This window comes from Gastrolobium bilobum, unplaced genomic scaffold, assembly GCF_033153095.1.
Source record: "Gastrolobium bilobum isolate Gb01-03AN ecotype WA unplaced genomic scaffold, APGP_CSIRO_Gbil_v1 utg4158, whole genome shotgun sequence".
NCBI lineage: Eukaryota > Viridiplantae > Streptophyta > Magnoliopsida > Fabales > Fabaceae > Gastrolobium > Gastrolobium bilobum.
In genome coordinates this window covers 83,058-227,236 of record NW_026896504.1, presented here as the reverse complement: position 1 = coordinate 227,236, position 144,179 = coordinate 83,058, and the positions used below count along the sequence as shown (strand labels likewise).

At 36.6% G+C, this 144,179-nt stretch overlaps 3 protein-coding genes and 1 non-coding gene across 7 annotated transcripts in view; 2 read left to right on the top strand and 2 right to left on the bottom strand.

Moving 5' to 3' along the window:
- LOC133300087 (uncharacterized) overlaps nt 1-633 on the top strand; it is a gene marked incomplete at its 5' end in the record, with an annotated part of 1,265 nt that extends 632 nt beyond the window's left edge. Inside the window, 2 exons of the mRNA XM_061499584.1 lie at nt 262-327; nt 519-633. Coding sequence (XP_061355568.1) covers nt 262-327; nt 519-633 — 181 coding nt within the window. The remainder of the gene's footprint in view (nt 1-261; nt 328-518) is intronic.
- Nucleotides 634-9,200: 8,567 nt separating this feature from the next.
- Nucleotides 9,201-10,395, top strand: LOC133300088 (extensin-like). The gene is made up of 2 exons (XM_061499585.1): nt 9,201-9,841; nt 10,258-10,395. Exon 1 carries the CDS (start codon nt 9,201-9,203, stop codon nt 9,813-9,815), a length of 615 nt encoding a protein of 204 aa, XP_061355569.1. The 3' UTR covers nt 9,816-9,841; nt 10,258-10,395.
- Nucleotides 10,396-24,984: 14,589 nt separating this feature from the next.
- LOC133300083 (serine/threonine-protein kinase STY17-like) lies at nt 24,985-76,914 on the bottom strand. 4 transcript variants are annotated; one of them, XR_009750019.1, is made up of 17 exons: nt 76,571-76,914; nt 75,818-75,932; nt 72,574-72,683; nt 72,320-72,439; nt 65,282-65,354; nt 64,516-64,626; nt 63,948-63,998; nt 49,664-49,803; nt 49,448-49,555; nt 42,568-42,641; nt 39,733-39,908; nt 36,400-36,495; nt 27,994-28,074; nt 27,820-27,870; nt 27,436-27,535; nt 25,591-25,731; nt 24,985-25,511 (listed from the first exon to the last, which is right to left on the bottom strand). XR_009750019.1 is itself a non-coding variant. In XM_061499573.1 (16 exons), exons 1-16 carry the CDS (start codon nt 76,750-76,752, stop codon nt 25,482-25,484), a joined length of 1,674 nt encoding a protein of 557 aa, XP_061355557.1. In that variant the 5' UTR covers nt 76,753-76,914; the 3' UTR covers nt 24,985-25,481. The 4 variants fall into 4 exon arrangements, 3 of the variants coding, with proteins under 3 accessions (XP_061355557.1, XP_061355558.1, XP_061355559.1); XM_061499573.1 differs by lacking the exon at nt 27,436-27,535 and having other exon boundaries at nt 24,985-25,526; XM_061499574.1 differs by lacking the exon at nt 27,436-27,535.
- Nucleotides 76,915-89,448: 12,534 nt separating this feature from the next.
- LOC133300089 (small nucleolar RNA R71) lies at nt 89,449-89,554 on the bottom strand. The gene has a single exon (XR_009750020.1). It is a non-coding gene; the product is annotated as a small nucleolar RNA R71 (small nucleolar RNA).
- Nucleotides 89,555-144,179: the final 54,625 nt, after the last annotated feature.

Here is a 144,179-nt window from a genome sequence, read left to right as displayed (position 1 = left end):
CAAGACAAGAAAAGAAAAAGAGCTAAGGAAAATGCGGATGCTTTGCCAAAGAAGCAAAAGAAGCAGGACCAGGAATTCACTTGCTTCTTTTGTAAGAAATCTGGACACATGAAGAAAGAGTGTTCGAAATACAAGGCATGGCGAGAAAAGAAGGGTATGACTCTCACTTTAGTTTGTTCTGAAATTAATTTAGCTACTATACCTATTGATACTTGGTAGGTAGATTCAAGTGCTACTACTCACATTAGTATGTCTATGCAGGGTTGCCTGTGGAGTCGACCGCCAAGTGATGTTGAGAGATACATCTTTGTGGGCGATGGCAAGAAGGTTGCATTTCAAACTATTGGGAATTTTAAATTATTGTTAAAAACTGGTGTTTATTTGTATTTGATTGAGACATTTGTTGCACCGTCATTTAGACGGAATTTAATTTCTATTTCTAGTTTGGACAAATGTTAAATTTCATTTGGAAATGTTAAATTTTGTCTTTTGCTTAATTCAAATATTGTTGGTACTAGTTCTTTGATTGATAATCTTTACATGTTTGATACTGTTTCTACTGATAATGAAATATTGCACTCGAGTGCAAATGGTACAAAGCGAAAGTTAAAAGAGAATTCTGCCATTCTGTAGCATAAGCGTTTAGGTCATATCTCTAAACAGAGAATTCAGAGGCTTATGACTGATGAAATTCTTGAACCCCTTGATCTGGATGATTTTGAGGTGTGCATTGAATGCATAAATGGGAAACAGACAAACATAAGGAAAATAGGTTCCAACAGAGCTTCAGACGTCTTAGAATTGATTCATACGGATATTTGTGAACCATTTCCTATAGCCTCTTGGAATGGTCAACAATACTTTATCACATTCATAGACGACTATTCAAGATTTGGATACCTATATTTGATTAGAGAGAAGTCACAATCATTGGATGTGTTCAAAGAATTTAAAGCTGAAGTTGAACTTCAGTTAGGCAAGAAAATTAAGGCCATTAGATCTGATCGTGGTGGTGAATACTATGGTAGATCTGATGGATCAGGTGAACAACGTCTAGGGCCCTTTGCGATCTTCCTAAAGGAGTGTGGAATCGTCCCGCAATACACAATGCTAGGTAAACCTAGCATGAATGGTGTTGTAGAAAGGCGAAATCGGACTCTTAAAGAGATAGTGAGGAGTATGCTTAGTCATTCTTCATTGCCAGAATCACTTTGGGGAGAAGCACTAAAGACTGTAGTTTATATCCTTAATAGGGTTCCCAGCAAAGCAGTGACAAAAACCCCTTATGAGCTATGGAATGGAAAGAAACCTAGCATAAGGCATTTACACATTTGGGGTTGTCCAACAGAAGTAAGGCCTTATAGGTCAAATGAAAGAAAGTTGGACTCAAGAACAATCAGTTGTTATTTTGTTGGATATGTTGAACGCTCTCAGGGCTTTAAGTTTTATAATCCCACTACAAGATCCTTTTTTGATACGGGAAATGCCAGATTCCTTGAGGATGTTGAGTTTGGGGGGGAAGATAAAATAAGGAATGTTGTCTTTGATGAGGAAGATAATTATATTTCTCTTCCTAATATTGTCATCATTCAAGATGCAATTACGGAACAAGCAATTAATGATCAGGTCCCTGTTCATGACATTGTTATGGAACAGGCTTTGGTCCCTGACATTGCTTTGGGTCAAGACAATAATGAACCACCCCCTATGCCACCTATAGAACAAACTCAACAAACTCAAGAAGTGCCATTAAGGAGATCCACTAGAGAAAGAAGAAATGCAATTCCGGATGATTATATTGTGTTTCTTCAAGAGCATGAAAATATTTTAAGCTTGAAGGAAGATGATCCAATCAACTTCCAACAAGTCTTAGAAAGCTCTAATGCTCATAAATGGATTGATGCCATGAAAGATGAGATGCAATCTATGAAAGACAACGACATTTGGGATCTTATTGAGTTGCCTAAAGGTGCGAAACCCATTGGTTGTAAATAGATATTTAAAACCAAAAGGGATTCAAATGGCAACATCGAAAGATATAAGGCACGTCTAGTTGCTAGAGGTTTCACTCAGAAAGAAGGCATAGACTATAAAGAGACTTTCTCTCCGGTTTCTACGAAGGACTCTTTTAGGACAATAATGGCGCTTGTGGCTCATTTGGATTTGGAGCTACATCAGATGGGCGTAAAGACAGTGTTTCTCAATGGTAACATTGATGAGACAATTTATATAGTGCAACCAGAAAACTTTGTATTGGGAGATTCAAAGTCTATGGTTTGCAAATTGAAAAAGTCCATCTATGGCCTTAAGCAAGCTTCTCGTCAATGGTACCACAAATTCCATCAGGTTATTATCTCTTATGGCTTTGGGGTCAACTTAGTGGAAGATTATGTGTATCACAAGTTCAGTGGGAGTAAATTCATATTCCTGATACTATATGTTGATGATATCTTACTTGCCAGTAGCGATGTAGGCTTATTGTAGGAAACCAAGAAACTTCTCACTAAAATTTTTGAGATGAAGGACCTTGGTGATGCATCTTTTGTCTTAGGAATACAGATACTTCGAGATCGCGCTCAAGGTATCCTACGGTTATCACAAAAGGCCTACATTGAAAAGATTTTGGATAGATTTGGCATGAAGAATTGTACGTCAGGAGATACACCCATATCTAGGGGAGACAAGTTTAGTCTTGCCCAATTCCCTAAAAGTAAGCTTGAGATGACAGAAATGACAAAGGTACCTTATGCTTCGGCAGTAGGAAGCCTTATGTATGCCCAGGTTTGTACTCGCCCTGATATAACATTTATAGTGGGAGTGTTAGGAAGATACTTGAGCAATCCAGGAATGGATCATTGGAAAGCAGCCAAGAGGGTTATTCGGTATTTAAAGAGAACAAAAGATTATATGCTTACATATCGGAGGTAAGATGAATTAGAGATCGTCGAATATACTGACTCTGATTTTGCTGGATGCCAAGATAGTAAAAGATCCATGTCAGGTTATGTCTACATGTTGGCTGGAGGAGCTATTTCTTGGAAGAGTGTTAAACAGACACTCGTAGCTTCCTCTACTATGGCCGCTGAATTTGTAGCTTGTTTTGAGGCATCCAACCATGGGGTATGGCTGCGAAACTTTGTCACGGGGCTGCATATAGTGAGTGGTGTTGAAAGGCCACTGAAGATTTATTGTGACAACAGGTCAGCAGTGTTGTACTCCAACAACAACAAAAGTTCTTCAAAATCGAAGCACATCGATATAAAGTTTCTGGTTGTTAAAGAAAGAGTTCAGAGTGGTCAGATTTCCATAGAACACATAGGGAAGAACTCCATGCTTGCGGATCCGCTTACTAAAGGCTTAGTGCCTAAGGTCTTTCACGAGCATACTGCTCATATGGGTGTTGTTTTGTTCGATGACACTACGATTTAGTGGGAGTTCTTTATGTTGGTGTTCTATGTAAATAAATAAATGAAATATTCTTATGTTTGTTTTATGCAGAATAAAGAATTCAATGTTATTTTCCCTCTGAAGGTATTATATTTTGTGCTTGTGTTTCTGCTTTGTGTATGCAGAAAATTTAGGATTGATCTCATAAAGATTAAAGTAGGACCAGTTGGAAATAGGCATGGTAAGATCACATTGCATGTAATTTCCATGCCACTTGTAACACCCTGTATATATTCGGTAGAGTTATCATTACATCGTATTAAGCGGTGCTTAATTAAAAATGCGAAATATTCTTTTTCTTTCAATTATGACGTCATTATCAATTACCATATCGATTACTTAATCAATTTCATAAAATAACGCCTGTATGTAAATTGCAATAAGACATCTACTGAAATACCTCAATATATAAATAAAGTGTGTATTTAAATCACGACATTACATCTCGTAATCCGGACAATATCCTGATACATTATTACAATTCCAAAGACTCAAGACATAATCAAGACATAACAATACTATGTGTCATGGACAATCCTCATGCTCACCAAATAAACATAGTAAACAACCAGTCTCAACATAAAACTCCATAAACATAACTGAAGCTATAAGCATATAAGCAGCATGCATATCCAGCATCAAATCATAGCAACATAATATAACAACAATCTAACTCAGCTCCGGCCTCCTGCTGCCTGAGGTCTCAACATTACCTGATCCTGAAATAAGCATTCCCCAAACGTGGGGTGAGATCTCTAAACAAGAAATCTCAGTAAGACAAGGGGTCCTCAAGAATCTTCCACCCCAAGCTCACTTACATGTGCAATATAAGTTCTAAAAGCATTTATATCATTATCAGTTCCAAAACTATGTAGTGCAACAGATATCTATGGCATGTGTGTAATCACTATCTACTGGCCAGAGAAATGTAGGAATACGTCTATTCCTTACATGTAGTACAAGGAACACCGCTTGCAACTCACCCACAGCCTCACCCTCTTGTATGTTCTACATACTCAGGCTTACCGTATAGGTGGAACACCTCCATGCATACCAACAAGGCACTAACATGCAATAGCTCAACAACATTTCCAAAACATCAAAAGCATGTAACACAGCATGCATATACCATATCCCCATGGGACATGGTGGAACCACAACATGGCTAAACCGAGGACACGAAAGCTTACCTCTAAGCTAGCTATCCAATGCCACAAGCTCAAAGTCCAATCACAGCAGATCACAATCTGATATGGACCAAATATAAATCAATAAACATGTACCACATGCATACAAATTAAAGACAACGCCTTTTCATTACGTTTTAATGCCTTAAAGCTTCTAACAAAGCCACAAGCCCTTAATCTCATGATTCCGGCTTAGTCCATTAAATACAGAAGCTCAACTTCATCAAACTAGGGTCCACAAACCCCCAATAGCCTACTGTACACACAGCACAGCTACTGTTCTGCGAAATCCCAGAATATCCGATATTCCTCGGGACCATATCCGGATATGCAATATCCGGATATCTCACTGTCCATATCCGGATATGCAATATCCGGATATACAGATTCCAATATCCGGATATCCAATATCCAGATATCCCAAAACCCCATATCCGGATATTCAATATCCGGATATCTGTTCGACAAATATCCGGATATTTTACGACAGAATGCAGTTTCTGCATTTTCGTGAAGATATCCCTTAAAGGTTCCCTTTTACCAATTTTAAACACCTAATCATGCATTTCTAGGCGTGTTCAACATTACCCAACAACAAGTTATCATCTTTTAGTCATTAGATGCATCAAGGTACCATTTTTAAGCATTTAAACTCAAGTTAAAGGTTGGTACACATACCCCAGCTCAAAACAAAAGGAAAGGTTGCCCTTTGGAGCTCACAATCAGTCTCAAGCTACTGTCACAAGAGGATGCAAAAACCAAAAACCAAGACAAGGCTTCTCTCAACCCAACCACCAAGGTCAGCCCCCAAACAAACAAGAACAGTGGCTGGTCACTCAGAAAATGGTGTCTTCCAACCTCCCAAGGCTCACTCAAACAAGAACAAGTGTTTAGGAAGAAGGTTTTAAGAAGAAACAAGCATAAAATGATCACAAAGTCTCAAAATGGAGAATATGGCAATGGAACAGTATAGGAGGTCAGCCACCAAGGAGAAACTCACGCTGGTTTTCTGTTATTTAGGGTAGTGAGCCCTTAAATGAGTATAAATAGTCTCAAGCCACTAAAACGCGCAGTATTAACTTTAATTGCTACGCTTAGTATTTTAATCCCAAACTTTGGATTCTGAAACTACACATTTTTCCAAGAATTATCATATTTTTATTATATTTTTCTAAGCACCTTTTCGGTACGCGTTTTTCATAGTCAGTATCAGTTTCTAGCATCAGTTCTCATTTTTTGGACTTGAAACTCGTTTTACAAGTCCTACATATTATTCTAGTAATTATCATGCACTTACATTAATTTTCCGGGATACTTTTTCGGTACGCATTTATACCGACTAGCAGAACCGGTATCTGCACTTTTCTTCCGAAAAGCGACTTCCAGCATTCTTAATCACTTACCATGATTATTAACGCCTCTTAATAATTATTAGGGTCCGTTATGGAATCATTTCTTAATTTTGCATAATTAATTAATTAAATACCTTAATTAACGGTGCGGGTTCTTACACCACTTATCCATACTTGATCTATGTCATTGAATATATTGGTGCGATGACCATGGAAGGTTTAGTTACGTTTGAAAGTAACAAAAGCCGCCATGATCTCATATTGATATAGGAGGTGGACCAGATTGTATCTAAGGAGGAATCTAAAGAAACATAGCATACAGTTGCGCACTAAAGATATATGATATAATTATCTCAAGTTAATGTGGCCCAAGTGAGAGATTGTTAGAAAATTATATTTTCTAATAATTATTGTGGGTCACATATTATATTAATAATTATATTGTGCTATTTATATATATTGGATAAATTAAAGTGATCAAATAAATATTCCCAAATAGATTCCTAAGTGAGTATGGGCTGAATGAGTGGATACCGGTGTTGGGCCAACTAGGTATAATGAGAGTTTATTGGCCCAACAATAAAGATAAAAACACTATAAGGGTTATGGTCCCTAAGACGTCAAATTACAACCCTAGTTTCTCTTTCCCATCAAGAGAGAGACAGCACACTAAGAAATTCGATTTTAGGGTAATTTGACTGAGGAAGACTACAAACCCCAAGAGACAAGATCAAAATTATTCCGCTGCAATGGAGACAGGTATGCCTTCACCTTTATAAAATTATTTCTTTATGATTTAGTATGATGGAACTTAGCTTGTAGGTGATAATTATCACCAAAAGATTTAGAAGAATTAAAAAATTCCAATTCGGTGTAGGGTTAATGGATCCTTTTATTTTTGTGATTCTCACCTAACACATTTCTAATTAATATAAAATTTCACTACTTACACTTGAATTCTCGTTCCCAACAAAATTTTGTTGCTTTTGCGATTATGCCGATTTGAATTGAACTAATCTGTTAATTGAGGAACCGGTATGCTGGTGCATGCTGGAAGTCGCGTTGCTGGTGCAGCTCACGTTGCTGGTACATGCTGGAAGCCGCGGTTATCTTATAGTGATATATTAGCAATCAATGTGTCACATCAATACTTTTGTTGAAGAAAACAGATTTACTTGTTTTTTTTTTTTTTAGAAAAGGGGAATAAAAAAGGGTTTTATTTTTTTTTTGATGTGACAAAAATATTTATTTGCCACAGATATATATTCACCAAAATCTGTCAATGGATTTTCTTTTAAAAAAAAATAAAAAAAAATCAAGATCCGATATGAGATCCTTAGGGACATTTGGTAGAGGAGAAATTTTTTTTATCTAAAAATCTCGATTTTTGAAAATTCAATTTTCTGAAAATTCTACAAAATATCTTGTATCAAACGCTCCCTGATAAAATATGTTTATGGCAGACAAAATTTCTTTGATGCAAAGGCAAAAATACTTTTGCCAATAAAACAACAGATTTACTTTTTTAGCATATAGTAAAATTTGACGTACTAATTAATCAGCCTAGCTAGGGAGCGTAATCAACCTGCTGAATGTATGGCCAAGTTGGGGTTTTCTCACAAGAGGTTAGGGAGGATAATCTTTAGAGAGCCTAATTCTATGATGATTCATTTTCTTAATTTAGCTCAGTTCAGAAGGAGGTGGAGCAAACTATTTCTAGTTTGCAACACCTAGCTCGATAGTTTTTTTTTTTTTTTTTACTTTATGCCCTCGATTAATGTAAAAGAAAAAATATTTTAAGTTCTTAATGTTAGCTTTAAGGATCCAAAAACTAATGTGACAAAAATAATTTTTTTAGGAAATTAAATGGTGTTTCACTCTTCAATTATTACTCAAAATGATCAATAAATCATTTACACATAAACCTTTATGGGATATATTTTTCTTATGTTGTAGGAAAAAAATTATCTCATGTTGTAGAAATAAAAATATAAGTGAGATCCACAGGTAAGAGGAAAGAGAAAAAAGAGTGGTGGGACCCAATCTCTTTTTGTGTGTGTAAAAAATTGTTTATCTAATGTAAAATTAGATAAACATAACCCAACCTTTATATATATTTTTCTCAAATGTTTTATTCAATAGCCTACGCAACGCCATGCAATGTGTGTATAATTATACGATAGGCTAGTAGTCTCTGAAAGACAATCAATCGATTCTAAAGAGAAAAAGCGAGAAGAGAGGTGAGCATCATTGGGGAATCACTGCACTAGAAGAGAAGAAAGTGAGAAACGACATAGTTAGGCAACCATATACACACACACACACACACACACACATATATATATATATATATATATATATATATATATATATATATATATATATATAAAGAAGAGGCGAAAATGACTCAAATTAGATTTACTTAATGGGAAAAGTATATGTTATTTTAAAGGAGGTAAAATTGTGTTATTTTAAGTTAAAGAAATAGATAGATAAAGTAGGAGAAAGTGAAAAAAAAATGAATATGTGGATTCTATCTCTTTGTGAGAGTGAAATGACATAAATTGTATCATTTAAAAGGACAAACACTTTTTCCTTACTTAATTTATCAAAGACTTTTTGTGTTTGAATATTTGAATTATCAGGAAAATTTTCTTACAAAACACAAAGCTGAAATAATTAAATAAGGTTGGTGTCTTTTTCTTACAAAGAAAACAGGGACAATGTCAACATTACCAGCTAATTAGCCACCTATTTTTCTCATGCTCAACCAAAATGAGGTCTTTAACCCAAACTTATCCAAAAACAAAAACCAATAATATTTTTTTAACATATCTCATTTTTTATTGGATCGACCTGAAGAATGAATAATACATAACTGCATTTCGTTTGCAAAAAAAAAATTATAATTTTTTTAGAAAAAAAATAAAAAATAAAATCTAAATCACTTGATTAATTATAAAGAGTCTGATACCGTATTATAAACAAACTCTTCCAAAATATTTTAAAAAATAATTTTATTATATCTATAACACATATTATATCTAAAAATTAATTTGAGATTTTTTGATGAGGTAAATTTGAAAAGATCAAATCAAAGTTCACCTATAAAGATGAAGTATTGGTGTTAAATTGGTAAATAAAAAAACTATATAAAGGGGACACCACCTTTCTTAACAGCAGAACCAAAACCCATCTTGAAGTGGAGTGAAAAATGGGGTCTCTAATGGCCTTTTCTACTCTCACTATTGTATTGGCAACAGTCTCCCTCACCTTGCCATCTCAAATATCAGCAGACAACTACATCTATTCATCTCCACCACCACCACCAAAGCCTTACTACTATCATTCTCCACCACCACCAGTGCACTCTCCACCTCCTCCTTACCATTACTCTTCACCACCACCACCTCCCATGAAGCCCTACAAGTACCCATCTCCTCCACCACCAGTCTACAAGTACAAGTCCCCACCCCCACCCTATAAGTACCCATCTCCTCCACCACCACCATACAAGTATCCTTCACCTCCGCCACCAGTTTACAAGTACAAATCACCACCTCCTCCTCCTCCATACAAGTATCCATCTCCTCCACCTCCACCATATAAGTACCCATCTCCACCACCACCACCATACAAATACCCTTCACCTCCACCACCAGTTTACAAGTACAAGTCACCTCCTCCTCCTCCTCCCTACAAGTACCCATCTCCTCCACCACCGCCATATAAATACCCATCACCACCACCACCAGTTTACAAATACAACTCTCCTCCTCCTCCACAACACTATGTCTATGCATCACCTCCACCTCCCCATTACTACTAGATGGTAATTTAGCATAGCACTCTAAGGTAAGCTTCTTCATAAAATCTATATCATCCATATTATTAATTATAACAAATTTTCATGTTATAATAATGGAACATTAAAATTTATTTATTTATTTTATTTTCCCAAATAGAGTATAAAATCATATTTTCAAGGTTTTTTTTCATTTAATTTTTATGAAAAAAGAGAGAGAGAAACTCACGTTCTCTTTTTCTTTCTTTAATTTCCTTTAGGAAAAAGATACGTGAATATATATATATATATATATATATATATATATAAATTCAAGGTAAAATTATATTACTAATGCTTATTGCATTTTAGAATGCCTTAATACATGTAATGTAAAATTACTTCCTCATTACTAGATCAAAGTACCAATTATTGACATGTTATGACAAACTAACAATATACGCATGTGTGTGTATATATTTATTAGGATCTGAAGAACATGTGCAAATAAAGAAGGAGATGGATATGTGGATGGAAGAAGCACCGTACAATTAGATGTATTTTGTATTTTTAAAGTTGAAAGGCACTGTTCTGATATGTTTCATGCACTCCTTCCTGTTATGCTTGCATGGTGGTCTTCAACATGCTTGTGAAGTCAATTTTATAATAAATAAACAATTATTTTCTGTGGCAATCTCTGCATGACACTTCTTCTCTATTCCATGCTTTGAATTTTCTATTTCAAATTTTCTATTTTATGCCCACGAATCAAAAGTTTGACACACAAGAAACGCGAAAATGAAAGGAAAATGATGTGATCCCTTTTTTCGTCAATTGATAAATAGAATATAAATAATTGATAAATGGCGTGTATTATTTTATGAATAAGCTAGGTTGCTATCAATTATCTTATTTATCGATTATTTACCGGTGTAAAAGCAATGAGTACGTCAACGTGACAATAAAATTCTGGAACCGAAACGCCATCACAGCCGAAAAATTTGAAGTTACCTTGGTGTTTTATATATAAAATAATTAAAACAAAAATAATTTAAAAATTAAATTATTTTTATGTAATATTAATTACGAATTAATAAAAGAATTTATTTTCATGATAACATTTGTAAAAATACTACAGAAAATTTATGTATCGCTACATTACTAAAACATTAATTTCGACCGAACAATTTTATTGAAGTCACAATGCATGATTACGTAAAGAAGTATGAAATTTTACCAAAATTGGAAACTAAAATTAAATCTCTATTAAATTTATGTGATTATATAAAATAAAATGAAAGTACTTCACAATATAATTATAGAAGCATTAAAGAATTTAATAGTCTTATTATCTGAAATGAATAAAAATAACAGTTTACATCAAATTATTTGGGTGTTTAGTGAATTAAATATGTAATATAGAAGGTATTCGGCTTCTAGAAATATCTTTTTTCTCTATTTTGTCTTACAGTTTTTGTGTATCCATTGAGTCTGAAAGTAATTTTCATTCAGGATAGTCCCTAATTATAAGTATTTTCTTACATTGAAACACCTTAACATTGAACATAAGCTTATTCACTAGTTAAGGCATTCTTTGTGGGTGATGTTGTTCTCTTTATATAAATAGTATTTATATTTATAGAATATTTACAAATATTTATATATTAATATAATATGAATATTCAAACTTTCTCTCAACGTAAAAATGTCGTCGCAACAAAATTATACAGTGTAAAAAAATCATCCTGACAAATTGTTATTGGGCTTCCAACTTGATCCTCTCGGTTTGATAAAATGTTTATCGAAGGAAAATTACTTGTGAACTTAAATAGGACTTCAAATTAGTAAAAACTAAACAAACAAGCTATTAAATGTTACTTGTCAAAGGGAAAACCCGGAAAGAAAAAAAAGAATTTCAAACAATCATTTTCGCTAAAGTTTTTTTTTTTTTTTCCTATTTTGTTTTGCTAAACAACTATATCTATAAAAAGATATAATTTATGGTAGGATATCCACTTACACTTGATGTAAGTTTTAGATAACTTATATGAGCTGACAAAACTTATTGTAAACGTTAAGGTGGTGTTTGGTTGGGAGCTTTTCAGCGGATATCTATCTTTCTCAAGTATGGCTTTTAGAAACACCATGTTTGTTTCAACGTTTTTCACCAAAAACCCATCTATCCAGTTTGTCTGGATTTATGAGAAACATAGATATCCGCACTGTTTAGAAACCCAATTTGAAGGTGGGATTTTTCGGAAAACCGATTATCTGGCTTTTAATGCACTGTTGATTTCATAAAGTTACCTAATTTTTCCAGTAAAGTTTTTCCCCACCAAACAACTTTTTTTTTACATTTTTCTACCTATCTCACTTTATCTATCTTTCCAATCATTTCTCTATCTATCTCATTTCCCTACTATTCCAAAAAAATTTCCTGAACCAAACGCCCCCTAAGTTTCATCAATATAATAACCATTCAATAATGTAATACTTTTTTGATGACCGTACATATTAAATTTGGTATCAATCAAACATTTATATCATATATAATAATTGCCATTTAAATATATTTTGGAAGCAATTAAATGAATGTTTAATTTTAATAAAATATAATAGACTTGAACCATCTCTTGCATGTAACAACTAGTTATTGAATGATGTAATACACTTAATGGAGGTGAATCTCCTCCCACAAGTCATTCTCTATTTGTACCAAAACTGCACATTAATTGGAGCTGTGTTAAGAATGATTCAAATGGCTGAATTGAATGGAAGTTGGTAAGAAAATAACTTTTACAAATTGATATTTCTTGACTCGGCCTTTACATGAATATATCGCATATTCAACACACACTCAACTTCAAGGTACAACTTCGGTCTCACATCCTTTTCTTGCTATATTTTCAACACAAAGGGAGATGCAAGTACGCATTTACACAAGCACAGAAAGTAAAGAAGTGACTACGTACAAGTCATCTCTAATGCTTTACAATAATGTTTTAGGGTTGATTTTACAAATATTCTTTCAATCCTTGAACGGATTCAAATATTTTCTCTCTATTTTCTGCCTCCATCCCTGTCTCTTTGATCAAATATAAATAATTAAAAAATCCTAGAGAGAAGTTATTGCGTTATATATTGCCAATTAATAGGGGAAACAATTGTTTTTTGGCTAAATTGTTAGCATTTAATTTAGAAAAGGAAGATAACGAGAAACAAGAACATAATATTTGAATCTCCCTTTATCATCGTTCATGTGGTTAGGTAGATAAAATATTATATGAAACCTAAAATATAGTAAATCTTGGATAAGATAATTACTGAGAGGAACTCTTAATTACTATAGAGTATGAGGAGTTATTTTCAGTGTAAATGACTGTGGAAATCCTATGATGAAAGAAAAAAAATCTCAAATTATTGTGATTGGTAACAAGTCTTATCTCGTCTTTCTAGGTTGTAATAAATTAATATATATTCCACTAATATTGTTAACAACATGATTTAAAGTTGATGCTGATGCACCGTCAGTTTAGTTTTATTATTATTATTATTATCAAATTATTGATGACATATTAAAAATTGAACTTTTTTTGTAATAATTGTGAAAGACAAATTTCTTTATGGATTTGAAAATAATGATAGTTTAACGAAGCTTTATCTAACAATGCATTACAATTAAATCTTAAATATAATTGCTCCTACAATTATCTTAATTGGTTATAGCAAATTGGCTTACAAGTTTTTAATGCATAACATGAATCATAAGGAACTTTCAACTTTGTAACTTAAGTAAAATACATAATTGATTGAGCAATTATATAAGCAAAACCTCTAAAGTAATTGCTATCTCTTGAAATGAGAATTATTGTTCTCGTTTGTTCTCGGTGGACATGTACTCTTGCAATAGCCTTTTTTTTCTTAAGTGTGTAAGAGAAACTCAAGTAAAGACTAGGGTTTTCTTCCAAGAAGACCTATGTTTTCTCCTAGCCTCCATATATATATATATATATATATATATATATATATATATATATATATATATATATATATATTATTATGTTTATAAGCCTCATAAGCAGTCAATAGAAAAAAGGAAATTCCGCAACTACAGCTGTTAGGAATCACATTATTGGGCAAAAGGGGTCACAACACCAACACAAAGGGATATAAAATATCCATGATAATTCATTGCATTCCAAACCACAATAATATTACATGTATTAGGAGGTAAAAGAGAGAAAATAGAAAATATTGATTTCATTGATTTGTGGTAATTGATTTGTACAATGAGTGAGCTCTTATATAGAAGAAGATAACAGAAAAGAGAGATCTAGAATATCATTAAAATACTAAAGTACCCTTATACCTAATATCTAATACTCCCCCTCAAGATGGAGAGTGAACAAAGAGAACTTCCATCTTGAACAAGAAAAATCAAGAAAACATAATAACCAAATAACATGAGCATCAGCCAGTAAAGAAACAGTGCTGGAATGGACATCAACTATAATGTGCTGCAATGGACATCAACAAAGAAAGGAAGGGCTGGGATGGACATCAGCAACCTAATATGAACTGCCGGGATGGACATCGACAAAATCAACTGTTCTGAAATGAAATTCAGCAACATGATCAATGCTCCCCCTGAATAAGAAGCCAAAATAAAGCCAAAACAATGGCAAAACCAAATACAACCCAACACAGTACAGAAAAATAAAAAATTACATAATGAAAAATCCATCAAAAACTACAATGATATATTGCAATAAAATCCATGAGCTCCATAAATCTTCACAAACTTGCAAAATGAGAAGTGAAAGAGACAAGTAGACAGATCTAAAAATATATCAGCAACCCAGATTAACAAAGGTGGAAGACGACTAACAAGAGAAAGAAAAAAAAATGCAGATCAAAGACCAGAGAAGAAAAAAATAGTGAGATATGGTGCTAGCAGTAACACACCAAACAAGAAAAAAAAATATAGAGATGAAAAGAAAAAAAATGAGATGGATGATGTCTGAAACGATCCGAAATGTGAACAAAACAACTCTGGAACAATCTAAAAAAAATGTAGATATGAAAGAAGAAGAAAAAAAATGCCAAATCTGAAACAGAAATTACCGGAGAAGAAAAAAAATGCAGATCTGAAAGCAACACAGATCTGGAACGGAAACAGCCGGAGGAATGGACGATGCGGCCGGAGAATCAGACACGGTCGGAGACGATGACCGGAAAAGAAGGAGACCGGAAAAGAAGGAGACGCTACTGGAGGAACGATGGCAGCAAAAAAAATAATAATAACGAAACATATCTAAGATTTGAGAACAGGGACGATGGCAACAACAAGGAGACGCTGCTGGATCTGACACATGATGAGGAGAAAATAACGGAACCAAAAATAGATGAAGAAAGAAAAGAGATCTGGAAAATATTAGACACAAATTGCGAAGAAAGAAGGTGACTCGCAGATCTGGAAAACATTGTAAGGAGACTGAACAACCACCATCAAAGGCGGAGAACAACCGCGAAAATCGGCGGCGGTAAAGCACCGGAGAAGAAGGGCCAAGACTGTGGGACGAGATGCACCGGTGATAGACATAAACTCCTAAAAAAGAGTGAAGGAGAGGAAGGAGAACACGGATAATGATTCGATCTGGAAGAAGAAGAAAAAAATTTGATGATAAAAAAAAAAAGTTCATAGATCTGGATCAGATCCAGAAGAAAGGAAACAAAGAAAAAGAAAGAAAAAATAGTGATTGCAGCGGAATCTCCATTCATGGAGGATAAAAATGCTCTGATACTATATTAGGAGGACTTGAAAGAAAAGTGTATTTGAAATATTATTGAATTGTAAATAATCTGTACAAAGGGTTCTCTATTTATAGAGAATACTTGACCTAATGGGCTTGGCCCAATACAATAAATAAATGAATAAATAATAACTAATAACTAAATAATTATTATTTACTACACTCCCCCTCAAGCTGAGGAATAGATATTTATCATTCTCAGCTTGCTAGTAAGTTCTTGAAATCTGTCTGAAGGAAGCCCCTTTGTTAATAGATCAGCTAATTGACGCCCAGTGGAAATGTATGGAGTGGTAATCAACCCGCTATCAAGTTTCTCTTTGATGAAATGGCGGTCGACCTCAATATGTTTAGTCCAATCATGTTGAACTGGATTATTAGCTATACAAATAATGGATTTATTATCACATAGCAGCTTCATAGGTTCCTCACATTTTATTTTGAGATCATCAAGTACAATTTTCAGCCACAGTAACTCACAAATGCCTTGAGCCATAGCTCGAAATTCAGCTTATGCACTTGATCTGGCAACCACATCTTGTTTCTTACTTCTCCATGTCACCAAGTTACCGCAAAGAAACATGCAATAACCAGTGGTAGAACGACGGTCAGTCACAGATCCAGCATAATCAGCATCTGTGTAGACTTCTAAAGATAGATTGCCATCATGTCGGAATAACAATCCTTTACCAGGAGTACCTTTAAGATACTGAAGAATTCTCTCTACTGCCTGCATGTGTTTTTCCTTTGGATCGTGCATAAACTGACTGACAACACTAACAGCATAAGCTAGGTCTGGTCTAGTATGGGCCATATATATCAATTTCCCAACTAGTCGTTGATATTGTCCTTTATCAACTGGAGGACTCTCTTCTTCATAGCCCATCTTGTGATTCTGCTCAATAGGAGTATTAGAGGGTTTACACCCGAGCTTTCCTGCTTCTTTGAGAAGATCCAAAACATATTTCCTCTGGCTGATAAAAATCCCTTTGCTTGAATGGGCTACTTTTATCCCTAGGAAATATCTGAGTTTCCCAAGGTCTTTGATTTCAAACTCAGAGGCAAGTCGTGTTTGCAGAATCTGTCTCTCCACAAAATCATCACATGTGATAATAATATCATCAACATATACAAGGAGCACAGTAAGCTTCCCATTTTGGGAGTGCTTGAAGAAAAGAGTGTGATCTCATTAACTCTGTCTGTATCCTAAGGTCATCATAACCTTAGTAAACCTTCCAAACCAAGCACGAGGTGACTGCTTCAATCCATACAAGGCCTTTTTTAATCTACAGACTTTATTTTCCCCCTTCACAGAATCAAAACCCGGCGGGATTTCCATGTAGACTTCTTCTTCTAACTCACCATTGAGGAAAGCATTTTTCACATCAAATTGATTTATATCCCAATTGTAATGGGCAACAAGGGACAACAAGATTCTCACTGTATTCATCTTTGCAACTGGAGCAAAGGTTTCTTCATAATCAATGCCATAGGTTTGAGTGTAACCTTTGGCCACTAATCGAGCCTTGTATCTCTCAAGAGTGCCATCAGAATTATATTTCAGGGCATAAACCCATCTGCACCCTACTGCTTTCTTTCCGTTGGGTCTATCAATAACCTTCCATGTTTTATTTTCCTCCAACGCATTCATCTCCTCTTGCATGGCTTGAGCCCAATTCCCATCTTTCAAAGCTTCAGGTACTGATTTTGGGATTGCAATAGAGTCTAGTGCTGAAACAAAGCTTTTGTGCTGCACAGAAAGATTAGCAGAGGAAACAAAATGGGAGATAGGGTATTGAGTACAAGAGGGACAGGAAGAACAAGTTTTCTTGGAACAAGATCTTTTTCCTTTTCTTAAAGCAATGGGTAAATCATCAGAAGCAGTAGTAATGGGTAAGTCATCAGAAGTATTAACATCATGATCAAAAATATGAGATTCAGGAGTTACCAGTGGTTCAGACGATTGAGGTTGCTGTTGAGACAATGTGGGTTGCTCAGACGATTCAGGTGTTACAATCTTTCGTATCTCTGGTGTACTTGATGTATCAGTCATAGGAGATCAGTCACAGGAGGATCAGACATAGACACATTAGGAACAGGAACAAGAGGAAGAGACACTGACACAGGTGAAGGAGTAGACACTGAAGATTCAAAGAAGGAAGGTGATGAGTCTTCTGGTGAATTATTCTCCCCCTGAAGATGAGGACCTTGGAAAAAGGACTCAGATTCCTGAAATGTAACATCCATAGAAACAAAAAATTTCCGACTTCCAGGGTGATAGCACTTGTAGCCCTTCTTATCAGGAGCATATCCAAGGAAGACACATTTAAGAGCCCTAGGATCCAACTTACTGCGATGCTGTTTATGAATATGAACAAAGACAACACACCCAAACACTCGAGGAGGAAGACTTTGCAAAGTTGGAACAGAAGGAAAAAAAGAAGTCATGGAGTGAATAGGACTTACATGATCGAGAACCCGAGTGGGTAGACGATTGATCAAGAACGCTGCAGTAAGAATGGCATCTCTCGAATAGCATTTGGGTACATGTGTTTGAAACAGTAAGGCACGAGCAACTTCAAGAAGGTGACGATTTTTCCTTTCAGTAACCCCATTTTGTTGAAGGGTGTCTACACAAGTAAGTTCATGAATCATACCTTGATTTTGTATAAATTGGGAAAAAGAGTGATTGACATATTCAGTACCATTATCTGTCCTTAGTCTTTTGATTTTTTTACAAAATTGAGTCTCAATCATTTTATAAAATTGAAAGAACAGTTGTGGTACCTCAGACTTTTCACGCATTAAGTAAACCCAAGTTACACGAGTGCAATCATCAATAAAAGAAACAAACTATTTATTTTCAGAAGAATGAGGGACCTTAGAAGGACCCCAAACATCAGAATGAATAAGATCAAAAGGTTCAACACTCTTAGTAATACTAGAAGGAAAATACACACGATGATGCTTAGCAAATTCACAAACATCACAATGAAAAGACTCAATAGACTTAGACAAAAATAATGACGGAAATAAAGATTTGAGTAAACTAAATAGAGAATGACCCAAACGCTTAAGATGCAGCCAACTTAAAGAATCAGCAGTTGATTGACCATGAGACATGAAGGTGTGATCTGTTACTTTATTTGCGGGAGATTGTGACACCAGATAATACAACCCACCTTGCTCTTTAGCACTACCAATCGTCTTTCCCGTGGCGAGATCCTGAAAAACACAATGGGTAGGGAAGAAGGTTACAGTACAATTCAAATCTTCTGTAATTTTGTGAATAGAAAGAAGATTCGTGCAGAGTTTAGGAATATGAAGAACATCCTTAAGATGTAAGGACTGATGTAAGTTTATGTCACCAGAACCCGCAACTGATGTATGTGAGCCATCAGCTATGGATATTGTATGAGTTCCAATGGTAGGATGATAAGAAATACACAACAAGCCATATGATCAGTAGCACCAGAATCAACAACCTAAGAATGTTTAAAATCATTACATGAAGAAATGAAAGAATGAGTTTTGGAGCTCATACCAGTCATAGCCAAAGCACTAGTATCAGATGGCTTACTCAGATAATCAAGAATAGTTCGGAGTCGTTCCAACTCATCTGGACGAAATGCAGATTGGGTCTCATTAGGTGCAGGGGTTATTTCAGAAGAAGTAAAATGCGCTTGACCACGCATCCTTGCCATCTTTTCTAAGACAGTTTGCTTTCCATAAAGGCTAAAGCATAAATCCTTGATATGACCTGTTCTTTTACAATAAGAACACCATCGATCATCTCTCTTAGGTCTAGAGGAGGTACCATCATAAAATTTTGAAAAAGAACTCCTTTGAGAAGAGGCCATACTGCACAGAAAATGGTTAAAGAAAAGCTCCAAGAAGCCAAAAATCACAAATAAATACCAAACGATATTCGATCAAAGAGAGAAACACAGATCCAGAAAGAGGATGAAGGGAAGATCAAGATCGCGGATGAAGGGAAAATGATTTCTCTTGAATTTAAAGATAATATATGTCACTCTTCGATGTGAGTGACATATATTAATCTGTGTTTTTTTTTAATGCTAGCTAGATGTCGTTGTTAATTGGTGTAAAACGATATTGCATATGCATAAATATAAATAAAAAAGATCGATGGTGGATCAGATTTCAAGGGGGAAAAAAGAAGAAGACTGAAACTAGCTGAATTGTGAATGCGAACTTGGCAAGTTTGTCGTTTTTTTTCTTTGTTTTCCTAACATCTTTGGACACTTCTTATCATAAACATCAATGAGACATGGCAAAGGCCCTACTATCCAACATGTCCTTTTACAAGTGAGCCACTTGACTCGTATTGGTAGGTGAGTCCACGATGATGAGAATTGTTTATCATTTATTTCTATCTTTCCTTTTCGTGGATCCTCTTCTTTGACCAATTAAGAGCAAATTAATAATTATATAGATAAATAATAGACATAACAAAAATTAACCAATTTTTGTATGAATCAACCTCCCCTATGTAAGATTGTTTGTGCATTATGAAGAAATATTTAGGAGGAAAATGCCATCGAAATTAATCATAAGTTTATTATTATAATTAATCAATTACCTAACATTTATTTTTCTTCTTAAACATTGGTCAATGGTACCAATCAATATAGTTGAAAGAAATGTCCGTGATTGATTATTTGATTTAACGAACCAATTTTTGTGTGAAAATATAAAGGCCGTTGCAATCTGTTTTTCTTCCTAACATTCAAGAGAAATCAACAAACAGTATAGCTGAAACAAATGTCCTAGAACTAACGATTTTTTTTTTTTTTTTTGGGATACATGTGTATTTCTGTACATGTATCAATTAAAAAAATATTAAACATGTGTATTTCTGTACATAGACTCGTTGGGAATTAATTATGTACCAATATGTAAAGAATGTATCAATTTGTACATGTTAACTTTGAATACAGTACCTATAATACGGTAACACCGTCACATCAAGAATTTCTCATGAATTTCAAACTCCAATAAAACCTCAATAATCATATTTTCTAGAGAGATTTGATAAGAATAAATTTTCAAATTATATGAACAAAAAGGTCAAAAAGAAAAAGAATAATTTAGATTGTACTAAACTATTAATTAATTCTGACGGTCGAGCTTTAGAACATAACGTTTTTAGATTTTTATGTTTATTTTCGAATTTTTAAATTCAAAGCAAGTTGAATCATGGAGGAATCCATAGAGAAGCTATTCATTGTTCCCTGATTAATTAAGTTCTATGTGTGAACGTCAAATAATTCTTCCAGTATTTTTTCATCAAATAATTTTGCAGTTAAATGTTAAATATATGTTTGAATGAACAGTAGTTCAACTAATTCTTCCAGTTTCTTTAGATTCGTTGCAAAACTGTTAATTGAATTCATCTGTGCTCCTTCAACAAGGGAGGATATGCTTGCCTGCTAATTTATAATTAAAAAATATTAATGTAAGTGGTCGAAATGAGTAAAAGTTTTGATAATACTAAAACGCTAATAAATCAATTCTTTTTTTCTTTAAAACGAGGGGTGTGTGTGTGTGTGAATTGTGGTTTCGCTGGATTCTCTAAAAGTTTGAGTCATGACTTTATGCAAGTGTGACAGATTTTGGTGCATAAATGTAAAAAAGTATTATTATTTTTTAAAAGTTCTTAAGAATAACAATAACGGGGAAGTTGACAAACTTTGTTTAACGGTAAACCTATGTAATAACTTGTTCTATGAGGATTTGTAAGTAAAATTCCATACTTATTAAATATAAACCATTTGGTTCAGGGTTAAAAATCTTCAGTTCTTGGAGAGGTCCATGCATATATCTATTCAGACATATTGAATAAAATAGAAAGAAAGAACAATACAAAGGGTTTTTTTCACTCTCTTGCCCCTCATTAATTAATTAATAACTATTTTGCCCCTGATTCAAAACTATTTACCAATCTGTCTCTCTTTAATCGATTAACTTGCATTTTTTAATCGATCAAATGATCAAAATAGGCAAAAATGGTTGTTGGGAGATTTAATCGATTAAATCTCCCTATTTAATCGATTAAATCTCCCAACAAGTAACAAAAGAAAACAAGTCAATATAATTTTTTAATCGATTAAGTAGGGAGATTTATTAAATCTTCCAACAACCATTTAATCGATTAAAAATGCAAGTTAATCGATTAAAGAGGAGCAGATTGGTAGATAGTTTTGAATCAAGGGTAAAATAATTATTAATTAATTAATGAGAGGCAAAAGGGTCAAAAAAACCCAATACAAAGAGAGAAATCGAACATGTATATAGGTAAAAATGCATTGAATCCTTGGACTCGGATCCTCAATCCCTGTAATCTTTTCGTTTGGGCTTTTGCTCCTTTGCAATACTAAAAAAAAAAAAAAAATGCATTGAACCCTCCTCCAACCAGAGGTTAATTTTTTAATTGTTTAAGACTCAATAAGTCAGCTCCTTAAACTTATCACATTGTGCAATATGGTATAAAAGTAACCCTTTCTGCATGTTCAAAAAACCACTATCTATAGTATGTCAATAATCAAGTTTTTAGTTTTGAATTACAGGGAGTCTTTTGAATTGGCTTATAGTTGAATCTTTTGTATTTTAACCACATTGATTATAGTACTTCGTAAAAATAAAACAAAAAATAAAACACATATTTGTCAGGTGGGTCCAGGGGAAAGCCTGTGGCGGGAGACCACCACCAATGGGAGTCCGATCACAACGACCGAATTCATTATCTTCATGCATAAGGATACTAGATTATCCCGTATAAAAGATTGAAAAATCATTGCAAACCTCTCTTTTTCTTTTCTATTGCAATTTTTTGATTATTATATTATGATTTTTCAACTTTCCATATTCGATATATATTCTATATAGAATATATATATAAATAGAAAGAGATAGACTAGAAACGACATCTCTTATCTCAATGACATCCAAGATAGGGATATTCAATGAATGGAATTAGTATATGGATGGAATATAATGAGAAATAGAGCCACTTTGAGGTTCCCCATGAAATGAGGCATGGAACGGAGCCACTGCGAAGAAGTTCCATGAGTTACTTCAAGCTTATATGGGTCATAGGTTGAGAACGGGAATGGAACTCTAGTACACCAATCATAGCAAGTGAATCCGACACCATGTCTCAACCCAAAACCTTAAAGCATTGGGTTTATGAGTCCTTTCACTTATATATTCTTCACTTAGCCCATTACCAACCAATGTGGGACTCATCACACTTGAATATCCCAACAATCCCCCCCTCAAGTGTGAAACCCACCATTGGTATGCTCTCCCTCAACCGAGTACCCAAAGCAAAGTACTCGACCCGCCTCCTAGCCAATCACCAGGCTAGCTCGAGCCCAACTTGACTCTAATACCACTGTCAGGCGGGTCCAGGGGGAAGCCCGTGGCGGGGGCCACCACCAATGAGCTAAGGCTACACCAACCGTAGCAAGTGGATCCAACAGCATGTCTCAACCCTGAATGGGTCTCTTCCACTTATATACTCTTCACTTAGCCCATTACCAAACAATGTGAGACTCATCACACTTGAATATCCCAACAACTCCCCCTCAAGTGTGAAATCCAACATTGGTATGCTCTCCCTCAACCGAGCACCCCAAGCGCAAAGTACTCGACCCGCCTCCTAGCCAATCACCAGGCTAGCTCGAGCTCAACCCTGCTCTGATACCACTGTCAGACGGGTCCAGAGGGAAGCCCGTGGCGGGGGACCACCACCAATGAGCTACGCTACTCCAAGTACACCAAATGGGTCCGACACCACATCTCAACCCAAAACCTTAAGGCATTGGGTTCATGGGTCCTTCCACTTATATACTCTTCACTTAGTCCATTACCAATCAATGTGAGACTCATCACACTTGAATATCCCAACAATATTAAATGCTTTCTTAATCATGACATCCGTTTTTAGAAAATATATTAATTGACTAGTTAATTCTACCAAAAAAAAACATCAGAATAATTTCTTTTTTATATTTGATATAATTTCTTGTTATTTTGAGTGTACCTGCAGTTGCCAAAGTTCCTTAATCAGGTTGGAGACTTCCCAACCAATCCATCCGTTTGTAAAAAGCCGAATTGTACTTGAGAAAACAAAAAAGCCAAATTATATAACTGGCCCAATTTCGCCATGTCTGTTTGGTAGACTAGTTGTTTTTACCATACACAATTTTGCTAGCTGAACTTGATATTATTTACATAACAATAATAGTGAACTTAACTTTTGATTGGGTACGACAAATGGGTGGAATCAGACTCAATTTGCCGCTAAACTTATGCATATTGCTTTGACAAAAGGGAGAAAGGAAACAAAAAGCATCCAGACTGCTTTTGAAAGAAAAGCGATTACATATAATATTAACCTATTCACTGATAGTTTTAGAGTATCTTTAGCGTAAATTTTAGTTAAATTAAATTTAAAATAAGTTCATGTTAAAATAATTAGTGTTTGGGAATGATATTGAGAATACTAGTTTAAAATAATTTTGTTAAAATGATATGAAATAAAATCACATTGAAGTACCAAGTTATCCATAAAAATATACTGCCAAGAATGACCATTGGAAATAATAGCAACATAAAATGAATATTTTGAGGTGATCAAGGTAGACTCAAAGGAATGAAATACATAAACACAAAATAAAAAAGAAAAAGGAAAATCATATTGCCCATTAAGTAGGAAAATAGATCCTCTCATGTGAAAAAGAAACATGATATGATCATGTGGGAAGATCATGACCAGGTATTTCAACGGTTATGATTTCGTAACTATCTATTTTAACATTTTTTTTTTCTCTCCTCTTTTATTACTATTAATCCACCTTTGTATGATTACGATTCCCCACATGACATGATTATGTGAATCTTCACATAAGAGGATCCAGATCCGTTAAGTAGAGTCATCTCACTACCAAAATGGGCACAAAGGAAGCAATTATGCTAATAGTAAGTAATGATGGATCGTCTAGTTAACCATGGTGCTAGACTGATAGTGGCAAATAAAACAACCGTGCATAATCGCTCAACATTTAACGGGATTATGCACCCCAAGGACGGTTTAACATGTAAACTTTCATAAAGATAAAAAAAAAAAGGTGAAAAATCTCTACTTTCGTGATCTGTCTATATAATTCTAGATTGAGGACCAATTCATTCGGCACTAAAAATAATTCAGCAGGAAAAAATTTATAAAAAAAAAAAAAAGGAAGACAAACAGATCACATTTAGGCCAGTCTACCTACCTGCGGTATATGCAGCATACCTGTCATTAATTTACAACCCAAATCAATATGCTCAACCGAATTACCCAAAATATTTACTTCATTGACATTTTTTTGGTACACGAGAGTTTAAATTGCAAGGTAAGTGAAGACTACCAACCTCCAACCTCAACGAGGGTTTATGGTAAAATTATATATTATTTACCAAAAGAGGAAAACCTGAAAATCAAACCCAAACTACTATTAACGTGGTCTAAAAATTCGACCAGGTCCTTCATTGACTTTTTACAACAATTGAAGTTCACTTACTAGAGAACCCATTTGAATAGCCGGGTGGAACACATTTCTCTCCTTAAAAGAAAACAACTTTTTACAATGCAGTTTAACATGATTTTGCCTTGGTTATATATCGGATGTATTATCAACTATAACATTAGTATGTTTCTTTACAATTTCTCTCTTTGTATTGGTCAGCTTTTGTGAACTCCTTTTTCCCACAGTGCAAAAAAGGAACATGAAAAACTCTAGCTTGAATAGCCAAAAAAACAGAAACAAGAAAAAGCCAGATTCTCACCCAACTGCCTGACAATAACTGGAATCTAATATTTTATCAGAAAATGTCAAGCATCATCATTAGCTTGTGAATCATTCTGCAATTTGAACAGCTGAAAAATCAGGCCAGCTAAATTACATGCTTTTGTTTTCAAAATAATAACAAAAATAATTTACCTCAACTTCTTGCAAAAGATTCTCAAGTATGACTGTTATCTCGTGGAAGGATGGCCGGTTGATTGGAACTGCTTCCCAACATCTTTGCATCAAATCTAATAGTTTAGTGTGCCCATGCTTTGGAAGTTCTGGGCGTAGACCCTGAAAGGATTTCAAACATCAACTTTGGATCAAACACAAAGTAGGTCCTCCGGGTTGAATGCAGCAACTGTATTGTACAGACTCCCAGAAACATAAATACAGGTGCAGCTCCAACTATTACTGCATATATGCTCCCATAAGCACACATTCATCGAGCTAGCATACTTATTGTTAGAAATACAATATAAAATCATTCATGTATGTGCACCTAATAATTTAGCTTTCATCTAAGAGCTTAACCTTTGGGGATAGTTGGTTCATGACGTGATATCAGAGCCTCTATGACCAAGTGATCGTTGTTGGGGCTCTTGTAATTCATATGTCTTCACCTAACACTTTAGTTTGTCCATGACACTTATTTCTTGAAAAACAATTACTTTACTTAATTTTATTTTTTGTTGAAAGTTGAAACATTAAGCTATTAGGTAAAGGCTTATGTACGATTTATATATCCAATCAGTGGCGGACCCAGAAAAAAAAAATTATGTGTGCACACTTAAGGTGGGGGTTCGGGGGCAGCGCCCGCGAAGATTTTTTTTAAAGAAAATTTTAAATGTATTAATTGTAGCGGGTTAATTGATCAAAAACCAACTTCTATCGATGTCTATTTGATCCAAAGTTGACCACTTTTGCTTCACAAAAAAATGTGAAAAATCCCATGCGATTCTCCTAAACTTGATGAAGATTGAATTTCAAGAATCATTGATGTCCATTAAGGTTTGGAGCTAATAAGGTTTATGTTTAAAAAAAAAGAAAAAGAGACAAAGGAATGGGGTATGGTTTAAACTTTAAGCTTTTAATTATATGGGTTGGTTGGGTTGAGCTTGGGCCTATTTTTACTTTTTTCTTTTCAATCTTCCTAATTTTTTTTTTACTTGACCTAAATCACCCACCCCTTTTAAAAAAAAATTATCAAATTTTTGTGTCGTGCAGACATAGGCAACAACACTGGTCCGCCTCTGTATCCAATATACATCCTCACGCAAAAACCCTTTGAGTTTTAAACATGAATAGATACATAGGCTCATTTTACCTAGTATTGAAATCCAACATTTTATTAGAAGAATAGAGGTGGTAATGGTTGAACTCCTAAGCACTTGAAGCTCTTATATCATGTCAAGAACCAACTTTCCTAAAAGCATAGGCTTTTAGGTGAAAGCGTTGAATGGTTTTATATCTAACAAATATAAAGCTCCAAATGCTTGCACAATAACAACTACTCTAAGTCTAAAGCACCAATGAGTAGGTTGAGGTACATGAATTATTGTTCTGTCATCTGAATACAGAGTCATCTTCACCATTACATCTTTGATGATCATCCCCTTGTTGTCTATAAGCTATAACTTCTGTCATGTCAGATTTATGACCCTTCAAATTAATTCAGCATTTATCTCTTTCTAATAGAATTTATGAGGGAAAATGCTAGATAGCCAGGAAAATTTTGCCAAAATTTAGACAGAATGAGTTGGCATGTTCATTGGCTCTTGGATGGATGAGCCGTCCCTACTACTTTATTCCCACTCTCGAATCTAGTTGAATTCTATTCTGGCTAACATTTAGAAGCACTCGTATGTAAAACATGATAGCAGTTACTCAAAATTATCGAAGTAAAAAAAGCAGATGTATCAAAAGTACTTAAATCAGTCAAATCACACTACTTGCATATCGCAGACAAAGTAATGATTGATAGAGTTCAGAACTTACTCATGATATATCCTCCAACGAGACACAATCTCAAGCACAAATGAAATCTAGCAATTTTATCCCCAAGTTTATGACTCCAAACATAATAAATAGTTATTTCCTAACAAAAAAGAGCAGTGTTTTTTTACACGAAAAATATGAGGGTATAAGTACAACATCCATTATTGATTCACCCTTTGCTTCAGTTGATAGGAAAATCCAGAAAAAGATTTGTATATGCAAACCCCGGTTCAAGAGTTACAAACAAACAAATGAAGCAACAAAATGCTAAGTTGCAAAGAAGAGGTGTAGATGCAGATATGTATGCTGTCATGCAGCTTTACAGCAATAATTTATGGAAACACTATGCTTAAACAATCGAATCCTACTGATACAAGGGCAAACCTGTCTCACACCCAAGGCAGCTTGTAGTGGAGTCATAGCATCATATGGTACCTGAAAAACCACATACATGACAAAAATTTGATTTTATAGCAATCTCTTTCAAATATAAAAAATCATACTGTTCAAGGAATATAATAACACAATAAAATATTATAGTTCCAATTTAGGTCATACCTTTGATGTCACTAACTCCCATAGTACTATGGAAAAGCTGAACACGTCTGCTTTCTGATCATACGGTTGGTGGTTTATAACCTTGTGAAAAAATCCGATAACAATAAGATAGTGAAAGTTTAAACAGAACGAGACAAGTATATCACGTAGCAAGTTTGCGAAGTAGCAATGAGAAAATTATTGAGTTTAGAAAAAAGAAATTCTGAATTAACAGTATTCTATTATTCTCTTTCTGCTCACTTCCTTCAATCTTGGCAGCTTGGCTTAGATTTTGTGTGTTAGAATATCCATATTATATACACATCGTAGAATCAATAAGGAATCAACATCAACATTAACATCAACACCACCTTTATCCCAAATTAGTTAGGGATGATGGTAGATGAACCCAAATGAAAGATACGAAAAGTTTGAAGAAAAAAGAAAAAGAAGAACACATAAATAAATAAATAAGTTAAAAAGGATTGAAAGGAAAAATGAAATAAGAGAAAAGAAGGAAGAAAGAAAGAGAGAAAGATAAAAAGGAAAAGGACTAGAAATAAAAGTAAAAAATAAATAAATAGATAAAACAAAAATTATATATATATAAATAAAAGGGGTATAGCGAGAAAAAAAAAGATAAGATAAATAAGATGGGGAAGGGCAAAAGAGAAAAAAGAAAAGAATGGGAAAAGGAGAGGGGGGATATGAAGAGAAAAAGGACTAAAAATGGACTATCTGGAACAGAGGAATAACAACAAGTCTAACCCTATACCATGCTTATAGTTTTCTCCATTTTGTCCTAAGACACACCGTCCGCCAATCTATATCTCACTCCATTAAGTCTTGTTTTACTATCTTCCTCCAAGTAAGTTTCGGTCTACCTCTACCTCTCTTTGTATCGAGCTCTTGGTAACAAACTTTTGTTTTTACGAGAGCATCAAGAGACCTTCTTATTACAAGCTCAAACCACCTTAATTTATGTTCCCTCATCTTTTCAGCCACCAATACTACTCCTACTTTTCGTCGAATATTCTCATTTTTTATCTTATCCATCCTTGTATAACCACACATCCACCTTAACATCTTCATTTCTCCTACTCCCATTTTATGCTCATGTTGCCTATGTATTGACCAACATTCAACTCCATATAACATTGCAGGTCTTACTGTTGTTCTATAGAATTTTCCTTTAGCTTAAGGAGAATTTTGCAGTCACACAAAAATTCAGATGCACTGCGCCATTTCATCCACCGTACTCTGATTCTATGATTACATCCTCATCAATCTCTCCACCCTTTTGCAATATTGATCCTAGGTATCTAAAAGCATCTTTCTTGGGTACCTCTTGTCCAAGTAGATGCACAGGATCTTCATCTCCATCTCTTACCAGAGAAAACTCACACTTCATATACTTAGTCTTGTAATTAATACTAACACTAATATATATATGAGATTGAATCATTGTAATTAATACTAACACTAATATACTATGTTGCACCGACAATAGCACGGGACACGACACGACATGACATTCCAATACGTTAATTCTAAAAAATATTAGATTTCAACATGTTAGGATACATTTTGATATTAAATAATATTTTTAATTTATGTAGTGTATATTATATTTAATATTCAATAATTTAACAAAAAATGAAACCAAACTTATAATACCCATCAATTTTGCGTAGAAACATAAGATGTAAATATTTACTATTATATTTTCAAATTGAAAATCTCTTATACAATCCAGTGAGATTTATTCAGTATCCATTTATAATTTTTATTATATCAGTTTGGTAAAACATCAATCAATTTTTTCATGATATGTAAAAAAATTTCAAATATTATACATGTCGGAGCGTATTAGAGTGTCAGAAAGTATCGGAGAGTGTCAGAGTGTCGGACACAACACTTCAAGTTTTGAAGTGTTGGTGCAACATAGCTAATATATATAAAGGCTGTGTGAATTGTAACAAACACATTTTCGTCCAATCAGTTCTATTCTCTGAATTCAAGCTGTAATCAGAGAGATGACCTTAACCCCGTTGCGCCCATTGCTTATCAGAAAATACCCTAAACCCATTGCACCCACTACTCAGCGGTCACTCCTTCCTTGCTATGCATCAATGCAGGAAAGCCCTCTTTGCCATGAATCTTTCCGGTGAGTTTTAGCCGCCTATCAACTTTCGGGTGGCCTGAAAGTCTCGGATCTGGTCTCAAAACCACCAGGATCAGAAGCGTCCCATCCAAGTGGTGGTAATAGAGTATGCAATCAGTATCTGATAGATCATTAGTTAGCTTCTGTTTTCATTCTGCTATTTTGTTAGAATTCTGTTGTGTCATTTGATGACCTCACACTTCGTTACTTCAGCTCTTGGTTTATTGCGTAAGTTTCCTATCTATATATAGACAAAGTCTTGTATCAGTTTTTGTAAAGAAATCAGATCTCATTCTCTCTCTCTCTCCCTTCTTTTCTGTTATGGTCCAGACCCCTCGAATCTCAATGCTGTTCAACTCTCCACACGCCATTGAGTCCCACTGGACTTAAGCAACGTAGCCAGTGCATGAATGAGCAAAATTCGCCACCTTTCCAGCAACATCATTCAAATGCAGTAGAAGGTACGATGAAGAACAGAACCAGAAAGATGTCTCACAAGGTATGTGAAAGATAAATGTATATATTATAGAATCAGTTAGGAACGGATTTAGAATTATACATTTCCAAGATTAAATCACTATAATTAGTACTAACACTAATATATATAGACTATGTGTGGACTGTTACAGATACATAATTTCATCCAATCAGTTTCATTATTTGAATTCAAGTGTAAGAAAAGGAGAGAAAGTTCAACACCTATCATGTGCATGGTGTGTTGTGAAAATTCAGAAATGGCAAGTCAGATGGATAAAATATCTTATTAGAATATCTTATGTTATTCCGTGTGATCCTTCTTTCTTTTATAAAATCTCTTATTTTGTCCAATAAATAACAAAACATATTAAACAAAGGCGACAGATGGATAAACAGTTACAAAATATAAAAAATTAAGGAAAAAACTGAAGACCAATAACCTACTTAAATAAATTAGAACATGATACACCAGGAGATATCAATAGACAGAACTCAGATATCTATGCACAAGAAAATTCAATATTCTTCTGCATTTATACCCTTTACAAATACCAAAGCACAAGGTATAACTTGAAAGAAAATGATATTTGAAATATTATTAAATTGTGTAAATAATCTGTACAAAGAGGTCTCTATTTATAGAGAATGAAAACCCTAATACTTGACCTAATGGGCTTGGCCCAATACAAGAAATAATAATAATTAAATAACCACTATTTACAACACTCCCCCTCAAGCTGAGGAATAGATATTTATCATTCCCAGCTTGCTAGTAAGTTCTTGAAATCTGTCTGAAGGAAGTCCCTTTGTTAATAGATCAGCCAATTGACGCCCAGTGGGAATGTATGGAGTGGTAATCAGCCCACTATCAAGTTTCTCTTTGATGAAATGACGGTCAACCTCAATATGTTTAGTCCGATCATGTTGAACTGGATTATGAGCTATACAAATAGCGGATTTATTATCACATAGCAGCTTCATAGGTCCCTCATATTTTATTTTGAGATTATCAAGTATAATTTTCAGCCACAATAACTCACAAATGCCTTGAGCCATAGCTCGAAATTCAGCTTCTGCACTTGATCTGGCGACCATATCTTGTTTCTTACTTCTCCAAGTCACCAAGTTACCGCAAAGAAACAAGCAGTAACCAGTTGTAGAACGACGGTCAGTCACGGATCCAGCATAATCAGCATCAGTGTAAACTTCTAAAGAGAGATTGCCATCACGTCGGAATAACAATCCTTTACCAGGAGTAGCTTTAAGATACTGAAGAATTCTCTCTACTGCCTGCATGTGTTTCTCCTTTGGATCGTGCATAAACTGACTGACAATACTAACAACATAAGCTAGGTCTGGTCTAGTATGAGCCAGATATATCACTTTCCCAACTAGCCGTTGATATTGTCCTTTATCAACTGGAGGACTCTTCTCTTCATAGCCTATCTTGTGATTCTGCTCAATTCCTGCTTCTTTGAGAAGATCAAGAACATATTTTCTCTGGCTGATAAAAATTCCTTTCCTTGAATGAGCTACTTCTATCCCTAGGAAATATCTCAGTTTCCCAAGGTCTTTGACTTCAAACTCAGAGGCAAGCCGTGTTTGCAGAATCTGTTTCTCCACAAAATCATCAACATATACAAAGAGCATAGTAAGCTTCCCATTATGGGAGTGCTTGAAGAAAAGAGTGTGATCTCCTTGACTCTGTCTGTATCCTAAGGTCATCATAACCTTAGTAAACCTTCCAAACCAGGCACGAGGTGACTGCTTCAATCCATACAAGGCCTTTTTTAATCTACAAACTTTATTTTCTCCCTTCAATGAATCAAAACCAGGCGAGATTTCCATGTAGACTTCTTCTTCTAACTCACCATTGAGAAAGGCATTTTTCACATCAAATTGATTTATGTCCCAATCGTAATGGGCAGCAAGGGATAACAAGACTCTCACCGTATTCATCTTTGCAACTGGAGCAAATGTTTCTTCATAATCAATGCCATAGGTTTGAGTGTAACCTTTGGCAATTAATCGAGCCTTGTATCTCTCAAGAGTTCCATCAGAATTATATTTCAGGGCATAAACCCATCTGCACCCTACTGCTTTCTTTCCATTAGGTCTATCAATAGCCTCCCATGTTTTATTTTTCTCCAACGCATTCATCTCCTCTTGCATGGCTTGAGCCCAATTCCCATCTTTCAAGGCTTCATGTACTGATTTTGGGATTGCAATAGAGTCTAGTGCTGAAACAAAGCTTTAGTGCTGCACAGAAAGATTAGCAGAGGAAACAAAATGGGAGATAGGGTATTGAGTACAAGAAGGACAGGAGGAACAAGATTTCTTAGGACAAGATCTTTTTCCTTTTCTAAGAGCAATGGGTAAATCATCAAAATCAGTAGTAATGGGTAAGTCATCAGAAGTATCATGATCAGAAATATGAGATTCAGGACTTACCAGTGGTTCAGACGATTGAGGTTGCTGCTGAGGCAATGTGGGTTGTTTCCTTCTTTGATATACCAACTCAGGTGTCATAATCTTCCGTATCTCTGGTGTACTTGATGTATCAGTCATAGGAGGATCACTCACAGGAGGATCAGACACAGGAGGAACAGGAACAAGAGGATCACTCACAGGAGGATCAAACACAGGAGGAACAGGAACAAGAGGAGGATACACTGACACAGGTAAAGGAGTAGACACTGAAGACTCAAAGAAAAGAGGTGAAGGATTCTCCCCCTGAAGATGAGGACCTTGGAAAAAGGACTCAGATTCTTGAAATGTAACATCCATAGAAACAAAAAATTTCCTACTACCAGGGTGATAGCACTTGTAGCCCTTCTTATCAGGAACATAACCAAGAAAAACACATTTAATAGCCCTAGGGTCCAACTTACTGCGATGATGTTTATGAACATGAACAAAAGCAACACACCCAAGCACTCGTGGAGGAAGACTCATAGTTGGGAAAAAAGAAGTTATAGGACTTACATGGTCAAGTACCCGAGTGGGTAAACGGTTGATCAAGAATGCTACAGTAAGAATAGCATCTCCCCAATAGTATTTGGGTACATGTGTTTGAAACATTAATGTACGAGCCACTTCAAGAAGGTGACGATTTTTTCTTTCAGCAACCCCATTCTGTTGAGGGGTGTCAACATAAGTAAGTTCATGAATCATACCGTTATTTCGTATAAATTGGGAAAAACTGTGATTAACATTTTCAGTACCATTATCTGTTCTTAGTCTCTTGATTTTTTTACCAAATTGGGTCTCAACCATTTTATAAAATTGAAAGAACAGATGTGGTACCTCAGATTTTTCACGCATTAAGTAAACCCAAGTTACACGAGTGCAATCATCAATAAAAGAAACAAACCATCTATTTCCAGAAGCATGAGGGACTTTAGAAGGACCCCAAACATTAGAATGAATAAGATCAAAAGGTTCAACACTCTTAGAACTACTAGAAGGAAAAGACACACGATGATGCTTAGCAAATTCACAAACATCACAATGAAAAGACTCAACAGACTTAGACAAAAACAATGACGGAAATAAAGACTTGAGTAAACTAAATGGAGGATGTCCCAAGCGCTTATGATGAAGCCAAATCAAAGAATCAACAGTTGATTGACCATGAGACATCAAGATGTGATCTGTTACTTTATTTGCGGGAGATTGTGACACCAGATAGTACAGCCCACCTTGCTCTTTAGCACTACCAATCGTCTTCCCCGTGGCGAGATCCTGAAAAACACAATGGGTAGGGAAGAATGTTACAGTACAATTCAAATCTTTTGTAATTTTATGAATAGAAAGAAGATTCGTGGAGAGTTTAGGAACATGAAGAGCATCTTTAAGATGTAAGGACTGCTGTAAGTTTATGTCACCAGAACCCGCAATTGATGTATGTGAGCCATCAGCTATGGCTATTGTATGAGTTCCAATGGTAGGATGATAAGAAGTAAAGGAGTCAGCACAACAAGCCATATGATCAGTAGCACCAGAATCAACAACCCAAGAATGTTTAAAATCATTACATGAAGAAAGGAAAGAATGAGTTTTGGAGCTCATACCAGTCATAGCCTTAGCACTAGTATCAGATGGCTTACTCAGATAATCAAGGATGGTTCGGAGCCGTTCCAACTCATCTGGACGAAATGCAGGTAGGGTCTCATTAGGTGCAAGAGTTATTTCAGAGGAAGTAAAATGCGCTTGACCACGCATCCTTGCCATCTTTTCTAAGACAGTTTGCTTTCCATGGAGGCGAAAGCATGAATCCTTGATATGACCTGTTCTTTTATAATAAGAACACCATCGATCATCTCTCTTAGGTCTAGAAGATGCACCATTGTAAAACTTTGTAAAGGAACTCCTTTGAGAAGAGGCCATACTGCACAAAAAATGGTCAAAGGATAACACCAAGAAGCCAAAAAATCACAAAAAAAATACCAAGCTTCTCCTTCCTCTGCTATTTCGAACAATTCGTTAAACAATATGAGACTATATAATATATCTCTCACTTAGAAGCTTGGGGAACGAATTGCAGCATTACAACAGCTTGTTTCACCCTTCGGCAAGGTGAACGAGATTCAGTTTTCTTAGAATTGGGATTTTGTGAATTTGTGTGATCAATGAATATTCAAAATGGGGTTTTTGATTGAAATTTTGAATATTGAAACTGCATGCGCAGACAGATACAACTTCAGTGCTTCACGAGGCCATGGGGTATATAAGATTTCTACATGACCAAGTTCAGGTCCTGTGCTCCCCTTACCTGCAACATTTGCCTGCCTCAAACCACCAACTTTTGCATCAGCATGGGGACGGAGATAACAAGGGAGAGGAAGTGAAGAGGGACTTGAAGAGCATGGGTCTCTACTTGATCCCAGTGGGATGCACCGTACACGTGGCAAGTAGCAATGGTGCTGATTTCTGGTCACCTGCGAGATTGTGGGTCGGCACCGTTCGTGTTCGATTTGTTGATCAAAGCGTGTTTGGAATCCAAAAAGGTTGACCCTTCAATTGAAATCGTTAGAATGTTACTCTCTCGCGGGATTAGCCCCAAAGTTAGCACCTTGAATTCTTTGATTTCTAGGTTTTGTAAAAGTCGAGGGGTAGATGCTGATTATGCTATTTACCGAGAGTTCTTTCGGTTAGATGAGGAAAAAGAGGTCTTCTCGGTGCAAGAGGTCCCCGGAAAAAAAAAATTCCGGTGGCGGCTAATGGCGAGAGACGAAAAATAAATAAATAAAAGGTTTTGTTCTAAAGACAATAGGCGCGGAAGCAGAGCCCTCAGGATCGAGAGCTCTGATACCAACTTGAAAGAAAAGGGTATTTGAAATATTATTAAATTGTGTAAATAATCTGTACAAAGAGGTTTCTATTTATAGAGAATGAAAAATCTAATATTTGACCTAATACTTGACCTAATGGGCTTGGCCCAATATAACAAATAATAATAATTAAATAACCACTATTTACAAGAGTATATCTTATCTTTGTCAGATGTACAAAATTTAACTCTTAAGGCAAATGATATTAATTCATTGGAGAATCGATGGTGGTGCAGGTTGAACAAGAAAATGAAAATTTAAATCAGTAGGGGCCAATAGGAGTCTCAATAAAACAAGTTATCTCAACTAGTCGACAAATTAAGAAACAGGAAGTCAATATTATTAATTGCCTGGCAACCTTGGGCTTTAAAATGACGTTACTTTGACACCAAAGTTGCTACCAGAATCTCAAAAAGCTTGACGGTTTTATTTTGTTATATTCAAATAACAAACCTCTGGCGCCATCCATCTATATGTTCCAGTTTCTGCTGTCATCACTCCCCCTTGATTTAGGAACCGAGCAACTCCAAAATCTGCTACTTTAACAACCTAATAAGAAACGAAAAAAATTTAAAAGAACTATATTTGACATAGTACATTTATATAAAATAAATAAAGTACATACATGAAAGGAATATTTTATCCAAAACAAAGTAAAACTAATGTCAATCACAATAACAAATTCACCAGCATCAGTTCATACACATTACAAGCAAGTCATTAAATTAATATATGAAAGTGTAATATTTCTGAAAGTTTAATTTACCCCAAATTTCAACTAACTAGTACATATATTGGAATTGTACGATGTGCGGCTTAAAACTGAATGTATTACATATATTGGAACTGCATTGCTCTTAGACATGCAATTTTTTTTTTTTTTTGTGATATTATCTTCGGTTCATCAATTATTCGACTAGTCTGATTGAGAAGGGTAGGACCACATGAGCGGTAAAGATCTTCCAACCAAGTTTTAACACAACTGCATTCCAAGAACTCGAACATGAGACTAATTGTTAAGATGGAACAACCCCTTACAAGTTGATCCATGTGTTTGGTGGTCTTAAACATGCATGCTAAGTGGGTAGATAAATCCCTAATTCCATGTATCACACATTAGAATTTAATATAAAAGATCTTTTAGAACATTAAATGCCAAAAATGAAGAAAAGAAAAGAGAGAAAAACAAAGGATACTACTAACTTTCGCTAATAAATCCAGAGTTCCACAAATACATTGATAATCGAAAATGCAGAGTTTGGACCTACATAAAGAAACTTGTGGCTTACTATATTTGTATATTCATCCAATCCATCTGTGTTATTTGGACATCGCATACAGCTACAATTGGCCCAACCTTATATCGTACAGGATTGAATTAGACTGCACTAACCTCCATGGATCATTTCCTCTTTGTTATGAAATATACAGCACAAATTCAACAATATGCTATCATAAGATATGGTAACTTTGACACAAAAATGATGATTAAGTTCATCTGTTAACAATGGAATAAAGCCTTTTATCAAGTAAATAATAATAATAATAAAGTTATCAGATGTGGGCTAATAATAAGGAGTTTGAGCAGTTTGTTGGAGGTTAAAACTTCTACGTCACCATGCATAAAAGCAGAACAAAATAACTATCATTGAGAATTCAATTGTAATTACAGACTGCAGTTCATTGCTAGACTATGAAAGGAGTTGTTCCCAGTATTTTGAGCTTTCAATTGAGACAGTGTCGGTGCTCTTCTGGTTGAAAAGAGGGGGAAAAAAATTAAGTGGAATGATAGTAAGACATGGCCTTAAATGGAAAAATAGGTCCACGCCAGCGTGTATTATGGAGCATTGGCAAATATTGTGGAATGATTTAGAGGTCTTGATTTAGTAGTGATTAAGAGGTTATATTAAACACACACACTTCCTTCCTTGACCTACCCTAATATATGAAACTCTTTTGTAAAGATGTCATTATCTCCATGTTTCTTTTCTTCTTACCAACCATAGCACACCCAGACATGCCAATTCTCAATTTTTTCACTGTTTTTATTGTCACGGTTCACCACTCTCAGAATATCTCATGATATTTTGATTGTATCTAAGAATAGTTTAAAGTATTTTATATGATCTCTTAGAAATAGAACCCTATTTCTTTATATTTCAGGATTGATTTCATTATTTAATTATGATTTGGATTCTAATAGTATAAATAGAGATTATTACCACATCATAAGATATCAAATCAGTACCAAATTCATATTGTTCACTCTTTATTTTCTCTTTTCTCCCTTCCCTCCTAAATCCCTATAATATCACTAGTAACTTTTAGTACAAAGGGAAAATATTTAAATATTATTGAAATGAGTTATATATTAGCATTCTGGTCATTTTATTACAGCATTTTGGTTCCTGATTCTCTTTAATAAGTTCTGCATCACATGAGCAACTTCTATTAGTGGTACAGCAGAAAAAATGAATAGAGACTAGAATTCCAAATATTATAAAAAAAGAAATTTAAATTGATCAAATTAAAAAGTCAATAGACGCAACAGAAATTGACATAAAGTTTATGCACTTCTAATACCTTTATAACACTATAGGTAAGCAAATATAGGAAGGACCCAGTTTACATGACACAAAAGTACAAGTCTGTAGCGTACATTCTAAATCGGAGCATGATTTTTCTGTAAAAGGTTAAAAAAGGTTCATCAACATCATAGGATGACAATCTGGATAAAAATATCAAATATAAGTTTAGTTAATCTCCTGGGAGTGTTTCCTAACTATCAGAAGACATATTATAAACCTAAATAATGAAAACTCAAAATGAAACTATAAACCTTGTTCAACCAAAAAGTCAAGAAATAGGGTAGCATGATAAATATAACAGAAAAAGAAAACTTCTCGGAATAGTTCTGCTTCAATAAAACTTTTTGTTTCTTTTCCCAGAAAAGAAATGACAAATTAGATTCTTACAAGATCCAATAGTAATTTTACCTTTTCTATCTCTCTCTATTGTAAGATGTAAGACAAAAGGTTTTCTTATTTGATACTTTTTGATTTACACTGAAAATGTATATTTATACAAGAGTAAATGAGAAAAAAACGGAAACTAATTCAAATCCCTATTAAAGGGAAAAATAAATCTCTAATTAATAGGCTATAAATCAGGGATATGATTGCATCCCAAATAAAAACGGAAAGATTCTAATCCTGATTTTCTACACTCTCCTTTCCCAAGAGAAAACTCACAAATTGATGTTAACACAAATCCCATAGATTTCATATTAAGACTAAGACCCTCAAAAGATCCTGACGAAGGAAGAGAAATGTGAGTTATGCTGATTTCCCCAACAAATTAGGAATGTAGTTAAGCACCTGTACAACTGATTTCCCCATTAATTCCAAAGGATTGTACTCATACGCAATTATTGGTACCTTGAAAAACCAAGAATAGAAAACTATTCTTTAATATACACATTTTCAATAAATATTAGTTGCACATGCTTTGGCTGAGTTGTAATGTCATGTACACTCTTGTAGCTTGAAATAGAATTATTATAGTTATTTATGGTAAACAAATGAATCATAAAAACATGTAGGTAATATCACACAACCAAAGAAATAAATAATGAAATCCATCTATATATTGGTATATAACTACACAAGCCCAAAGATGATTGCATAAATCTTGGTCATTGATGTTGTTTACAAGATAACACCCACTGTATTAGGGATAACTTTGTCATGAATAGAAACCAAATTGATAATTTTCATAAATTCTTACATTGTGTGTATCCATCAGCAGATTTGCCGTCTTCAGATCCCTGTGAATTATGTTGTTTCTATGCAAATACTCCATACCCTTGCTAACATCAATCACAATATTTAGTAATCGAGACAGCTCCAAGACATTATGACTTTTGTGCAGGTAATCATACAGACTTCCTCCAGGCATATACTCTGCAAGCAAGAATAGAAATCATAATATATTTTGCTAGATTAAATTGAAAAGAGAAGACAAAATTTAACAAAAAACAGAAGAGACAGGAGACACAGTTTATAAAGTAATCAGGGGTCTATTTATAAGAATTTAATTACTAACAGTCAAACCAAAACTTATATAGCTGTATGCCTTCAAATAATTTGTTGGACAAATGAATAAAGACATGCAAAGGTGTATGAGATGATAAAACATAAGTTGAAAGAGTGTAACTGTACGAGAAGATACGAGTGAAGCCAATGACTCAAAAAAATGTAGCAGCCCTAGTTTTGACTGGATGAAAACCGGGGTTATGTTCTAATGGTTGAATAACATTATGCACCCAGGAGTTTGATTCGACTATACGGGGAAGAGTCAGTTATGAAAGAAGATTCTAGGTTGTGCAGCTGGTAAGGGAGTGGGGAATTGGAGGGAAATTCTGTTAGTTAATGAAAATATAAAAAAGGGAAAGAGTATCATTTTGGGAGGCATCTTGGTTAGTTGGGACCATTGGGCTTTTGGGAGAGAACCAGAACCTCTTTAATGTTCTGGAAAGTAATTGGCAATTGTTCTTGCTCATTTGCTTACTTGCAATTTCAATTCCTCTTTTTGAAATTTCCTTTTAAACACAAGATTGTAATCTTCTTTGGCCCAGTGTTCAGATTCCAATATATCAATACAAGTTTTCTTGTCAATTTTGCTTTCCCTGGTCTGATACCTATCAGAGTCTAATCTCGGAATGACAGAGAGAGTAGAGCCAAAATTGTAATCTCGCATTGTTCTCTAGGTTTTCCCTTAAGGAGAGCATATGCTAGGTGGTTGTAAAAATGACAGAGTAGAGGATCTGTTTTCAACACCTTGTTGGAGGGGCGTCTTCAAGGTTAGGTGTTGTATATGACAATTTTGTTTAAGCTTTTGGTAAAAGATACCGATTATGTTGTGATTACATAAATATAGCACAGGATAACCCTGCAAGGCTAAATTGCTTACCTATAAAAGGTAATTAAATTGAGGCTAAGGTTGTGCATGAACAACTTGGTTCAATCATAAAAAGATCAGATAGAGAACTCATAGCTGCATTCTATGTTGATTTTTTGGACTCATTGAAAAACAGAAAGGGGATGGCTTTGAGGAGTTTGCCAAATAAGATCAAGATAAGGATCTAAATAAGACACATCAAGCTTTTCTGGTTCTTGGACTCTGTCAAAAACAAGTAAAAACTGCAAGCTGCAATTTTTGCTCTTACGGTATTTTTCAGAGATTGGGAGAAAGTTGCAAAGGGGACTATTGAACAAAATTATGTTGCTGCCCTTTGTGAACTTAAGCTGCAATTTAGAAGTTGTCATATTAAATTAGCCTATTATGGTCAGCAGGAACCGTTGCGAAATCTTCTATTTGCATTTCAAGCGTTATTTGAATGTGTTGGTAACCTTGAGATTGCAGCTTCAGAATGGTGGATTCGATTTGGCTCTAAGAGCACTATTATTGGAAGTCATCATTATGCTTCAAACATAAGTTGGTCCTTAAATTTCATGCAATGGGATGTCAGGGGAAAATTGTCGCTGTTTCCCTCACCTTGGGGACAAGGTGAAACTCTAGGGGGGTGGTATTGATACGACTATAGGTGGAATAGTCAATTATGGAAGAAGATTCTAGGCTGGCCAGCTGGCAAAAGAGTGGGGAATTGCAGGGAAATTCTGTTAGCTAATGAAAATATCAAAAGGGAAAGAGTATCATTTTGGGAGGCATCTTGTTTAGTTGGGATCTTTGGGCTTTTGGGAGAGAATCAGAACCACTCTAATGTTCTGGAAAGTAATCTATCATTGGCAATTGTTCTTGCTCATTTGCTTACTTGTAATTTCAATTCCTCTTTAGTAATTTTCTTTTAAACACAAGATTATAATCTTCATTGGACCTCTTTTCAGGTTCCAATATATCAATACAAGTTTTCTTTTCAATTTTTCTTTCCCTGTTCTGATACTTATAAGAGTCTAATCTCGGAATGAGCCAAAATATCAAGGCCAATGCAATTAATAGGAATTTGGACCCTTAGCATAATAAACATACCTGAATGGACACATGTATATCTGAACAAAAAACCCTAAGCTCCATACAACCTCAGATTAGGGAACAGATTTTCTGAAGGGTATCCCCACTTTTCTGGTAACATTAAAAAGCTACACGGATTAACAAGTCTACTCTCACTTTTCTTAATTTGTATTAGCATGATTTAGGAACCTTCTAGTCTCCTGTTACACATACCAATCAGGAAGGGAGGAGCCTACTTTCGGGAAAGTATATTCCCCAAGGAATATACACAAGTAGTAGTACTACGGTTATTCTTAGATGACAGGTTAGTTACTAGGTAGTTATTTTGTCGGGAGTCTAGTGGGAAACAGGGGTAAGTGTATACAAGTAGTCTATCCCCATTAGGAAGGCATCTGGGTGTATTGTAGATTGACTGAGAAGTGTGAAGGAGAGTCTTACTCTTGTAATCTGTTGATTCTGTTCTTGTACTCCTTGTTAATCAACAAAAAATTGTTCTTTCTTTCATTTCATACTTTCTCTTGTTCATATTGAATCTTGCCCAACTGTAACAACATTAATAATAATAATTAAAAAAAAAAAAGAGATCCATACCTGTTACTATAAACAAATGTGGAGACTTTGTACATGCACCAATGAAACGAACAACATTGTTATGATTTACCTGCCTGCATTAGTAATACAAAAGTCAATTTATTAAAAGATCTTCAGGGAAGAGAATGAAAGCAGGACAGAACCAAAACGACAAAAGGTCAGAATGCAAAATAACTTTGAATTCAAATCCTGAGAGCATGAAAGTACTTGCAAAACTATAAATAATGTAAATGAAAACAATGACAAGGTAAAATTAATTACTAGAGATTCCATTTTGTCACCACAAGTAAAATCAATATTGTTGTAAATATGAAAGGTATGTATTTTTGTTTCCTTTATTAGTCAAATTATGTAATTATTTGTTTCTTTTAGTAGTCAGATTATCTTTCTTTATTTTTTTAAAATTTGAGTTTATTCCTTGAGCCCATTAGTCTCTTTATATACATCGTATTCCTTTGTACATGTTTTTTTGAGAATCAATAATATTTTTCAATTTTTCTCCTTTCGAGTTGACATCAGAGCTCTCCATCTGGATTTTCATCTTTACATATTTAGTGCGTCCAAGTTACCACCTTTAGTGCGGATCCTCTTCCGCAGCTGTTGTGCCTCAACTTCCAGTCACTTTTACAATCAATAGCAACCACTAGGAAATTTCTCCTGCGACTTTTTTTGGTCAAGAAGGCAACTTTTTTGCTCAAAATCTCCAAATCTACAATTCTAAAACACCCTTGCGTCCCAGAATAGCTCCACGTGCCTTCACACACACCGGAAAGTTTCAACCGCTGCTTTTGACGACGATAAAGCATCATCTCGATTGTTGCTCACTATCGTCGTGCTTGCCTCGGCCTTCTCTTTCCAGATCTGTCATCATCTTTTCAATCTGACACCGTTTGGGTCGTTGGTCTTTATTTTCCCATAAAGCTCAGATTTTTCTTTTGTTCATTCAGGCTTCCATTGCTCAAATTTGACATTTTTATCGCTATTTGGGATCTCCAGTAACTCAACCAAGCTAGCACATTAGTTTGTGAATCGTTATGGATACTTTTAGTAAGATATTTTACTCTTGCACTCTTGCTATAACTGGTAAGGACATATGTATTCAATCTCTTTTGGCTTCTGGCATTGATTTTGAGAGGTTATGAATTGTTGACTCTGTTGTGACTAATCATATGACTTGTTAACCTAATACATTTCTCTCTTATCAACCCATTACTAGTATTTGTACTATTACTACAGCTGCTGTATACCATATATCAGTTGCAGGTTTTAGTACGATTCAAGTTCGGCCCTCCTTATATCTAAAAAATGTTCTCCATGTTCCTAAACTCTCTCACAATCTTCTCTCCATTTACAAACTTACCACTGGTTTAAATGTACCGTAATATTCTTTCCTACACATTGTCTTTCAGGGACTCATCGCGGGGAGGACGATTGGAGTCGTTATGGAACCGGGTGGGTTAACTTATCTCCTTCAAGAACATATAGCAAATAGTGCCCGGGAACAGTTGCCAGTGGCTCATAACCAATCCACTTCAGAGCCTATAATTTGGCTTCAAAACAATCGTATGGGGCATCCACTTTTTAGTCTTCTCAAAACTGTTTCTGACCCTATTCAAGTACATGTCTGTTGAATCACTTCATTCTGATGTCAGAGTTTGCAAAACACCATTGTACATCATTTCCTTCTAGCTCAATAAAAAGTGTCGAACCATTTGATCTTGTTCACCCTGATGTTTGAGGACAATCTAAAGTACACAATATCTCTCAGGTGCTAAGTGATTTGTTTCATTCATTGATAATTGTACCCGAGTAATTGGGATTTTCCTAATGAGGGACAAGTCGGACATGCCACAGTTATTCATCCAATTCCATCACTTGGTTGAGACCCAGTTTGTAAAAAACATTAAAAGACTAAGGATTGATATTGGTACTGAATACATCAATCAACAACTCTTACAATTTATTAAGGACAACGACATGATTCATGAGCTCATATGTCTCGATACCCCTCAACAAAATGGGGTTGCCGAGAAGAAAAACCGTCACCTACTTAAAGTGGCTAATGCATTACTTTTCCAGACATATGTTCTGAGCTCTTATTGGGGAGAGGCTGTGATGACTGCAACATATTTGATCAAGTGATTACCCTATCAGATTCTTGGAAATGTAAGCCCTGTTCACCTTATGACCTTTTTTTTCCATATGTCCCTATTATGCAGAGCCTTCAGTCTTGCATCTTTTGGTGTGTTGCACTCGTCCATGTTCATAAATAGCACCGCGGTAAATTGGATCCCCGAGCTTTTAAGTACATCTTCTTGGGATATATCCCCAACAAAAAGGGGTATAAATGCTATCATCCTTCGAGTCACAAGTTTTTTATCTCCATGGATGTCACTAATAATGAATCTGGGCCATTCTTCACTCGTCCTCAGCTTCAGGGGGAGACAAATTCAGAAACTTCGTCCATTTTCTTCAAGTCTAAGTCCCATTAATCTTTGCCTAAACCTCCTAAGTCAGATTTTATTGAATCTACCCCAATTATTGCACTACGTGATAATGAGCGGGAAGATTTAGTTGACGAGGTTGATAATGAGCAGGAAGACTTAGTTGATGAGGCTAGTAGTTCATCTGATATTTCATCCTACATGCCCCCCTTAACAATGTTCAGAAGGCTAATCTACAAAAGGCTGGGACACCTGAATTATTGTATAAGGGGAAGAAAGAACCCACACTGCCCCACCAAAAATTGCGATCGCCTGAACCACAGGTGAGTACTGAATGCACTAGTATTTCTATTCCTACACCTAATATTATAAATCATGATTAGTAACCCATTGCCTTTAGGAAAGAGAAAAGGTCTTGTACCCAACACCTTATCTCTCACTTTTTCTTTTCTAATAAACTTTCTATGAAGCATAAATGCTTTATTTCAGCACTTCCATTTCAGTCCCATCATGAATGCATGAAGTATTAAAAGATAAGAATTGGGTTCAAGCCATGCATGACGAGATGAATGCCTTGGAGAAAAATAGAAATTGGAAGTTGTTGATAAGCCTAGCGGAAAGAAAGCAGTGGGGTGCAGATCTGATATATAATTCAGATAGTACTCTTGACAAGTATAGGGTTCAATTAGTAGCCAAGGGATACACGCAAACATACAACATCGTTAATGAAAAAACATTTACTCGAGTGGCCAAGGTGAACACCGTGAGAGTCCTATTGTGCTAGGCCGCTCAATTTTAATTGGGTCTTGATCCAATTTAATATGAAGAATTCATTCCTCAATGGCGAGTTAGAAGAGGAAGTTTACATGGAGTTTCCACTAGGATTTGACTCCACAAATGGAGATAATGAAGTGTGTAAGTTAAAAAAGACCCTACATGGGTTGAAGCACTCCCAACGTGCTTGGTTTAGAAGATTTACCAAGTTTATGTTATCATTGGGATATAAGCAAAGTTAAAGAGATCACACTTTTCTTTAAACACTCCTAAGAAGGTAAGCTCATTATTCTCCTAGTATATGTTGATAACATTATTATAACAGGGGATGATACAATTGAGAAACGTGCTCTTCAAGAAAGACTAACTACTGAATTTGAAGTTAAAGACCTTGGAAAATTGAGATATTTCCTTAGAATAGAGGTTGCCCATTCAAAGCAAGGAATCTTGATCTGTCGAAGAGAGCATGTTCATGATCTCCTTAAAGAAACAGGAAAGCTTGGGTGTAAATCTTCTAATACTCCAATTGAGCAGAATCATAAACTGGGAAACAAAGAGGAAAGCCCTCTATTTGATAAACGGCAATATCAACGCCCGGTAGGAAAATTGATATATCTAGGACTTGAAAAGGAAGATTGTATTATTGAATTGTGTAAATAATTGTACAAGAGCTCTCTATATAAAGAGACTAAATGACCTAATGGGCTAAGCCCAAAGAAGCTTCTAGAGTAATCTAAATAATAAAATATTAAATTAAATAATACAATATTATTTACAACAATAATACAATATTATTTACAACACTCCCCCTCAAGCTGAAGAATAGATGTTTATCATTCTCAGATTGCTAGTAAGTTCTTGAAATCTATCTGTGGAGAGTCATTTTGTCAAAACATCAGCTAATTGATGCCCAGAGAGAATGTATGGAGTAGAGATTAGCCCGCTATCAAGTTTTTCTTTAATGAAACGACGGTCGTTCTTAATATGCTTAGTTCGATCATGTTGGACTGGATTATGAGCTATACAGATTGAGGACTTAGGTCCTTCACATTTTATCCGGAGATAATCAAGTATAATTTTTAACCACAATAATTCACAAATACCTTGGGTCATCACTCGAAACTACGCCTCTGCACTTGACCTAGGAACCACATCTTGTTTCTTATTTCTCCATGTCACTAAATTACCACAAAGAAACATGCAATAACCAGTGGTCGATCGACAGTCAGTCATTGACCTAGCATAATCAGCATCAATGTAAACTTATAAGGAAAGATTTCCATCATGCCAAAATAGTAGTCCCCTGCCATGATTACCTTTAAGATACTGAAGAATTCTTTCCACTATCTGCATGTGTTTTTCTCTCGGATTATGCATGAATTGACTGACAATACTAATAGCATAAGCTAAATCTGGTCTAGTATGAGCTAGATATATCAATATCTCAACTAACCGTTAATATTGCCCTTTATCAACTGGAGGACACTCTTCTGCATATATGGAGTAGCATTATCACACTTTACATGAAGACGAAAACACGTCTCATATGTGTCCAGCACTCTTACAATAGGTGTAGCAACGTCCTCTGGACAAAAACAGATCAAAGAAAACAACACAAAAGAAGTAGGTAATTACCAGTGAAGTCACAAAAGTCTACGGAGAGCCCAAATAGCAAAATAACTTCAAGTTTGAGTCCAAACAGAAGCAACAGAGTCAAATTTGTCCGAAAAAGATCCAAAAAGCCAAAAAAGATAACTTTTTAAGGGGAAAAACAAAGGTGCACTAGCCAAACAGTATCCAATCTCCAAAACAACCACAAATCCAGAAAGTAGAAGTCAAGACGATCCAAATGACGGTGACCCAAGGCAGAATCACCCCTCCACGCGTAGAGAAGGAAGGGTGTGCGGGTGAGCTTCGATGACGGTGGGTTATTGAGGGCTGATCGATCTAGAGAAGGCGACAGTGTCTATGAGTGGTCGAAGGTGAAAAATGGCCGGAAAAGTGGGCGCCCAGAAATTGCAGGTGTGGTTGAGGAGTTTTCAAGTTGTTAGGGGCTTCAGTTAGTCACGAAACCACCATAGAATGAAAGATCCCAAAAAAACAAGTCAAACGATTGTCTTCTCGGTCCAAAAGGTCCCCAAAAAAAATTTCGGCTCCAGCTTGTGTCGAGGAAACCGGAAAAGGAAAAAAGGGTTTCGCACTAAAGGCGGCAATAGCAGAAGCAAGGCCCTCAAAGTCGAGAACTCTGATACCAACTTGAAAAGGAAGATTTTATTATTGAATTATGTAAATAACTGTAGAAGAGCTCTCTATTTAAAGAGACTAAATGACTTAATAGGCTAAACCCAAATAAGCTTCTACAGTAATCTAAATAATAAAATACTAATCTAAATAATACAATACTATTTACAACACTAGGTCATACTAGACTTGATCTAACTTATATAGTTAGCAACATCAGCCAGTTCATGCATGGCCCAAGGGAAAAACACCTGCATACTGCAAGGATAATTCTCCAATATTATGATTATGATGGAAAGGACTACTAGTCAAGAGAGAGGGAAAGTTATCCTTGAAAGTTTATACTAACATTGATTATGATGGATCTATGATTAATCGACGATCTACCTCAAGAAATTGTATGTTTTTTTGTGGACTTCTAGAAGATCTCAAAATGAAATTTGAAGAACCTATGAAATTACTCTGCGATAATAAGTCAGTCATCGCTATAGCACATACTCCTATCTAACATAACCAAATGAAATATATTGAGATCGACGGCCACTTCATCAAAGAGAAGCTAGATAGTGGATTGATCACTACTCCATATATTCTTTCTAGTTGCCAACTAGCTAATGTCTTAAACATGGGACTTCCTATTAACAGATTTCAAAAACTTACTAGCAAGCTAGGAATGATAAATATACATTTCTCAACTTGAGGGGTAGTGTTGTAAATATGGAAGATATTTTTTATTATTTATTTCCTTTATTAATTAGATTATGTATTTATTTCCTTTATTATTTCCTTTATTATTTAGGTTCATCTACCACCGACCCCAATTAGTTTGAGATAAAGGTATTGTTGATATTGATGTTGATGTTGGTAGCCAGATTATGTTTCCTTACTTTTTTAGGATTTGAATTTATTCCTTTACGCCCATTGGTCTCCATATATATCGTATTGCTTTGTACATGTTTTTTCGACGATCAATAATATTTTTCATCTTTTTTCCTTCAACTAATATAAATTTCATAACCCATTTTAAAAAATTACAAAAAGTAAAAGGTTTCTTATTATTATGAAGGTGATGAACTGGGATAGGGACGAAGATATCTAAGCAGTTTATTCTTCTTTCCTTTTGTAAGAAAATTAAAACTGACTGTTTTGTAGCATGCTGCACCATAAACTACTTCCATGACTTGGTACATCAGTTAATATTTCAATTTTTTCCTGTCCAATTTCAATATGTACTCCTCAAGAAAAAGAGAAGATGATTAATATAAGTGAAAAAATAAAAAATAAAAATTCTAATGCACAACAACGACCATTGTTTCATAATCTTTCACAACGTGAATTCATAGAAAATATTTATCAGAAAAACAGAAAAATTATGCATTGTTGCAGTATGGATCTTAAACCAAGTGTGGTAAAATACTGACCTCAAGATTGCCACTTCTTGAGAAAACTCATCCTCTAAAGCATCATTCAATTGCTCAGACCTCAGAACCTTGACAGCAACATCTTGACCAAGATAAACTCCTCGATACCTGTGGATGAACCATGAGGTCAATTAGAAGCAAAACGATAAAAAGTGTGACAAGGGAGAAGACAAGAAAGGAACATAAATAATCCACCCGTAGAACAACCCAACTTACAAATCTCCACCGGATCCAGATGCTATTCGTTCTCCTATCTTCAATAACTTCCTATCTATTTCCCAATCTCCAGATGTTGCCTCTGCTGCTAAGGGTTTTTCCACAGCCAAATAGGAATTTGAAGAACGAGACCATGACCCCTATAACAAGGAAGAATATTGATTACATAGCTTGCCAACCATATTTTATGGAATCCACTTTTTTATGTTACTTCTTTTAAAGTATTAGTTTGTAACATGTTTAAAGTGTATTAGATAATCTCTTAAAAAGTTATTTCCATATTTCATGATTTGTTTCCTCACTTTATTAGGATTAGGAGTCTAGTATTAGTGTAAATAGGGTTTAGTGTTCTATATATTTATTTTTTTTTGTAAATAGTGTTCTATATTTTTTATCACATCAAATTACTATCAATTTCAAATTATTTGGTTTCTATTCCCTTTTCCAAATTCACTACCAAAAACTGTGTTATAGCTAAAACGATTCACAATACAAAAGTCAGAGCAACTGGAAAGAATTTTAGAAACAGAGAATGGTCATTGATTTTGAAAAAGGAAAGTTACAAGAGACTAGCTCCTCGACAAGGGAAATATTCCCTTCACAATTGGACTCTCCTTATGAGACTGACAAAAAAACTCAACCCCCCGTCCAATCACACAAGTCTATTTATCCAAAAAGCCCAACTACTATCCTCCTTTCTAACTAACTACCTTCAACATCTTTAAACGGTTTCTGCTTACGAGAATAAACTCTACAAACAGCTGGATAGCTTTTCTTAGGAACTACATCCTCTAATTCTGTAGCACTATAATTTCAATGGTCTGTGTAAAGAACTAATACAACCAAAAACCTTAAACTGTTGGGTGAAGGACTTTTTAATGGTTTATATTATTTATATTATTCTCTGATACACCCCCTCACGTAAAAGCCCTTTGGGCTTGAAACGTGGAAATTGCATAGGACCAATTTTATTTAAATTTTTACCTTATGCTTATTTCATTCCACAAGTGAGCGGTGGTGAGAATCGAACTCGCGATCTTGTGGTCACTGAAGCTTTGATACCATGTAAAGAACTAATTCAACCCAAAACCTTACAGTGTGGGTGAAGATTTTTTTAATTGTTTATATTATTCTCTAACAGTTTGCATCCAAATGGGTGGTGTAAGAACCCGCACCGTTAAATTAGGAATTTAAATAACTTAATGATGAAATTAAAGAATAATTCCATAATTGACCTTGAATAATTATGAGAGGGCGTAAATAATTATAGTAAGTGCTTAATAATGTTGAAAGTCGCTTTTCTGACGAAAAGTGCAAATACCGGTTCTGCTTCACGGTATAAGTGCGTACCGATGAAGTATCCCAAAAAATTATAACAAGTGTATGATTATTCCTAGAATAATATTTTGACTGGTATGTAAAGTTTGGAGTCAAAATAATGAGAACTGATGTCAGGACTGATACCGGCTACGTAAAAACGCGTACCAGCAAAGTACTGCGAAAATTATAATAAAAATATGACAAATCCTAGAAAAATGGCTAGATTCAGAATAGGAAGTTTGAAATTAAAATGATGAGCGGAGCTATTAGTGCTAATACCGACAGATTAACTTAATGCATATATAAGTAGTGATTTGGCACAAAACCCTAGGCTGATTCCTATCAGTTTCTACGTGCCTCTTTGCTGAGTGTCTTCTGCCATTTCCTCTCTTCTTAGACTTGAGTCTCATGCACCAAAATTGAGCCAAGAACTCACCTTTACATTGATTCTTCTTCATTGAAGTTGTAAACACTGAATTAGTTAGTATTGTGAGGGAGTTGGGTGTTTCATTTCTGAGTGATAGGCTGCTGAGATAGGAGTTTGAGGCTGTCCACTTGGGTTTGGGGTTGTGGGAGCCACTTACATGTCATTGGAGGCTTCAAAAAGCCATCTTTAAGTGTAAAAGACCAAGCTTGTGTGTCAAATTCGTGGCCTTGCAAAGTCAGAACCTTTGAGCTATGTTGGAAACTCCAAGCCACTTCCTTTTTCTGAGTTTTTGAGCCTATAGGTAACTCATGATCATTCCTGTTGAAATTTCATGGTTTTAGCTTGTTTGAGTCATTAAAAAGAGAAACTTTGATCATTCAAGTTAAAGGTTGACAAACTATGTTTAAAATACATTAATGAACTTCTGTTTGTGGAGTTATTGGACTCCAAATCATGGAAGGACTCTTAAATTGGTGTTTATGCAGAAACTGCACGAGTTTCTGCATTCTGTCTGATAAGTATTCCAATACTCATCAGCAGGTAGTCGAATACTTATCAAAGAGGATTGGGATACTTTTCTGGGTAGAAAAGTATTCGGATACCTTAGTGGAAGTATTCGGATACTGTGTGTTATTCGAATACTGTAGTGAAAGTATTCGGATACTGTGTGGTATTCGGATACCGTGGGAAAAGTACTTGGATACTTTGTGGTATTCGAATACTTTAGTGAAAGTATTGGAATACTTTCTGGAGACATTGAGTATTCGAATACTCATCGAGGAGTATTCGAATACCTCCTGCAGATTAAGCCTAAAATCACTTAAAACAAGTTGGAAATGTCTTAAACACTTAGTGAAACCTTGGGCTATGAATATTAATGATTATTTATGATATAAACAGACTGTGATTGTGCTGTTGGGTGACCTTGGAGTGATGTGGACTCTTAATTGGACAGTAAGCTTGAGAGGTAAGCTTTCGTGTCCTCGGTTTTGCCCATTATTGGTTCCACCATACCTCATGGAGGGATGGTTATATGCATACTGTGTTTTTATGAAATTATGTGATGATTACTGAAATGCTATTGAGCTGTTTATTTGAGTGCAAGGACCACATGATATGTATGAGATGTACCACCTAGACGATAATCCTAAGTATGTGGAGACATACAAGATGGCAACCCGTGGGTGAGGTTCAAGCGGTGTTCCTTGTACTGTAGGTTGTAGACGTATGTAATCCCTACATTTTTATTCTCTGGCCAGTAGGATTTTTACACACCTGACATGGATATAAGCTACATTGCACAGATTTTGAAAATGATATTATTATACTGTTTTGGAACTTATATTGCACATGTGAGTGAGCTAGGGGTGGAGAGATCCTTGAGGACCCCTTGTCTTACTGAGATTTCTTTTTAGAGATCTCACCCCGTGTTGGGGCATATTTCCAGGTACAGGTACCTCGGGGGTTCATACCTCTAGCAGCAGGAGGCCGGAGTTGAGTTGACATGCATGCTGTTTTTGCTGATATGCCTGGATGTTTACCATGCTTCATTTCAGTATATTGTCATTTGAGTTGAGACATTGATTGGGATGTGTTGCTTATTTGGTGAGCATGGAGGTTGTCCATGCCACATTGACATCAGTTATGTCTTATTTTATTTGAGTTGTATAATGTATCAGGATTATTGTCCGGTCTACGTGTTGTAGTTCCGTGACTATATATCACAGTTATTTATATTATGAGATTATTCAGTTAGTTATTTATTGCAATTTACATACAGACGATATTTTGAAAAAGGATAAGTAATCAACTTGGTTAATTTAATATGCACATAATTGGAAAGAAAAAGCTAGTTTTCGCATTTGATTAGCTACGCCATTACCATTTGTATGTTAATACACCCGGCGCACACGGGGTGTTACATTTTATGGTATCAGAGCACTTTCTAGGGAAAAAGCCTGTATGTATTGCAATAATTTAGGATGAATTGTTGTGAGAATTGTCTGTTCAGTTTCTTTAGGGTTTTACTATGATGATGCATGCGTGACCGACCACATTGTGTGAGCCAGATCAACTCATTCTTTGTGTAACCTATGCAGAGTCATGGTACTTCCCTGGAGGACTCGAGAGATGAGAGAGGGTCAGTCTGACCCGGTCCTGACTGCATTAGCTGGGATGCAGGCGGCTAGACAAGCCGACCAGGAGGCCATTAGAGTGGCCAATCAGGCAATGTTAGACGCCATTAAAGAGGCGAACCGAAAAGCTACAGAGGATGTGCTCGAGGCGAACCGGCTGGCAAACATGACCATGATGAGGGTCATGTTGGAGGAGATGAGGACTGGTCATGTTGGTGGCCAGCATCCTCCGCCACCACCTCCACAGCCACCGCCGCCGCCGCCGTCTCCACCCAGTCACCAGGATGGGCTTGGAGGAGGTGGGGCGCACGTTCATGAGGACGATAGTCAGAGTCGCATGGAGGGTGTGAGTCACCTCACGGGATTGATGCAGCCTTACTTTGAGCCTGCGGAGGACCAGGAGACGCGAGACCGTCGGCTGAATGCTTTCCGGTCATCTCATTTGGGCCGTGTTGGGTCGTGTGCCATCGGTAATCTCATTTGCTTCCACTGTGGCAAGGAGGTTCACTATGCCAGAGATTGTCCTTCGTCAGCTGCTAGAGCTGCAGTAGTTCAGGCGATTCCATTGCAGATGATTCTTACTGCACCTACAGCGGCACCTGTCGTGCCACCAGCCACTGGCCGAGTCTACACTTTGGATCGGCAGCAGTCGGACAGAGCTCCGAACCTTGTGAGAGGTACCGTTTTCATTGGTAGTTGTGCAGTTGATGTGTTATTTGATTCTGGGGCTAAGCATTCCTTCATCGCGACCCCAATTGCTGTGGGGCTTGAGTTGCCTATTTCTGTGCTTTCTCCACTGTTGTGGGTTACTACCGCCACCGGAGAAAAGTGATACCTCCGCTGCACATTGCAATGTCGTGTTTTAATGGTATGGCCGTGAGTACTCGGTAGATCTGATCGGATTACCGATGGCTAATTTGAAGATCATCCTTGGCATGGACTGGTTGTCCAAGAATTGTGTGATGATTGATTGCTGTGCGAAGAAAGTGGTGAGGTCTCCGTGTATTCCACTGCCAGTTCTTCTCCTTACATATCAGTGCTACAGGCTAGAAGAGCCTTGAGAGCAGGGGCATTCAGTTATGTCATGTTGGAAGGTTTGGTGAGTAAGACACAGGAGGATATTATCGGCATTCCTGTGGTGAGGGAATTCCTCGAGGTGTTTCTTGAGGAGATTCTCGAGTTTCCGCCACAGAGGGAGATAGAGTTCTCCATTGATTTGTTGCCGGCTGTGGGTCCTATTTCATTAGCTCCATACCAGATGTCTCCACCTGAGCTAGCGGAATTGAAGAAGCATAATAAGGAACTTTCCTCGAAGCATTTCATTCGACCGAGCGTGTCTCCATAGGGAGCACCGGTCATTTTTGTTAAGAAGAAAGATGGGACAATGCAATTGTGCACCGATTACAGACAGCTGAACAAGGTGACAATCAAGAACAAGTATCTCCTCCCTCGTATTGATGATCTGTTGGATCAACTGAGGAGTGCTTGCGTGTATTCCAAGATTGATCTTCAGTCCGGATACCATCAGATCCAGGTTAAGCTGGAGGATGTCCCGATGACCGCGTTTCGTTCGAGTTACGGTCATTATAAGTATTTGGTGATCCCGTTTGGACTCACCAATGCACCGGCAGTGTTCCAGGATTACATGAACCGTATCTTTCACCCGTACTTGGATCGTTTTGTGATCGTCTTCATTGACGATATTTTGATTTACTCCAAGAGTGAGGAGGAGCATGCGGAGCACTTGAGGATTGTGTTGCAGGTGCTGAAGGAGAAAAAGCTTTATGCTAAGCCTTCAAAGTGTGAGTTTTGGCTCAAGTCGGTCCAATTTCTTGGGCATGTGATTTCTGCAGAATGAGTTGCAGTAGATCCCAACAAGATTGAGGCTGTGTTAGATTGGGAGAAACCCAAAACAGTTACGGAAGTGAGAAGTTTCTTGGGTTTGGCCGAGTACTATAGGAGGTTCATTGAAGGATTCTCCAATATGGTATTGCCACTGACTCGCCTTACCCGGAAAAAGACTCCGCTCGTGTGGACTCACGAGTGTGAGGAATATTTTCAGGAGTTAAATGAGAGATTGACCACTGCATCAGTGTTGATTCTTCCTGATCCTGCGGAGCAAATTGAGCTTTATTGTGACGCCTTTGGAAAGGGGCTGGGTTTTGTGTTGATGCAAACTGGTAGTGTTATCGCGTACGCTTCGAGACAGTTGAAGCCTCATGAGGGGAACTACCCGACTCATGATTTGGAGTTGGCTGCGATTGTTTTTGCCTTTAAAATTTGGAGGCATTATCTGTTTGGCATGAAGTTTGCCGTGTTTAGTGACCACAAGAGTTTAAAGTCCTTTTTGACCAGAAGGAGCTGAGCATGAGACAAAGAAGATGGATGGAATTTCTGAAGGATTACGACTTTGAGTTGAAGTACCATTCTGGCAAGGCCAATGTGATAGCTGATGCTTTGAGTCGGAAATCCGTGAGTCTATCCAATTTGATGATGGGTGACTTTGATGTGATTGAGAAGTTTCGAGATTTGACAGTGACCTCTGTGTTTGGGGGTACACTTCTCGAGATGGAAACAGTGGGAGTGGAAAATGAACTAATGGAGAAGATTAAAGAGGCGCAAGTGCAAAGAGAGTGCCTTGATTATGTGAAGAACCAAGATGGTGTGTCTTGGAATGAGGACGGATTATTGATGTTTCAGAAGAGGATTGTAATCCCTAGGGGTCCATTGACTGAGGAGGTGATGACAGAGGCTCGTAAGGGCCAATTCCCTGTCCACCCTGGGGCTACAAAGATGTACCAGGACTTGAGGAGAAATTTCTGGTGGCCGGGCATGAAGAAAGATATAGTTGTTTATGTGTCCAAGTGTTTGATATGCCAGAAAGTGAAGATTGAACACCAGAAACCGTCTGGTAAGCTTCAACCTCTTGAGATACCGCAGTGGAAATGGGAGAGCATTTCCATAGACTTCGTGGCGGGTTTGCCTAAGACTCAGGCTGGTTGTGACTCTATCTGGGTCATTGTGGACAGATTGACTAAGTCTGCCCATTTTCTTCCGGTAAAGGAGAGCTTCACTACTGAGCAGTTGGCCAGACTATATGTTCGCGAGATTGTGAGGCTTCACGAGGTGCCCCAGAGTATCATTAGGGATAGGGACCCGAAGTTCACATCTCGGTTCTGGGAGGCGCTGCAGGGAGCTTTTGGTACTCAGTTGAGATTGAGTACAGCCTATCACCCTCAGACTGACGGACAGACTGAGCGGACCATCCAAACTTTGGAGGACATCTTGAGGGCTTGCACATTGGAGCAGGGCTCAGCATGGGATAGGTACCTGCCATTGGCTGAGTTTTCATACAACAACAGTTTTCATGCTAGCCTGGGCATGGCACCCTACGAGGCGTTGTTTGGTAGGAGGTGTCGGACTCCTACCTGTTGATCTGAGGTTGGAGATAAGGAGTTATTTGTTTGGGACTTTGTTCAAGATACCACCCAGCAGATCCAGATGATCAGAGAGGAGCTGAAGCAGGCGCAGAATTGCCAGAAGAGTTACTATGATGTCAAGCATCGACCGCTGGAGTTCAGTGAGGGTAAGCACGTGTTTGTGAGACTTTCACCTGTCACCGGTGTTGGTCGGGCCCTCGAAGTGAGGAAGCTTAGCCGAGATTCATTGGGCCATACCAGATTCTTGGTAGGGTAGGGCCCGTTGCCTACCGGCTTGCCTTGCCTCCGAACTTGGCCAACATCCACGACGTGTTTCACGTGTCTCAGCTTTGGAGCTATATAGCGGATCCTTCACACGTGGTGCAACCGGATGATGTGGAGGTTCGGGAGAACTTAAAGACTCCTATCAGACCACTCAAGATCCTTGATCGTGGCGAGAAGAAGCTTAGGAGCAAGATCATCCCGATGGTCAAAGTACAGTGGACAGGAAGAACTCCTGAGGAGTGCACTTGGGAGCGAGAAGACGAGCTTCTCCTGCAATACCCAGAGTTTCGGGACAGGTATGTTTCTAATTTTGCAGACAAAATTCTTAAAAAGGGGAGGTGAATGTAAGAACCCGCACCATTAATTTAGAAATTTAAGTAATTAAATATGAATTTATGAAATAATTCCATAATTGACCTAGAATAATGATGAGAAGACTTGGATAATTAATGTAAGCGATTAATAATGTTGAAAGTCGTTTTATTGACGAAAAGTGCAGATACCAGTTCTGCTTCACGGTATAAAGAGTATGTATATATTACTAGAATAATACTTAGGACTGGTATAACAAGTTTGGAGTCGAAATAATGAGAACTGGCGTCAGGACTGATACTGGCTACGTAAAGCGCATACTGACAAAGTGCTGCGAAAAATTATAATAAAAATATGACAAATCATAGAAAAGTGGCTAGGTTCAGAATCTTAAGTTTGATATTAAAATGATTAGCGGAGCTATTAGTGCTAATACCGACGATTAATTAAGTGGACCTATAAATACTAAGGGGCACAAAACCCTAGGCTGATTTTCCATCAGCTCTACGTGCCTCCTCTTGCTGATATGCTTCAGCCATTTTCCTCTCTTCTTGGACTTCGGTTCCATGCACCAAAATGGACCAAGAACACATCTTTTTACATTGATTCTTCCTCTTGATCATATAAACACTGAGTTGGTTAACATTGCGAGGGAGTTTGGTGTATCATTTCTGAGTGTTAGGCTGCTGCGGTAGGGGTTTGAGGCTGTCCACTTGGGTTTGGGGTTGTGAGAGCCATTGTCTTGGCATTTAAGGCTTCAAGAAGCCATTTTTAAGTGTAAAGGACCAAACTTGTGTGCCAAATTCGTGGCTTTGCAAAGTCAGAATCTTGGAGCTGTGTTGGAGGCTCTAAATCTGTTTCTTTTCTGAGTTGTTAAGCTTTGAGGTAAACCATGATCACCACCTTTAAATATTCATGATTTAAGCTTGATTAATCCATTAAAAAGGGAAACTTTGATCATTCAACTTAAAGATTGATGAACCATATGTAAAATGTGTTAATGAAGTTCTGTTTGTGGAGTTATTGGACTCCCAAACGCATTTGGACCCCAAAAATAGAGATTATGCAGAAATTGCACGAGTTTCTGCATTCTGTCTGATAAGTATTCGAATACTTTTCGTGGAGTATTCGAATACTCATCAACAGGTAATCGAATACTCTTGAAGGAGTATTGGGATACTTTTCTGGGAAGAAAACTATTCGGATACCTTAGTATAAGTATTCGAATACTGAGTAGTATTCGAATACTGTAGTGAAAGTAGTCGGACACCATGTGGTATTCGAATATCTTAGTGAAAGTATTCGGATACTTTCTGGAGACATAGAGTATTCGGGTACTCATCGAGGAGTATTCAAATACCTCCTGCAAAATTAGCCTAAAATCACTTAAAACAAGTTGGAAAGCTTTAAACACTTAGTAAAACGTTGGGCTATGAATAATAATGACTATTTCTGTTATAAACAGATTGTGAGGGTGTTGTTTGGTGACCTTGGGCTAGTGTGGACTCTTGATTGAATTGTTAGCTTGAATGGTAAGCTTTCGTGTCCTTGGTTTTGCTCATTATTGGTTCCACCATACCTCATGGAGGGATGGTTTATATGCATGATGTGCTTTTATGAAATGTTGATTTATTGAAATGCTATTGAGCTGTTAAGTGCAAATGCCTTATGAAATGTATGTGTTGTTCCACCTAGACGGTAAGCCTGAGTATGTAGCGTCATACAAGATGGTGATCCTGTGGGTGGGTACAAGTAGCGTCTTGTACTACGGTAGGTTGTAGACGTATGTAATTCATACTTTTATTCTCTGGCCAGTAGGATTCTGACACACATGACATGATTATATGCTGCATTGCATTGATTTTGAAACTTATATTGTTTTACTGTTTTTGAACTTATATTGCACATGTAAGTGAGCTTAGGGTGGAGAGATCCTTGAGGACCCCTTGTCTTACTGAGATTTCTTTTTAGAGATCTCACCCCACGTTTGGGGCACATTTTCAGGTTCATGTACCTCGGGGGTTGATACCTCGGGCGGCAGGAGGCCGGAGCTGAGTTGATTATACATGTTGACTGTTGATATGCCTGTTTAATGATTATGCTTTATTTCATTATCTTGTTATTGAGTTGAGACTTGGGTTGGCTTTGTTGCCTTATTTGGTGAGCATGGGAGTTGTCTATGCCACATTGTGTTGACTATGTTTATTTAGATTCGAATTGTATAATGTATCAGGATGTTGTCCGGTTTACGTGTTGTAGTACCGTGATTAGATACACATCTATATATGAGGTTATTCAGTTAGTTCTTTATTGCAATGTACATACAGGCAATGTTTTGAAAAAGAAATAAGTAATCAACTTAGTTAATGATAATGACGTCATAATTGAAAAGAAAAAGTTAGCTTCCGCATTTAATTGAGCTGCGCTTAATACTGTAATATGATAACAATCCGGGTATACACGAGGTGTTACAACTACATTGTAATATGATGTCTCAATATATTTTTTGTGGGGCTTGTTAAATAATAATATAAACCATTAAAAAGGCCCTCACCCAATAGTTTAAGCTTTTGGGTTGAATTGATTTTTTACATGGTATCAAAGCCTCGTGTCCCGGGTTCGATCCTCATCGCCCCCCACCTTCTCTTGTGGAATTTCTTAGCACAGGTAGACTGGTCCTGATGCATCGTCCACCCTTCAAGACCAATGGGCTCTCGTGTGAGGGGGCGTGTTAAATAATAATATAAACCATTAAAAAGGCCTTCACCCAATAGCTTAAGCTTTTGGGTAGAATTGGTTCTTCACAGAGCTTATTATCATAGGAAAATGTAAAACTTAGCAATTTGTTTTGAGGTGCATATATAAGCCCTGATTCTTAATTTAGATCTTTTATCATGTTGCTCATATTTAATTTCATTTGACCTGCACACATATACACATACATACGTCATGTCCCATTCCACCTCTGGTGTTTGTGTCCCTTTGTCCGCCTCTGGTGTTGGTGTTTGTGTCAGTGTCCATGCTTCATAGGTTGTTACGGATTTTTGGAGAGTTTTGGATTGCACTATGGATTTGCACCAATTTCACCTTATTAATTCTACATCTAAAGGTTTTGGATCTCGTGAAGAAGCTAAGATCCTGTGGTAATGTTTAGTCTTTGCAGTTCTCTGGTACAAAGGAATGTTAGAATTTTTAAGGGCACTTATTCAACTCTAGACTTCACTTGGGATAGGGTTATTTTTTAAGCTTTCCTTTGGTATTCTGCTCATGGTTTTCTTAGAGGTGTTTCTTTGTCAGACATGCAGCGAGATTGGCATGTTTTCTTACATGATTCAATCTCGTAGATTCCAGTTCCTCTTTTTGTCGTTTTCTTGTGAGGATGTTGTTGTAAATAATAATTATTTAGTTATTATTTAGTCATTTATTTCTTGTATTGGGCCAAGCCCATTAGGTCAAAATTAGGTCAAGTATTCTCTATAAATAGAGAACCCTTTGTACAGATTATACACAATTCAATAATATTTCAAATACCCTTTTCTTTCAAGTTGGTATCAGAGCTCTCGATCCAGAGGGCTCTGCTTCCGCAATTACCTTCGTTAAAACAGAAACCTTCTTTCTTAGCCTCTTGCCGCCATTAGCCGCCACCGGAAAAAAATTTCGGTGGACCTTTTGGACCAAGAGGACCAGTTTTCAAATCCTTTTTCTCTGATCTATCAGCTTACGGACGTGTTATAATCGTTTGACGACCGGATCTTCACAAAACAACACAAGGCCGCTACTGTTCATCGCGTTTTGGACACTTTTCCGGCGACCTTTCAACTCCGACCGGCCACAAAAAGGTTCGAGACCGTCGGACGACCTCGCCACAGAAATTTCAGCTCCAGCGGCCGCCGCACGCGCTCTCACGCGCCGACACACTACCGGCGAGTGAGGCCCACTCGCAGACACCTCCACCGGCGCGTGGAGGCGCGTCGGCCACTTTTTCCAGCTCCGGCCAAAAAGTTTTATGATCTTCTCCTCATCCTCTTTCTGGATCTGTGCTCTCCTCTCAGATCGGACGTCGTTTGGCATTTCTTTTGTGATTTTTGGCTTCTTGGTGTTATCCTTTGACCATTTTTTGTGCAGTATGGCCTCTTCTCAAAGGAGTTCCTTTACAAAGTTTTCTGATGGTGCATCTTCTAGACCTAAGAGAGATGATCGATGGTGTTCTTATTGTAAAAGAACAGGTCATATCAAGGATCAATGCTTTCGCCTCCATGGAAAGCAAACTGTCTTAGAAAAGATGGCTAGGATGCGTGGTCAACCGCATTTTACTAAAATAACTTCTGCACCTAATCAGACCCAACCTGCATTTCGTCCAGATGAGTTGGAACGGCTCCGAATCATTCTTGATTCTCTGAGTAAGCCATCTGATACTAGTGCTTTGGCTATGACTGGTATGAGCTCCAAAACTTATTCTTTCCTTTCTTCATGTAATGATTTTAAACATTCTTGGGTTGTTGATTCTGGTGCAACTGATCATATGACTTGTTGTGCTGACTCCTTTATTTCTTATCATCCTACCATTGGAACTCATACAATATCCATAGCTGATGGCTCACATACATCAGTTGCGGGTTCTGGTGACATAAACTTACAGCAGTCCTTACATCTTAAGGATGTTCTTCATGTTCCAAAACTCTCCACGAATCTTCTTTCTATTCACAAAATTACAAAAGATTTGAATTGTACTGTAACCTTCTTCCCTACCCATTGTGTTTTTCAGGATCTCGCCACGGGGAAGACGATTGGTAGTGCTAAAGAGCAAGGTGGGCTGTACTATATGGTGTCACAATCTCCCGCAAATAAAGTAACAGATCACACATTCATGTCTCATGGTCAATCAACTGCTGATTCTTTAATTTGGCTACATCATAAGCGTTTGGGTCATCCTCCATTTAGTTTACTCAAATCTTTATTTCCGTCATTGTTTTTGTCTAAGTCTGTTGAGTCTTTTCATTGTGATGTTTGTGAATTTGCTAAGCATCATCGTGTGTCTTTTCCTTCTAGTATTACTAAGAGTGTTGAACCTTTTGATCTTATTCATTCTGATGTTTGGGGTCCTTCTAAGGTCCCTCATTCTTCTGGAAATAGATGGTTTGTTTCTTTTATTGATGATTGCACTTGTGTAACTTGGGTTTACTTAATGCGTGAAAAGTCTGAGGTACCACAACTGTTCTTTCAATTTTATAAAATGATTGAGACTCAATTTTGTAAAAAAATCAAAAGACTAAGGACAGATAATGGTACTGAATATGTCAATCACTCTTTTTCCCAATTTATACAAAACCAAGGTATGATTCATGAACTTACTTGTGTAGACACCCCTCAACAGAATGGGGTTGCTGAAAGGAAAAATCGTCACCTTTTTGAAGTTGCTCGTGCCTTACTGTTTCAAACACATGTACCCAAATGCTATTGGGGAGATGCCATTCTTACTGCAGCGTTCTTGATCAATTGTCTACCCACTCGGGTTCTCGATCATGTAAGTCCTATTCACTCCATGACTTCTTTTTTTCCTTCTGTTCCAACTTTGCAAAGTCTTCTTCCTCGAGTGTTTGGGTGTGTTGTCTTTGTTCATATTCATAAACAGCATCGCAGTAAGTTGGATCCTAGGGCTCTTAAATGTGTCTTCCTTGGATATGCTCCTGATAAGAAGGGCTACAAGTGCTATCACCCTGGAAGTCGGAAATTTTTTGTTTCTATGGATGTTACATTTCAGGAATCTGAGTCCTTTTTCCAAGGTCCTCATCTTCAGGGGGAGAATAATTCACCAGAAGACTCATTACCTTCCTTCTTTGAATCTTCAGTGTCTACTCCTTCACCTGTGTCAGTGTCTCTTCCTCTTGTTCCTGTTCCTAATGTGTCTATGTCTGATCCTCCTGTAACTGATCCTCCTATGACTGATACATCAAGTACACCAGAGATACGAAAGATTGTAACACCTGAATCGTCTGAACAGCCCACATTGCCTCAACAGCAACCTCAATCGTCTGAACCACTGGTAAGGCTTATTCTCTTTCTTGTACTTTCCTTCCTTAGTTATAATTCTTTTTCTATTAAATATGTGCGTGTGTATCCATGCCTCGCATCACTCAGCACATCGATCTTTTTGCTTCTTAAGAAACAGGTGGCTCAACATCTCCTCTCCTAGAGCCCATACTCTTTACCATGTTTAAGGAAATTGTAGAGTTATTACTCTTCATTCTTCCATTTGTTCCAGGCAATTCAAGTCAATGAACATTAAGAATCATTTTTAAGAGACATATTGTTCCAACATCTCACACTGTCATACATAAAATCAGCAAATGAATTTGTAAATATAAAGTCAAGGACACACAATGCACCTCACTTCTCGCGACAGCTTTTTCCATTGCGTCATACAACCCATCTGTTTCCTGAATACAATAAAAGCGCTCCTTAATAACCTACAGATTGCTAAGTCAGCTAACATTTTGAATCAGATGAACATCGGCACAGATTGCTAAGTCAGCTAACATTTTGAATCAGCACAGATCCCTTTCATAAGAGAAATATAATAAAAGCGCTCCTTAATAACCTACAAGCTCAACTTCTGACATAGACTAATTCATTTTTTTCTAAAATCAATAGTCGGGTATGACTTAACAACTAAATATGATAGATGCAGATGCAACTTTTAGGGGTATAAATCATTGTCACACCTAATCTGTCTTCAAAGTTCAGATGACAGCACAAAATGTACAGTTGAATTGCCGTGACATAAAAGAGTAATAAAATGCATACAAAAAAATTGCATAATCAATTAAAGAGATATCAACCACTTAATGCCTTTAAAAATTGAAATCAATAGTGTCAAAATTCAAAGATACATCAGTATAAAGGTCTTCAGGGGAAAGCAAATGCACTCAAACACATTCATAAGTCGTAGTGTACCTCTATTGGCCATCCGTCCACCACAAATACATCGAGGGAGTAACCATCAGTTGTGGAAAAAACGTGTGCTTCACGAATGTTAAGCCCAATATCAGACAGCAAAGCCGACAACTAAAAGAAAATAATATCCATCAAAAGAAATTTTGTTGCCCATCTAGTATATTTCAGTGCATTAACAGAATAGCATTTCACACTTAACTATATCAACTGACTGAAACCTTATTTACACAAATTAAATCCACAATATCCACCCTCAAGCTCTTAAGGGAAAATCCCCTCCAGTATATTAGTCTAAACCTGTTTTCTGGAAGAAAAATTCGTTACTTCTCTTTTTATACTCAGTCTTTTCAGACAATGACAGAACGGTTGCTAGAGTTATCACGAAAATCATTGTCATTAAAACAAAGATACAGAAAAAAACTACGCAAAACAATAGCACAAAACTATGTATGAAAACACGGGAACCAATAGCCCACTTATAATTTCAGATGGATATTGTTTTGGCTTTATATGACAGCATACTCATAACTCTTAACAAATCTTCAGCCATGTATTGAAATACATTCCATTTTTCAGAAAGTTTCAATTTCATTCAGCTAATGAATTAATTTATAAACTATGAAAGTTAAACTTAAATCTAGATATTTTATATGGAGGACAGAAGGTGATTGAAAAACTTTAGTTCATTTCCTTTTGGAGTGTCAATTAAGTAAGAAAAGATATAATATTTACCGTTAAAGAGAAAAGGTAAACATTTCAAACCCACCTGGCTTAAAAGCTTTGGCTTGTCGATGGTGGAAAATATTACTTCATGAATTGGGACATTTGAATATTCCTGCCTGCATTTTACATAGTATTGTCAACAAATTTACAACAAGTGAGAGATCTCTAATTATTCAGGTAAAATGCACAAGTAATAGTTCAATTTGTGGGAAAGTGAGATTGACTTGTTGATAAAAACAAAAAGTAAACCGGTGTGATTGACATATGATAAAAACAAAGTCAACCAGTCATGGGACAATTTCATGGTTTAATGGTTCAACAATAGTTGAACCAGAGTATAATTGTACATATATTTATATATAATTATTATGATAAATTTAACATATATTGTTGAGATATATAGTCTCACATTGGTTGTATGTGCAATTAATGTGGAGTTTATAAGGTCTTGGGCACTCCCACCCTTTGAGCTAGCTTTTGGGTGGTGACCTCAAGGTTCTTTACATGGTATCAGAGCCTCGCCGCACCCCACTTTCTCATGTGGCGTTTCTTAGCACAAGTAGGCTGGGCCTGTTGCATTGTCCACTCTTCAAGCCCAATGGGCTCTCGTGTGAGGGGGCATGTTGAGATATATAGTCCCACATTAGTTGTATGTGCAACTAATGTGGAGTTTATAAGGTCTTGGGCACTCCCACCCTTTGAGCTAGCTTTTGGGGTGGTGTATCCCAAGGTTCTTTACATATATAATAATTAAAATTTTATTATAATTGTCAAAGTGAGATGCGCATTTCTTGCCTACAATATTAATTATATCAATTCACGGTTGGAACTTGGAATCACTACTATTATTTCTGCATAATTACTAATCAGATTAATATTGTTTGCTTGTTTAATTTTTTTAATAAATGAAATATGCAAAGTAGTATCCATCATCCATAAAGCCACTTTTTTTATCCTTGCTAGCCTTTTTCAATTTTCCAAGCAAGCTTATTCATGGCTGACACACATCCCTTATCGGCTTTCTTTACTAGGCCAGTACTTCTCCCCATTCGAACATCTCCATTCAACACAGCTGCAGCATTGCCTAATCTTTTACCCATTCTTTCTTTACTCCTCATATTTTAACATTCAAAGACTTGCTGCAGTAACTGGGGTGAGACACTTCAAGACAAGCAAGGCACAAACAGCCACATCTGAGCTTTCTCGTCCACTTTACTGTGGGGGCCTGAAATGGGAACAGTGGCCAGAGCTGGGCAGCAAAGATTGAGAAGGAGACGGACCAAAGCAAAAATAATTTTTATTCGCATTCAAATCATTTTAACTGGCACTGGTTCAAACAGTTTTCCCAGTTCAGTACTGTTAGCCAGCTATTGAACATTTTGAATACTGAATGGTTTATATAACCAGACCAGACTGGTGAAGTGACCTGCTCCAGTCAAACCAGTCCGTCTGATCTGGTCAGCTTATCAGAACCCTAATAAAATCTCAAGATTAAACGGTCCATTTCCTCCAAAAACATTGAAGAATGTTCAACTCATTCAAATTCTGCTGCACCCTTCCTGGGATTGCATGATCCTATCCAGATTCTGTTTGCTATTGTATATTCCGTATTTAAATCAATTAAGTTTATTTTAACGTTATTTCTGTTTTTGGTCCTATTTTTTAGGGATTGATTGGTTACCCCTTGTATCCCTGATCAGTCCATAAAATATAATGTTCCCTTTATATTCAATAATGAAAAACAGAGAACAAAAGCATAGCTGCATTCTGAAAAATTATATGGTATCAGAGCCCTCTCTCGAGAGCCTGATCAGCTGGCCAAGCTCCGATTCGACACCATGAGTGCATACCTAACAACATCCCCAGACACATCGTCAACCATGATGACTCCCACTCAGGCGAGCGCCAATATAATATCCCAGAAAAATAGTAGTAATTTATAATAATAATAATATATTATAAATTAGTAGTAATAACAATAATAATATATATATATATATATATTAGGACTAATGATAAATTGTGATTAATTAAATTATTAATTGATTGATCTTTTATGCATTAATGTTTGATTGGTAATGTGATTGGATTAGGATGAGTTAGCAATCGTTATTTGATTAGATATGATGAATCAGCGATATTTTGAGCCATAGGAAATTAAAAAGAAAAATAATTGTACGAAGCCCAGCCCATGTCTGAGCCCTAAACTTCATCTATAAATAGAGGTTTAGCCTAACCCTAACCAATCCTCAGTATTTCTTCTCTTCTCCTCTACTACTCTCTCTTCTTATTTCAAAATTTTATTTTATTTTATTATTTTCCTTTGGTTATCAATCGCTTCTCTGCTTAAATCATTATTTTCCTTTGGTTACCAACCGCTTCTCTACTCAAATCACTAGGTAATCCTAATCCCTAGAGAGTCAAGGGTTAGCTTTATATGAATTTTTGTTTGATGTAATCTTGATACTTAGGGCACTATGGTTTTGTTTATATTAAATTTATTAAATGTGATTCTAATATTGATGTGGAAATTATGAAAACTACTTGAGGAAATTTTCCAATTATAGGAGGATAGCTTTGGGATGGCACCTCCTAAAGTGATGAACAAAATTTTTGGACTTTATGCCTCCGATAATTATGTGATGTGAAAAGAGATTATCCGTTCTTCTCAAAGTGGTATCTGGCAGAATATCCGGGATACTAGTAGCAACTTTGGGAAGAGGTGTGCACACTCGGAAGAGATGTTTTTGATAATGACCAAATTGTTGATATGTGACTGGCAGGATATCCGGGTCACAGGGTAGATTGGCAGGATCTCCGGATCTACCATGGTTCTCTTCCCACAAAATGAACTTAATAAAGATTATGAATAATATTTGATTCGATGTGAATATATATTGAAGTTGATAATTTGATGTCATTATGATGGGAATATATATGATGAATATTGAAGTTGATATTTGATGTGATTATGAAGGGAATATATTATATATATGATGAAGTTGATGAGATCAACAGGACTAACATGGCCAAGGACTATGGAAGGCAGGTGGTTGATCACATAGGCTGCAGTTAATAAGGCTTCTCCCCAATAAGAGTTGAGTACCGATGTCTGAAACAATAATGCTTTGGTGACTTCAAGCAAATGTTGATTTTTTCTTTTAGCAACCCCATTCTATTAAGGGATATACACTGTAGAAAATCAAAATTCAAATATGTTTCCGTTTTTATTTCCTATTAATTAGGATTGATTATGATTGATTAGGATTGATTGTGATTGATTAGAATTGATTGTGATTAGGATTGATTAGTCATCGCTGAGTCATTCTTAGCGATTTTTTCCTTGGTATGGAAGTTGCTAGGAGCAAAACAGGCATCACTCTCACACAAAAGAAATATGTTCTAGATCTTTTGTTGGAAACAGGAATGTTAGGGTGTAAACCTGCTGAGACACCTGTGGAACCTAATACCAAGTTAGGTATTGAAGATGGGAATGAGGTGGATAAAGAACAATATCAGCGATTGGTTGGTAAACTAATTTACTTATCTCATACGCGTCCTGACATTGCCTTTGCGGTGAGTACGATTAGTCAATTCATGCACTCACCCAAGGAGAAGCATCTTAGTGCAGTCTATAGGGTGCTTAGATACCTCAAGAACAATCCAGGAAGAGGATTATTCTTTAAAAAGGGATATATAAGGACAATTGAAATCTACACTGATGCAGATTGGGCAGGCTCATCAGTAGACAGGAGATCTACCTCAGGCTATTGCACCTATGTGTGGGGAAATCTTGTTACTTGGAGAAGCAAAAAGAAAACAATGGTTGCAAGAAGTAGTGCTGAAGCAGAATTTCGAGCTTTCGCTCATGGAGTTTGTGAAGGAATCTAGTTGAGAAGACTTCTTCAAGAATTGAAGATTTCATATTCCCTACCAATAAAACTATATTGTGACAACAAGGCAGCTGTTAGCATTGCTCAAAATCCTGTGCATCATGATCGAACAAAGCACGTGGAAGTTGATCCTCACTTCATCAAAGAAAAATTAGATGATGGAAGTGTGCGTATGATATATGTTCCAACCAAAGAGCAAACTGCAGATATCCTTACCAAGGGCCTACACCGTCCAGCATTCGAAGACTTGATTGGCAAGTTGGGAATGATCAACATTCACCTCCCAACTTGAGGGGGAGTGTAGAAAATCAGAATTCAAATATGTTTCCGTTTTTATTTCCTATTAATTAGGATTGATTGTGATTGATTAGGATTGATTGTGATTGATTAGAATTGATTGTGATTAGGATTGATTAGTCATCGCTGAGTCATTCTTAGCGATTCTTCCTTGTATAAATACACACTCATGTAATTTATTCAATAATTAATATACAGAAACCTTTTTTCAATATACACGCATGTGAGCTCATGAATCATACCCTTATCTAAAACGAATTGGGAAAGACGCTGATTGACATACTCCGTACCATTATTGTCAGATCTTAATCGCTTAATACTTTTACCAAAATGTGTCTCGATCATGTGATAAAATCGAATAAACAATTCTGGTACTTCTGACTTGTCTTTTATAAAAAATGTCCATGTCACCCGAGTGCAATCATCAATAAAAGAAACAAACTACCTAGCACCTAAAATATTATGCACTTTAGAAAGGCCCCAAATATCCAAATGGATAAGAGTAAAGGGCTCAATACTTTTTATTGAACTTGAAGGAAAGGGCACACGGTGGTGTTTCGCAAGCTAACAAACATCACAATGAAAGGAGTCAATTGACTGATCCTTAAATAAAGAAGGAAACATTGACTTCAATAGGCCAAACGACGAGTGCCCCAGGCGTTTGTGATGAAGCCAAAACTGTGACAATGAAGTAGACGGGTGATGACTCATCAATAATTGATCCTGGTATCCCTTGTAGCATGCTTTGGAATGAGATAGTACAACCCACCCTGCTTCTTAGCAACTCCAACTGTCCTCCATGGTGATATCCTAAATAACACAATGGGTAAGAAAAAAAGTAATAGCACAATTCATATCAGTTGTAAGCTTATAAGTGGAGATAAGATTGGTGGAGAGCTGAGGAACATAAAGAACATTTTTTAAAAATAAGGAAGGTTGAATTTGAATGTTACCAGAACCCACAACTGATTTATGGGATCCATCAGCTACAACTATAGTACAGATACCACTAGTAGAGTGATATGAAAGAACTGGATCAGTTAGACAAGTCATATGATCAATTGCACCAGAATCCATAATCCATGAATTTCTTAAATCAGTGCAAGAAGTAAGAAGAAATGTAGGGTGTGTCATCTTACCAAACATAGTCAATCAGAAAAATAAATAAATTTCTGTTCTTATTTTTATATAATCAAAAAATCAAATGATGTTGAATCAAACAAACGAGCACAAATCCAAACAGAGCAAAAGGAGGCGACCAGAACCCAAGTGGTCCGCGACGAAAAGTCACCGTCATGCGCCGATGAAGCTGTCGGCGTGTGGGCGCCACGCACAGAAGGACTGGTGGCACGTGTGAGCGCATGACAGGTGTGCCGGAGCTGGGCTTTTCACGACGAGGTCGTTCGGCGAGCGCGAACCTATTTGTGGCTGGCCGGAGTCAAAAAGTCGCCAGAATAATGATGTTTGTTGTCAGAATAGTGTTGTTCGTCATCTTTTGGAGCTGTTTTGGTCGTCCGGTGAAAAAAAAGCTTCCGTAAAATGATAGATCTGAGAAAACGGAATGAAACAGTAGTCCTCTTGGTCCAAAAGGTCCCCGAAATAATTTTCCTATGGCGACAAGAGGAAAATAGGATTCCGTCTTTAAAGGCGGTGGTTTACGGAAGCAGCGCCCTAAAAATCGAGAGCTTTGATACCAAATTGAAAAGAACGATTTGTATATTATTGAAATGTAAGTATATCTTTGATACCAAATTGAAAAGAACGATTTGTATATTATTGAAATGTAAGTATATCTGTACAAGAATTCTCTATTTAAAGAGATTAAAAAGACCAAATAGGCCAAGCCCAAATAAGCTTCTAGAATATTCTAACTAATAAAAAATAATGATAGAAAACAATAATCAAATAATTATAATATTTACAATAATACATGTTGTGCGCAACAACAAAAGAAATCTGGGATGGGGTGCAAGAATCATATTCAAAAGTTGACAACACTGCTACCCCGTTTCAAATAAACTGTGTTTTGAGGGATCTGACACAAGAAGACAAGAATATATCTCAGTACTATAATACCCTTGCAAACAACCTATAAGAAGATCACAAATGCACAACAAAAGAAGATGCGGCCACCTACAAGAAGATTGTGGAGAGGGAAAGGATTTATAATTTTCTTCCTGGTCTTAATCCTATTTTTAATGCATCCAGGAACAGGATCATGACAACACCCCACTGCCTAAAATTACTGAATAAAATTACTGCATTTCCATTTGTGAAACTTGTCAATTCTCCAAACATGTAAAATCTACAAATTATCTACATATTCCCCAGGATTGGCCCTTTCATCAACTAAATGTGAAGAATGCCTTTTTAAATGGAAACTTAAAGGAGAAAGTCTACATGGAAATACCTGAGGGTGTTGAACCATGAATGCAGCAAGGGTTCTAAGAAGGTGTGCAAATATTTTAAATCCTTGTATACATGACAAATTTTATTACAAAGCATAACATTTTAAATATTTCAATTTCCAAGAGCAACATAAATAGATGCAGGTGCCTACGTTATGTCTAGAAGGCCAATTAATGACTCCAAACAATCAGGCCACAATATAACTTGCTCAAGCGCATAAAAGACACGAAAAAGTTACACTAAAATTACATTTATAAAGGGATTGAATAACAAATTATTTTCATAGTTGAATCTTCATAAAGTTGTTAACAATAAAGCATTAATTCAACCCAAAAGCTTAACTATTTGGTAACGACCACATTAATATCTATATTATATTTTTCTAGCACGCTCCCTCACACAAGAGCCCATTGGGCTTGAAAGATGGACAATATTCAGGCCCAAAGGGTAAAAAATACCATTATATTTTATTCAGGCGGTACCTCTGGGAAAAGTTGTCAGTGAGAAATCTTCCCTCAATCTCCTTGGAGTTCTTTCTAACATCCAAATTTAGGTCCTCAAGCTTGGAGCAAGGCTCAAAGTCAATGGCATGATCCCTAGTTCTACACATAGAAATGATATAAATGATAGGTTAAGACAAGACAGAATTGATAATATAAGCAATAGTTAGGGAAACCTTTCTGTAAATTTGTGTATACACATATTACTTCACAGTTACATTATGTGGACTGCATACCTCTTATGAGATGATACTGCTCCCCCATTAGTTGTAAGAAAAGATGGCCTTGGGCTAGATTGAGTACTTACAATTTGTTGATCTTCACCATCTGTTTGAGTAGAAATATTCTTCCCAGCAAAATTGAGGGAGAACAAAATTAAGTATAGATATGAAAGTCATAACTTAAAATAAAATAAAATCTGGCCAGTGGTAAAAGAGAATTAATATTAAAATTGAAAGGCATAATTTGTTTTAAGATATAAACCTCATAGGAGAAAAGGAAAACTACAGGTGAAGCTAATATGCCAAAGAACAACAGAAATTATACATAATATTCATAAACAAAGTGGTCCAGAAAAGTAGACATATCAAAAGTTAGTTGGAAGATATTGCAGTATTTCAAAGAAGGCATCAACTTAAGGAATGTCAACAAGTACAAAGTTGTCTGAGTTCTAACTGCAAAGTTGTATGCATAGTCCAACTGATATGTTAGAGGGAATTAAGATGGTGACAAGGAACCTCCAAAGAAAAGTTATCCCGATTCTCACATCAAAGGTGGTAGACAAAGCGCCACGGCTGAAAGTGGTTCAGTCAGAAGGAATGGAAAACAGAGCCGGGTCGTGGAACCCGCTTTGATACTATGTCATTGATATGACACTAAGAGTGACTCAACAACATTAGGGAATATTCTAGATAACAACACACACCTTAAGGATGCAATTCTGTTAATAGAGAGCCATAATCATTGCTGAGATGGCAAGATGGTTACAGGAGTTTGTTAAATAGAGCCAGTGGCATGTGAGAGATTAGGCTGGAAATTGGGACTATCTTGGGCTGGGAAACCAGAGTGGGAGAGACGTCTAGAGCCTCTCGAACTGCTCCAAAAATATTTTTGTTTTTCTGTTATTTTCTCTATAATTTGCTAATTTCACTATTGTTACTCTTTGCTTATTACTGTCCGGTGATACTGTACTGATAAGCTTCCACATTATAAAAAGTCACCTCCAAAACTAGAGATAGAGAGATGATGGGAAATGCGGGAGGAGGAAACGGTACCAGCGCTTCCAAAACTAGAGATAAAAATGCAGCGAGATTCCTTTTCGGAGGACAACGACAGCCAAGAATAAGCATGTCGGGAACAAGGAAGAAATCGAAATTCAGAAGGAGGAGAAAATTCAAGGGGAATTCATGGCAGTAAGGAAAAAAAAAACCCTTGGTTTTGCGATAAAGGAGCATGAAAAGGAGAGTGAAGAGATTCAAGGAACCCTTAGGTATGCAAAACCTGAATTCAAGGAGATGACACAACCCAAAGCGGAGGTGGCCATACCACCTCTATTACCAGACCCATCGAACCAAAACTTGTTCTTACAGGGAAACATGAATTCTTACGACGAAGCCATGAATGGGGTCAGCCACGACCAAGTGAGAAATTGGGGGAGATGCAAAGCAGGTCAGGAAGTGCCTTAGAGATATTGGGTCATGTTGCTGAGAATAAGTCAGGCCCAAATTTCACCTCATAACCTCTCCAACCCAAACCAATGGTATTTCTATTTTTATTGGAGGTTGGGTTTATGAGCCCAAAGATGTAGATCTTCCCCAAGAAACATAATCACTTTACGATGCAGGAAAAAACATGTGCAACAAGGTAGACACCAGAGCCAAGGTGCATCAACCTCTGAAGCTGTGGTACCTTCGAGACACTACTATTTTTGAACCTGATGATATTAAGTCGTTAAAGTTGTTGAAGGAGGCGTGGACTAAAGTCGTGCAGGTTCTGTTCCAATTCGAATTTCAGGTGTTAAAGTATAAAATGTTCATTACTCAAAATTGCACTGCTTCCAGCCTAAAATTACGTGAAGCAGCTGGTGATGTCCAAGTCCATCAAGCTCGTGCCAACCAGGATGAATTTTTTAAACCACAAAAGAAACAAACAAAAGGAAATGGAAATATCTGCTTTGATGTTGTGCCTGCTGTATGTCATTTATCAGCTATTGCTTCTCCTATTGAGAATGTTGTTGGATTTATGTTTGCTCCATTTGAAATCAATGTTATGGTTAGAAGCCCATTCTTTAATGTTGATTTTTCTCTGGTTTTGGTCAATATCCACAGTTCTGTAAGCTGCAATGAGAAATATGGTTCTATTCCTGGAAAATATGGACATCGGGTCAAATGTAGTTCCCCTAAATCAGCAACCTTGGATGATAATTGTTGCTGTAAGCAGAGTTTCATGGACCTAAACGTTGGAGCTGAGGACTTCGAAGGAATTTTTTCTGTTCAAGAAGTCTACCGGGTCAATGTTATCTCCATTCAAAAAGGAGAAAAGCATCTTCTTAAAGGACAAATAAAGGGAGATCAGTTCTTTTATGTGTTCCTGATTTCAGGTTCAAGGGGTACATCTAACCTGTATTATCATGTTCAAGGAGATAAACATCTGGAGATTCAGATTTCTATCCAACACCAATATTCTCATGATCAAGATGGACAATGGGATCCTGGTGGTCATTATCATACTTGGGGCACACATGAGTTTCCACAATTTAATCAATGGGATCCCGGTGGAAGGTTCTTGTAAACCTCACCTTAAGGACAAGGTGAGTGTTTTTGGGGGGAGTATTGATACGACACTAAGAGTGACTCAACAGCATTAGGGAATATTCTAGATAACAACACACACACCTTAAGGATGCAATTCTGTTAAAAGGGAGGCATAATCATTGCTGAGGTGGCAAGGTGGTTACAGGAGTTTGTTAAATAGAGCCAGTGGCATGTGAGAGAGTAGGTTGGAAATTGGGACTATCTTGGGCTGCGAAACCAGAGTGGGAGAGACGTCTAGAGCCTCTCGAACTGCTCCAGAAATATTTTAGTTTTTCTGTTATTTTCTCTATGATTTTCTAGTTTCACCATTGTTACTCTTTTCTTATTTCTGTCCAGTGATACTGTACTGATAAGCTTCCACATTAATACAAAGTCACTTCCATTTTATGTTACTTTTCGCTTCTTTTCTTGGTTGATTCCTATCAGTCATAAACCGATTCTTCGCTATTAGGTGAAGACATATGGATGTTTTTTATGTCTAATATCAAAGTAGTAGTTTACAAGGGAAGTTGGTTACACACAGTATGTTAGGTAAACTTAAAAAGCAGATAAAATTCCATTATTCAAATCATTCAATCCAATTGCACTTCTCAGGTTTTCCTGCAGAATTTTAGAAACAGTTTCTAGATAGAAACTTCAATATTTTAAATTAAATGAAGAGTAGTACCTCCAAGAAGCGGACATGGAAGACAGGGCGCTTTTCAGGGTCTCTTGCCAATGTAAGAAGACTCTGATGCAATAGAACATCTTCAGCTCTATCCATATTAACATCAAGCCCATAACTGAAACAACAGCAACGAATTGCATTACAGCGGAATCCCATCTCTGTATATTAATATTTCCATATCTCTGACACTATGTTGAATGACTTAATCCTGTAGCACTTCATAATACTGACCAAATACATATTTTAGAATCAAACAAAGATAAGAAATCGAAAGCACTTTCACCATTAAGACTTCAACAACCCATCCAAACTATCCTTTCCTTAAAAAAAAAAAAAGAGTATATGTAACGAAAAAACAGATTACTTTCTAGAAAAGCTACTTAAATGTTCATCAAGTACTGTTTTCTCAAACTTGGGATTGACCAACTCAAAATATATTAAACCATAAAATAAGATTATTACCAAATCAAATCACACTAAAGAATTTTATTAACAAAAAAATATTAGCTCAGTACATTCTTCAACCCAAAACCAACACAAATTTTCACTTTCAGTGAACTTAGAAACTGAATAACCAATTATTACAACGCAAAACAGTAATCAGAGATTGAAGCACACACGAATGCATGCAGAGGCACAAAAAAACTACATAACCAAAATCCAAATTTGGTTATCCAAAAATATTAAACTGAAAACGTAAAAGCACAAATAAAAAAAGGATCCTGAATTTTTCACCGATCAAATCGATTGTACCTTGGAGGCAAGCGATTGAAGTGAGCCTCCAACTGTTCTCGAAAATCGGGGTTCGACACTGCTTGATCGTGACCGGTTTCCACTAAGCGATTGTACACATCGTTCCTCACGTCGTAGTTGCCGAAACCGCTGAAGTTGCGCGGTGGCGAGGAGCTCTCTCCCACGCCTTCAATGAAATCCATCTCTCTCTCTCTCTCTCTCTCTCTCTCTCTCTCTCTGCGTGGTTCTCTCTTCAAGGTGACGACGCGCGTCTCAATCTCATGCGGCCGAGAAAGAGAGGGAAAACGGAAGAGAAAGTGCGAGAAAGCGCGAGAAAGCGAAGTGAAGTGAGTTTTTATGCTGAGAAAAATTCAGTGAGGTAAGAAAGCAGAAGAGAGAGAATCTTTGACTCATAATAGAATCTTAGCAGAAAGGAGAGGGAAATGGTTTCGTAATTTCAACGGAAAACGGAGGGTAATTTCATCCTCGATGACCGTACTGCTGAGACACGGAAACATGTTAGAAAGAGAGGAAACATTAAGACTCTGATCCGGATACTTAATTAAAAGAATAAACATCATTTTAGTATGTGGCAATATCTACGAAGTCCTTCTCAGTCCCTGGCAATAAAAAAGGACCAAATTGGTCCCTGAAAGTACAAGAAAAAGGTCCCTCTACATATTTGGGAGTTGACATAAGGACTAACATGGCCCTTTTTTTGTAATTTCAGGGACCAATTTGGTCCTTTTTTAGTGCCAGGGACTAAAAAGAACTTCGTAGATATTGACATGGACTATAAAGGGTGTTTACTCTAATTAAAACCCTCAAGTCCTCAACTAACAAAGACTTTGATTTGGATCCTTAATCATATTTTTTCAAGAACAATATTTTGACAATACCTGCAATTATATGTGTGAGTGTATAAAAAAGTTTTTAAAATAAAACTTAAAATATATTTAGTTTTGTTTATTTTTGCATAATAAAAAGATTTTAATCAATTTTCTAGAACATGTTCTTTCGGTCTAATCCGGTGTATTTGGTTCGAGGATTTTGAGGAAAAAGATGGAGAAATGTGAAGTGGGATTATAAGGTGACTAAGTTTGGTTGAACGATTTTGGAAATTTGGCTACGTAAATTATATTGCTATGAAACTGACTTGCATATGTATCTGTGTCCAGATAGTCGGCGAAAGTTTTCCTTTTCAGATGTGGTATTGTGCTTTTGCTACCTATGTATTTGTAGTTTTTTTTTTTTTTTTTTGATTTGGAGGTTGGCAAAGGATACCCCCTCTTTAACGGGTTAAGGGCAGCATGACCGATTGAAAAAATTTTAAATACAAGGTTATTTTTGAAATATCAATTATTTTTTCCATTTATATTTTACCTACATCCAAACATATACTTTATAAAAGTTTTCTAATTTCTCTATCAAAATTTTATCCAACCAAACAACTGTTTTTACATTTTCTTACCAAACTCACATTCCAACTATTTACCTATTAATCACATTTTTCTATTATTCATAAAAAATTCTCCTCAACCACCAAACGCCCCTCTTAAGAAGAACATTTATTATTAAAAACCAAGGGATGGATTCTCCTGTGTTTTATACAAAAGGTGTCAATAAATAGATAAATTGCTGTGTACTTTTTTTAATATGAATTCTTGTGTGCATTTAAGAATTACGTTGAGTTGCTAAAATTGTAGAAATTTATACAAAAGTTGTTCACTAAACTATTTACAAATGGTTATCACCATGATTCTTTTTAGTTTCTTAAGCAAATGGTTATGCAATGTGTTGAAGATGGTCCCTTGTGAAGCACTATTTTGATATATATTAGACTCCTAGTGATGGAGAGTGGCCCTAAAATGATTATCATGCAAGTGATCAAGATAATTAAAATCAAAATCTTAATTAAAATTTGAAGAGGGCTAAAAAATCATAAAATATAAAATTATAATGTAAAAAAATCATAAAAACATAAAAGCATTTGAAATATTGATAAAATTATTTTCATGAAAACAAATTATAAAAACGTAAAATAAATTGAAATTTTAACAATAAAGTCACGGACTCACGATCATGGGTGAGCAAGTGGCTTTGCAAGATTGTGGGTTTAGACCCGCATCTCAAACTGGTGGGATTCAGTGTGCTCTTATTCTGCCCGGAGACGATATGCATGACTACTTAGGAACCTAAGGGAGTGTTTGGTAGAAGTTTTTGGGAGGGATGTCTAGGCAACTTGAAATGGGTTTTGTTCTTGTCTACGTTTGGTAGAAGAATTCACAAAATTTAGGTAGGAGACTTGTTTACCCAGCCAACTTGTTTTGTGTCCAAAATTTTATTGAAAGTATTGTTCCAAAAAACCATATTCATGATGGTATTTTGGGTTTTGCCTGGAAAAAAAAAGTTGAACAATTTGCTGACAAAATTGTCCTTGATTTCAACTCTCTTTTTAAGTTATACGTCTCCTATAATGGGACAAAAAAATTTAACACTGTTCTTTTTTCTCGATAGAAACCATTCCAATTCATTTTACAAACTGCAATTGATATATGTATGCAAACAGCAATAACAACTTTCAAATATTTTACAAGGTTATTTCAATCATTTCAATTCATTTACCCATCAATTTTTTTTCTTCAACCAAACATAGATTCAAAAAATTTAATCCAATTTGCCTGGTAATATTTTTACCTACCAAACAATTTTTTTTACATTTTTTTACCAAACTCACTTTCCAACCATTTCTCTATCAATTATATTTTCCTAGTATTCAAAAAATTTCTCCCCAATCAAACACCCCTAAGAGGTCAAGTATTAGGGGCATGAATATGATGCCCAAATCTTTCGCGGAAGCTTTTTCCCATGACAAATTAAAATTAACAATTAACAAAATGTTAAATTAAAAAAAAACTTTTTATATATTTTTCAAGATAAAAAATTCTATAAGTCAATATTATTAAAGGGAAAACTTTTTCTCATATTGCATGAGAATTCAACTCTCATGTTAATGATCATTCGATTTGCGTGCAAAGCTTTTCTTTTCTTTTTCTTTTTTTAATAAATACGGGGTCCACCACTAGTTGAGTCATAACATGAAAATTGAATTCTCATGCAACATGAGAAAATCAAATCTCATTATTAAAAGTCAAACATTACTCTAATTAAAACATTAAAAATATAAATAAAATATGTATAAACTAAGAGAAAGTTTAAATAGAGTTAGACACAGTATTCTACTATGGTTAAAAAAGAACCCCAATTTCTTTAAGAATTTAGGTGAGAGATTACATATCACCTATCAATAAAGTCTTCACATCGACCAAAGAGAACATAGTATAAGAACTAGTTAATAGCATGTGTAACGCATTATTTTTTATTAAAATTTTAATGTGTATTTAAGATAAGCAATGTAAAATATTATTTATTAATTAATCTAGATATAATACTTAATTTTATTTCAAATTAAAAAAGATTCACTAAAAAAAAGAATTCATAAGAATTTAAAATTAAAAATTGATAAAATAAGAAATTAATAAATCGGTCAGCTCATATGTATTGGGCCGTGAAAGCCGGTCCAGGAGATGTACATAACATTCTTCATCAATATCATCGACCATTTTTTATTTTTTTATTAAAATCTGAATTTTTAATATGATTTTATCTTCCTTAATTTTCTTATGAAATTTTTTATCTTTCTTATTTATATTACACTTTTTTCCCCAATGTTTCTTTTAATCAATAATGTATTACTTACCTTTATTGCATATTTTATAATTATGAGCTACTTAGTGGGTAGGAGATATAAATAAGGGAAAAGTTTGTATCATTTTAAAGGATGTAAAGTTGTGTCATTTTAAGTGAGAGAATGAGATAGATAAAGAAGGAGAGAGAGTGGACAAAAAAATATAAAGGTGTGGGTCCCACCTCTTTGTGAGAGTGAAAGAATATAAGATGTGTCCTTTAAAAGAATAAACATTTTTCCCTATGAATAATGAAGAATATATAGACTTTTGCTATCTACGTAATAATTCTACTCAGTAGAACAATTTATGGAGTTTCCACATGCAATACCTTATACATTCATGAAAACTTACTCCTTGCCATTTGCCATGTCTTTTTTATTTTTTGGCGAAAACTTCTATGCCATGTCTAATTCTGCTCAACATTCCTTTGTTCATATTCTAACTTTAGCTCTCAAACATAGCCTGAGTTTTGTCAAAACAAGTGGAGAAAGGTTCTATTTCAACTCTTAAAATAAAAAATATATAAATTTATCATGGTTCAGCCATTACTCCTACGTCCACACTGAAAATATTTCTCCCCCTCTCAATTATGATCAAAGAGGAGAATTCCTTTTAATATAAATAGGAGATGATACAATAATTGGGCCAGGTTATTTTGCCCACAATCCAAGATATCAAGTGATTTATTACTCTTTTTATGAGTAATATTTGGTACAGAATTACAATCAATCATTTTTCCTAATTTGTTTCCACTAATAGCTTAAACACTCCCCCTTTCAAGTTGAGGCGAAGATGTCAATAAAGTCCAACTTGGCAATGATATTTTGGAAAGAGTTCTTAGGAAGAGCCTTAGTTAACACATCTACTAATTGGTCTTCACTCCAGATATAAGATGTCTCAGTTATCTTTGCTTGAACCTTTTCCCGAACAAAATGACAGTCTAGTTCAATGTGTTTAGTTCTCTCATGAAACACCGGATTAGATGTGATATGAATAGCAACTTGGTTATCACAATACAACTTAATATGATTCTTCATTTGCTCCAAAGTAAGGTAAAAAAAATGATGTCTTTAAGCCAAACGAGCTCACTGGTGGCTGAAGTCATAGCACGATATTTGGCTTCTGCACTAGAGCGTTGTTAACTCTCCCAAATGAGAGTTAATTTGGTGTTTTTATGATGAATTTGCTGCATAAATTCCATATAAAGGGTCTTAATTGCATGATAATTGAGTGAATTGATGTATATTTACGATTAAGTGCTTTGAGATGACTAAATATGGAAAATGAGACAATATTCCTTGATTTTGTGTAAGAAAAATGACTTGTTGAGTGTTTTCTTTTGCAGGAAAAGTTGACTCAGAATGCTGTAGCAAAGAAGCTGACGAATTAATGATATAGCAATCACTACAGCATGACAACGTGGACAGGGGAACAATTGAATTTCAAAAATTCAAAAGTTAGTTATTACCCAACAAATGGATAAAACACCAGCAAGCAAGGATCAAGGACGATTTCAAAGATTAACTTTTATCCTAAAATCGCAAGAAACAAGGACAACAAACTCGTATTTAGTCAACAACAATATTGGCACAAGAAATTCAAGAAGATCAAGATCTTATCCAATCAAGTGCCAACAGCCCAAGAAAATAGGGATAAGATAAGGCTGCAGCAACACGATGCAAGGAATCTCACTCTCAAACCTAAGACCTAATCATCCAACCACTTTTTCTATTTAAAGAGGAGTGCCCCACGGATTAGAAAAGAGAGTTTTCAGAGAGGTTAGAGGTTAGACGAAGTAAGAAAGAGCCCGAGAAGTCTGAAGGGACGTTTTAGAGAGAGAAAGTAAGATTCTTGGAGGAGGAAGAGCTGTTGGGGCATTACTGGAGCAAGATCGTGACAAAGTTTTACAACGGCATTTGTTTTCATCTTCTTTTCTATTTTCCAATGAGTTCTTTCTTCCTCTTCTCTATTTTATTTAATTCCATTATGAGCTAATTTGCTCTATAAGCTAGGTGATAAAGTATCTATGCTGTAACATTGAGATGTATGCCTAAAGTTTTTGGGGCCGTTGCCGGAGATAATTTATAAAGTTTGTTTTTATTTTAGTGAATGATAAACCCTTGGTTTATAAGGTTTTTAAGCATGAATTAATATCAATTTGTGTGATTAAATGGATGGAAAAGAGGTTAATGTCCTGGAAATCTCTCAAGTACAAGTTCTGAAAGCTTTGTGGAAATGAAGCTCAAGGAGCAGCAGAGAGAAAGAAGAAGATTCTGAAGAAAGGGAGAATGCTCAAGTGTTGAACGCTAAAACGTCCTCACAGAATGTTTTAGCGCGCTGCTGCAAACTGAAGGCAAAAGTTGCTGGTGCCGAGCGCTAAAACGTCCAACACTGACATTTTAGCGCGCTGCTGTTGGAAAAGTTTATGGTCTTGGGCGCTAAAACCTCCTGATCAAACGTTTTTGCGCACTGATGTGGGAAAAGACTCTGGTCTTGAACGCTAAAATGCCCAAGTCAAACGTTTTAGCGTTGGAATCAGTTAGAAGTAGTTGGGCATCCGTCAAACATGGACGCTAAAACGCCCATCAATGAACGTTTTAGCGCCATGGCAGTTTTCAGTTATTTTTGTAACTCTATAAAAGGCAAGGGCCTTCGCATTCTGACATATCCCATCTATCATATCTCATATCCTATTATCTCTGACACTAGGAGAAGGGAGATCAGATCAGATCTTTCATAGATCTGATCTGACTTCTCATTCTCTCTGAACTTCCAAATTTCTTAAGATCTAGTATTGTATTAGTTAGTACATTTCTATGTAATTGTAATTGAAGATTGAAGACTCAACCATCATGACAATGGAGTTTGATCTTTCTTCTTCTCTTGTTTATATTTTCATTATGTCTAAGTAGAGTCCTTTGTAGTCTGATTCGATGGAACTCAAGTGGGAATTTATAAATGGTTAATTTGATATTTTGTTTATCTCTTATGTGATTGTATGATGTTGTCTTGATTAATTCTTTCTATTAAAGGAATAGTGTAGAACAGACATGTTTACATTGTTTCTGTATCTGACAACTTCAGTGTTCTAGTAGTCAAGACATTGATGCTAGGATTCTGATGTGATCTTAAGACGTTAGTAATTAATGCATGTATTAAGAAGGGAATCACCAAGACATTGGGGTTTCTGAATAATGTTTAAATCAGGGTAATAAGACATTACATCTTGATGATAAGAAAAAGGTTGATCAACATCACATAGTAGATAATTTATTATGGAAATTGGTTCATCCATAAATTCATGCTTGAGAGAAATTGACATCTGACTACTTGTTTAAATTATAATCACATTTTATTTGTTTATCAAGTTTTTATGCAATTCAACTAAATTTCTGGTGACAAGAAATCAATGCAATTAATAATCTTTTGGTTGATTCAACTTAAGTATATATGGTTAGTCAGTGCTTGAACACAAATCCTCGTGGGAACGATCTTTACTCATCATTTTATTACTTGTGTGACTAGTACACTTGCTAAATCCACAACAGTGAAGAAATTTTCTTTCTTTTCTATCCTTTACCTTTCTTCCTTACTGTTTTCAAGGTGTTAATTGCAGTGTATGAGCAGTTCTTCATCTGAGAAAAGAAGCAGATTTTGATCCTGAGATTGAAAGAACATTTCGAGCAAAAAGGAGATGACAAAGACGTAGCAATCCTATAGCAACACTTGACATGGCAGAAAGGTTGAGAAATGGTGAAGAGGATGGACCTGGATATAACAATTGTTGGGTATGGCTCATACTTCACATGATGATGTTGGCCCTAATTGTCGGGGTCAGCAGAAAGGCAACTGGGGTCCCGCTCCCAGGTGAGCGGGCGGGGGTCTGAGGGGCAGCGCCCCCAGGCCCGTAGAGGCTAGGTAATGTTTAGGCCTCTGTTTCTATTGTAATTTTCTTAGCAGTTTGGGCTTGGGCCCATGAATAGCTGCTGTTAGGGTTTCTTGTAATCCTATTTATATTTGCCTTGTAAACCGAGAGACTTGTAACGAGTGGCGGTGAGGTGAATATAGTACAGACAAGCTGGACGTAGCCTATATTGGGTGAACCAGGGTAAATCATCGTGTCAATCTCTCTACTCTTATCTCTTTTTCTGTTTTCTCGATTCTGTGTGATTGTCGATTTCCAACAATTGGTATCAAGAGCTTTGGTTCTGCGACCAGGGTTCCTGTGACAGATTGGGGTTTCGCGATTTAGGGTTTTTTCTTGGCATAGATAAAACTGCGAAATTGATCTGGAGAGGATGTCGACTGGCCAATCACGGGTCGAGGTTGAAAAGTTCGGAGGAAAAGGGTTCGAGTTATGGAAGCTGAAGACGGAGGCTCTGCTCGTTGACAGGGACGTGTGGTACGTGATCGAAGATGATAAGCCGTCCGTACCAACAAAACCTGTCGGTGAAGAAACGTCAGGTGATGGCGAGTCGAAGGAGTTGAAGGCGTGGACCAGAGACGATCGAAAGGCGCGAAGCCTGATCTGGTTATGCCTGGCTGATAACGTTCTGGTGAACGTAACTTCTGAGAAGACCGCGAAGGATCTCTGGACGAAGCTGGGAAGTCTCTATCAGAGCAAGTCACTCGTGAACAAGTTGTTCCTGCGAAGGAGGCTGTATAATCTGCGGATGAGCGAAGGTGATTCTTTCTCTGCTCATTTAAATGAATTTAATACTATTTGTGCACAACTTTCGTCTATAGACATTAACCTGGACGAGGAAGACAAAGCTTGCACCTTGTTGTGTTCACTGCCCAACTCTTGGGAGCACATCATTGTGTCAATTGGTACTAGTGTTAATAAACTGTCGTTTGAGACGGTTGTTGCTACCTTATTGTCTGAGGAGATGAGAAGGGTAGGTTCTGAAGGTACCAACAATGAGGCTCTGGTTGCTAGAGGGAGGAGTGATGACAAATCAAAGTCTGGTCACAGAGGAAGATCGAGGGGACGATCAAAGTCCCGTGATAAATCTGATAAATCTGATAAATCTGAGGGTGCTGGAGGTGCAAAAAGGTTGGACATCTGAGAAGGAATTGCAGAAGTAAAAGTGTAGGTCCTGAGAAGCGGGATGATTCACAACCGTCTGCTTCGGGTACAAAGAAGGATGATGATGATAGTACAGGGGACCTGTACATGGCGTTTGACAGTCATAATGACTGTAATGATTGGATTATTGACACTGGAGCATCGTTTCATATGACACCTCATAGGGAGTGGTTATGCACCTATGAATCGTATTCTGGCGGTACAGTTAGAATGGGAGATGACACGACTCATGCAATTGTGGGGCGTGGGAAGGTAAAGCTGAAGATGAGTGACGGGACAGTCAAGAATCTGCCGGGTGTGATGCATATTCCGGGGCTTACCAGAAATCTGATCTCCGTTGGTAGTATGGCAGATGCTGGTATTAATTTTAGCAGTGACAAGTATTCTTGCAAGCTGACTCGAGGAGCTTTGGTTATTGCAAGAGGAGAGCGTCATGGTAAATTGTGGAAACTGCTGGGTAGCACAGTATTCAGTGGTGAAAGCTATGTTTCAGAACAGGCGGAGGAGGACACTGCTATGTTATGGCATAGGAGGCTGGGGCATATTGGAGGAAAAGGTCTGGAGACTCTAACATCAAAGAAGTTGGTGGATGGAATTCCGAGCTGCTCTATGGGGTTTGGATTTTGCGAGCATTGCCTGCAAGGGAAGCAAAATCGGGTATCTTTTGATTCCATAGGAGGAAGAGCTGAGGGGGTTCTGGACTTGATACACAGCGACGTGTTTGGCCCCACACCTGTAGCATCACATGGAAAATCAAGGTATTATGTTTCTTTTACTGATGATTTTTCAAGATATGTGTGGTTATATTTCTTGCGCAGCAAGGATGAAGTGTTCGATAAATTCTGCGAGTTCAAGGCTTTGGTGGAAAATCAATTTGATCAAAAAATCAAGGTGCTGAGAACTGACAATGGAGGGGAGTTCTGTTCAACAAAATTTGACCAGTTTTGTGCGAGCAATGGGATTGCAAGACAGAAGACTACGCCCTACTCACCTCAACAGAATGGGGTGGCAGAGAGGTTGAATCGATCTCTCATGGAGAAAGCACGGAGTATGCTGAGCGGTGCAGGCTTGGCAACTGAGTTTTGGGCAGAGGCAGTGGCTACTGCTTGTTATCTGAAGAACAGATCTCCTACATCAGCTTTGAAGGGGAAGACTCTGTATGAAGCACTGTTTAAAAAAAGGCCAGACGTATCTCATATCAGAGTGTTTGGCTGTGAAGCTTATATGCACGTACCCAAGGAGAAAAGAAACAAGCTTGACAGTAAATCTGAAAAGTGTATCTTTATTGGGTACAAGGATGGCGTCAAAGGTTATAAGTTGTGGAATCCGGATACTAGAAGTGTAACTTATAGCAGAGACGTTGTATTCAGAGAATCTAAGTTGAATCAGATTTTTCCTGAAGCTCCTGAAAAGTCACAGACAGTGGAGTTGGATGTGGGTTTGAAAGAGGATACAATAAACTCACAGGTTGAATTGGAAAATTTGAATTCTGAAGCTGCTGAATATAATGAGGTAGAGGATGAATTTTCTGAAACTGAGGCTGAGGTTGAAGCACCAGTGCTGAGGAGATCCACGAGGGAAAGAAGACCATCTGAGAGGTATACACCTGAAAATTATATCTTGTGTGCTAGTGATGATGTTTGTGCATTTAGTATTACAGGTGATGATCCGAGCACTGTAAAACATGCGAGGAGCTCGGAGGATGCCAAACAGTGGGAGGAAGCTATGAAAGAAGAGAAGAAGTCTCTGATGAAAAACCAAACTTGGAGTTTGGTGAATCTACCTGCAGACCGAAAAGCAATTGGTTGCAAGTGGGTGTTCAAGAAGAAGGTTGGTGCCAATGGGGAGATTGAACGCTACAAGGCTCGATTGGTTGCAAAGGGATATTCACAGACAGAAGGGGTTGATTATGGTGAGGTATTTTCACCTGTTGCAAAGTTAAATTCCATAAGACTGGTTTTGTCTGTAGCAGCTGCATATGACCTAGAGGTGGAGCAGCTGGATGTGAAGACAGCTTTTCTTCATGATGATTTGGAGGAGGTTATTTTCATGAAGCAACCAGAGGGGTTCATTGCAAGAGGCAAAGAGGAGCTAGTCTGCAAGCTGAATAAATCTCTGTATGGCCTGAAGCAGTCCCCAAGGATGTGGTACATGAAGTTCGACACTTATGTGCTGAAGCTTGGCTTTGACCGTTGTGATGCTGATCACTGTGTTTATGTGAAAAGGTTAGAAGGTGACTTTGTTATTCTAACTTTGTATGTTGACGACATGTTACTCGTTGGAAACAGTTTGAAAATGATCAGCACTGTTAAAGGACTGCTAGCAAAGCAGTTTGAAATGAAAGATCTAGGCGCTGCAAATGTGATCTTGGGTATGCAGATTAAGAGGGAGCGTGACAAACGAAGATTATGGTTAAGTCAGCAGAAGTACATAGAAGATGTTCTGAAGAAATTCAAGATGACTGACTGCAAGCCTGTGTTGACTCCCATGTCTACTGGTTCTAAGTTATCGGCTGACCAGTGTCCCAAGACTGAAGAAGAAAAAGAAGAGATGGCGTCAGTTCCTTATGCTAGTGCAGTAGGGAGTCTGATGTATGCCATGATTTGTACTCGACCTGATATTGCTCAAGCAGTGGGAGTATTGAGCAGGTATATGTCCAAGCCGGGAAATGAGCATTGGACGGCTGTGAAGCGTGTGTTCCGCTATCTTCGTGGTACGTCTGACCTTGGGTTATGCTATGAAGGCGTGAAGGGCTCAAGGGGACAGACATTGTTAGAGCTGAGATGCTTTGTGGATGCTGATTGGGGAGGTGACATTGATAGTAGAAGATCTACAAGTGGATATGTTGTTTCTTCATTTGGCGGAGCTATCAGTTGGATGAGTAAGAGGCAGAGCACTGTTGCTTTATCTTCTACAGAGGCTGAGTACATGGCCTTGACACATGCTATTAAGGAAGCTATTTGGTTACGGAGGTTGTGCAAAGAGCTTGGCTTTGCACAAAGAGAGATGATCGTTGGGTGTGACAGTCAGAGCGCCATTTTCTTGGCTAAGAACCCAGGTTTCCATGCGAGGACCAAGCATATCGGCATACAGTACCACTTCATCAGAGAGAAGATTGAAGACAAGGTTGTATTGCTGGAGAAGGTTGACACAAAGGTCAACAATGCTGATTTTCTGACCAAGGCAGTGACTTCAGAGAAGTTTGAATGGTGTACAGATGCATTGGGATTGAAGAAACATGTGAAGCATTCACCAAGTGGGAGAATGTTGGGTATGGCTCATACTTCACATGATGATGTTGGCCCTAATTGTCGGGGTCAGCAGAAAGGCAACTGGGGTCCCGCTCCCAGGTGAGCGGGCGGGGGTCCGGGGGCAGCGCCCCCAGGCCCGTAGAGGCTAGGTAATGTTTAGGCCTCTGTTTCTATTGTAATTTTCTTAGCAGTTTGGGCTTGGGCCCATGAATAGCTGCTGTTAGGGTTTCTTGTAATCCTATTTATATTTGCCTTGTAAACCGAGAGACTTGTAACGAGTGGCGGTGAGGTGAATATAGTACAGACAAGCTGGACGTAGCCTATATTGGGTGAACCAGGGTAAATCATCGTGTCAATCTCTCTACTCTTATCTCTTTTTCTGTTTTCTCGATTCTGTGTGATTGCCGATTTCCAACAACAATGAGGGTCCAAATCAAGTCGAGATTCCAATCAGAGCACATGCAATTCCTACGCTTAATAATTTGCATTCTGGAATCGTCCAACTTGATGTAGTAGCAGAGCACTTTAAGCTGAAGCTAGTGATGTTTAACATGCTGCAGACCATTGGTTAATTCAATGGACTGCCTAGTGAAGACCCTCACCTTTACCTCAAGAATTTTATGGATGTAGCAAACACTTTCAAGATCAGAGGAGTTACACCTGATACTCTAAAGCTGAAGTTGTTCCTATATTCCCTCACTAGCAAAGCTAAAGCATGGTTGAATTCTTTACAACCACAATCAATCCGAAGTTAGGAGGAGTTGGCAGACAAGTTTTTATTGAAATTCTTTCCTCCCATGAAAGCAGCATAATGCAGGAATGACATTTCAACCTTCAAGCAATTGCAAGAAGAGTCATTTTATGAGGCTTGGGAGAAATTTAAAGATCTGTTGAGGAAGTGCCCAAACCATGGAATTCCTGAATGGATTCAAATGGAGACATTCTACAATGGGCTTAATGGACTAACAAAGAGCATGGTTGAGCATCATCTGGAGAAGCCCTTTTAGAAAAGACATATACAGAAGCATATGCAATATTAGAGAGGATGGCAGTCAACAACTATCAGTGGCCTGTAGAAAGATCAAGCTCAACATCAAAGAAGGCTGCTGGAGTTTTGGAACTCGATGCTGTAACAGCTCTGTCAGCATAGATATCAGCTTTGAATAACTCTATCAAGACGTTGAATCTGTCTACTAAAGCTAAAGCACAACCAGTCAGTGCTATAACTGATGCTATATCATGTGTTTTCTGTAATGGTCCCCATGTTTATGATAACTGTCCACAAAACCCTCAATCTGTTTGTTTTATAGGTAATTACAAAAGGAACAACAATCCATATTCAAATACCTACAATCCCGGATGGAGGAATCACCCAAATCTTTCCTATTCTCAAGGACAGCATCATGGACAACAGCAAGGACAACAACAAATGTCCTCAGATACAGCAGGAAGGTCATATAAAGCTCCATACCCTCATGGATTCATGCAGCAGCAACAACATCCCAGACAGCAAGCTGATACATCAAGTATGCTGGAAAGTATGCTGAAAGATTACATGACAAGGAGTGATGCTATAATTCATAATCAGGCTGCATCAATCAAGAATTTGGAAACTCAAGTAGGTCAATTGGCAGAAGCACTTAGAAGTAGACCTCAAGGAGCCTTGCCAAGCAATACTGAAGTTCCAAAGAAGAATTGAGAAGAACAGGTCAATGCTATATCATTACGGAGTGGTAAAGCCGTAGATGAACCAGAAATCATAAAGAACTACCATGAGCAGAAGCAGAAAGCATTGAATCATAATGAAGAAGATAAAGTTGCTGAAGAGAAGGAAAATCATGATTAACCCAAAGAACCTCAAGTTGCTGGCATTGAGAATATTGTCCAAAGTAACCATGGTACCAAATAAACAAACCAGATAATCCAAATTATAGATAAAAATAAATAAATTAAACGTGGAACCTGTGAATGACACAATCTCGTAGAGAGAGGTGGATTGCACACAAGTTTTCAGGTGTTGTGGACAAGCACATCTACAGATTCAATATGAGATGTTTGCTGGTCCGTTGAACCGGTGTAATGGAAACAACACGACGAAGGTCCGACGAACAGGGCGACGGATCCAACGATGGTGGCTGTGAAGTCCAACGGCGGTGGTTTGTGAAGTAGGACGAATAGAGCAGCAAATGGGACAATTGTTTTACAAGAGAAATGTGTGCGACCTGCTGATGCAAGGTCAGATCGGAGACGGTTGGCGGAGGCGATCAATGGTGCAGGCGAGCTCGAAGCGGTGGGACAATGGCATCCAGCGACGACTCAGGTGTGGTCGACGGTGCAGTCGTGCTTGAAGTTGGTTGGAGGAGCACACCATGACAGCAGCGGCGGTAGGCGGTTGCACACCAAGATTGGGGAAGAAAGCAGCGATGGAGGCGGTTTGGATTTGTGAAAAAGATGACTAGGGTAACAGGGGAGGGAAGGGTATTTTGGTAAAATGAAAGGAAAAATAATAATAATAATAATCAGATTATTTGATAAGGAGAGAAAAAAAAAATTAACCCACTCTTAATACCAATGTTATTAAAACTGGCCCGGTCATTGACCCGGTCGATGTACTGGGTCAGTGGGTCATTGGTTTAACCAGTGGGTCACTCGTTCAACCGCATGACCTGGTAATTATATGCAATTTTATAATTTATATTAAAAAAATTATAAACATACTCAAATATCTAAAAAAAATAATAAAAATTTCAAATATTAAAATAAAAAATAAAAAATCACATACTATTATCCAATAAAGGATCAAATAAAAATATAATGATCGTGGTACGGGGCTTTAAATTCAGAAAATGACATTTCTAACTACAAATCAAATCAAATTTTATGCATAATGCACAAATGAGATAATATTAGTGTTGTAGGTACATAACTTATGTAAGTCAATAAGCAAAAAAATATTCAAATATGTCCATTATGATTTTTTTTTTGAAAAAAAAAATTGAATTTTTTTTTTTAGGGCCGGGTCGGGTCACCGGTTAATCGATCAAGTCACCAGTTTTCATGAAAACCGGGCGGGTTGGACCGGGTCGCACCGATTCTGATGCATGGCCGGTCCGTTGCTTCAACCGGACCGGTTACATGACCGGTTTACCAGTTCCCGGGTCGACCCGTCCGGGTCGGTCCGGTTTTAATAACTATGCTTAATACCATGTTAAAATAAAAAACATATAAATTTATCGTGGTTCAGCCATTAGGCCTACGTCCACACTGAAAATGTTTCTCCCCCTCTCAATTATGATCAAGGAGGGTGGTTCCCTTTAATATAAATAAGAGATGATACAATAATTTGGGCTTTTTTACCCTTTTACCTTTCATTAATTAATTAATAACTATTTTGCCCCTTATCCAAAACTATCTACCAATCTGTCACTCTTTAATCGATTAACTTGAAGATTTAATCGATTAAATCTTCAAGTTAATTGATTAAATCTCCCAACAGGCAACAAAGGTCAAATCTCCTCCACAAACAAAAGTAGATTCCATGCATATGAAGCAAATCAACAAGCATAGATAGCCAAAAGCAGATTCCATGTATATGATCATATTGTCAACCTCGGAACGATGACAACAATCAAGGCGATTTTACTAATGATTGCGATTTGTAATAGGAGGTTATTTGAATTTTGAATTTTGAATTTAATGTAATAGGAGTTGATTGCGATTTGTATTTAATAGGACAAACTCGTAAAATGGCAACTCCTAATAAAACGCAATCAGCTCCCATTAAATACAAAACACAATCAACTCCTATTAAATACAAAATGCAATCAGCTCCTATTAAATACAAAATGCAATCAGCTCATATTAAATACAAATCGCAATCAACTCCTATTACATTAAATTCAAAATTCAAAATTCAAATAACCTCCAATACCGTGTTTGTCTTATTCAATCAATCTTTCACGCTCATTTGAGATATTTGATCGATTAAATATAAGTTTTAATCGATTAAATCAATTAAGAGGAATATTTAATCGATTAAGAGAGATATTTAATTGATTAAATCTTCAAGTCAACCATTTTTGCCAGTTTTGACCATTTAATCGATTAAATCTTCAAGTTAATTGATTAAAGAGGGAAAGTTTGGTAGATAGTTTTGGATAAGGGGCAAAATGGTTATTAATTAATTAATGAAGGGCAAAAGGGTAAAAAAACCCAATAATTGGGCCAGGTTATTTGCCCACAATCCAAGATATCAAGTGATTTATTACTCTTTTTATGAGTAATATTTAATACAGAATTACAATGAATCATTTTTCTATTTCAACTATCCTATTCATTGACAGTAGGACATGTCTTGTTGCCACTTTGGAGACTGGTTTTTCAAGATGATAAATTAATGTACATACTTTATAGTATGTGTGCCGGATGGCCCAACAACATAGCAGCCTAAACGTCCAAGTCCAAAAAAACCCTTATCCACGTCATCCCCACCAACTCTCAGCCCCCCAACCCCCAATGCGGTGACACTCCCTATGAGAGACACCAAAACGTCTCATCTTGGGATTCTAGCCCCTAAGGAGACCGCCTCATGTACCATAAGAGGAAACTGCCCTTTGTCATATGCTGACATCGCCAGGCACAAGGGATGCATAACTGCTATCATAGCTGTGACTGCCACCCCCCAGCAGCATCTGCCACCCCTGGCAGATCCCAAGGAGGGTTGACCCCCCTCCTCACCAACCCATACAAGATCACCATCCCTTTTCTCTATAAATATCCCGCCAAGGGCACACAAAGAGGTATCCCCATTTGTATTAAGTCACACTCATACACACACTGAACCCTCCATTGTTATCTGCTTGCATCATACTTGGAATAGTGCTTCCAAGCTTGTCTTTACCTTTGCTAGAAGCATCATCCATATAGTGACATCATCCCCAAAGGGAACATAGTGAGCTTATAGATCCCAATGGTACATTGGCGCCGTCTGTTGGAGACTATAAACTTCTATTCTCATTCTCCTACCAAAGATCTACAGGAGGCATTTCACTTTTTGACAGCTAAACATGGCGGTCACGATAAGAAGAGCAGAACAGACTAGAGCCATTACCCCCTGAAGGTTATGAACAAATTCCAGCTCCCCACCCTCCATGCATTCAGCCCCTGCTGAATAAGCAGCCGGCGAGGCTCTTCCCCCGGTGCTACAATCTGTTGGCCCACAGTTACAAGCAGCTGATGCTAGAGTAGCACAGTTGAATCGTCGCGTAGCCATACGCGAAGTCTAAGGAGAGAACTTAATCCCAACTCAACCCCCTCCGCCAGGAGTTCGTTTCGGAATGCCACTCCCCGTAGCTGGCCCACAAACTATCCCACCATCCAATCATCTACAACCGGCCCGAAGTCAGCCAGTGGCTATATATAATGATCATCGAATCCCTGTGGTCGCCCCATATCCCCTTGAACCTTACACACACAACATCGTTTCTCCTTACCCTCCATCTTTCCCTACTGGTTTTTCATTCCACGGATACGCAATACCGCCTCATAATGCGGTCGTTCCACAACCTCAAGGATCATGTATGAATCCTGGCCTACCACAATATGGTGCCCATCAAGCCCCATCCCTCTTTTACTTTGTTTAAGCCTATCAAGCACCTCACCCACCGCCAGACCTACACGCTCGTAACCTGAACTTACGAGTAACACCCGCTAATACCTCGGGACGCAATAAACCCTTGACTGATAGCCTGTGCCTAACGCCCATACCTCTCGATTTCAAAGGACCGTCTAATATCACGACTTATGTGGGCGACACCGATCCCTTTGAATGGATCCAAAAGTTCGAAGCGGCAATGACCCTTCATGGCGAGACAGATCTCCTTATGTGTAGGACTTTCCCTACACTCCTCGGTGGGAGAGCGTTGACGTGGTACACCACTTTGCCAACTGGGAGTATTGCATCCTGGGATGATTGGCGAGCAAGTTTCAGACCCATTTTACAATAAGCCGCCCAGTTCCCAAGTCTGTCCATTCCCTTGAAAAAATTCGTCAGCAATCAGGGGAACCCCTCAGATACTTTTTGGACCACATCGACAAAGAGGCTCTTCAGGTACAAGGCTTAGACCCTAAAGTGCAGGTGCACATAATTTTGTCAGGCTTGCGACAGGGGGCGTTCGCATATGAGCTCGCCTGCCACGAAATTACCAACCTTGAAGAGGTCAAGAAAAAAGCTCAAGAATTCATGCGAATTGAAGAGTATAAGGGGAGTAGAGTTGATGACTCCCATAATCGAGAGAAGAAAGCTAATAAAAAAGACCACGTTGATGAAGAGAGGAAAAGTCACAAATCCTCCAAATATTCCAGCCGCCCTTTGGGGCGTGATACCCCAAGACGCCAATCACACAGCGTCTTGCAAACTAAATACAAAGAGCGCAAGAGTAACCCCAACACCAACAGTCAGCCAGAGAAATCACCGTATACTACAAATTCCACCGTAGCAACGACCATAGCACCGAAGAATGCAGGTCTCTCAAGGACGAGATTGATGAGCTAATCAAAGGAGCAGCCCAAAGGCAGATGAATAATTCTGGGCTTGAAATTGGTTCCGGCAGGCGTCGCCGCGAACGCAGCAGGTCACCAGAAAGGAAAAGAACCGGTGATAACTCATATTTTGTTACACTTATTTTTTACTCTTGGTTGGTATTTTTATGATTTATTTGAATTAAATAAAGGTCTTTTGGGTCAAATCACAATTCTAGATTTTAATTGGGTTTAATTGATTTTCGTCATAATTTTCCAGATTTACACTACTTTCGTATTTTGACCATTTATCACTCTACAGATGTCAGATTGACTCCATTCCTATTGAATTTTGCAGCTAACATATAGGGCTACAATCGCTATTTCAGCTACTGAAGCCCAATTCGGACGAGAAGATGGTCTAAACCTGAGCTCAAGATGACATGTTTTTGTTGTAATTTTATTTTGACGTTTGGACTTGTAATTCACATTAGGACCCAATGTGTTTAGGGCCCAAGGCCATGTTTTATTGTTTTATTTTATTTTATTTAGCTTTTATTTTATGTATGGGCCGAAGCGGTGAAACCCTAGTTGTTCTGAATGACGGATATTTAAGGGAGACTTTAGGAAACCCTTCGACAGTCAGTTTTTTGGAGTTTTGACGACAGACAAGTTTTCTCTGAATTTCAATTCAATTCTGTTCTTCATCTTCATCTTCTGTTCTTATTCTTTTTAATTTTTAATTATGTTTACCTTAGCCATTCGAGGCTAAGAACCTTTTAATCAACCTAAGCGTAACGGATTCCATGGCTTAGTCTTGAGGATCTGCGCTTTATTTTAAATCAGTTTCGTTTCTCTTCCAAACTCAGATTGATATCGTGCGATCGTGGATATTCAATCTGAGGTTCGCGATTGCGATTATGGAAAAGGATTAATCATCAGATTTGATGATTAGATTGATTGACCCTATGAGCTTAAATCAAATGGGCTGATACTCTGCGTTTGTATGAGTAAAAGCATCGTATTTGATCAAATGCTAAGCGATCGCTTAGAGAGGGTTGTCAATTGGAAATAAGGATTCTGATTCAATTGACAATCAATCACGATTCTGATATCTCTTTATCCGAGGAAAGACGTCCATGGAACCCTAACCTTAGGTTGGTTAATTTTTAATTACGAATTTTAATTCCAATTTTATATTTTGCCTTTTAAATTATTAAACTGAAATAAAAACCCCCCCTTTTTTATTTTCTATTTTCAAAAATGATTTTTACCCAAACAATTTCCTTAAGAGACGACTTAGGGTTTCCACTTTACTGCAATTTTTTTGAATCCTAATAAAAAAATAATTTTTAATTTGCGCGAGTTCGACAGCTCGTGTCAACCGGCCAATTTGACTACAGGCCTCGCCGTGAGCGTAGCCGAAGAGAAAACTCCCCAAGAGACCGCAGGGTCCAAACCAGCCCGAACAATAATGAAGGATGTGAAGAAGGTGACGAAGACTCGGCTGTCATCAAGCACGGAGTAATAAACATGATCGCAGGCGGACTGAGTGGCGGTGGAGAAACCGCGAACGCCAGAAAGAAACATTTGAAACAGTGTTTGGCGGTGTCCGGTAAAATCATCAACAAAGCAAAAGTCAGTCCAGACCCCACAAGCCTAAAATCGTTTAGGACTGCAGCAATTTGGGCGACATCCTACCCTGACATGATGACCCCTTAGTCATCCAAGCAATAATAGCTAATTTTGGTGTAAATCGAGTGTTTGTTGACCATGGCAGCTCTGTTGACATCTTATTTTTACCTTGTTTCAAAGCATTATGGTTTACGGTTAATGACTTAACCCCTGTTGTTGGTGAACTATCAAGTTTCAACGCAACAGTCACCAAGCCCCTCGGCATGATAAATCTACGCTTATCAATGGGAACGCCACCCACCTCAAGGTCAGCTGACATCCAGTTCTTGGTGGTTGACACCCCGTCAGCATACAACGCTATCCTGGGCAGGAGAATGTTTGCCGCCTTTGAGGCGAACGTATCTCACCCACATCTAGCAATGAAATTCGTAGCCAGGGACAATAAAGTCACAACAGTAAAAGGAGACCAGATGGTAGCCAGGAGTTGTTACAACATATCTCTGAAGCCGACGACTAGGGTTACCTTCAAAGACCAACCAGCGCCCTAACTGATAACAACCCAGGTAATTGAAGAAAGCCCTAGCAGGAATAGAAAGGAACTTGACCAGTGTTTTCTTGTAGAATTTGACGCAAGGGATGGCCCCCGGGTGAAACATTCCAGGACCACGCCAGACAGAGTGTTAGAACATGTCGTCTTAGGCGATGCAGACCACCAGACAACCATCATCGAGGCGATCATCGACCCAGAAATAAAAAGCAGGTTGATTAAACTGCTACGAGACAATAGAAACCTGTTCGCTTTGAAACCGTCAGATATGCCAGGCATCGATCCTGAAGTGTGTTGCCATCGGTTGTCTGTGGATCCCAAAGCAAAGCCTGTCTCACATAAAAAAAGAAAGTTTGGCCCTGATCGCCAGAAAGTGATTGATGAGGAAGTGAAGAGGCTCCATGACGTCGGCTTCATTAAAGAAGTCAAGTATACAACTTGGCTCTCCAACCCGGTGTTGGTTAAAAAGCCCAGCGGGGCGTGGAGGATGTGTGTTGATTACATTGACCTGAACAAGGTATGCCCCAAGGATGCTTATCCCTTTCCAAGCATTGACCAGCTAGTCGAAAACGCATCCGGTTTCAAGATACTCTCATTCATGGATGCATATTCTGGCTACAATCAAATTCCGTTACTTGAAGAAGACCAAAACAAGACGACGTTCATCACCCATAACGCCAATTATTGCTATACTCTGATGTCTTTCGGGCTGAAGAATGTCGGTGCCACATACCAGCGAATGATGAACGAAGTGTTCAATGACTTGATTGGCGATAGCGTTGAAGTTTACATTGATTACATGATCGCCAAGTCGCAAACACCTGAGCAACACCTGTTGCACCTTCAGGGCGTGTTCGATAGGTTACGAAAGTACAACATGCGGCTCAATCCTAGCAAATGCGCTTTTGGCGTGCCAGCTGGTAAGTTTCTAGGCTTCATGCTTACCGAGAGAGGCATAGAGGTCAACCCTGATAAGTGTAAAGCGGTTATAGAAATGCGAAGCCCCCAAACAATCAAAGAGGTTCAGCAATTGACCGGGAGACTAGTGGCCCTCACCTGATTCTTGGCAAATTCTGCACACAAATTACTCCCCTTGTTCGGCTTACTCAAAAAAGGTACTTCCTTTCAGTGGTCTGATGAATGTGAGAGAGCTTTCCAGGAGTTCAAAAGAGCCATGTCCTGCCCACCGGTCCTCACTAAGCCAGACAATGGAGAAACTCTGTACTTATACCTTGCCGTGGGCGCTGAGGCCATCAATGCAGCTTTGGTCAGAGAACCAAAAGAAGATGGGCAGAAGCCAGTTTACTTCATAAGCAAAGTGTTGCAAGGGGCTGAACTTCAGTATCAACAAGTGGAAAAGGTCTCCCTCACACTCATCTTCGCCGCACGAAGGCTGAGGCCATATTTCCAATGCCAACCTATTACTGTCAGGACCAATCAGCCTATCCGCCAAGTCTTACACAAGCACGACCTCGCCGGAAGAATGATGTCCTGGGCGATTGAACTGTCGGAGTACCAGATCAATTATTATGAACCAAGAACCGCCATTAAGGCTCAAGCTCTCACAGATTTCATAGCCGAGATGACACACACCTGCACAACCGATAGCCAAGCCACAAAAACTCCACTGTTGGCGGCGTGGAAGCTATATGTTGATGACTCTACCAACGCCAAAAGATCCGGTGCCAGAATGATAATTGAAAATCCAGATGGTGTGGCGATCGAACACTCCTTATCTTTTAACTTTAACACCACTAACAATCAGGCCGAGTATGAGTCTATGATAGCCGATCTACTTCAAGCCAAAGAGTTGGGAGCCCAGCATCTCAAGGTCTTTAGTGATTCTCAGTTGGTGACACTTCAAATTTCTGGTGAATATCAAGCTAAAAGGCCATTGATGTGCAAGTACTTGGAGAAAGTCAAAGAGATAATGCGGACCTTCGAGATAGTCGAAGTCGAGCACATTAGGCGATCAGAAAACACACGCGCAAACATTCTCGCCAAGCTGGAAGTACAAAGAGCCCAGGTAATAATCGTTCTGTCATCCAACATAACCTGCCTAATCCATGCATCGTCATGAGTATTGCAGACATAGCTGAAAGAGTCGCCGAAAGTACCTGGATCACTCCCATTGCCAATTACCTATCAGAAGGCACCCTCCCATCAGACCAGAAGGAAGCCAAGAAAATAGTGCGAAAAAGTGCTCACTTTTGCATGATGCATGGGCGCTTATATAAAAGAGGTTGCTCAACCTCACTCTTGAAGTGCTTGAACCCCGGCGATGTAGAGTACATTCTCAAAGAAATCTATGAAGGAATCAATGGCCACCACATGGGCGGCCACTCTCTGGCAAAGAAAGCGCTCCGAGCAGGTTTTTATTGGCCGACCATGGAGCGAGACGCCCACGAGCACATGAAAAAATGCCCATTCCTTGAGGTGGCAGGCCAAGTCCAATGGCTGATCGTTGCCATTGATTATTTCACCAAATGGGTTGAAGCAGAACCAGTTGCTACCATTACCTCTCAAAGGGTGAGGAAGTTCTTCTGGAGAAATATCATTTACCGTTTTGGCATCTCAGGAGAGTTTATAACGGACAACGGCACCCAATTTACAGACGCCAAACTGGGAAGGACCCTATCAAATAGCCAACAAACTAGGAGGATGAGCTTATGCCTTAGACACACTCGAAGGGAAAGCCATCCCTAGGGCGTGGAGCGTTGACAAGCTCAGACGATATTATAGCTGAACCACAATGTAACCTGTACGCTGCACTCTTTTCCTTCCCAAGTTTTGGTCCCACTGGGTTTTTCCTAGGAAGGTTTTTAACCAGGCAGGTCACTTTTTTAATCAATAGTACCGCTTTGTTTCCGATATTCAATCTCTTATGATTCCCATAACATCAAATTTGTGGGACGGTTCTCACCCCCGCCAAACGTTGGACTAGGATGGTTCTCACCCCCAGCCAACATCAGAGTCACGGGATGGTCTCACCCCCACCAAACATTGGACTGGGACGGTTCTCATCCCCAGCCAACACCCAAATAATGGGACGGTTCTCACCCCCGCCCAACGTTTGACTGGGACGATTCTCACCCCCAGCCAACATCAAAGTCACGGGACGGTTCTCACCCCCAGCAAACATCAAAGTCACGGGATGGTTCTCACCCCCGCCAAACGTTGAACTGGGACGGTTCTCACCCCCAGCCAACATCAAAGTCATGGGACGGTTGCCACCCCCGCCAAACATTGGATTGGGACGATTCTCACCCCCAGCCAACACCCAAATAACGGGATGGTTCTCACCCCGCCGTCAATTAATGAAGTAAAACAATATAGTAAGAAGCCGATAGCTTGGGTATAAGAAAGGTTAAGCAAAGGCGTGACAAACTTCATTAGCAACCACAGAAATACAAGTCCTTCCCAATGCGTCCAACATCGGCGGTTAGATCATTTACCTTACGCCCCAGCTCATCAAGACGATCATCCTGAGTAGTGCAGCGACTGTCAACAGCAAGGGCGATTTCTTGGATACCCAAGATTCGGCCAATAACCACTTTTGTGCAGTCAAGGATTTCCTGGCGGTTAATCGGGTCCGGCACCACCATTTTAGGTCTTCCGAGATTAGGGAAAGTGGAGTCAAGGTCCCTCTCTGACAACTTAAGGCCCCTACCAACTGGGATTTCAGCAGGTAAAGGAACCTCCTGCACACCTGTCGTTATCAGAGGCCCTTCGCCATCTGGAGCACTGGTCACCATCGCCCCACCATCACCAGAGTCTTCGAAAAAGCCACCCGAGACATGGCAGTCACTATCTGTTAACCCCTCGACTCCGATAACTCGAGACGCGACGTCTTTGCACCCCGGGCAGAACCAAAGTGGAGTCCCCTCCCCTCTTTAGTCCCTAGCTTTCATGCCCAGGCGACACAGATCCGAAAGTAGACTCGCTCGCCGACGAACCTCCCGCCATGTTCATCGTTTCTTTAATTATAGGGCCAGCCGCCCTTCTCTCCTGCTCACCAGTAGGAATACCAGTCGCAGATCGAATCTTCTTCTTGTGGGGGTGAACTTCCTTCCCTTTGCCTTTGTCTACATCTTTTCTCTTCGCGGCGAGAACAGGCACAACCGGAGGAACCCCGCCACTAGCGACCCTCACCTTGGCAGCCGCCGCACACGCAATTCTCAACGTCTCCATTGGCAAGCTCTCAACTGCAAGATAGAAAAAACACAAGTCTTAGTAAAGACAGTTAATGCTCACAGCATAGTAATAAAGGTACAAGTCACCATCACACCTCCATAACACAACACTTTCTTCGTAGGCCACTGATCGAAGCCTTCCTTAGCCTCCGCAAACCAATCCACTACCAATACTTCTTCGGGAGACAAGGCTTTGTACCCAAATGAAAACTGACTGGCGGGAACCTCGTAATGGGCTTTATTCCAATATAGCTCAAGTCGACTTTCCCCACTCTCTCGGTCAAGGAAAAATGGTAATTCCCCCTCACCAAGGACTAGTTGAACCCAGAAAAAGGTCCCCTTCCAATTTTTATACGAGTTGGCTTACTGGGCGAATATCGCTCCCAGTCCAGTCCCCACCTTCAATGAAACCCAGCCAAGCTTTTTCCGTGAAGGCGACACCTGGAAGAAATAGAAGAATAGTTGTACAGAGCACACCCATTTGAAGTATCGACATATCTTCTCAAATACCCGAACGAACGCCCAAGCATTAGGGTGCAGTTGAGAAGGAGCAACCCGTAGATGTGCTAACACTTCTATCTCAAACTCAGAAAAAGGAAACCTCACTTTCTGATCAGTTAAGTGAGTCTTATACACCATAAACCGCCATTGAGCGACCGCCTCGCGGCGTGGCTTGTAACAAACTCTATCAGTTTCTTTAGCCACAAAGCTTTGCCATCTCAACTCGTCTGCGGGGTTCTCAATAAAGTCAAAATTGCCTTCAAACGTGTAAGCCTCGCGCAAAATATGGGTTTTGGTGTAACAAGAGGAAGAATTCACCACAAGGTTGTCCGCCCAATTCCTCGCTAGAAAGCGTTCGTGAGTTTGCACAACCGCCATGATGGTTAAGAACTTACCCACAAATCAAACCTGGGAGTGATAAACACACAGTCAAACACCAAACACGTTAACCGACGACAAGTCAACGGATCATCAAGTCCCAACCCTTCACCTCGCCCAACTCCTGCCTATCAACCACCAACACTACCAATCCAATAAACTCAACCAAAAATAGCCAAACTCAAAGAAACTTACCAGAAGAGTCAGAAGTTTTCGAAGAACTTGACGTGTAGAAGTCTGAATAACTTAAGGGTGGAGGCCACCACGTAGGCGGTACTTTATAAAGCCTCAAGTCTTCATCAATGGCGTCCCACACGCCATACCTTACAAGCCGAGCATCCTCTGGGTGGTACCTACCTAGTCGGTTGTCCGTCGATTCGTCATACTTACGGCGATGGAAGGACTTAGGAATGAGGGGAGCATGGCCGCAAGATGTGCACAATGCAACAGGAGATTCAACAGTGGGTAGGATTGTTCTTAAGGGGCGAGGCTGGTAATACAGTTCTAGAGGACGATTTTGCGGTAGGCGATTAATAGAGGATAAGGGCCGAATAAGTCGCCCTAATCCAAAAGTTGAGCGCCGCGAAGCACGACAGCACGAACCAGCCCTATGATCATAAGAACGATCAGAAGACCTAGAATGACTCCTCCGCGAAGGGCGAAGCCTAACACCTTCACCAGACCCACCACGTTGTAGCCTTCTAGATATAGCAGACTGACGCCTACTAGATCTAGAAGCGTTCTCACTAGTCACGGCCCGACGCCCACCATGAGGACGGGAGCCAGACGCCTCACCAGAATATGGAACCACAGGTCCCAAAGCTCTCTCCGGTAAGAGACTTTGAATCTCCTTTTCACTGAAACCCAGAAGCTCAGGTATCCTACCATGAGGTAATGACTCAACCCCAGGAATTAAAGAGCGATATGGAGGAACATTACTGCCTTCCCCACCACGACCAGCGAGGTACTCCCGCATAGCTGACACAAGCTGTCGAACTCGCGCAAATTAAAAATTAATTCTTTAGGGTTCAGAAAATTTGCAGTAAAGTGGAAACCCTAAGTCGTCTCTCAAGGAAATTGTTTTGGTTAAAATCGCTTATGAGAACAGAAAATTAAAAGGGGGGTTTTGGATTTTGATTCAATAATTAAAAAGGCAGAATATAAATTTGGAATAAAAATTCGTAATTAAAATAACCAACCCAAGGTTTGGGTTCCATGGACGTCTTTCCTCGGATAAGAAGATATCAGAATCGTGATTGATTTGTCAATCGGATCAGAATCCTTATTTCCAATTGACAACCCTCTCTAAGCGATCGCTTAGCATTTGATCAAAGACGATACTTCTACTCATACAATGGCAGAGTATCAGCCCGCTTGATTTAAGGTCATAGGGTCAATCAACCTAATCATCAAATCTGATGATTAATCCCTTTCCATAATCGCAATCGCGAACCTCAGATTGAATATCCACGATCGCACGATATCAATCAGAGTTGGGAAGGGAAACAAAACTGATTTGAAATAAATGCAGATCCTCAAGACCAATCCATGGAATCCATTACCCTTAGGTTGATTAAAAGGTTCTTAGCCTCGCATGGCTAAGGTATACATAATTGAAATAAAAAGAAGAAGAAGAAAAAAAAAGATGAAGAACGCAATTGAATAAAAACTCAGAGAGAACTTCTCTGTTGTAAAAACTGACTGCTGAAGGGTTTCCTAGAGTCTCCCTTAAATAGCCGTCACGCAGGACGGCTAGGGTTTCACCGCTTCAGCCAAAACATAAAATAAAATCTAAATAAAAAATAAAACAATAAAATAAAACATGGCCTTGGGCCCTAAACACATTGGGTCCTAATGTGAATTACAAGTCCAAACGTCAAAATAAAATTCCAGCAAAACACGTCATCTTGAGATCAAGTTTCGACCATCTTCCCTTCCGAATTGGGCTTCAGTAGCTGAAATAGAGATTGTAGCCCTATCTGTTAGTTGCAAATAGTAACAAGAAAGGAGTCAATCGGACATCTGTAGAGTGAGATATGGTCAAAATAAAAAAGTAGTGTAAATCTGGAAAATTATGACGAAAATCAATTAAACCCAACTAAAATCTAGAATAGTGAATTGACCCAAAAGACCTTTATTTAATTCAAATAAATCATAAAAATACCAACCAAGAGTAATAAATAAGTGTAACAAAATATGAGTTATCAATAGCCGGTCCCACTGCACAGCCATCGAGCGTGTCGAAAGCTTCATCGAACTCCTCTTCTTTAACATCCACCCCCAACTCAGGCAGGACCAAACCAGTCATGTCTGTTAACTTGACCATCACGAAAAAGAGGAGAAGAGAAGAAAAGCCAAGGAAAGTAAAGAAATTCGAAAGATTACAAGCCAGAAACACTTTACCTGAGATAACGAAGACTGCAGAGGTAGGAAGAACGGAAGGAAAGAAGACCAGTGCTCACACTCACACAAAGAGAGAAAGCGCAAACAAGGTAGGCAGGAACGCGGAGAGCCAGAGATTAGTGAAGAAGGTTTTCACAGAGGGAAAACCCCCTTTTAATAGGGCGAGAAGGACAAGGATGACGTACACGTGTAACTGCCCACAACCTTGACCGTAGGATAGCACAACCATCAGATGATGAGCGGTTGTGATGAGGGATGAAATGGTAATTGCAGGGGGGACAAAACACCCCTCACGTCGCATTAATGTGCTGAGCTTGGTGACGTTTGAATACCTGCAGTTAATTTCAATGATGAAGGCACCCATCATTACTTCTCCTCAAAAACTGAAAAGCCATTTTTCCTGTCAGAGAAGATGGAAGGCCAAAGAAGCCCCTTGCGAGCCACGTGACCCGCCAAGAAGCCAAATGGCACGTTGCGAAACTATGCCCTAAACCACTCTGATCGCCAGACTCACCGAGTCATTAAGAGGCCCCTCGCCCAGCATACACTAACCACTCAGATCGCCAATCAGAAAGCATCGCCCAAGAACATTTATCTTGGCACCAACCTGCGCTTGCTACCAAGCTGGGGGGCTCCTGTACCGGATGGCCCAACAACAGAGCATCCCAAAGGTCCAAGCCCAAATCCCTTATCCACGTCAGCCCTACTAACTCTAAGCCCCCCAACCCCCAACGCGGTGACACTCCCTAGGAGAGACACCAAAACGTCTCATCTTGGGATTCTAGCCCCTAAGGAGACCGCCCTAGGTACCATAAGAGGAAAATGCCCTTTGTCATATGCTGAAATCACTAGGCACAATGGATGCATCACTGCTATCATAGCAGTGACTTCCACCCACAGCAGAATCTGCCACCCCTAGCAGATCCCAAGGAGGGTTGACCCCCTCCTCACCAACCCATACAAGATCACCATCCCCTTTCTCTATAAATAGCCCGCCAAGGGCACACAAAGAGGTATCTTATGTATCGTTATTATGCCCATTTGTATTAAGTCACACTCATACACACACTGAACCCTCCACTGTTATCTGCTTGCATCATACTTGGAATAATGCTTCCAAGCTTGGTCTTTACCTTTGCTAGAAGCATCATCTATATAGTGACATCATCCCCAAAGGGAACATAGTGGGCTTAAGATCCCAATGGTACAGTATGCATGGGTTCCTGTGGAAGCTTTCATTCACTTCTTGTTCATTATTTAAAAAAGAAACGAAAAATACTCGTTGCCATATTGAAGCTATAATTGTTTGCATTATGTTAAGGATGCAGTATAAAAATTATTAAAGGCGTAATTCGCCTAACAGTTTGAGATCTTCAAAGAGTTGGTTTATGACATGATTGTTCCTTGTTATTTTATTATTCTAAGAAAAAAAATTGACTAGCTCCATGCTTCAATCTCTAAGGATGTAATATAAATCTTTCACCCAATAATTTAAACTTTTAGGATAAGGTTATTAGAATAATATTTCTGTAGTTAATGCAGATAAGTTATCTGCATTTACTTCAAAAATGATATCGTTTTGAGATTGAAAAATTAAATAATTATAATTATAAAGACTATAATAACCCTGAAATAAATTAAAATTACAAAAACATCATGATTTCCGCCCCAAAACGACGTCGTATTAGGCTTACTGCAGATAACTTATGTGCAGTAACTACAGAAAAAGCGAACCCTAAATTTATTCATGATACATTATGTTTGGGTTTGAAATCTATGTCAAGTATATCCACACACATTATCAATTTATCATCATCAAGCTTAACGGTGAAGCTTAGCCAGGGAGGAGTTAGGAAGAGCGATCACCCCTCTTTAAGTTCATCAAATCAATTATCAAAGTCTATATTCAGACTTAAAATAAATGTATAATATATATTGGAGAGTTTGTCATCCGATTTCATTAAATTTTCTGGCTTCGTCATTGACAAAGCTTATCAAATAATGGTAGCGGTGGAAAAGAAGCTATACGATGAGAAGTAGCGTGCACTAGGATGTGGACCTTTTTATATTGTCGCAAATAAATAATAAGCACTCATTATCCAATTTCATATTTTGTCTCAATATTATTGTTAATATATCATATGAGTAACTGGATAAACCCCTTGGAATAAAATAGGTATCTCTTGAGTATCTGTGATGAGATCACGATCATGAGGATTTAAGGATACCAGACGTTTATTCCTAATTTTATGTTCCTAGTCTAGAGACACTGAGAATGGGGATCAGTAATCTTGGGTAAGACTAGCACGACTTATCTACTTGTAATCGGATACAAGGTAAAGACCTCATGAGCTACAGATATGGAGATGTCTTAGCTAAAGTCGTGGGTGGACCTATAGGGGTATAGCTCGCACTGAGCAGACCCACAAAGAGACTCTATGAGAAAATCTTACAAAAATATCATTAGAGCGGTCTCTTAATATTTGGGTATGTCTTTCCTTAGACCATAAGTTGTCACCTAGACTGTGTTCTAGAAGGCATATTTTGATTGTATACCTCGTCTGCCTGAAACATGGAGACTCATAGGTATACTTTTGGGTATGTCCTGAAAGAGCACATGCCTAGGGTGATAGGCTGAAGGAATTCGTCAAATCTCTGTAAGGGATTAGGTTATCTGTAAACCGGAGAAATCGGAATGACATTAACAGGACTCGAGAATCTATGCATAGTAAAAGAGATCATAAGATGATCTGCCTTTAGAGTCAGTAAATTGAAGATTCCCTATTTTGAATTAAAGCTTACCCTAAACCGCAAGGGTTGATACGTATCCTCACCCTAGGTTTAAAGGGAAGGTAACCGAGACGAAAGGAAATACATACAGTAACCAAATATATATAATAGGATGATCATGTCATTAACCTAACTAGCTCTGGGGCAACAAAGCATTGCTAGTGCTCTGTGTTGTCATTAAATGAGTTGTGGGCTTGTTGGGCCCAAGCCCATTTATGTCAGTGGCTATGTTGGGCCTAATGGGTCACACACTAATACCTTATTGTCTTGGTGATATAGCATTAAAGGTATTGGGCCTAATAATGGTTGTTAGCCCAAGAAGAAGTTTGGAAGCCCACCTAAGAGGGAAAGGGCGCATGGTAGTAGTAATGGGCTTGGATGGTCCAAGACATTATTAATTAATTTAATTAGTTAAATTAATTATAAAATATTTAAATTTTGAATTTGAATTTTGAATTTGAATTTTGAATTTAAATGTTTGAACGTTTGAATTTGAATTTTTAAATTTGAATTTGAATTTGAATTGGTTGTGAAAGGTTGTTTCATAACAAAGGGATAAGATGAGATCTTGATGGATCAAATCCCAAGTATCAAGAGAAGATCTTTGGAAATCTTCTAGCAAGAATGGGGCTCTGATTTGGTGATCCTTTGTTGATCATATGGTCAACCAAATAAGCTCCAATCAGATTTGGTTTGTTGAGAGAATAAGTGAGTGAGTTTGTTCAATTTGAATTGCAACTACTCAATGTATTTAGACTATTTTTGGGCTAAATAAGGGCGCACCAAATGGCTGACCATATGATGGTTATTAAGTCAGATTTTTGACTAGGTATAGACTTAGTCTGATGAGGATATGATAGGAGGTTGTTGGCTAGATTTGAATTGTAACAACTCCACTTATTCCTCCACCATTGGGCGCTACATAGGTCAGATTTTCGGGAGAAAAATCTGATTCAATTCAATCATTCTCTCATCTCCAAAAGTGCATCTTTTTTGTTAGGTTCTCTTAAGGGTTTTTCAAAAATTACCTAGCCTCTTCTCATAGAACTTCATGCGCCACTTTGTGAGTCTTCATGCTGAAAATTCAGTCAACTAAACACCTTGAAACCTAAGCCTCTTTCTCTCCTATTGGACGCCTAGCTAGCCTTCCTTGTGGTGTTCGATTGGTGGCTTTTAAGAAGTGTTCTTGCATCTTGACGTAGGGTGGCGTGGATCAACATTAGAGGGTTTGAACCTTCAAACCTTACACTTATCACTTTGGAGTTTTGAATCACGAACAAAGGTATCAATACGTCCTAAAGTACGTATCTTAATTTGCATGTATGTTTTCGCTCTTGAAAAATTTTGTTTTCATCCTCACATGCCTACGGCCTTCAAGGCCATTTTCTTTCAAGTGGTATCAGAGCCCGGTCGCTTTACCATTGGCGGGTAATGGTACTTTGTTTGTAAAAACTTGTTCTTTACGGTCAAAAGTTCTTTAAAGAATTAAAGCTTGAATCTTAGCATATAGATTTTCAATACAATGCTTTAAATTGTTAAGGTTTTTATTTTATGAGCATGTTAATGTGATTGCTATGTTCATATATCTATATGTGTTCATGGTTTTGTTTCTTTTTCTTTGTGAAGTTTTTGAAAAGAAACACCTTTTTGAAAGGGATGATTCGGCCATGAGTGGTACTTCGAGTACCTTGATTGTTTTCTTATTTTTCTCTATGAATTGTTCCATGAGAATAACATGAATTTTTTGTGAAAATTTTATCATATATATGCATATGTGATTCGGCCATACAAGGTGTAATGTCTGAATGTGTGGTTTAATTTTGTGTTCTTTGAGAAAGAGTCATAAAAATTTGAATTATATTAATTGTTATATAATTCGGCCATGAAGAGAAAAATTAAGAAAATTTGAATCATGATTCTTGTAATGATATTTTAAATGTTAAAATGTTAAGACGTATGGATGAACATGTTTTGTAATATTTGATATTAGGTGCTTGCAAGTTATTTAACTTTTCAGGTGCAAATTGGAAAGGGATGGTCATGGTGCCCGAGTTTGAATTTCAAATTTTAAATTTTAAATTAAAGGTGTAATTTTGCTCTTTTTAAATTAAAGATGTAAATTTGAATTTTAAATTTTGTATATTCATTTGTCCCTCCAAAGATGTTATGGAGTTTCTTTAATTATTTTGTAATTAGAGAATTAGGCTAGTGGCGTTTAGACGACAAGGAGCCGTGGCTTAAGAAGCAAGATGGACGAATGCACGAGCACCATGACCGTCTCAAATAAAATTGTTTTATATGCTTGTATGTTTTTAAACGACTAGTATGCATGAGATAGTGTATCACAGATGTATGCTTTTATGTTTTTAAACGACTAGTATGCATGAATTGGACAAATCGCGTTTGTATGTATTATCGTGCACGTCCAATTACGACTAGTGTAATCCGATAGATGTTTGACATAGGTTACGACTAGCATGATAATAATACATATGCGTTTGATGAGACTTAATAAGCCCTAAATAAAAGGAACCCTTAAAAGGAATAAATTATTAAGCGCATGATTACCTCCCACCACCAATATTACTCAAACCTCTTCTAAATAGTGGTGCTCCACAACTCAGTTAGGACCCACTGTTTCGTTGAGTAAGAGTAGTATTAGAAGTGTTAGACACTTAGGGTGCTGGTTAGTGCTTACCTAAGAACATGAGTTGCAGGCTCAGCCGGGCTCATGTGCTTAGGGTAATAGTGCTAGGTTGGTTGCATGAGATGCACCACTATATGACAAGGAGTTGTCAACCTAATGTTAAGAGAGGATATGAGATACTGTTGATAAAGATCAACCTATTATTTAATTTAATCTTGCGGTCTCAGACGAGGGTTAAAATAATTAATCGCACTCTTAAAATCCTACTAAGGTAAAATATAAAAGTAGAACAACCCTAAGTCAAAGTTTAAGGGTCATTGACTTAGATAAACTAGTGGGAGGGGCGAATTATTTAAAGTCTTTAATAATTTGGTCTTATTACACGACAATATATATTAATTAATCTATCTTTACATTTTTCAGTTTTTAGTATAACTAATCCACTGTCACTGCGCTCAATACTCGATACGAACAAACTAACCGGTTCAAACTTTATGGACTGGTATCAGAACTTAAGAATTGTTCTTAAGGCCGAAAAGATAGCTTATGTCCTGGATGCTGTTTTACCCATAGCTCCTAAGGAAGGGGAAGCTGGTTATGAGAATTTTGATTTCGAAGCTCATAAACAGCACATGGATGATAATGTGTTGACAGTCTGCATCATGTTGGCATCCATGTCGCCTGAACTGCAAAAGCAGCATGAGCATATGGATGCTCCCTCTATTGTCTTACATCTCAAGGAGTTGTATGATATTAAAGGCAGGCATGAGAGGTATGAGGCCTCTAGAGAATTGTTCTCATGCAGGATGTCTGAGAGCATGTCTGTGAGCAGTTATGTTCTTAAGATGATCGAGCTCATTGAATAGCTAGGAAATCTAGGCTTCGTGATGGATGTCGAGCTAAGTAATGACTTAGTCTTCACCTCACTTCCACCTTCCTTCAGTCAATTCATTATGAATTACAACATGCATGGGATGCTTGTGAGCTTGCCTGTGTTGTCGAGTATGTTAACAACTGCTGAAGTGTCTATCAAGAAGGATAAGACACAAGCTCTTCTGGTTGGTGGGCCTAGCAAGGCCAAGGGTAAGGGAAAGGAGCCTGCAAAAGGTAACTCCCTCAAACCCAAATGCAAACCCAAGAAGAAGAAAGACAAAAAGAAGAGTAAGAGTGCATCTAAGGACAAAAGCGATGTTGAGTGCTTCCATTATAGCAAGAAAGGACATTGGAAGAGGAATTGTCCACACTACCTGAAAAGTGTGAAGGACAAGAAGCATGGTGATGCTTCTACCTCAGGTATTTACATGATTGAGATAAATTATTCTTGTGCTAATCCGACTTCATGGGTATTGGATACCGGTTGTGGTTCTCATATTTGCAATTCGTTGCAGGTGCTTAGGAGCCCTAGAAGATTGGAGAAGAACAAGGTGGACCTCCGCGTTGGTAATGGAGCAAGAGTTGCTGCTCATGCTGTTGGAGATACCGACCTCATTTTGCCTACGGGCCTTTTATTGCATTTGAATAATTGTCTTTATGTTCCAAGTATTTCTAGAAACATTATTTCTATTTCTTGTTTTGAACAAGATGGTTTTGCTTTCACTATTAGGGATGGTACATTTTTGATCATTTTGAACGATGTTGTTTTTGGTACTGCTTCTTTAATAAATGGATTATATGTTTTGGAAATGGGAACTGAAGTGCTCAATGTAAATGTGAAACGACCTAGGACAGATAATCAATCTTATCTTTGGCATTGTAAACTAGGGCACATAAACGAAACAAGATTGTCTAGGATGCATGCAAATGGATACCTAGATTCCATGGATTTGGAATCCTATGGACAATGTGAATCTTGTCTAGCTGGGAAAATGACTCGTCACAAGCCCAAAGGACTTGAGAGTCATAGGGCTAGTGAGTTATTAGAACTCATTCACACTAATGTATGTGGCCCAATGTCTATAGAGGCTAGAGGAAGATACTCATATTTCATTACCTTGACTGATGATAAATCAAGATTTGGGTATGTATACCTAATGAGATATAAATCCGAAGCTTTTGAAAAATTCAAAGAGTATAGGAATGGAGTAGAGAAACAATGTGGCAAGATGATTAAGACATTGCGATCAGATCGTGGTGGTGAATATCTGAGCCATGAGTTTCAGGATTATCTGAGAGATAATGGGATTCTCTCGCAGCTTACTGCACCTTACACACCACACCAAAATGGTGTCTCAGAAAGGAGAAACAGAACCTTGTTAGACATGGTCAGGTCTATGATGAGTGAGACTCAACTTCCAAAATCATTTTGGGGACATGCCTTAGACACGGCGGCATACCTTCTAAATAGGGTACCATCTAAATCTGTTCAGACCACACCATATGAGATATGGAATGGTAAGAGACCTAACCTGAGTTACCTCAGGGTATGGGGATCGCCAGCATATGTCAAAGCGTTGGCATCAGACAAACTTAGTGCTAAGAGTACTAAATGTCTATTTGTGGGGTATCCCAAAGGTACTAAGGGATACTACTTTTACTCCTTGGATGAACACAAGGTGTTTGTGTCCAAGAATGTCTATTTGTGTTGGATGGCATCAATCAACATCCTTGAGAATGATTTGATCTCTAAAGGAGCCAGTGGGAGTAAGATTGATCTTGAAGAAGTTCAAGAACCACATGAACAGATTGAGGAACTCGAGTTTGCTCCGCAGGCGACGTTCTCTAATGGAGAAGTAAACACACAACTCCGTAGGTCTAGTAGGGTCATCAATCCACCTGAGAGGTATGGGTTTGTGATTGAGAATCAACAAACCATCGAGGATGATGAACCTAGTAACTATGAGGAGGCAGTCAAGGATGTTGACTCCTCTAAATGGCTTGAAGCCATGGAATCTGAAATAGATTCGATGTATCAAAACAAGGTATGGACCTTGGTTCCAAAACTGCAAGGAATAGTTCCTATCGGTAATAAATGGGTCTTTAAAAGAAAGACTGATACAAATGTCAACGTTCAAACCTACAAAGCTAGGTTGGTTGCGAAAGGATATCGTCAAAGACAAGGAGTTGACTATGATGAGACTTTCTCACCAGTTGCCATGATCAAATCTATTAGGATCATGCTTGCTATAGCAGCATATCACGACTATGAAATTTGGCAAATGGATGTCAAGACCGCCTTCTTGAATGGATTCTTGAAGGAGGAAGTGTACATGACACAACCTGAAGGTTTTGAAGCCAAAGGTCAACAGCATAATGTATGCAAGCTTCAAAGGTCGATATATGGGCTAAAGCAAGCATCAAGGAGATGGAATATTCGTTTTGATGAAGTCGTTAGGAGTAACGGTTTCATCAAGAACGAGGATGAATCTTGTGTTTATAAGAAGGTTAGTGGGAGTAATGTCGTCTTCCTGGTACTTTATGTAGATGACATATTGCTAATAGGAAATGACATCCCCACATTACAAACAATGAAAGACTAGCTTTCAGAAAGCTTCACCATGAAGGATTTGGGAGAAGCTGCCTTTATACTTGGTATAAAGATCTATAGAGATAGATCCAAGAGGTTGTTGGGTTTATCTCAATGCACGTATGTTGACAAGATGCTAAAGAGGTTTAGCACCGAAGGGTCGAAAAGGGGTTTTCTTCCCGTCAGTCATGGGGTACATCTTTCCAAGGCTATGTGTCCTAAGTCACAGCCTGAGAAGGATCGCATGAGTGGAATTCCATACGCTTCGGCTATTGGATCCATCATGTGTGCCATGATATGTACGAGACCAGATGTCTCATATACTTTGAGCATTACGAGCAGATACCTGTCAGACCCTGGAGAAGGTCACTAGACAGCAGTCAAAACTATCCTTAAGTACTTGAGAAGAACTAAGGATGCGTTTCTGGTCTATGGTGGGGTGGATGAGCTTTCAGTGAAAGGATTCACTGATGCCAGCTTTCAGAGTGACAAAGATGACTGCAAGTCACAATCAGGATTCGTATTCACCTTAAATGGTGGGGCAGTGTCTTGGAAGAGTTCCAAGCAGGAGACTACAGCAGATTCAATGACAGAAGCTGAACATAGCTGCTTTAGAAGCGGCTAAGGAGGTCGTCTGGATCAAGAAGTTCATATCTGAACTAAGGGTGGTTCCAAGCGTGGATGAGCCCATACAGTTGCTTTGCGACAACACAGGAGCCATTGTGCAGTCAAAGGAACCTAGGTCTCATCAAAGATCCAAGCACGTGCTCCGTGGATATCACCTGATTAGAGAAATCACTGATAGAATGGATGTAAAGATCAGGACATATGTGGACCTTTTTATATTGTCGCAAATAAATAATAAGCACTCATTATCATGTTTCATATTTTGTCTCAATATTATTGTTAATATATTATATGAGTAACTGGATAAACCCCTTGGAATAAAATAAGTATCTCTTGAGTATCTGTGATGAGATCACGATCATGAGGATTTAAGGATACCAGATGTTTATTTCTAATTTTATGTTCCTAGTCTAGAGACACTGAGAATGGGAATCAGTAATCTCGGGTAAGACTAGCACGACTTATCTACTTGTATTCGGATACAAGGTAAAGACCTCATAAGCTACAGATATGGAGATGTCTTAGCTAAAGTCATGGGTGGACCTATAAGGGTATAGCTCGGACTGAACAGACGTACAAAGAGACTCTATGAGAAAATCTTAGAAAAGTATCATTAGAGTAGTCTCTTAGTATTTGGGTATGTCTTTCCTTAGACCATAAGTTGTCACCTAGATTGTGTTCTAGAAGGCATGTTTTGATTGTATACCTCTTCTGTCTGAAACATGGAGACTCATAGGTATACTTTTGGGCATGTCCTGAAAGAGCACAGGCCTAGGGTGATAAGCTTAAGGAATTCGTCAAATCTCTGTAAGGGATTAGGTTATCTGTAAACCGGAGAAATCGGGATGACATTTACAGGACTCGGGAATCTATGCATAGTAAAAGAGATCATAAGATGACCTGCCTTTAGAGTCAGTAAATTAAAGATTCCCTATTTCGTATTAAAGCTTACCCTAAACCGCAAGGGTTGATACGTATCCTCACCCTAGGTTTAAAGGGAAGGTAACCGAGACGAAAGGAAATATATACAGTAACCAACTATATGTAATAGGATGATCATGTCATTAACCTAACTAGCTCTGGGGCAACAAAGCATTGGTAGTGCTCTGTGTTGTCATTAAATGGGTTGTGGGCTTGTTGGGCCCAAGCCCATTTATGTCAGTGGCTATGTTGGGCCTAATGGGTCACACACTAACACCTTATTGTCTTGATGATATAGCATTAAAGGTATTGGGCCTAATAAAGGTTGTTAGCCCAAGAAGAAGTTTGGAAGCCCACCTAAGAGGGAAAGGGCGCATGGTAATTGTAATGGGCTTGGATGGTCCAAGACATTATTAATTAATTTAATTAGTTAAATTAATTATCAAATATTTAAATTTAGAATTTGAATTTGAATTTAGAATTTAAATGTTTGAACGTTTGAATTTAAATGTTTGAATTCGAATTTGAATTGGTTATGAAAAGTTGTTTCATAACAAAAAGATAAGAGAAGGTCTTGTTGGAACAAATCCCTAGTATCAAGAGGAGATATTTGAGCATCATCCAAGGTTGTTTGGGGCGCTGATTTGGGTTGTTATGAGTGTCATTTAGTCAACCAAATAAGCTCCAAATCAGATTTGGTTGGTTGAGAGAATAAGTGAGTAAGTTGGTTCAAATTTGAATGCAACTACTCAATGTATTTGGACTGCATTGTGGACCAAAGGGGCGCACCATATGGCTGGCCATATGATGGTCATTAGGTCAGAATTTTGACAAGGTTTAGACCTAGTCTCATGAGGATTAAAACATAGGTTGTTGGGAAAATTTTGATTGCAACAACTCCACCTTTTACTCCCTTGGTGTGCGCCACTTTGATCAGATTTTTAAGTGAAAAATCTGACTTGAATGCTTAGACTTTCTCATCTCCTTTGGTCATCCTTTTGTTAGGTTTTTCTTAAGAGAGTTTTGAAGAATATCCTAGCCACTTCTCATCAATTCCATGCGCCACTTTTGTGAAGTTTTAAGCTAAAAATTTCACTCATCTAAACACATTAACCTTGCCTCCTCCTTCATCTATTGAACGCCTAGCCAGCCTTCTTTGTGGTGTTTAATTGGTGGTTTTTCAAGAAGGGTTCTTGCATCTTGACGTAGGGTGGTGTGAATTAACATTAGAGGGTTTGAACCCTTTCAAACCTTACATTGATCACCTTGGAGTTTTAATCATGAACAAGGTATATCTTTACGTCCTAAAATACATATCTTGATTGGCATGTGTGTTTCTGCTTTTGAAAAAATTTGTTTTCATCCTCACATGCCTACGGCCTTGGAGGCCATTTTTCTTGTATCTGACACTATATTATCTTTTAAAATTTTAAGCATTTGTGGTATTGTTAAGGAAACTAGCTACATTTGTTCCAGTGAATTATTTGAAAGGGTTGATGAAAATTTTGTCGAGCTCCCTTGTTAGTAACCTGGTCATTATATTGTAGTTTATTAATTGACCTTGAAATAAAATATACATAGATGGTCAGCCAAGTATCTAGCTCACGGTTGGTATTAGAAATTGGCTTGAGATTACTGTTGACTGAATCACTTAAATTTTGTTAGAGCTACAAATAAATCTCAGATTGAATTATTATATTCTTAGGATATAACTGCTATGTTGTTCGGTTCTTAAGTAGCTAATACCTAAGTGTAGTAGCACTCAAGAAGGTATTGTCAAATTCCAACTCGACAAGTTGTCAAGTTATTCACCCAAGTAATGCTTTCAGGGGTGTTTGTTTCAGGTTTTTGTAGAATTTACCCATACATTTGATTGTGTCTTTTTTGGATTTCCTTGTTTGGTTAAAATTTTTGAAATTTTTTCCCATACATTGGTGTTGCCTAGCCATTTACATTTGTGTGTAAAAATGGAAAAAAAAAAAAAACACTGTTGAGAAAGACCCTTTGTATGATGGTATTTCAAGTTCCTTATGCTAATGGAAGAAAGGGGACTATTTACATGCCAAAAATACCCTTTGTCATAGCACAAAAGTGAGACCTGTTGAGAACCAAATCGAGTTGTACGTGGTTTATTTTGTAATTTCAAGTTATTTTTCCATCAATTTTTTACTTCTAACCAAACATAGACTCAGTAAATTTAACCAAATTTTCCTGGTCAAATTTTGGCCAACCAAACAACTTTTTTTTCAATTTTCCTATCAAACTCATTTTCTCACCAGATTTTTAGTAATTGTATTTTCCTGATAAAAAAATTTATCCTGAACGAAACACACCCACCCTTAGTGTTACTTATTGCCTTGCTAAAGTTTATGCAGGTTAAGTGACAACAATTAATATAAGACGTATTTTAAACTCGATTGTCATTCGCTAAGGGATCATGGCGCTTTTACTTTGAAAAGTCATTCTAACTGCTATTATAGGAACTAAAATAAAATAAAAATAAAATTATGACAAATCGCTAATCTAAACTAAATGTGAGTGACAATGTTTTTGAAAAGATTTTCTTGTTAAAAAGAGAAATTAATTAGTGTAGAAAAATGAGGTAAATGAAACTTAACTTAGGAAATTGTTTTGCAAACTTGATTTATTTTTTATTTTAATTTTTTATAAATGAACTAAGCCAAAGTAAAAGTTGTTTGAAAACAGTAGAAGAAACAGGTTTGAGTTTTGAGTTTCCTTCCCCCAAAGTGCTATGACAATGAATATTTTTCAAAAGCTCATCAGCTAAACCAAATCAACATACTAAAAAGGTAGCATCTTGATGTCTCAACATGTCATTTGCTTTAACTCAGACACTCATCATATCTCTATGGACGTGAGAGCATGCAATTAACAAATCAGAGCGAATTTTAAGTCTTATATATCTTTGTTGTTGATTTTGTGTATTTTTCATTTTGTCTTGGGCTTAAATCTCATATTTCTAGTAAAGACGGATAAACAAATCACCTTTATTGGGATTGCAAAATGTTTAAAAAAAAAATGGGAACTACACAAATAAAATAAAAAGACATTTGTTGTTCTGATAATCAATGAAGAAAAGGTATACATAAAATTATGTTTGATGGACAACCAATATGATCTATAAAATAAACTGACACCAGGGATAACGTGATTCTTCTCTATTATTTTCGTGAAAAAATCTGTGGATCAATAAGTGTTATACAAATATATTAATAAAGGATAAATATTTCTTATATTATAGGAGATAATTTTATCTTTATACATATATATATGAAATTCATATTTTTTTTCTCTATCTTCTCTTTACATTATTCATACATTTTTATATACGTGTGATAAACCCTTGGTTCATCAGGTTTTAAGCATAAATTAATATCAATTTGTGTGATTAAATGGATGGAAAAGAGGTTAATGTCCTGGAAATCTCTCAAGTACAAGTTCTGAAAGCTTTGTAGAAGTTTACATTGTTTTTGTAGGAAAATGAAGCTCAAGAAGCAAAAAAGAGAAGGAAGAAGATTCTGAAGAATGGGAAAATTCTAAGTGTTGGGCGCTAAAACGGCTAAAGTCAAGCGTTTTAGCGCTCTGCTGCAAAATGAAGCCAAGAATTGCTGGTGCCGAGCGCTAAAACGTCCAACATAGAACGTTTTAGCGCACTGCTGCAAACTAAGGACGAAAGTTGCTGGTCTTAGGCGCCTAAAACTCCCTGACCAAACGTTTTAGTGCCCTGCTGCTGCAAAAAGACTGACTCTGGTCTCGAACGCTAAAACGTCCAAGCCAAGTGTTTTAGCGTTGAAGTTGGTTGGAAGCAGTTGAGCATTCACCAGACATGGACGCTAAAACGTTTAACAACGCACGTTTTAGCGCCCAAGTTAGTTGAAAGCAGTTGGACATCCGTCAAACATGGACGCTAAAACGCCCATATAGAACGTTTTAGCGCCCATGTTAGTTTTCAGTTGTAATTTGTAACTCTATATAAGGAAAGGGCCTTCACATTTGGAAATAATCTATATTCTCTTTCTCAGATTCTAATCTGACCTTTCCCATCACACTAGGAGAGGGGAGATCAGATCAGATCTTTCATAGATTTTATCTGACTTCTTATTCTCTCTGAATTTCCAAATTCTTTAGGATTAGTTTATGTAATAGTTAGTATTTTCCTATGTAATTGCACTTGAAGATTGAAGACTCAACTATCATGACAATGGAGTTTGATCTTTCTTCTTCTCTTGCTTATATTTTCATTATTAAGTAGAGTTCTTTGTAGTCTGATTCAAAGGAACTCAGGTTTGAATTTATGAATGGTTAATTAGATGTCTTGTTTATTTATTATGTGATTTGTATGAAGTTCTCTTGATTAATTCTTCATGTTGATAAATAGTGTAGAATATGTTTACATTATTTCTCAATTTTTGACAACTTCATCATTAGTGTTCTAGTAGTCAAGACATTGATGCTAGGATTCTGATGTGGTCTTAAGACCTTAGTGATTAATGCATGTATTAAGAAAGGAATCACCTAGACATTGGAGTTTCTGATTAATGTATCTATCAGGGTAGTAAGACATTACATCTTGAGATGATAAGAAAAAGGTTGATCAACATCACATAGTAGGTAATTCATTATGGAAATTGGTTCATCCATAAATTCATGCTTGAGGGAAATTGACATCTGATTACTTGTTTACATTATAATTCACATTTTATTTGCTTATTAAGTTTTAATACAATTCAACTTAGTTTCTTGTGACAAGAAATTAATGCAATCAATGATCTTTTGGTTGATTCAACTTAAGTATATATGGTTAGTCAGTGCTTGAACACAAATCCTCGTGGGAACGATCTTTACTCATCGTTTTATTACTTGTTTGACTAGTGCACTTGCTAAATCTGACAAACAGAGAAGAAATTGAGATTCTTAACAGATGTAATTCAACGTAATAAATTAAATTATTTTCTAAAAAGCTAATCTCACTGCAAATAACTTGATTGTCTTTTTTTTTTTTTTTTTGAAGACAATTAACTTGATTGTCTTAGATAAGAGGTAGAGCGCGCGTTTTTTAACCACGTTGTCGTGGATTCGATCCCCACACAGGGCACATGTTGTTTTTTCATCCTCCGAAATCTTTGAAATCATATATCAATGACTTCTCTTGTGCTGAATTATTTTTTACACTAATAACCTATTCAAAATATATATTTTTATTGATACAATAAATTTCTTTTTGTTGTTTATTTTTTAGGGAGATTACACCAAATATTCTCTCCTCTGTCAATATTAGTTAAAATATAGCGCGTCAAAATAAAATAAAAAATATTAGAAAGCCATAATCTATATATATATATATATATATATATATATATATATATATATATATAAAGGAGAGTTCAATGTTGGAAACTTCGCTGATGTGTCACCAGTGTTATGAAACCTGGACCGACCCGGCGGGGTCGACCCGGGAACCGGTAAACCGGTCATATAACCGGTCCGGTTGAAGTAACGAACTGGTTATGCATCAGAACCGGTGCGACCCGGTATGACCCATCCAATTTTCATGAAAACCGGTGACCCGGTCGGTTAACCGGTGACCCGACCCGGTCCCAAAAAAAAATCTAAATTTTTTGTTTTCAAAAAAAAAAATCATAATGGACATATTTGAATATTTTTTTGCTTATTGACTTACATAAGTTATGTACCTACTACAACACTAATATTATCTCAATTATGCACTATGCAGAAAATTTTGATTTGATTTATAGTTAGAGATGTCGTTTTCTTAACCTAAAGTCCTGTATCACGATCATTATATTTTTGTTTGATCTTTTATTGGATAATAATATGTGTTTTATTATTGTTTATATTAAAATATTTGAAATTTTAATTATTTTTTTTAGATATTTGAGTATGTTTATAATTTTTTAATATAAATTATAAAATTGCATATAATTACCGGGTCATGCGGTTGAACCAGTGACCCACTGGTTGACCCAGTAACCCAGTATCTCGACTGAGTCAAAGACTGGGCCGATTTTAATAACATTGTGTGTCACTCTCTGCTTAATTCTGAAAATTGTGTTCACACTACATGGCATATAAAAACTTTCCTTCTTTGGTAAATTGGAAAAAGAATTTCTTTTAAAAATTGATTTTTTTTAAATCGAAAAATATATATAAAGGAGAGTTCAATGTTTGAAACTTCGCTGATGTGTCACTCCCTGCTTAATTCTGAAAATTGTGTTCACACTACATGGAATATAAAAACTTTCCTTCTTTGGTAAATTGGAAAAAGAATTTCTTTTAAAAACCGATTTTTTTTTAAATCGAAAAATAAATGACCATTTGTGGTGGCAGACAAGGCATTGAATGTCCCACTGCCCATCACATTGGAATTGATCTGATTTAATTTCTTTTTACATTAGAATTTTGAAATTCAAATTTTGATTGCTCATTTAATTGGAATGACTCATCTGATCTAAAATTCAAATTTTGAAATGGAATGACTCAGCTGTTTTAATTGCTCATCTGATCTAAAAATTTCAAATTTTGAAATGGAATGACTCAGCTGTTTTAATTGCTTTTTACATTGGAATTGCTCATCTGATCTAAAATTCGAATTTTGAAATGGTTTCAAATTTTGAATTTAAAATATGGATGGTGGGAAAAGATTTGGAGAGTTTTGGGTGGCATTCATTTTGTATAAATAGAGAAGTTGTGTTTCTTATTTTTTTTAGCTTGCCTACGATTTCTTTCTTCATTTCTGTTTGTAGGGGTTGTTGTGTTGGAATTATATTTTGTTTTCTTTGGCTTTCTCCGATTCGTTTCATATTTTAATGGAAGGTCCTTCTTCTGCAAACGTGTCAGGATTGAGGAAAGTGTTTGTTGATCTTTGCAATGCTATCTTCTTATAAACAAGACGTAAATAATCTTTACGATTCGTTTTCTTTTTTTATACTAATTATCTTTTTTTCATTTTGTTGGGCGAAAGTTTTCATAGTATTTCATTCTGTGTGGTTCTTGCCTACGTTTTTTTTCCTTCGTTCGTATGTGTAGCATATGTTGTATGATTAATATTTTTGTTTACCTTATAAACAAGTTGCTATGAATTCGTGTTCTTTTTTTTGTATACTAATTCTCTTTTTTTCGTTTTGTAGGGCGGAAGGTTTCGTCGTATTTCATGTTGTGTGGTTCTTGCCTACATTTTTTTTCATCGTTCATATGTGTAGCTAATGTTATATTATTATTATTTTTGTTTACTTTATAAACAAGTTGCTATGAATTAGTTTTCATTTTTTGTATACTAATTCTCTTTTTTTCATTTTGTAGGGCAGAAGGTTTAGTTGTATTTCATGTTGTGTGATTCTTGCCTACATTTTTTTTCTCCGTTCATATGTGTAGCTAATGTTATGTTATTATTATTTTTGTTTACTTTACAAGGAAGTTGCTATGAATTAGTTTTCATTTTTTGTATATTAATTCTCTTTTTTTTGTTTTCCAAGGCTGAAGGTTTCATACTACTGTGATTAGTTATTTACGTAGTAAACGCCCTCAATTCTGCGTAGTGCTTTCCTACGTTTTTTTTGCTACCCGATACAAAAATTGAATGGTAATCAATGGAATAAAATGTCAACGGGTGAAGAGTTTAAATTTATCTGCATCGAGGGTCCTTCTTCTGCAAACGTGCCATGATGGAAGAAAGGGTTTGTCGATCTTTGCAATACTACTGCAAAAGTTGCAAGGGTTTTTTAAGGCTTCCTGGGGATATTTTTTTGTATTATGCGAGTTGTTGATATATTTTCTTCATGCTTGATAATTTAAGAATGTCTGTGATGACGATTTGGGATTATTATTTTTTGCTGTTGTTGAACTATATTTAGAAATTAATCGTTGAAGCTATTCTTGAATATTTTTAATTTGTGTGATGTTATGCTGCATTTGTGTGGTGTTCAGTTATGGTGCATGATGTTTGAATTTATTATAATCTAAATATTGGAATTTGTTGATGTTGTTGTAAAGCCATTTGTTGCAAGGAATAAATGATGCTTTGGAATAAGTTGCATAATGTTATGGACGATGGCTGTGTTATAATTAAACATTGGGAGGGAACATCTTTTTTATGCTTAACAATCATGTATCGGGAATTTTCGTTGAGGTTTAATTAATATAAATATAAATGCTGCACTTAAGCGATGTAAGATAAGATAAAATTTCAATTCCGCGTTTTGTTTACTGGACAACGATTGAAATTTTATCTTATCTTACATCGTTTAAGTGCAGCCTTTATATTTATATTAATTAAACCTCAACGAAAATGCCTGATACATGATTGTTAAGCATAAAAAAGATGCTCCCTCCCAATGTTTAATTATAACACAGCCATCGTTCATAACATTATGCAACTTATTCCAAAGCATCATTTATTCCTTCCAACAAATGGCTTTACAACAACATCAACAAACTCCAATATTTAGATTATAACAAATTCAAACATCATGCACCATAACTAAAACACCACACAGATGCAGCATAACATCACACGAATTAAAAATATTCAAGAACAACTTCAACAATTAATTTCTAAATATAGTTCAACAACAGCAAAAAATAATAATCCCAAATCGTCATCACAGACATTCTTAAATTATCAAGCACGAAGAAAATATATCAACAACTCGCAGAATACAAAAAAATATCCCCAGGAAGCCTTAAAAAATCCTTGCAACTTTTGCAGTAGTATTGCAAAGATCGACAAACCCTTTCTTCCATCCTGGCACGTTTGCAGAAGAAGGACCCTCGATGCAGATAAATTTAAACTCTTCACCCGTTGACATTTTATTCCATTGATTACCATTCAATTTTTGTATCGAGTAGCAAAAAAAAACGTAAGAAAGCACTACGCAGCATTGAGGGCGTTTACTACGTAAATAACTAATCACAATAGTATGAAACCTTCAGCCCTGGAAAACAAAAAAAAAGAGAATTAGTATACAAAAAATGAAAAGTAATTCATAGCAACTTCCTTGTAAAGTAAACAAAAATAATAATAATATAACATTAGCTAAACATATGAACGAAGAAAAAAAATGTAGGCAAGAACCACACAGCATGAAATACAACTAAACCTTCTGCCCTACAAAACGAAAAAAAGAGAATTAGTATACAAAAAATGAAAACTAATTCATAGCAACTTGTTTATAAAGTAAACAAAAATAATAATAATATAACATTAGCTACACATATGAACGATGAAAAAAAAGTGTAGGCAAGAACCACACAACATGAAATACGACGAAACCTTCCGCCCTACAAAACGAAAAAAAAGAGAATTAGTATACAAAAAATAGAACACGAATTCATAGCAACTTGTTTATAAGGTAAACAAAAATAATAATCATACAACATACGCTACACATACGAACGAAGGAAAAAACGTAGGCAAGAACCACACAGAATGAAATACGATGAAAACTTCCGCCCTACAAAATGAAAAAAAGATATTTAGTATAAAAAAAAGAAAACGAATCGTAAAGATTATTTACGTCTTGTTTATAAGAAGATAGCATTGCAAAGATCTTTCCTCAATCTTGGCATGTTTGCAAAAGAAGGACCTTCCATTAAAATATGAAACGAATTGGAGAAAGCCAAAGAAAACAAAAAATAATACCAACACAACAACCCCTACAAACAGAAATGAAGAAAGAAATCGTAGGCGAGGTAAAAAAAATAAGAAACACAACTTCTCTATTTATACAAAATGAATGCCACCCAAAACTCTCCAAATCTTTTCCCACCATCCATATTTTAAATTCAAAATTTGAAACCATTTCAAAATTCGAATTTTAGATCAGATGAGCAATTCCAATGTAAAAAGCAATTAAAACAGCTGAGTCATTCCATTTCAAAATTTAAAATTTTTAGATCAGATGAGCAATTAAAACAGCTGAGTCATTCCAATTAAATGAGCAATCAAAATTCGAATTTCAAAATTCTAATGTAAAAAGTAATTAAATCAGCTGATCAATTCCAATGTGATGGGCAGTGGGACATTCAATGCCTTGTTTGCCACAACAAATGGTCATTTATTTTTTGATTTAAAAAAATCGATTTTTAAAAGAAATTCTTTTTCCAATTTACCAGAGAAGGAAAGTTTTTATATGCCATGTAGTGTGAACACAATTTTCAGAATTAAGCAGGGAGTGACACATCAGCGAAGTTTCCAACATTGAACTCTCCTTTATATATATTTTTTGATTTAAAAAAAATCGATTTTCAAAAGAAATTATTTTTCCAATTTACCAAAGAAGGAGAGTTTTTATATGCCATGTAGTGTGAACACAATTTTCAGAATTAAACAGGGAGTGACACATCAGCGAAGTTTCCAACATTGAACTCTCCTTTATATATATATATATATATATATATATATATATATATATATATATATGGGAAAAACATTTCTCAAGCAGCTTGAGATAAGTTTATCTCCGGCCACCCCAAAACTACGTCGTTTTATTTATTTATTTCCTTATATTAATTGATTCACCTTTGAATGGTTATGATTCTCTTTTTCTCTCTCTTCCTTTATCACCATTGATCAATCTTTGTACGGTTATGATTTAGTAGCTGGAGATAAAATTATCTCAAGCAGCTTGAGAAACGTTAAGCCCATATATATATATATAGATTCGTGATTTCAATATCAGAAGAAGTTAAAAGTTTTCAAGCTTTTTCGATTTTTGTTGAAACTGAAAACAGAAATGAATTTTATTAAAATACAATTATTATGAATCTTGGGATTGTGTTGCATGAACAGAATCACAACTTTTTGCATTGGAAACGTCAAGCCTAATAAATATCATTTAATTTTTATAAAAGCTCAACATCAACATCCATAAGAATGCTAAAAGACTGATTGATTACCACAAAAAAAAAAAGACTGATTAAAGAATCAAATTTTTTTTGACAATCACCAACTTTAAGTAATAATAAAAGGAATATAACTTAAAATTCTCTGTAAATGTCATAAATCATACCGTGAAATGAATTTTAAAAGACTGGTTAAAGAATCAGACATAACAACACACAATTAACTGTCATTTATTAATCAATCAATTTCTCACCAAAACACAATTAAAATTTAAAAGAGAAAATTATAGATTAAACAAAAAATGTTTAAAATTATAAAAATTTGAATATAGTTGATACAAAATAATTTAAATTTGGAAATTAAATGAAAAAATAAGAAATGACATATTTATACTTTAAAAGAAAATAAATTAAAAATTTAACTTAAAAAATATTTCAAAAAAAAATTCTTATGAGTATTTTTTTAAAAAAAGTAATATAAACGTTTTTAATTTATATGTATAACCAATTTAAAAAATATAAAATTTTAAATTAAAAGAGAAAAAACTTACTTTAAAAAAATATGTATAATTAATATAAAAGAATTTAAATTTTAAATTTTAATAAAAAATTAAATATTTATATCTATGATTCTGTAAAAAAATAAATTTTTAAAATTTAATCACTATAAGAATGAATGACCATCCAGCTCCTGCATCGCAAAAAGATATTTGTCATTAAATATTTGTACTTGATATTTATGGTGATTTAAACCACGCAAAATGGGAAAAAAATAACAGTGAAGTGTAAAAATATTCAAACATAAACAAATAAAAAAATAATAATAATTAAAGCCAACTTGGCAACACTTTAAAAAAATATGTATAATTAATATAAAAGAATTTAAATTTTAAATTTTAATAAAAAATTAAATATTTATATCTATGATTCTGTAAAAAAATAAATTTTTTAAATTTAATCACTATAAGAATGAATGACCATCCAGCTCCTGCATCGCAAAAAGATATTTGTCATTAAATATTTGTACTTGATATTTATGGTGATTTAAACCACGCAAAATGGGAAAAAAATAACAGTGAAGTGTAAAAATATTCAAACATAAACAAATAAAAAAATAATAATAATTAAAGCCAACTTGGCAACACTTTAATTTGATCATAGCTGATTTGACATTTGCTTGATGAAAAAGAAGGCCACCTTGAATTGAAACTTCTATAAATAATCATGGGATAATTTCTCTACTTTTAAAAATTTCCCTCTATTAGCACATATAATTATGGGTTCGCTTTTTCTACAGTCAATGTAGATAACTTATCTACAGTGAGTCTAAAACGATGTCGTTTTGAGGCAAAAATCAAGGTATTTTTGTAATTGTAATTTATTTTAGGTTTATAATAGTCTTTTTCATTATAATTTTTTAATTTTTCAACTCTAAATGACGTCGTTTTGGAGCGAATGTAGATAACTTATCTACATTCACTTTTGACACATTAAAGCCTATAAATATTTAGACTAAAAATTTATAAAATGCATAATTTACTTAAAAACTATTTAGATTCTCATAAAATATAATGATATCAATAATAAATCATAGATTTGTTGAAGTATACCGTTTTAATGATCAACTTGCATTAGTAACTCCCACTATTTTCTCAATCGTAAATTGAAAGGTCATCTTTTAGTTTTTCTACAAAATAAAAATAAAAGATAATGTAATAATTCCGTGAAGATTACGATACCATTATTTCTATGGAAAAAATAATCTATTTATTATAAGCACACGCACTAAACAACGCATGGAAGGAAGTATACGTATTGTAATAATTGCATCCTTTTACAATGATCCACGCATAGCCTAGGAAATAATGTTAATGAATGAATGAAGATAGCAATGAAAAGATAACAATAAAAATGAAAATAGAAATAGGGGATATTGTGCAAAAGCCGAAGAGATAATTCAAAATATTTCGCTCAAAATTTGAAGAGGATACGAAAAATAAAAAAGCGATAGAGAAATTGGCTAAGACCAAATGTATACGTATATAGCCTAACTTTACTTATTAATAATAATATTTATCATATTAATTAATAGAATATATATATATATATATATATATATATATATATATATATGCACACACACACACATTAAGATAGTGTTCTTCCCAAAAGTTATTAGGAGATAGTCGCTATCAAATGAAATAAGAGGGGAAATGCGCATTTACTCTCCATTTCGATTTTCTTCTCATTCCTTGAAAGTTGAAATCATAGAGGAACAAGATTTTTAATGCTAATTCTTCTGTGTATTTCCTCACTCTTTTGAAATTCGAATTCTGAATTGATTTCAAATTTTGGATTTCAATTTTAAATTTCAAATTGTAATGTTGGGAAAGGATTTGGAAATAAAAAATTAAATAAATAATAATTTATTTTAAAAATCGAAATAAAAAATCAATAAAAAACTAAGTTAGTCATTTATGGTGACAGACAACTCATTCAATGTCCCATTGATTTGTACATTGGAATTACTCAGCTATTTTAAATGCTTTCTGCATTAGAATTGCTCACTCTTTTGAAATTCGAATTCTAATTTGATTTCAAATTTTGGATTTCAACTCTTCTAAATTTTGAATTTATGTTTAAATTTGAATTTTGGATTTAAATTTTTGACTTTGTAATGATGGGAAAACTTTTAGAAAATTTTGTGTGGCAGACAACTTATTTAATGTCTCACTACTTTTCTTTTGTTGTATATTATAAGTAAAAAGACCTCTACTTTTCTTTTGTTGTATATCCCACTATTTTTTGCATGGATAATTGTTAGCCCTATTAATGCTGCATAAAAAAACAAAAACATTAAAAAAATTGTAAAATAACAAAATTATTTATATTGTAAAATAAATTCGAAATTTGGAAATAAATTAAATGAAAAATTATGTGAACTTGATAAGTTTGAAAAGAGTTAAGCATTTAATATTTATGCAGTGAAAAAAGATATATATAATAAATTTGAATTTAATATAAAATTATAGATTAAACAATAAAATATTTAAAATTATAAAAATACATTTATAGTAGATAAAAATTATTTAAAATTTCAAATTTAAAAGAAAAAATAAGAAATGGCATAATTTATACTTTACTAAAATTAAATTAAAATTTTAACATAAAGTTTTAAATATACATGTATAACCAATTAAAATAATATACATGTATTTTTTAAATAAAATATTTAACATAAAAATTTTAAATATACATGTATAACCAATTAAAAAAATATATAAAAATCATAAATTAAAATAGATAAAAATTATATAAAAGATATGAATTAATATAAAAAGTTTTAAATTTTAAATTTAAATAAAAAATGACGTCTGTCATTCTGTAAAAAAAAATTATTAAAATTTAAGAACTATTAAAATGAAAATTTTAATTTAGTACATAAGAAAAAAATTAAAAATTCTTTTTTTTATTGCAAGAGTGTAATTAACACAAATACTTGCAAAAAATAATTATTTATATAAAATGCTGACAGTTAGGGGTGAAAAACTGGGCTCGTCCTGGAGGGCCTACCCGCCAATATATTTTTATAATTCAATTGAAATTTTATTTTTCTTCTGTTATAATTAAATTACTAAATCTGATTTCCAATTTTGTAAATACAAATTTGTGAAATTTCAAAGACCAACAACACTAATCCTTGCAAAAAAAAATTATTTATATAAAATGCTGACAGTTAGAGGTGGAAAACTGGGCTCGGCCCAGAGGGCCGGCCCGCTAATATATTTTTATAATTCAACTAAAGTATTATCCTTCTTCTTTTATAATTAAATTACTAAATCTGATTTCCATTTTTGTAGATATAAATTTTTGAAATTTCAAAGACTAACGACACAAATTCTTGCAAAAAAAAATAATTATTTATTATTATTTTATAAATCTGATTGTAGTAAATGAAAGTTCATCTCTGAGATAAAATATAAAAACCTAGACGCAACTATAAAAATCTTTTTTTGTGGATAAATATAAAAACCTTTTACATGCTGATAGTTAGAGGTGGAAAACTGGACTCGACCCGGAGGGCCGACCTACAAACACATTTTTATAATTAAATTAAAATTTCATCCTTCTTGTTTTATAATTAAATTCCTAAATCTTATTTTTATTTTTGTAAATACAAATTTGTAAAATTCCAAATACTAACGACACAAATCCTTGCAAATAATAATTATTTATTATTATTTTTTAAATGTGATTTCAATAAATGAAAGTCTATCTCAAAGATTAGTCTAGTTGCTTTTATTTTGTTCATATGCATTTGTTGCAATGTAAGCAAAAAATATGACTTATACATGCTTATTTGATTAAGTTGCATTCAAATTTCGTTCAGACAACATTTTTTTTGTCCTTAAAAAAATTTAATCCAATCTTTTTTTTTGCTGATACTATGACTTTTGGGGGTTAACATATTAGTGTTACTTATTTAATGAGTTTTTTCCTTCTGTATCGTAGGCACAAGGAACGAAAATCACACAAGAAATGACATATTTAGTAAGTGTTGAACTCATCCCTCCAATGATTGCTAAAAAATGTCACTGAATGAATAGCGATTTCATATTATAGGTAAAAGCTGATATTTTAAATCCATATTTGCTTGGTGTTATTGTTACCTTGATTTTGTTGATGAATGTTATAGTTAGCAATGATTTGTACGCATTTTTCATTTTATATCCCTTTCTCATGTTAACATGATGTATTATAACGTATTATGGTGTATTATGATGTAGTTGTATGCAAAATTAATTATCCCTCTGAATAACAGATTTTTGTTTGTGGTTGATATTTGCAAAGCTCTGTATCAATGCTGTAATTTTTTTCACCTGAAATATAGAACAAAATAACAACACAGTTTTTTGTAAATATAAGGTTTGCAGTGCGATTAACCAACCACGGTGGACGAAAAAAAATTTGATCTTTTTTCCCCGTGCATCGCACGGGTAATATACTAGTTTTTATCAAAACAGTGTGACATAAATTATTGACAGTTAGGCACAATTGGCGGACCCAGTCAGGCACAATTGTCCGCACTTGCGGACATAAACTTTTTTAAAAAGAAAAATAAAAAATTTTGATGGTTGATTCCGGTGACCGCATAACAGAATTTGTAACGAGAGAGAGAGAATAGAGAAAGAGAAAAGCCATTTGTTGATTATATGAAAAACTTACTACACAACATGAGAGTGCTCTATATATAGAGTCACAATTCACTAACTAATCTAACAACCATGACAGCTGGAATAACAAACTAATCTAACAACCATGACAGCTGGAATAACAAACTTAACACAATGTGGGAGTAATCACATGGAACTGATACTACAGTAGATAAAGATACACCTAATAACTAAGTAAAGCTGAAGCTTTACTATACACTCTAATACCCTCCCGCAAACTCAGCAGTGTTGGAGATCCAAAACTCTGAGTTTGGTGCGCAAGGCAGCAAATCGATCAGGAGACAAAGGTTTGGTAAGAGTGTCAGCAAGTTGATCAGAGGCTGGGATGTGTGATACAATAAGTGTAAGAACCCGCACCGTTAATTAAGGTATTTAATTAATAAATTACGAGAAAATAGGAAATAATTCCATAATTGAACCTAATAATTATTTATGAGGCTTAATAATCGTAATAAGTGATTAAGAATGCTGAAAGTCGCTTTTCGGAAGAAAAGTGCAGATACCGGTTCTGCTAGTCGGTATAAATGTGTGCCGAAAAAGTATCCCAGAAAATTAATGTAAGTGCATGATAATTACTAGAATAATATGTAGGACTTGTAAAACGAGTTTCAAGTCCAGATAATGAGAACTGGTGCTGGAAACTGGTACTGGCTTGGAAAAGCGCATACCGGAAAAGTGCTCAGAAAATTATAAGAAAAATATGATAAATCTTATAAAATTATGTAGTTTCATAATCCAAAGTTTGGGACTAAAATGCTAAGCGTAGCAATTAAAGTTAATACTGTGTGTTAATTGGGTAAGTGGCTATAAATACCCTTGTTAAGGGCACAAAGCCCTAGGTTTTCTGTTGCTACGTGAATGCTGGAATGGCTGGTCAGTTGCTACTGTTCCATTGAGCTTTCTTCACTATTTTGGAGATCAAGTGTCAATTTTGCTTGGTTTCTTCACCTCCAAACACTTGAGTCTTGTGTGAGTGGTCATTGTGAGTGTGAAAGGAGCACCTTTTCTGAGTTGTGGTGGCTGTGGGAGCTGAGGTGTTTTCTGGTTTGGTGGCATTCTTGTTGAGGAGTGTTGTGCTTGGCTTGTGAGGCTTCAAAGAGCTTCATTTGTGAAGAAAGATCCTTGCTTGGGTGGTATTTTCGTACACCCTTGAAGTCAGCACCTTGGGAGCTGATTGTGAGCTCCAAGAGCACCTCCAACCTCTATTTTATGCTTTGGTAAGCCTTGTCACCTTTGGTCTTGAGTCTTTGAACTTAAAAATGAAAGCTTGATGCATGTTAAGGCTTAAAGATGATAACTTGTTGTTGAGTAATGTTGAACACACCTAGAAATGCATGTTTAGGTGTTTAAAATCGGTAAAAACCCAACCTTGGAAGGATATCTTCACGAAAATGCAGAAACTACATTCTATCGTGAAATATCCGGATATCGGCCCGTGGAATATCCGGATATGGGATATCCGGATATGATATCCGGATATGTGTATTCGGATATGGGGTTTTGGGATATCTGGATACTAGATATCCGGATATGGGATTCTGGATATCCGGATATTGCATATCCGGATATGTCCAGTGAGATATCCAGATATTGCATATCCGGATATGGTCCCGAGGAATATCCGGATATTCTGGGATTTCGTAGAACAGTAGTTGTGCTGTGTGTACAGTAGGCTATTGGGGGTTTGTGGACCCTAGGTTGATGAAGTTGAACTTCTGTATTTAATGGACTAAGCCAGAATCATGGGATTAAGGGCTTGTGGCTTTGTTAGAAGCTTTAAGACTTGAAAACGTAATGAAAAGGTGTTGTCTTAATATTGTTTGCTTGTGGTGCATGTTGTTGGTCCATAACATATTATGAATCTGCTGTGTTTGGACTTTGAGCTGTGGACTCTTGGCTTTTGGAGTTAGCTTGCAAGGTAAGCTTTCGTGTCCTCGGTTTAGCCATGTTGTGGTTCCACCATGTCCCATGGGGATATGGTTTATGCATGTTGTGTACATGCTTTTGGATATTTGATATGTTGATTGAACTTTACATGTAATGGCTTTTAATATGCATGTGTTATTTCATCTTGACGGGAAGCCTAAGTATGTAGCACCATACAAGACGGTGTACCGGGGTAAATGCAAGTGGTACTTGCACGGTGTGTAGGTGATAGACGTATACCTGCACTGTCTCTGGCCAGTAGATTAGCATTGACACACATGACATGATTATCTGCTGCATTGCATTGTTTTTGAAATGATAAACTGCTTTTGAACTTATATTGCACATGTAAGTGAGCTTGGGGTGGAAGATCCTTGAGGACTCACTGACTTACTGAGATTTCTAGATTAGAGATCTTACCCCACGTTTGGGGAATGCTTATTTCAGGATCAGGTAGTATGGGTACTGATGCCTCAGGCGGCGGGAGGCCGGAGCTTAGCTGATTTTGTTGTTTATGCTTATTTGTTAGCATGACTGGATTTGGATGTTGTTTATGTTTTTCGCTATTTATAATATGACGTTGTTGAGACTGATGTTGGGCATGTTGCCTTATTTGAGTGAGCATGGGGATTGTCCATGACACCTCCTGTTAGTACTTGTAGTTTGGAGTTGTATAAACTGTTAGATGGTCCGGTCTACGTTGTTGTAGTTCCGTGACTAGAGCCACATTTATATTATCTATGTTATGAGGTATTTCAGTTAGCTGTTTTATTGCAATTACATACAGGCGATGTTTTATTAATTGATTATTAAGTAAGTTGGTAATGTTAATGGCATCATAATTGAAAAGAAAAAGTAATTCCGCATTTTTAATTAAGCGCAGCTTAATACGATATTATGATAACATTACCGGATATATACAGGGTGTTACAATAAGCTCCTTGTGAATCACACGTTCTCGAACAAAGAAAATGTCTAATTCCATGTGTTTGGTGCGAGCATGCAGCACTAGATTGTGAAAGAGAGCAACTGTACTCAAATTGTCACAATAAATTCGAGGAGTGGAGATGGGAACCCGAAGTTCATGAAGTAGAGATTGAATCCATAAGATTTCAGAACATGTAGCAGCCAGACTTCTATACTCAGCCTCAGTGCTTGATCGAGCAACCAAGGTCTGCTTCTTAGACCACCATGAAACCAGATTAGGACCAAAGTAAACACAAGCACCAGAAGTAAATTTTCTGTCATCAGGATCCCTGCCCAATCTGCATCACAGAAGGCAGTGATGGTGAGAGGGCTGGAAGGAGCTGCTGGTCTGAGAAAGAGACCAAAAGAAATGGAACCCTTGAGATATCGAAGAAATCTTTTAACTGCCAACCAATGTTCATGAAGAGGTTGAGCCATGAATTGGCACACCTTGTTAACTGCATAACTGATTTCAGGTCTGGTGATGGTTGCATATTGCAAAGCACCAACAATGGACCGATAATGAAAAGGATCAGGAAAATAGGATGTGCCATGTTTAGTTAGCTTGCAGCTAGTTGTCATAGGAGAGGAGATAGGTTTGGCTTCATGCATAGCTGCTCTAGTTAACAAGTCGCGAATGTACTTAGCTTGACATAAGCTCAAACCACCAGAGGCATGTCGTTTCACTTCAACACCCAGAAAATAATCCAAGGGACCTAAATCCTTCAAGGCAAACTGAGAGTTGAGATTAGAGATGATGCGTTGGATGAGAAGAGAATCTGAACCAGTAATTATGATATCATCAACATAGACAAGAATGTAAACAGAAGCAGCAGCAAGCTTGAGAGTGAACAAGGAAGGATCACAGCAACTGGATTGAAATCCAAACAGAAGCAAAGCAGTCTTGAGCATGTCAAACCAGGCTCTAGGGGCTTGCTTGAGTCCATATAGTGCCTTGTGCAACTTACAAACCAAGCTTCTGTTAGCATGCTCAAATCCAAGAGGTTGGACCATGAAGACCTCTTCTTTCAAGTCACCATTAAGAAAGGCATTATTGATATCCAATTGCCTAATGATCCAGTTATTTGTCAAGGCCAAAGTAAGCATAATCCGAACTGTAATGGGTCTTACCACTGGATTGAATGTCTCATTAAAATCAAAACCAGCTTGTTGATGAAAACCCTTGGCAACCAACCTTGCTTTGTATTTATTTATGGAACCATCCGGATTATCTTTAACTCGAAAAAACCCATTTGCAGCCAATAGCCTTCCTATTAGGAGGACAGTCAACAAGAGTCCAAGTATGGTTAGATAACAAAGCATCATATTCACATTGCATAGCCTTAAGCCAAAGTGGACTAGCCATAGCCTGTTTAACAGAAGATGGTTCAACATGAGTAAGAAGAGCCAATGATCTAGCCAAGGTTTTAGACCGGGTTTGAATTGAGTGAGGAGATGACAGATTCACAGAAGAAGAAGGCATATACTCAGAATCAGAAGTAGGAGGAGATGAAGAAGAAGAACTACTGTGAAATGTAGAGGAAGGGGACTGAGCATCAGATAACTGGACAAGGTTGGTTGGTGGTGTATTTGTGGCATGAGAGACAGGACTAGATTGCACAAGAGGGGAAGGATAGGCACTACTGCTAGCCAAGGAGTTGTCATAAGGGAGATGAGGAACAAGACTACTAGAAGTGTGCTGATGATGAACAGCAAGAGGAACAGAAGGAGATTGAGGAGGAGAAATTGAAGGAGGATTCAGAGTGGAGGTCTAGGAAGTTGCAAAAGGAAACATAAGTTCATTGAATATGACATCCTTGGATATAAAAATTCTGCCATCTTTATTGAGGCAAAAATAACCTTTGTGACTAGAGGAGTATCCAAGAAAGACACACTCTTGAGATCTGTATTCTAATTTATGTTTGTTATAAGGACGAAGGAAAGGAAAACAAGAGCAACCAAAAACCTTGAGAATAGTGTAATCAGGACTGAGTTTATATAGTTTGGTATAAGGGACCTCAAAATTTAAGGAAGCTGTTGGCATTCGGTTGATGAGGAAGACAGCTGCATTACAGGCTAGATCCCAAAACTTCATTGGTATAGAAGCATGTGACAGAAGAGTGAAGTCTCAACTATGTGCCTATGTTTTCTCTCAACAACACCATTTTGATGATGAGTGTGAGGGCAAGCAATCCTATGAAGAATGCCATGAAGACTTAAAAATTGGGTAAATGATCGAAATTCCCCACCCCAATCAATTTGAATAGATTTTATGGTTGTTTGAAACTGAGTGCCAATCATGCTATGAAATTGCTTGAAGACAGCAAGTGCATCAGATTTTTGTTTAATGGGATACAACCATATGAATCTAGTGTGAGCATCAACAAAGGAAATGTAATAAGAGTTTCCTGAGGTAGACTTAAAAGGTGCAGGACCCCATAGATCACTGTAAATTAATGCAAAAGGGGAGTGATACACAGTGGTGGATGGGAATGAGGGAAGTCTGTGAGCCTTGCCTTTACAACATGTTGAACAAAAATCAAGCTCATATTTATTATTGAAATATATCTTACAAGTTTTGAGTACACTTTTAAGAGCTACATCATGTGGATGTCCTAAACGACAATGCCACAATGAATAGGCAGAATCAGAAATGACATGAGCTTGAGTACATGAATTGGAATTTACAGTATTACAATCGAAAACAGTCACTGTATTTGAGGCTTGAACAACATTACAACCAGAAATTGGAGGAGAAGACTGAGGTAAGGTGGAAGGAAAGACAATGTTGGTGAAGCAATAGAGCCCATCCTGACCAAGTGTGCCTTCTAATAGGACTTTATGTGACTCCTGCGATTTGACAAAGCATTTAGTAGGGTGAAATTCAAAAAAGACATTGTTGTCACGAGCAAAAGCACTAACACTCATAAGGTTCTTCATAATTAAGGGAACATGAAGAAGATTCTTAAGAGACAATTCAAATTTAGGATCAGTTGGTGATTTAAAATTTGAGAAACCAACAGAACTAATGGGCAAACCTTGACCATTGCCAATAAAGACTTGATCAGCACCAGACAATTGTTGACTCTGTAACAGATTCATAGGATTGGCTGTAACATGATGACTAGCTCCTGAATCTGGATACCATTCCAATGTTGGTGTAGTGCTAGGTGTAGGAAGTAATCCAGAGTGTTGATGACTTGTGATCATTGCTTGAGGAGAAGATGATACTCCTGTTGGACGAACATACTGATATGACCTTGGAAACTGATTTTGTTGAGGTTGATAGTGATGAGCATTTGGTTGTTGGTGTTGATTTTGATAGGAGAATTGTTGTTGAGCTTCAAATAAGTGAGGAGAAGCATTTCCAGCAGGAGGAGCCAAAGTTGGAATGAAACTTTCATCAAATCGAAACCAGCAAAAGTGAATATCATGACCAAACTTGTAGCAAAATTGACAGTAGACATTTGTACGAGCACCACGTCCTCTGCCTCTGTTGAAGCGTCCTCCATATCTCCCATGTCCTCTATATGAACCATTGGAGCGAGGAGGAACATGAGAATCAGACGCTGGAGGTAACTGATTCAAGTTCTGTTTATCATTTGAGGAAACAGAATTGAACAGTTCATCTGGTTCAGTGCTTTTGTGCATCTGTGCTAAGTTGACAGAGATAGGATCAGTGAGTAAACTCTCACTTTGTTTTAGCAAAAGCTGTTCAAAAGCCATAAGATCCACTTCTAGATCAGCAAGCGAAGAAGCTTTCTCACGACTTTGAAAGTTGAGAACAAACGAGTTATATTCTGAAGGTAAACCTTCGAGAATGTAGTCTATATGATCATCTTCAGAAACTGGAGTTCGAATCGCCTTCAAGGAATTACAAATCGATTTGATTCGTGAGAGGAACTCAGAAATAGATTTTGTACCTTTCTTGATCAATCGAAGCTCTGATCTAAGTTGTCGAGTCTTAGATTTCATCTTTTCATGGAACATCTTATGTATTTGATCCCAAGCCTCATATGAGTGCTTAACTCCAAGAATCTCATTTACCACAGATTCAGTAATAGTGGAGAGCAACCATGTTAGCAGCATCTGATCTTGCATGAGCCACTGTTCAAACTCTGGATTCACAGCATCACTCACGCGATCTTCATCAGTTAAGAATTTGAGAGGAATTTTTGGATTTACCAGAAATTTGTGAAGCTGGTGTGACGTTAGGATAGGTTCAACTATCTGATTCCAAAATAGATAGTTGTCTTCGTTGAGCTTTACAATGATTTGATAGTGAAAAAGAAATGGAGTTTTGTTCTCCATTGTTGTGCTTCGTGAGCTTCGATTCTCGCTATTGTTATCTTGATTTACTGGTGAAGAAAGCATTGCGGAAGACATTGATGGAAGCAAAAATGGACCAGGCCTTCAGAAAGAAGGCTCTAATACCATAACAGAATTTGTAACGAGAGAGAGAGAGAGAATAGAGAAAGAGAAAATCCATTTGTTGATTATATGAAAAACTTACTACACAGTACATGAGAGTGCTCTATATATAGAGTCACAATTCACTAACTAATCTAACAACAATGACAGCTGGAATAACAAACTAATCTAACAACTATGACAGCTGCAATAACAAACTTAACACAATGTGGGAGTAATCACATGGAATTGATACTACAGTAGATAAAGATACACCTGATAACTAAGTAAAGCTGAAGCTTTACTATACACTCTAATACCGCAAGTGTGTGAGGGGTTGGTTATGTGATCGCTGATTGGACTATGCGGAACTTTGCTTCAAGGAATTTGGTGATAGGGTGAAGTATTGGGTTACTTTGAACAACCATGGAGTTATAACAAGAATGGCTATGCAAATGGGAAAATGGCACCAGGTCGTTGTTCTGCTTGGTTGAATCCAAACTGCACAGGTGGTGATTCTGGGGACAGTGACCAAAGTGCCACGCTTAGACAAAAAAATTACCAGACTGCCATGCCAACAGTAAATTTTGCAAAATGCCACGCGGCATAATTCGCTACATAGTGTAGCGAAATATGCCACGTCAGAACCAAAAATGCCACATGTCAAATTTTGAGAAATTTGCTACCCTATGTTCTGACGTGGCATATTTCGCTACACTGTGTAGCAAATTACTTGCATGCATAATTCGCTACACTGTGTAGCGAATTATGCCGCGTGGCATTTTGGCAAAATTTATTGTTGGTGTGGCAGTCTGGTAATTTTTTTGTCCAAACGTGGCAAAATGGTCACTGTTCCTGATTCTGCAACAGAACCCTATTTGGTTACGCATCATCAACTTCTTGCTCATACATTGACTGTAAGGGAGTGTTTGGTAGAGGAGAAAAAAAAATTATTCGGAAATCTCAATTTTTAAAAATATGATTTTTACATTCAGTTTATGATAATATCCGAAAATTAAAAGTTTAGAAAAATTCAATTTTCTGAGAATCCTGAAAAATACCGCATACCAAACGCCCCCTAAGAGTGTACAAGACCAAGTATCAGGTTTGATATTTTGTTGAGAACCTTTTACTAAATTGTTTTTGAGAACCTTTTACTAAATTGTTTTTGAGAACCATTTAGGTGATGGGTTAGATGCAAAGCAGAAGGCCAAGGAAGCAAAACAAATCACGATGGAGTGGTGGCTTCAAATCAAGGTAAGTAAGAAGCACCCCTTGCGTCAACCAAAGTCTCGTCATTTATTTTCAAATAGATTAGTTGATTTTTCATTATTATCTTTTTATATTAAGTTAAAGTTTTTTTTATATTCTATTTCTTAATGCATTTAAAAATTATATAAAAAAAATTTTTCGAGAGCTTTGCCCCCGAACCCCGTTATTAAATATGAGGACATAAATAAATATTTCTCGGTCCGCCACTGTGTCTAGGGCTGTTCATCGGCTGTTCATCGGATATCCAACTAATCCAATCTAACTCAATTAAGAGCCTGTTTGTTTTGCCTTCTAGAAAAAGTAGTTTTTATTCCTTTCTTTTTTAAAAGTATTTTTGCCAAAAGTTAAAGCTATTTATATTTTTATAAAAATATTTGACTTTTGACTTCTGCTTTTTTAGAAGTTAAAATTTTTAGCTTCTAAAAAAAAGTAGGTTTTTGACTTTTTTGTGACTTCTGCTTTTTTAAAAAACAGATACACAAACGAACTTAATGTAAGAAATGTTGGTTGTGATTCTAATTTTAATTTATTTTATTTGAAATTAAAGGAAATCTATTCCCGTTTTGAAAAAAAAGAAAGATACAAAAATATATATCTTAATATTTTTCAATCATTTCACAACGTCATTGACTAAATTCATTTTTACCCGTTTGGATGAGCTTTTTTTCATTCAAAAGTTACTTTTTTTCAAGAAAAAAAGCACTTCTCGTTTTTAGTTCGTTTGGATGTCTGCTTTTAAAAAAAGTAGAAGTCAGAAAAAAGTTAAAAACTTACTTTTTTCATAAGCTAAAAATTTCAACTTCTAAGAAAAGCAGAAGTCAAAAGCCAAATATTTTTTAAAAAAACTAAATATTTTTATAAAAATATAAATAGTTTTAACTTTTATAAAAAGTACTTTTAAAATAAGGAAGAGATAAAAGTTACTTTTTTTAGAAGTGCAAACAAACGGGCATGTGAAATCATTAAGGGGCCGTTCGGTATAAGGTATTTTTTAGGATTCCTGGAAAATTAAATTTTTTTAAATTTTTAATTTTCGGATATTATCGTAAACTGAATGTTTTTATCATATTTCTGAAAATTGAGATTCCCGAATAAAAAAATTTCTCTTCTACCAAACACTCCCTAATAATCATTTGATAGTAATCTTAATGCTTAATAATTTTAATTCATAACTACTTAGTACTCATGACGTACAATGCTTGGTAATACAGTAACACGTATATTTTTCATTCTTCTTGTTAGTTTCTTTAATTTCATATTTACTTTTTGAAAAGAATAGTGAAAAAAATTATTTGTTCGCTCATATAGAGAAATTTTTTTAGCTCATTTACTTATGTTTATAATATTTTACATTTATTGAAAAAGAAATTATTTTAAATTTTAGCATAAATTCAATTATAAAAAATTTAACAATATGAATACAACGTAGAGCAAGAGTCAAGTGAATTGACCTTGATTCATATATAAATTTTCTTTAAACTTTTTGTATTAGATTTATATTTTATTGTAAGTATTTCTATTAATAGTATTTTTTATTTTATTTTCACCCCCACCATAAAAAATTCTTGGTCTGCCATGGACCGGGTACATTCAATTTATTTATTTTTTCATTTTTTTTCATTCTACTTAAGCTGATTACTCAAACAATAACTTAAGCATTGGAGTGCATTACACATACAAAATACATGCCCCACTTGTTCCCGTCAAAATACTCCCTCGAGGCATCAAAAGATCCTATGAGAAGGGCCAATTCCACGTCCATCTATAGTTTTTAAATGAAGTTTTTTATTTTGTATTTCATTTATATTTGTTTTTGAATGAGGAATCTGGTTTGCCTGTGAAGCAATCTCCATTAGGTCCACATCAACTTCGGAGTTCGGATATCAAGTTCTGACTCAGATCATAATGTTGACAAGAGTAATCAAACAAATAAATTATGAGAGTTGAATCTAACGAAGTTTCATGTAAATATCTTGACTTATTCCAAAGTTGCCAAAAAGGGCACCAACTTGATTTTTTTTTTTTTGGGTACATAACTTGATTTAATTAAAAGTCCAAGTGACAATGTTGGTTGCACAGTTGGATAACCATATATAATCATCAATCTGTGAATAAATCGAACTCAGTTTGATAATGAAAAGAACCAAACATGTTGATCAGGGACAGGAAATATAATTTCATTTTCTACTCTCCAAATATATATCACGTATATGCTAAATAAGAAGGGTAAAAGGAACGACGTGCCAACTTGAGCCTTCCATGTCTTAAAATTAAGATAAATAAAGTGACATAGATATTGGAAATCATAGACATCAAAGCTCTGTCTATCACAAACTTAGAAATTGTACGTTGGTTAGGTTCTCATGAGACAAACACAAGCATGACATCAAAGAAGCAGGATATGCACACAAAACAAAAACCATTGTTACACCCTCCAATACCAAATGCTCAAGTTGGTTGAACAAAACGTCAAGCCAATTAACCTCTTTTATTAACAATTGTTTTTTTTTTAAAAGAGAGAGAGAGAGAGAGAGAGAAAAGGGTATCAAGAGAATTTTTTTTCATAAGACATAACAAAAAAAAAGTTAAAATTTACATAGCACTACAATTTCATTTTACCTATCAAATGTGTGTAATAATACCTTACAATATGTTTTTTTAAGAAAAAAGAAAAGGTAAAGAGTTGTTAATTTGTTCGTTGAATATGTTTCATGATCTACAGACTGCACAAATCTTAGGTATCAAAGTCCCTATGTTATAATATTTTTGTATATCTTTTATAATTAGGTGCGTGGACTGTTGTTGGATTGTGTTAGAAACAGGTATAAATCTGATGGACGACAATAATAAATATATAGTGGAATTGTTTTTGTGAGTAAAGTGAGTATATGACACGAGTTATCATTACATAGAGTTTTGGTCAACTGTTCCAGCGACATGGTTTATAAATTTACAAAATGAACAAATGAACAATTTCTAAGCCCGGCTATCCCCACATGCAGTTTATTTTTTATTCACAATCAGTTTTAAAGTTTTTATATGAACATCTAATATTGTATTGACACTTTATTTAGTGTCTGTTTGAATCCTCTTATTTTTAAGCTAGAAGCTACTTATAAGTATAAGCTAGGCCAAACAGGTTTTGGAAAAAGCTCTTATAACGAAAAGCTCTTTTTTTTATAATGAAAAAAAAGCTGAAAATTAAAAGCTCCTAGGAGGAGCTTTTTTTTAAGCTCTTATAAGTTTTTCTTGAATTGTGTGCTTTTTTTTAAAAATGAAAAGTGATAAAGATAGAGAGAGAAATAATTTTCTTGAAATATGTGCTTTTAACTAATTTTTAAGCTAAAATTTTTATGTAATTTTCAAACAGCTTTTAGCTTCTTTTTTTAAGCTATTTTTTTAGCTTTAACTTATAAGTAGCTTCTAGCTTAATCAGTTTGACAATAAATGAGAGGTTAACGTGATAAGATATCATTAGATGCAAATGAGAATTTTTTACGCTTATGTCGAAATTGAATTCCTGAGAACAACAAAATCAATATTGCTCAAGTAAATCAATATGCTCCATACACCGGCTATTTGACCCATTTCTCCTTTAATTAATTAAAAATGACCATTTCGGCCTCCTTTCAAAACATATCATCCATATGCTCATGTTTGATCGTTGACCCAATTATGTACCCGAATATATGGATGAATACCCGAGTATACTGTGCAAAAAAATAGATACCCGAGTATAGCATGCGAATACTCGGGTGTCGTTCATATTCTCGAAAATAATTTGAATTATGTACTTGAGTATTACTATGGACACTCGAGTATCCATCGCATTTTGGGTTTTTTAAAACCCTCCCTCCCTCTAATTTTCTTCCCTAACCTATACTCGGGTAGACCGTTTGAAACCCGAAATGCTAGCCCCTCTTCCCTTCATTTCATCCAATTTTTATTCAAATTGCACTGATTATTTGTCCCATTCCAGTGTCAGGAAGAAAAACCCTCTCCTTTTAGGCTGTTTCACCGGCGATTGTGGGTGTTCTGAAGGTGTTACCCACGTGATTTTGGAGAAACATTGGGACCAAACGTTTCTCGGATTGTAGGTATGAATTTTGTGAGTTCCTCTCTTTCTTTAATATGTTGTTATCATTTATATGTTTTTCCTTTTGTTTGGCTTTTTTTTTTATTTTCAAAAATAGAATCATGAGAAATAGAAAATTTAATCTGAAAATAA

Bases quoted from the DNA above. Each gene is read 5' to 3' on its own strand.
- LOC133300088 (XM_061499585.1), top strand. From the start codon at position 9,201: ATGGGGTCTCTAATGGCCTTTTCTACTCTCACTATTGTATTGGCAACA.
- LOC133300083 (XM_061499573.1), bottom strand. From the start codon at position 76,752: ATGGATTTCATTGAAGGCGTGGGAGAGAGCTCCTCGCCACCGCGCAAC. The intron at 25,732-27,819 runs GTTTGCCCTTGT...AAATCCTTTCAG, and splicing joins CTGCCTTGGGTGTGAGACAG to GGTCTACGCCCAGAACTTCC. The intron at 25,527-25,590 runs GTAAATTATTTT...CTGATTTTTCAG, and splicing joins ATCTTTTGCAAGAAGTTGAG to CTGTTCAAATTGCAGAATGA.